Below are 144,179 nucleotides of genomic sequence, written 5' to 3'. Positions count from 1 at the left end.
GTAATGCTGTTCAATTCTAACCAATTGGAACTCACCCTATAATTCCATTCCTTTTTATTTATTTATTTTTTTTTTAATAATAAAAAGTTGTAATTACCTATAAGCAAAAAGGTCATTGAAGTAATTAGAGATACCAAAAGAAGCTATAAAAATGCCCACAATTCCAGACCTCTTTTCAGTTTGCCACATTGAAGAGAGGAGTTAGGAGTAAATAAGCTATTCCATGGCCTCAAAAAATGCATCTCCTCATCCAAAGTCCCTAACCCAAACCCAAACACAAACACGTACATGTTTGTGTTCACCCACCACCCACCCTGGCTCATTCCGGTGCAGTATTCACCGGAATCCCCATCCCCACCACAACAAGCCCTTATCACGACGAATGGTCCGTGTTTCGCGTAGCCAATGGGAATTGGCTGTGATTGCGAAGGCAAACTCATTGAAGGCATTTCTCCTCCAAATTATCAAGCCCTCCAGCCATGATCTCCAAAGGAGAAGGAATTTCCAGCCCAAGCCTAGCAGATTTTGCATGATGAATAACAATAGAGATGGGGTTGCTGTTTCTTGATCATAGACTTATATATTAATATATAAATATTAATAGCCTCAATACCTTTGTTTTATATTATGTTCTACTTTTCTTCTTTCTTTCTTTCTTTTTGGGTATGGTAGGATTTGGAGAATTTATTCACTCCTATGGGAACAGATCTCCCTCTTATAGGATTTGTACATAAGGATTTTGGGTATATGAGTTTAGTGAAAACGACAGGCAATCATCAGCATTAATTACTTAATTTCTGTTTCTATTAATTGGTTGTATCAATATATGTGTTTTGGTTCAGCCAATTGTATATATGGTGGAAGAGAAAGAAATATTACGTTTGATGCATTAGGAATGTACTAGTATTCAACTCAAATAAACGAGAGAATTTCTCATTCAACTCAAAACAGCAAGGAATGTGCTAGTATTTGATTCTGGGGTTATCAATGTTGTCGAATTTTACAAGGACAATGAAAAATAAATTAGAAAAAGAGAGCCTGACACTGTGCCTATGACACTTTAAAAGACTGGGATTTTTCATCAATCTTGTTCTTTTTTTTGTATGTAGTAGGCCCATGAGAATTGCTTGAAGTACATCTCAAAAAAGAAAAAGAAAAAGAATTGCTTCAAAGAGTAGGTTGAAGTAATTAAAATTACAAGTTGTAGATGGTCATTTCTTTGTCACTGTGTGTTGATTGAGAAACTTGCACATTTCAAGATATACTAAGTAATGGGTTAAACCATCACAACACTCACAAATCGACAAAGAAGCAAGTATAGAGTTAGCACGTCTTCTTTTATTTAATAGGAGAACAATTATTTTAACAACATAAATTAAAAATTTTCATTTTCATTTGAAGGTCTGATTAAAGATAATCTGTATGTCAATTCTATTGATATCATTCTACTTTGTTGAAAACTAGGACAGCTTAAACATATGAAAGTAACTTCAAACTGAATCCACTGCGGCCTTTCATACTTTTTCTCCTTTTCATACATAGAGAACCCCAATATAAAGTGACATTAGATGCCATCGGAGATTGATTTTTCATTTGTTAATTATTTTCTTGTACCGGTATTAAACGCCGTATCGCTTAATAGTCACATGTGTGAACTCCCCTTTTCAATTAAGAACAAAAAAAATAACGTCATTTCGCTTTCAAAAAGTCTATTGAGGCAATTACTAAAGCATTTATTTCTAATGCTTAGGCATTATTTTTGTTTTGGTTGCTAATTTTTTTGTATTTTTAAAGTTTAAAATATAAGTGTAAGTTAATTAACTTATTACAAGAGACTTCATGTTTATGAGACTGAGACTTACAACAGATTACACCAAACATCAGGATAAGAGGATTAATTTAAGGGAAGGGAGACAGAGAGGGCTTAACTAAAATTAGGATAAGAAGATTAATTTAAGGTAAGATAGAGATATAAGTTTTTTTTTTTTTAAATTTCTATAGATAAAGAGATACAGGGTTTGAGAATAGATTGAATTAATACTTCTGTTCTCATAGGATCCAGAAGTCCAGACTCCAGTTGACCAAACAGAAAACTACTCAAAATCACAGTATTATATGTGATATTATAAGAGATTAAAATTCAAAATTTGTTATATTCTCTTTCTTTGGGAACTGTGAGCAATATGGTATTGGGTACGTAGCCATGAAATTTTCATTCGGTGAGGGCTCAGTCCTATTGTTTATTCATTTGGCTACTCAAGCTACAACAGTATTGGAGGTTGATTATGTTTTTGATATAGTCTTAAATTAGCCTAAAGTGGTTTAAGGAACGACTAGTTACACCAAAAGACCAGGGACGCTCCGAGAAAATAGGAAGAAACCCTCTCTTTCACTCTTTAAAGTTCTAGATAATCGTTCCTATTCAACTATAAACTGCTGTGGGGAAGTTATAGATACACCTGTAAACAAGTCAACTCGATTATTAAAAGTGTAGGATTTTTTTTTTTTCTCTCGAACGCATGTAAAACTTGGGCTCAAACGCGTTATTAAGTTTGATTATATGTTTAAATTTTATTTATTTTCTTTTTAAATAAATATATGTATTTCAAGAGTTACTTGATTAACTTGTTCTTTCCTCATAAATGGTAAAAACTATGACTAAAATTTGTTACATTTTCATAAATCTATACCAATCATCAATAAATAATTATAGTTAAAATTAAATTATTTGAGTTAATTATATAAAATGATTTTTGTCTATGAACTTACAAAAATTTGATAAGCCAAGAATATATTGACCCCTTGCGATGAATTAATTAATTAATTAATTAGCTAAGTTTATTAATTAATCAAATTAACATGCCAAATGCGTGGTAGCACAAACAAATCACTAATTAAACTAAGTATGCAGCGGAAAATAAATTGACATGGTGATTTGTTTATGCATGGGGAAAACCTACACGGCAAAAACCTCATCGAGTGATTTTATGATCACCACTCCCGAGAATCCATTATTATCAAAACAACCAGTTATAAATAAAGGAATTCCAGTACCTTATACCAACCTACAGTTGAACTCGTACCCAAATACCCAATTAGACTTGTTTTGTAGTAACAATCTTTCCTTTTAATACACAACTCCCAATACGTGACTAACCAATTGCGCGGATCTCAGAACGCGACTTAATCACCAACTTGAGAAAGATGTTGGCTGCAATGTTTTTTAATTCATCACACGATGAAAATCAAGAAGTTCCTTAGTCACAAAACTCTACGGTGTACAAACACAACAATTTCTTCAAGAGAAATATGAATTAGGACATATATCTCCGGTTCACAATATGCTTGTGAAAAACTTTTGCATTGAGTTGCATCAGCTGTGACGACCCTAAAACAATCCTTATATATGTTTAGGGTTGTGAGAAAAGAAAGTCTAAACACATACTCACGAATTGGATGAAAAACAGCTCTGAAAAATTAAGTTTCATAAGCCTCGACAGATAGGATATCTATCGAGCTTCGGGCTTCACAACTTTTTAAACCTCGATAGATGTTAGCTATAGAGCTTTAAAATTCTGCACTTTCTCACTTGATTTTTGGACTCACTTGATTCTTGGACAGACTTGTATGACTTTAACATTTGAACTTGAAACCTTGTTCCTTGAAGCATTAAACACATCCTAGATCTACCCAATTACAAGTAAAGTGCGTTTTGTCAAAAGATTAGCCAATTACATAAAATATTGACATATATTTCTAACATCAAATCACATATGTCCTAACAATCTCCCTCTTTGACAATCCGTGACAAAACCACAACAAACAAATAAACATATCAGAGAAGTCATAAATTACTCAACTCATATTCACTTGTTAAATACAATAAAATCTATCCTAACATAAACTCTTGAAATTTTTTGCAAAAAGAGAGTTTATGGTAAGAAGTCTTTGATAACTTGCATTTCTGAAACACTTTAAACAAAACTCATTAAGGCATCTTAGTGTGAAACAGAAATATAAGATTACATACAAGATATAAGAAACATGTGTATAAAGAAAGAAAAGAAACAACACATGAAGAGATAAGTGAATAACATACATCAATATATAAACCAAATGTAAGTACAATGTATGTCAAGTTGTCACAAGACCAATATACAATTAAATAATGTATCTAAAATAAAAACAAAATAAAAGATATAAGAATCCTTACTACATCCCTCAAATAATATGAACACTCCCTCTAACAAAAATCTCCTATACTAACCCTCCCCTTATAAGTAGTATGACTACTCTCATCTCAAAACTACTTCCCCTTTTTGTCACGAGTGACAAAGGGTAAGTATATCAAGTAGACATCTCATCATCACTGGGTGAGCTAGCATCCCCATCCTCATCATCTTCGTTAAAGTCATCGTCATCGTCCTTGGATGCCTCAGGAGAAAGAGAGGGAGACGCCACGGAGCCACCAAGGTGAGCCTGCCGTCTAGCAATACGACTGATACGAGTGTTCACCTAACACAACTCATCACTGAGTGGGTCAAGGTGAGCATCCATGCACTATAGCTACGCCATGACTGTCTTGAGGGTCACACCACCCATTGAGGAAGAAGGTGTGGATGTGGAAGGAGCATAAGAAGTGGGAGGAGCTGTTGTCTGTGTCTGGGGCCGCCGCAGTTTGAGTTGTACCTCACTCTGTCGAACAGTAGCAGCATCTATGGTCCATTATGGAAAAATAAGGAGAAACGGGAAAGGGAATGAAAAAATGGTGAAGAATCCAAGTAATAGCCAAAGAAAAATGAGCTTATCACAGTTCGTCGTATCCCTATAGAAATATATGAGGGATAGGATGAAGTGAGAAGGAAAGTCAATAGAGATATCCTCTAAGAGGAATAACAAAAATCAAGCACGCACGAGACTCTGTAATAAAGTTATAGTGAGACAAAGGATGAAGAACAAATGTCATCACCATGTTAAGAAACCTCGGACCTTTTGCAAAGCCCGAGTAAGGGGTGTTTTGACGGTCACCCCAAGATGAAGTTGTTTCACAAAAGCGAGACGATAGTTCATCTTTGGATACTGTCCTCAAATGCTCATAGCCAGGGTAATTAGGATACGTTATCCTAAGGACGTGTAGTACCTCGAAGACAACCTCCAGAGTAACTACAATGCACGTACCTCGAACAAGAGAGAAGAAATGAGGTATTGAAGTATCGATTCCATGCATATTATAGTAAAACTCCTGTATGATCACAAAGGGACATGCGACCGGAATGCCAGAAAGTGGCTCTCAACCTCTACTGTGAATGACAGTGGGTAGGTCAGTGTCAGAAAAGTCCGACAGAACGACATGGCGTTTCGAATGAATGCCTCGTCTACAAAAGTTCTCTGAGAAGTCCGAATTGGCCTTTTCATCACGGAATCGGACAAAAAATGGTGTAGGGTCAGAGGAAGAAGATGCCCCAGAACGCAGAAGGTTCTAGGACGAAGTAGATTTGCATTTAGGTGCCATAGAAGCAAACTAACGTAAGAGAGAGAGAGAGAGAGAGAGAGAGAGAGAGAGAGAGAGAATCAGAAAAGTACCAATATAGTAGTATATAAGAATATAAGAAAATGAAGGTACGTATGCATGAAAATGCATGAGCATATGACGTACAAATGTAAATACATCATAGGCTTAGCCCAATCTAAACCTACCAGCAAACAACAAGACAACATATATAGCACACATCTAAAATGCATGACAATATAGTTAAAATGCTCATGAAATGCGATGTATGATGATTTTACATCACTTGAACACAAACCCAACCCAACCCAACCCAAATTTTTTTCAAAAATCTCAACAATTTGAAGAATCCCAAACATTTCCCAAAAACCCCAAATTTTAGGTCAAAAGATATGAAAATGCATGATTAAGGAATGAAAAAGAGTCATACCAGAGAGAGAAGAAGAATTAGAGACCGAAAATTGAGTGGGAAAATGAATTTGAATGAAAGAGAGAAGTTAAGAAGTCAGATATTGTCGAGAGAGATCGGGGAGAAGTGAACAAAAATCGTGAGGATCGTATATATAGAAACAGCATAAATCTCGACAAATCGAGATATGTCGAGCATTAAAAAGTCATTTTTTAATTGTCGTAGAGCTATCCAATATCTATCGAGAGGTGTCCACAACACAGGAATCTTGATGGATTGAGATTGTTGTCGAGAATCTATCGAGCAACCAGAAGGTTTCTCGATGGATCAAAGTAGCTATCGAGAAGTATGGAGAATGTGATGAAAAGCAACTGAAGAGTCTCGATAGATAGCTAGTTGCCGAGATTGCTTAAAACAAGTTTTTCAAGAAGAGAAGAATACAAATATGAATGCAATCAAGCATGCTATACAACCAATGATCCAAACAATATTTTAAGCTCTCAAAATCATCTCTCAACAAGAAAAAAAATGTTAAGCACATGGATCCAAAACACACACATGCACACTAAACACTTCTAACCAATTTTATATTTCAAAAAAAAAAAGTTAAGACAGTTTAGTGAGTATACATTTACACAAGTATTCTTTGTGATGGTCAAATTACATTGTACCTGCACATGTATCAAGAGTAGCAAAGAATATTGTGTGTTGTGTGTGAAAAACATCGCAAGATTGCATAAGTATCTACATGTTATGATGATTTGAGATATGAGAAAATCACTTTAACTCACACACAATCATAACTGTTTGATGGGGACTATCACCTTCAAGGTACATCCTATAACTCCTACATCTCCTAAAATACACGCTTGTAATCATATATAAAGTATTTTGATCTTTTTGCTTTTTATTTTCTTTGCATATTTTTCTTTTAAGCAAACCATGCATGAGCATATAAGAGATAGAAAAGAAATACTCAATTATGTTAAGCATTTGATATTCCACTTTTGTTATGCCGAAACATACATATATCATTTCATGGTTGGCAGGAAATAGTGGTGAAATAGTTATTTATATTTTTCTCTTAGAATTTTCTAGTCCTTCTCGTCAAAAAGGGTGATACGAGCGTTAAGTACAAGAGATTACTTAATCTTACTCATCATAGACACAAGGCACAAAGCTCACTTGCTTAGTTATGTATAGAGATGCTCATCTAAGCTACAAAAGATACAAAATTTAGAAAATTTTATTTCAATGGCCATCCAAGATACACAAGTACCAATGTATAAAAGTACACACTGTTTTTATATTTTTCTGATTTTTCAATTTTTTTTAAAAAAGTTTTATAGGAAAAAAAAAAAAACCAAAACTGAAAAGAAAACAAACAAAAACAAGTTAAACAAAGTAATGCGTAAAACTAGACTGACTCAAAATATGAAAGCAAAACACACAAGTAATGCAAAACAAACACAAGAGGGGGGAGAGAGAGAATAAGTGATAGAATCGCTTGGAGCTCTTTTCCTTCCACACCTTGGAAAAACCTTTCCGTTTAGAAAACCTTTGATCCGATGGTGAGGGGGAAGAATTAAAACCGTTCAAGTTTAAAAGAAACATGAGGGCTCTAAAAAGATCTTCAAAAGGAGCAAAAGAGGATGGAAACTGATACTGATCTCTCGACGCAATCATGCTGTTACTCTTTTAAGTGGCTAACCACTTGTAACAATTAGGTCGAATATGTCCAACTGCGCCACAGTGATGACAGAGATGTTGCTTTTTTTGTTTGGGTTTTTAAGTATTTCCCTTCTTAGTCTTAGAGTTCTTAATTTCTTTCTTATCAAGCTTAGGGGTTGCTCCTAAGATAAATTTACTCTTGTCAACGTTCTCACCGGCTAATTCATTCTTAACATCACTGTTTTCAGCTTCAATATTATTAACAGAAGGAACAAAAGCAATAGTACTAGTAGAAGTAATACTAGGAGAAGAGAAATCATACCCTAAACCGGTTCAATTAGAAGTAGATAACTGAAGACTAAGCATCTCATCGAGTTTAGCACTTAAAGTTCTCTCCAACTTAACTCTGACTTAGAACAGTTTTGCCTTAAGCTTCTTGGTCTTCTCAGCCAAGAAATTATTTTCAAATCTCAGTGCTCCAATAGTCTAATTGGCTTCATCAAACTTTGTAAAGATTTCTTCTCGCTCAAGCTCCACATCACTAAACTTCTTGGTGGCCAACCTATACAACTTCTCATACTTTTCGAAGACCTTGTATAACTTTGTATAGGTTATGTGAATGTCATCTTATTCATCCATCTTCTCAAACTTAGGCTCCACCAATTCCTCTTTTTCATCCACATCTTCAATAATCCCTTCAGTAAGATTTACAGTGGTAGTAAAGGCATTTAGGATTCCATCATCCTCATTATCAGAATCATCCTCAGGTTCAGTGTCACTTAAGGTTGCAACAAATGCCTTACTTTTTCCGATGGTCTTGAGATAAGTAAGGCACTCTTGTTTCATATGACCAAAACCTTGATACCCAAAGCACTTAGTTCCTGAGGGAACAGTATACTAACCGTCATCCCTAACATCCTTCTTCCTTTTGTCTTGACTCTTGAATTGCGAAGAACTAGATTGCTTTGAGTCCTTGTCAAATCCTTTCGCATTGGCATTCTTTATAAACTTCTTGAACTGCCTCGTGATATAGGATTTCTTCTTAGAATCCTCGTCATCTAAAGACTCATCAGTGTCACTGCTCTTGGCTTTCAAAGCCATGCTCTTGCTCTTGCTAAATTTTTCTATCCTCATCAAACCCAACTCATAGGTCTGCAGATTTTCAACCAACTCAGTCAAAGGAATTTTGTCGATGTCCTTTAATTCCTCAATGGCAATGATCTTGGCATGAAATCTCTCGGGTAGAGATCTGAGCACATTTCTGACAATCTTGGGTTCAAGAATAGTTTCCCCAAGATTAAAGGATGAGTTCACTATGTCCTTGAGTTTGGCATAGAACTCATCAAACAACTCATCCTTTTGATCTCTTCAAAGCTCGTAGTAAACCTCTGAAACTTTGAATCCTTGACAGCCTTAGTTCCTTCATAGGTTGTTTGGAAAATGGTCCATACTTAGCAGTTTCAATGGAGGATATTTTCTTGAATTCTTCATTAGTGACTGCACTGAATAGAGCATTCAGTGCCCTGCTATTAAAGTTTGCCACCTTGATCTTAGCACCATCCCAGACGACCGGTGCTTCCATAGGCTTGGTCCAACCTATCTCCACAGCTTGCCATACTTTCTCATCTAAAGATTGTAAGAAAACTTTCATGCGTACTTTTCAGTATGCATAGTTAATGTCATCAAATAAATGAGGTATAATAAGATACTGTTCTCTATTCATGACAATAAGGGTCAGTGGATCACACAGTAAAAATTAACACCTAATCAGAGTATGCTTACTCTGATACCACTTAATAGGTCAAGAATTTATTGACCCCTTGTGATGAATTAATTGATCAATTAGCCAAATTTATTAATTAATCAAATTAACATGCAAGATGCATGGTAGCACAAACAAATCACCAATTAAACTAAGTATGCAGCAGAAAATAAATTAACATGGTGATTTGTTTATGAATGGGGAAAACCTACACGGCAAAAACCCTACCGAGTAATTTTAAGGTCACCACTCCCGAGAATCCACTATTATCAAAACAAGCAGTTACAAGTAAAGGATAATCTCAGTATCTTATACCAACCTATAGTTGAACCCTTACTCCAATACCCAATTGGACTTGTTATGTAGTGACAATCTCTCCTTTTAATGCATAGCTCCCAGTTCGTGACTAATCAATTGCGTGGATCCTAGTTGCGACTTAATCACCAACTTGAGAAAGATGTTGGCTGCAAAGTTCTTCAATTCATCACACAATGAAAATCAAGAAACTCCTTGGTTACAAAACCCTACGGTGTACAAACACAGTAGCTACTTCAAGAGAAAAATAAACTAGGGCATATGTCTCCGATTTATAATATGCTTGTGAAAAACTTTTGCATTGAGTTGCATCAGCTGTCACGGCCCTTAAAATAATCCTTATATATGTTTGGGGTTGTGAGAAAAGAAAGCCTAAACACATACTCACGAATTGGATGAAAAATAGCTCTGAAAAACTGAGTTTCGTAAACCTCGATAGATAGGGTATCTATCGAGCTAGCTGCTGAGTTTCGGGCTTCACAGCTTTTTAAACCTCGATAGATGCTAGCTGTCGAGTTTTAAAACCCTGCACTTTCTCACTTGATTCTTGGACAGACTTGTATGGCTTTAGCACTTAAACTTGAAACCTTATTTCTTGAAGCATTAAACATATCCTAGATCTACCAAATTATAAGTAACGTGCATTTTGTTAAAGAATTAGCCAATTACATAAAATATTAACATATGTTTCTAACATCAAATCACATATGTCCTAACAAAATTAAATTCACCCAATTTTGTATTGTTGAAAAATTTTATATAATTTTCACTAAAGTATCAAAGTATTTATATTTTAATAAATTACAAATTACAATTTGATATCTTAATAAATTATTTATTAACTTACACAATCCTATCTTAAGTATGCATATTTAAATGGAGTTCCATTATTCACGAAAACTTATTTATGAATATATTCTTATATTTGATTTTGACTCATTTGCTAAATATATATAATAATAATAAAAAATCAAATCAAGCTAGAACTATTCATAAATAACTTGGTTTATTTATGGTGATCTTAGTTTAAAATAATTAATAATTTTCTTTTTTTATTAAAAAAAAAAAGGAAGAAAGAAGGAACTCAAATTTGAATCATGTTTGGTGGGCTCTAGATTAGTTATGACATGTGAGATAAGTCTAGGGACACACCCTTGGGCACATACTTTGCCACAACTTATTTGGGTATCAATTGGTGATTAAAATGTTTTAATTGGTGGACCCATGTAAGCTAATTACTAATTGACACTGAAACTAGTTGTGGTAAAGTGTGTTCCAAGAAGAACAAATATTGTTGCGTGAAGAAAGAGAAACAATTAAAAAAAATTAAAATTGATATTTTAATGAAATGTGGTGTAAAATAGATAATCTGACATGGATCATTTTGAAAAATTAGTATGTAAAATAGAAAAAATGTTATTGGTAGACCCATGTAATTGGTGATCAATGTCAAATTAGTATGTAAAAATTTGGGTATCAATTGGTGATTGAAATGTTTTAATTGGTGGACCCATGTAATCTAATTAGTAATTGACACTCAAACTAGTTGTGGTAAAGTGTGTTTCAAGAAGAACAAATATTGTTGCGTGAAGAAAGAAAAATAATTAAAAAAGATTAAAATTTTGATATTTTAATAAAATGTAGTATAAAATAGATAATCTGATATGGATCATTTTGAAAAATTAGTATGTAAAATAGAAAAAAAAAAGTTTTTATACTAAAATAAATAGAAAATTTTCTACTAATGTGAATACTCTAAGAGAATTGGTCAAAATTGACAGGGAGCCAAAGCATGAAGCCATGACTATTTAGAACACCAAAATATAGAAATGTGTCATTACTTAGTTCATATATCTTGGGTCAAAATCTAGACTATTTCAAATCCAAACCGCCAATACTATTTTACGAACGACTTGACCCTTGACCTAAAAGAAGCATATCCATCAATAAAATGCGGGTCCGAAAGTTCCAAACATGTTGCAAATTTGCAATTAGCATCCCCAATCAATTGGGGGAATTTTTCCTTTTCACATAGAGTAATTAATATTTTCAAACAATACTTTTCCAAGACAAAATATTATTATTCAAAAATGGACCACAACACAGGTGGAGGCCATATTGTGCAATTAGCGTGGTGTGGTGTGTGGAGGCCCAATCTTATTCCTTTTGTATGTACAAACAAAATAGGAGTCATTGCAACAAAGCTAGATGACAATATTTAAAACGAAGTCATCTTTCAAGAATAGTAAGTGACCTTTGATAATGGGTTTATACTGTTCTTGTTACATACGGTGTCTACCAAGGAAATTACCAATAGTTTTACATTAGTATACGTACGTGTTGTTTTCTCATACTGATGATTGATGAATGACTAATATGGTATAAAGGTCCATTTTTAGAAACTAGAGTGAATGATACGTTAAATTATTGACAGTATGTAGCACAGACACATTTTAGTTTTACAAGTAAATTAACAACTTAATAACTTATGCAATTGTGAATAATCAATCAAAAATTGTGAATCTTGTAAATAAGACTCTATAGAAATTAGAAAGTGTCCCTAGAAGTATTCTAAATTTAAATTTGTCAAAGATGTACTATGGTGCAACTTTAATTCTTATTATAATCCTTTTCAAAAAAAAAAAATTTCTTATTATAATCGAAATGGTTTATTAATAAGATAATAAGGGAAAGAAAATGTTAGAATATAAGCCCAGTGTTCTATTGTATTTGTAGTTGTACACTCATTTCTTGTACGCATATAATGCCTGCATAAACAAAGTCTCTGGTACATCTCAAATTCACAGTTTGATAAAATAAGAATTCAGTCTTTTTCAAGAAAAATGGTGAAAATGAGAAATTGTCTAAATTTTGTATATGGGTCTTGAAACAAAATAGGGAATACTTTTTTTTTTTTTTTTTTTTTTTAGATATAGCGATGAAAAATATTATATACTGATCCTTCTACTGATGGTGACACTTTTCATTCCCCCCCTAGAATGAACAGATTTTCATAAAAATATATCACTACAGCCCAGTTGGCACTTCTCATAGAGTCATTATAGGAATAACTAATGTACAACACGAAGGTTCATAGCTATTTCATTGTAAAATGTACACCAGCCTCCCATGCTGTAATCCCTGACTCTTCTGCCTAGCTAGATAGGCTTAATTTCAAAGAAGTTAAATGAAAATTTAAAAAAAGAAAAAAGAAAACGATGAATAAAGCTTCTATAGTTGATTGTAACATTTTAGATTTCTATTGGGTAATAGCATGATTAGAGAAATTTTCAAACGCGTTTTGCAGACATATATGAACAAGAACTCAGTGTGGTAGTGGTGCTTCACACATTCATTTGGACCACTAAAACAACCTAAGTTTCTATTTTATATTTGGAAAATCAAAATAAATAAAACTGATTTGAGAGGGGAGGACTATTAAACGAACGAGAAAATAGAAGTTGCTATAGTTGATCCTATTTATGGGTTCTCTGTGACTCTATGGTCCTCCAACTCTCCTCTACTAGTTTTAATTATTTGGTTTCAAACAAGGCATATATTAAAACTCCAGTTGACAACAGAAAGAAGTCTGATATGCGTGGTTCTTTGATCTTATAAATTATAATTAGCGGCTGGCATATGATATGAGAAGATAGATTGCTTCTTCTTTTTTTTCACATAAATAGTTGAAAGTAGGAAAATTTGAATCTTAAATGTTTTCATTGGAAATACTAAGAGGTGTTAACTAATTGAGTTATAAGACTCTTGGCGATCAATAAGATATATTCCTATATTGTTGTATTTCAGTATTGAATAATTTTCAAATAATATGTTTATGGTTTGGTTTTTTTAATGAAAAAACTAATTTAAAATAAATAAAAAAATAAAAAAGGGTAACATCTAGAGGTCTTGAAGTCCAACCTCAACCCAATTTTTTGTTTTAATCATTTTCCTATAGTTTTTATAACTCGTAGATGTTTTACCCTTAGTAAGTAAAATACATTGGTTTTAGTTAACTCATTTTATAAAGTTTAATAGATATAGTTTTAAATTTTATTTACACTATAAATCAATTAGTATCTTAACTTAACAATAAAAAGAAATCATTACAAATCAATAATATTTATAATATATATAAGTCTGTGTAAAAAACTCTATGTACTATTTTCGTGTTTGTGTATTCTAATAAGTATTACCATTTTCTCAAAAAAAATGGATGTTTATCCCACATTGATTGTGTGTGTTAGAGTTTCAGTCCTTATAACCTCAGGCTATTACTACAAAGGTTAAACCCTTTTGTAGTGGTACTTTGGTTATGTAAGATATTATAAGTATATTTTAAAAACTCTATATACTATTTTCGTATTTGTGTGTTCTAAGAAGTATTACTATTTCCTATAAAAAAAAAAAAAGAATATTTATCCCACATTGGTTGTGTATGTTAGAGTTTCAGTTCTTATAACCCCAAGCTACTGCTACAAATGTTAGGGCTACTACTCAAATATTAGGCCATTTAATAGTAGTACTCTGGTTATGTAATATATGTTTAAAAAACTCTATATACTACTTTCGTGTTTGTATGTTCTAATAAGTATTATTATTTTCTCAAAAAAAATTATAAATAAAAAAAATTAAAAAATTAAAAAATTAAAAAAAAAAAAAAAGAAAAAAAAAAAAGAAAGAAAGTAGATGAAAATCTAACCTTCGGCAATTGAAAAATAAAATTATAAATCACGCATACTCATTTGCCCTAGTAATTAATAGTTCAACACAGCCATGGAGGATAAAGGTTCAAATTTTATCATTTGCTCATTAATCAAGAAGATTAAAAAATCATTTTGGTGAAAATGAGCCTTAAATCCTTACAATATAGTGTTGGCGTTCTTTGATATCGAACTAAAAATTTAAAATTCAATGTACAACAATTCTCTAAATGTCAGATTTTAGGTTTTAGACTTGTGTTGGCAAGTTCAACATGTCAAAACATGTGTCAATGAGGGTTGCAATCATTGTATTTGATAGGCCAAAAACGAATCGACTCCTTGTGATAAATTAATTGATTAATTAGCCAAGTTTGTTAATTAATCAAATTAACATGCAAAGTACGTGGTAGCATAAACAAATCACCAATTAAACTAAGTATGCAATGAAAATTAAATTGACACGGTGATTTGTATACGAATGGAGAAAATCTACACGACAAAAACTCCACCGGATGATTTTAAGGTTACTACTCCCGAAAATCCACTATTATCACAACAAACCGTTACAAGTAAAGAAATCTCAGTACCTTATACCAACCTACAGTTGAACTCTTACCCCAATACCTAATTGGACTTGTTCTATAGTGACAATCTCTCTTTTTAATTCATGGCTCCCAGTAAGTGACTAACCAATTACGCGGATCTTAGTACGTGACTTCAATCACCAACTAGAGAAGGTTGTTAGCTGCAAAGTTTTTCAATTCATCACAGGATGAAGATTGAGAAGCTCATTGGTTACAAAACCCTACTTTGCACACATACAGCAACTTCTTCACAAGAAAGATGACTAGGGCAAAATCTGTCTCCGATCACAATTTGCTTAAACAAACTTTGCTTAACACTTGTGCAACTTATGTCACATTTAACGGCCCTTAAAATAATCCTTATATATGTTTAGGGTTGTGAGAAAAGAAAGCCCAAACATACAATCACAGATCGGATGAAAAACATACCAGAAATTCTGAGTTTCATAAACCTCGACAAATACCTGTCTGTTGAGCCACGGGCAGGAACAGCTCTTCAGGGCTCAATAGATGCTAATTGTCAAGTTTTAATGAACAACATTTTTCACACTTGAATCTTGGACAGACTTGCATAGTTTTAACACTTGAACTTGAAACCTTGTTTCTTGAAGTATTAAGCACATTCTAGATCTACCAAATTACAAGTAAAGTGCGTTTTGTCAAAAGATTAGCCAATTACATAAAATAATGACATATATTCCTAACAAGTAAATCATATATGTCCTAACAGTATTTACTAAAAAATTGCTTCACAAAGTTCAAAAAAGGTTCACTCGCAAGCCTCACTTGAGTGATCATTAAAATTAGGCAAATATGTCAATTTTAGTGTAGACTAATCACAAACTAATATCTCAACAATTATGAAAAATTTTATGAAATTTATTGAGTCTTTATGGTTACTGTTAACCTAAACTTTTACCATCCTTTAAATACCATTTGATTCATGACTTTCAAGGGTGTAAACCTAAACTTTTACCATCCTTTAAATACCTTTTGATTCATGACTTTCAAGGCAAGAGGTACTACTATACTCTTAAGATTATGTATAGAGAACAGAATCGATATTATATATTCATATATTGGTACTAACATTGGAAAAATGAAATTAAAATAAATAAATAAAAATTGGTTGCAGCATGCGCCAATTAATTTTGGTTATGATGAATGCGCCGAAAGATTTGATAAATCCAAGAGAATATGAAGAGATATTCTTTCTTCTTCTTTTTTTATAATCTAATTTAAATAGTTACTAGTTAGCTAGCACATTCTCAAAAAAAAAAAAAAAAAAAAAAAAAGTTAGTTAGCATAATCTTAATTAACTATATATAAATATGCGATCTAGGTATTGCTTTCCTGAAAGAGATCTTCTAGGTAGATCCAACAAATCCTAATCCTTTTTACCCATAAACTTAAGGCTTACATTCTCCAAAGAGTACCTCAAATGTTGTATCTTTTCCTTGATATTAGTGGCAAGTTGGTGATTCAATTGCTTACACATGTTATTAATTAATAATTAAGTGGCACTATTCATCTTATTCTTACTTTATAATCAAATTAACTATAATTTTATAGAAATATAAACAATGACTAAAGATATATATTTAAAGAGAAGTGTGTTACCTCCACAACATTTTCGTAACAAATCCTAGGTGGTGAGTTATTATTGGTTCTAATTAGAACTCATAAGTGAAATTATTTTTTTACTCACTAATAACAACTTGTCATTTAAAATTAATTTGTTGTAAAAATGTTGTGGATATAACATTTTTCATATTTTAATTAAAAGAGTCCTGATGTAAAGAAAACATGATTAGTCTCAAATTGTACAGATTAAAGCGTGGAAGGGACCGATTTTGTGGGAATCAAGTAGTGTCATCGCTTGGGAAGCAAGAGTCCAAGACTAATAATTACAAATTAGTCATGTAAGTAAATGACCTTAGTGCAACAATACGTTGAACCTAAGATCATCAATAATTGACTCACCACCAACTTAACATGTTATGTGCATCTCTTTGATGCAGATAGACTTTCTTTTTTGATTCATGGAATATTTGGGTAACCACTAAGACCACCTTTTCGGCCTTGAAGCCACTAATATGGTGCATTTGTATAAACAATTGGAAAACGATGTTTTAAGTTTAAAATGAGTGTTTGTAAAAAAGTTACGAAAAGTTATTATAAAACAGAGTTTTAGGTTTTAAAAACGTTATTTTAATCTCCTAAAACGTCTAACCAAACGGATCCTTAATCAACCTATTATCCTTTGAGTTTATTACAGATTAAGCAGGTAATATATGGAACTTAGCATGCTGAGGTTTACGAAAGTGAGCAGCACAATACTGAGAGCATAGTTAATTAGCAATGAATTGAGTTCATGTAGATGTAAAGAGTTTGAACTTTGAACAGATTCAAAATTTTCCACAGAATATATATAAATTGTCAAATGCATAAACATCGGAGATATGGTGGATCCTCCTAGTCTCTTACAAATTTATATATAATCTTTCTTTCAACCTAAAATCCTTATAATATAAATAAATTATCTGTGTCAACTACAAGCATGGCTGGTAATCCTGGTATTTAGTGCCTGCTAACGAAGCGTGAACATACCCTTTAATCATCACAGTTTTTGGCATCTAAAATGCAACCACTTTGTCTAAGTTTTGCAAGTTGAGAAGTTGGATTCCCATTCGTCTAGTATTCCTTAAGCACGAATATCATGTGTATGATTTCATGCTTTTCGTTGTTGAGACTTGAGAATTGTTAGGAAAGGGATTTCTGATTAACGTTTGGGCCAAAGATATAACACCAATAATGAACTGCAAAAACTTCAACTAATTAAACCTAATTGAAAATCTTAATATGCCCCTTTAAAGTTTTTAAAGATGAGATATAGATATGCCTTCCTTTTTCTTTTTTTCTTTTTTTTCTCACCTTTTCTTATAGAGAACAATATCCTATCAAATACAACGATATGATATATCTAAAGAAGGATATTGAGGAGCCAAGCGAAATATCAAATTAGCAAAGCTTCAAATACAAAAGCTAGGAGCTATAGGTTCTTTGTGTTACGCCTAAAGTAACTTGAAACAAATGACAAGCTAACTTATAATTGTCCCTACAATGTTTAAAGGGGTGTCCCCTTTTGGAGCTAAAAGAAGGCCTCTACTTAACATGTATGGTTTAAAGGAACACGCATTATATGAATACTATTTTACAAATTAAATAGCCTCATATACTTGGTTCTCCTCCTCTTCTTTTTTTCCTTTTTCCTTTTTCCTTTTCCTTCACATTTATTCTGGTTTCCTTACTTTCAAGTTGCTAGGTCTTAAAGGTTTTGAAGATATAGCTAAACTTTGTAATATGAATCTTTGACTGATTAAGTTAGACTACCTTTAATGGGTTATTTCTCATACATTTAATGGGTTGGTAACTTTGTATATTACGTGAAAGGAAAAATTACTAAATAAAGAAATAAATAGAAAAATTGGTACGCAAACCATTACTATCTGGTATTTCTTAGAGTTTGGCTCTTTCCAATTTTCATTGCAGTTCATCCATATTAGATTAAACAACAAATTGAGATTACCATTTTAATTTGACAAAGACAAGGAAAATGAAGAGAAAGAGAGATTAGAATAAAAAATAAATAAAAAACAAAACTTGTTAAACCCATATCATGAATTAACTAGCTAGTAGCTACCAATTACATAACCAATAGCATGAGAAAAGCCATATGGCATGTGGCGTTGTGGGTACGTTCTTCTCCGAAAAATCAAAGCGTACCTAACACGTTCTTCAATTAGGAATTCAATCATTTCATTTTAATTTTATTTTATAATAATGTATGAATCTGAATATGAAAGACTACGATTTTCACTTTGTCAAGCCAAACTTTATTAGAGTCATAGTCATAGGCATGCTACATAAAACTTTACGTGTCTCATTGTTTTGTAGTACATAGTACATATTTTAGATTAATAATTGAAGAAGACTAACACAACACAACACAACGTATGAGAATCTTCCAAAGCGAGTTGTGTTTTGCCGGGCAAGGTCGGTTAAAGTGTTTTCAGTGAAGGCTATTTTTCTCTTTTGTATGCAAATTACACGTATACATGACCTTGTTTCCTCCAAATTTCAATGGAAGAGGGCCACATCCAAGAATGCAATTAGGTCCCACATTAATTAGGGAATCTCTTAATATTATTTTAATTACTTGACTGCACAAATGGTTATTTTATTTTATCTTATAAATTAACATGGGGTGTGACTGTCTGGAGATAAATAATTTTAAAAAAAAATTATAAGAGTTGGAAAATCCAATGATATTGGAATTGTATGCTATGGATGGGTGATTAAACATGGTAATCCTTTTTTTTAATAGAAGAATTACACATGGTAAGTAATATGATATAGTATATTCGGGTGTTAATTGAGAATATAAGTATAATATCATTAAATATACCTGGTAACTTGCTGACATGGTAAAAACTAAGGTCACGTTTGGTAATAGTTTTTGTTTTCTATTTTCAAAAACTTGTTTTTGGGAATATAAAGAAAAAACAATTTTCTTGTATTTTTAAAATCAAAAACATGTTTGGTGAGATGAAATTAAAAAAAAAAAAGTTTTTTGAAGAAAAAAAAAATAGAAAATACTAAAATATGTTATTACTAGGATTTGAAATTTAATGCTAAATCATTAAATGAGACAATTCATCAAATTAAATGCGTATTTTCATTGACTTCTAAAAATTAGAAACTGAAAACAACATTTGGCATGTTTTCAGTTTCCTTCACAAATTGAGTTTTAAGAACAGTTTTTGTTTTCTATCCATTTTAGGTTGCCAAACAAGTTTTTTAGTTTCAAAAATAGAAAATTGTTTTTGAAAACAGAAAATAAGAGGAAAAAACAGTTATCAAACATAACCTAAGTCTTTTACAAATTGGCAAAATAATATATTTACAAAAATATTTTTGAATAAATTCTTTTTCCCCCAATTATTAACTTAAAAAAAAATATATATATATATATATATATATATTCCAATGTTTCATTTTTATACATTACAAAAGTATTATCCATAGAGACTCTTATCAAATATATAATAAACAAAAATGCTATAAGATTTCATATACATCTTATCAAAAGTAGTACTGTAAATATGTAGTATTATCTAATTCTTTTGATGGGGAGGACTTGAGTATAAATCTCTTGTTCCCAATTTGTCGTAACTTATTAGTAAGTTAAATGATTTCATATATGTCATTTTAACTCTCTCTTTTTTTTGTTACATTTTATAATTCTTATAAAATCAAGAATAAAATAAAATACTTTTTTTAATTCCTTATAGCCTATTTTCTTCATCTTCATCACCATTCACCATCAGTCTTGGTCCATCTTGGCATAAATTACAAACTTCTGTAGAGAAAGTCCAACAAGGGCAGCTACTGTGGCATCTGGGTCGTTGCCCCCGTCCATAAATGTGGGGTCAAAGCATCTCAACTGTAGTGTCAAGAGGTCCACATGTCATAATTTCATGGTCCCCTTTGAGCTCTAAATTTATTCATCCTTATCCTGTTATCCATAACTTCCTTGCAAATGTTCTCTATCTCTCTCTTCTTCTTTTTACTTTTTTCTTTTTTTTCCTTACATGAAATTACAATTCCATTCAAATTTGATTTCACTCATTTCAGCTAGTACGAACTTACAAGGTAATTCATTCATTGTGAGTTTCAGTTAATTTAATTGGTAACATTTTTTATGGTTGAATAAAATATTTGAGATTTAATCCCTGTTTATACCAGAAATTAATTAATGTCTTAATTTAATGATAAAGAACTATCATTAAAAGTGAACATATAAGTTGAAACTATTTAAAAAAAAAGAAAAAGTAATTCACTAATTTTAGTAATTTGACAGTAGAGTAGACCTTGGTACTAATTTTCCATTAACCCCTAAAAGCATGGGCAATTTCCAAATAGGGCTTGACTGGACAGGTAAATCTATAAATACAAGCATGGAGCACAGAATATTTTGGAGAAGTTAAACTATTAAAGGCACTTGAAATACTAAGTCATAGAGTTATAGTCAATAGTCATAGACTCATAGTCATATTCAAGTAATTAGAAAAAGTGGTTTAGATGTCCAATAAAAAAAATTTTGAATGAGTCAATCTCTACTTTTACATGACACTGGACTACTTGATGAGGATGATATTGATAGTTGATAAAAATAACACAAAATTTTGAGATTAGGCACCCGAATTTGTTTGTTTTTGCATACAAAAATTGAATGAGTCAAATCTATTTTTAGGCAATTTCTTAATGATGCTTTGGTTTAGGAGGACAGATAGAGCCATGATTGATGCTGTAACAACAGTCATTGACCCGTCAAAACCCGTTTGCATTTTGTGTTGTCACTCACTCAGAATTTATTTTTGCGAATACTATGAGCATAAAATCACTGACTATTGGAACAAGTCGGCTGTACGTTGCCATTGGTCCCCATATAAAGAGCATGGTAATTAGTAATACTAATTGTAATAATAATATATAGGGTTTTAGTTTGATAGATTTAGAGTTCAACATTTACCTATATTAAAAATGGACTAATGTATTAGTTTAATAATAAAAAACTACTATCACGCCTTTCCTTTTTTTTTAGTTCACAATGTCCTTTATCTCTCACCCTCAAGTGCCTATGATTACTTTGATGCTCACAAAGTCTTATTATATGCCTTTTTTTGGAGCACAATCATCCACTTGCATTGCATCCCATATTTTGTTTGTGGATCATGAAAAATGTACTGCTGCTAATTCAGTAATTCCTTTAACGGTACGAAATTAATATGCTCACATCTAGGTAGGAGTCATCACGGCTCATTGCTCCCTTATTATTATTATTTTAAAAAAATAAATTTTTTATTTTTAAATGAAGGATTTAATTTCTTTCCCCCTTAATTATCGATGTATAAAAATGGCACTCTAAAGTTTACTAAAAAGTAAAAATCAATTGCTAAAGAAATTTCATTGTGATGGTTTTATATGTAAATAAAAAAAAGCGTAAAAAGGGTATAGATTGAAGTGTTGGGACTTGGGAATCAAGTTATGGCTTCAAATGCAAAACTAATAATTAATGGCAGATTGGTATAATAGTGAAGTGGATAACCCTGTTGCTGATACAAATAAAAATAAAGATTAATAATTGACTTGCCACCAATTTAACATGACCTGAATTGCTTCAACATAAAAATAGACTAGTTTTACACTTCATCACAAGTTTTTTTTTTTTTTTTTTTTTTTTTTCCTTTTTGATTGACACTTCATGACAAGTTGGGTATACTTCCTGTTTGAATTCTAATTCTACTACCAAATCTAACGGAGGATAAGGATGAGAAAGTTGTTAATTCAATTAATGTTGAAAGTTTATATATTTTACTTTTAAGAACACATTTGGCAATGTACTGAACATTTGAATTCTCTAAAATCAATAATAGACAATGAAATGAGTAAACAGTATTCATGAGCATTTACATCAATCTATATAAAATGATATAAGAGCCAAATTTTGCACAATCAATCTAAAAAATACCCATGTTAGCTTATGTATTATTGTACAAAATGGAATCCTAAACGGCTTTTTATACAAATTTGTTTACATATTTAATTTACTTATCCAAAAAAAAAAAAAACTATAATAACCATACAAATATATATAATTATTGTTTATATACAATTGTTTTTAATATATATATATATAGAAAAATTATAAATAAAAAAATTGCATGAATCAATGCGTAACGTGATTCTTCTATTTCATTGTTAAGATCTATTTCACAATTAATTTTAAATTGTGCTACATATAAAATATCTTGAATTTGCTAATATTTAACCTCTAACTTAAATACATTTGAATCTAAAGTTCTAAACTATCATTTTCAGCTTCTCACCTTCTCCAACCAAAAACAACAAGAACTACAAACTACGCTGTACTTCATCAGCAAAGTGTCAACCTGCCACATGTGTGGCTGGTAATGTTAATAGCAATTAACAAATTGTGTAGTCAGTACAATGGTGCCCACTGCCCCCCAGCCCACAAACTAAGCATGATGTTTCCTGTCCTTGTTTTCTCTTCACGATTTTCCACAACTAAATATACAACCACTTGTTAGGTTCTTGGGAGTTGAGAGTATTGGGATCTAACTAATTGCCCTCTAAACAATACTACAGTATAATATAATGTATAGGCAGTTAGGAAAGAAGACTCCAAAATTAAGTTCCAACCTAAGTCCTTAATTTATTCCAATACTTAAATCATATCATTCTAAAAATACAAAATTCAAATCAAATGTTTCACTCTTGTGTGAGAACCTGAGTATTCCTTAGTCTTATAAGTCTTAACCGGTAAAAATTTTCTATAATTGAATAAGAAATCCGCAATTTAATTTCACATATACCAAAAATTAATTGACGTCTTAATTTAATAAATAAAATAAAATAAAATAAAAACCCTTTAGTTTTTATTCCATTAACCCAATACTATACGACTACTGTTGATCTATTGAATGCTTTTAATGGTCTAGAAATAGTTGGACCAGCTTTAAACTTATTTGATTCTCAAAAAAAAAAAAAGCTTTAAACTTATTTGTGTTTTTACTTTTTACTTTTTACCTACCCTAATTTATTCTTTTTCCCAATACCAACAAATTGTATAATAACCTCTTCTTTTTTCTTTTTTTTCCTCTCTCTCTTTTACTTTTCATGACTGAGTTTGGTTTTGAGTAAAAGAGAAGGAAATATTGGAATCAATGACCTCGATTTCTTACCAATTTTTTTTATCTCTTAGGAATGGTTTGCAACAACTTCAACTAACTCTAGTTTAAGATATTCATATCCCATCATAAAGTTTGTAATGTGTCGCTATTTCGCTCCAAAAGCTCATCATCCTCAATCGCCAAAAAAGAGAAAAAGCTCACCATCCATCCTATTTTTGAAACCGATGTAGCATCAAATTTCCAATATGGCGGGGACCAAACAAAATATCAAAACAAGCATTAAACCGAGCGAAAAAAGCTATTAACTGTGGATTGCAATTGCGCTTAAGGTAGGTAAGTAAGCAAAAGATATATTTGCTAACTTGCCCTGAGGTATATTATATGTAATTGAATTGGATTTGTCCATAAAAGAAATTAATTATAGAGAAAGGTAACCTTATCACGTTCACTCCATAATAATTGTTTTTGAATCTCTTATTCAAATAATAAAACAACTTTACCAATAGTTGAAACTAATTGAAACCCCACTTCTTTCTTTCTTTCTTTTTCTTCACATGTTGTGCTCTTATTTATCAAAATAAATTCTCCTCTTTTGTCACTTTAGCTAGCCAAGGAATCTAAACTGAAAAAGTTGCGTATCTTCTAATGGGGTACGCATATAATGTGAAAATATTATAAGAAATTTCGTAACAAATAGACGAAAAGAAAAGACTTGAAAGGAAACCATTTCATTGCTTGAAGTGATCGTGTCATAACGCATGATCTTTTTAACTGGCTACTCCATTAGTTAACCAATTCATTAGATTTAATTTGATTTTAATATAATAATAAAAAACTACTAAAAGAGAATAATTTCAGCTTTTGAAATTATTGCTTTCCATCATTTATAATTGACAAGCACAAGCTGCACAAAAACAATGAAGAGAAAGAGAAGTTTATTAACTAGAAATAAATTTTACGATCTGTTGCCGCCAACATTAAAACCGAAAGCTTCGTGGTATTGTGGGTACATTTCAGAAACCTAACACGTTTTTTTGGGTCCTAATAAAGATTTCGTTATAACAAAATTAGGACAAGGTTCATGTTTGTTTCATAAAAATAAAAAAGGTTCATGTTTGTTGACACAATGACACGCCAGTTTGTTATGGGTACATTGGCCTACCACGTATGTGCTACGTGTCGATTTGTTTTGTAGTCTCTACAATATTAAAAAAAGTGGCAGATTAGTGAGAAGATTTTAGAATCTTCCACAGTGAATTGCCTGGTAGAGGCCTAGTGCTTTAGTTTAAGCACGCACTATTGACCACTTTGACAAGGCTGCTTTGCTTGCAAAAGCAACTTCATCCACAAATATGACCATGTCTATCCCAACTTTTTTATTTTTTATTTTTAGATACGATGGTATTTTAATCTTTAATGTTTATTTTATTATTGTTTTATTGATCTTTAAGTTAAGATACTAATCAATTTATGACAGCTTTCAAAATCATATTCAAAACCAATAAAATGGGATATAGTTTTTTGAAAACTGTATTTAGAAAATATTAGGGTCTGTTTAGTAAGAGTATTTAAATATAGTTTTTTTTTAATTCATAAAATTGTGGGTCCCAAACTTGAATTTATTATTTGGCTAATATTTTCTCAATATAGTTTTCAAAAAACTGTATCTTATTTTCCTAGTTTAGAACAAAATTTTGAAAATGGCTAAGTTAGTGTTTTCAGGATACAGAAAAATGGTTAAGTGGGTGTTTTCATGATACAGAAAATGTTTTTAATGACATAGTTGTAAATAAATTGAAAACAGTGGATCCTATATGATGAGCTCTATTCACTTATCATTATCCACAAAAAATTAAAATTAAAAAAATTAATCTACAAATTCTACACGTTACTTTATGTAAATATTTTTTTAATAAAAAATATCGAAAATATAAATGGTCTTCCAAACAATTACTTTTTTTTTTTTTAGTATTTAAAAATCGTTCTTAAAAGTGAGATCCAAATATGTAAGACATAAAAATTATTATTTGAAAACTAGTTTCAAGTTCAATTTTTTGAAAAAAAAAAAAATTATACTGTTTGAAAACAAAAACATAAATCCTCCTACCAATCAAGCTCTTAACTAAACAATAAATTCATGTTTGAGGCCTACCATTTTATGGATAGCAAAACAAAAAACTATATTTAAATACTCTTACCAAACAGACTCTTATCCTTCCCAACTTTAATTAAGTTTAGGCGTGCTACCTTCACAAATTAACAAAGTCCCAACATTATAGATCATATCCACCACATGATTTGAGAAATAAAGTTCATGACTATGAAGATTATATTAATGATTTCAAAAGTAATTTGTATAAATATAAATAATTAATATCATAAAAAAATAAAAATAAAAATAGTGTACGAAGACATTTCCTCTATTTGTGAAAATGACATTCTAATTTATTGTGAGTGGGTTGATGATCCTTGGTCAAATGGATATATACATTTGAAGTTTTTTTAAAAAACCTTCTCCCCTCTCCTCATGTATGTGTGTTAAAAATACTTAGTATTCTTAAAAAAAAATCTAAATAATTAGGTCTGTTTGATAAGAGTATTTAAATATAGTTTTTTGTTTTGAAATCCATAAAATGGTGAGTCCCACACTTGAATTTATTGTTTCACTAATATTTTCTAAATATAATTTTCAAAAAATTGTATCATATTTTCCTAGTTTAGAACATGATTTTAAAAATGACTAAGTGGGCGTTTTCAGGATACATAAAATAATTTTAATGACATAGTTGTAAATAAATTGAAAACAGTGGACCCCACATATTTGTCCAAACTCTTTTATCTCTTAAATTAAGGAGCTTATCTTTATCATAAAAAGAATTCCCACACTTCAAATTTGAAACTTATCATTAAAAAAAAAAAAAAAAGTACATGATGAGCTCTACTCTCTTATCATTATCTACAAAATAAATAAATAAATAATCTACAAATTCTACACGTTACTTTATGTAAATATTCTTTTAATAAAAAATATCAAAAATAAAAATGACCTCCCAAACAATTATTTTTTGTTTTTAGTATTTGAAAATCATTCTTAAAAGTGGAAGCCAAACACGTAAAATATAAAAATTATTATCTGAAAACTAGTTTCAAGTTTAATTTTTTGAAAATTGTTTTTATACTGTTTGAAAACAAAAATATAAATTCTCCTACCAATCAGGCCCTTAACCAAATGATAAATTCATGTGTAGGACCCACCATTTTATGAATTATAAAAAAAAAAATAAAAAAATAAAAAAAAAACTATATTTAAATACTCTTACGAAACAGACCCTAATTATTTAACTATATGAGTATGTGAGTTTTAGTTGAAGATTTCACTCAAATAAAAACAAATGTAATGTAGTGATTTTAAAAAGATGTATTTTATATAATATGTAAATGATATTCCAAACTCCCCCGGTATTTGTTCAGATTATATTTCACTCTCTACCCATTACTTTGAAAATCACTTAGACTAATAGTGTTGCGTATTGAATCCAAGATCTTCGGATTTACGCTACATGTCACATCAATAAGTTCACCACCCAATTATTCCATGGAGCAAAAGATCATATTCATATATAACCATTTCAAATATACATATTAATAAAATACAAATATATCATAAATTTATATATATATATATATATATTGGCTTTTCATACTCTACTCAAGTTATCTCTAACCAAATGAACCTAGATAAAAAAATAAAGCTCTCTCTCTCTCTCTCTCTCTCTCTCTTAAATCAAATGTACTCTAAAATTTGAAAGTTTGAAAAAGGCAAATGAATCTAACTATACCTATGCAGATAATAGTTTATGAAATCCTTAGCAAAGGAACAATACTATAAAATTAGCTCCAAAGAATCTACCACCCTCTGCCTCTGCCACATGCCCACGTCCATGTGAATCCATAGTGACAATTACACGTGTCTCATTATACAAATTATAAAATTAGGCGAGGCTGTTCTGTTCTGAGCCACACAATTAGTAAATTCTTAAAAAGTAGTAGTAGTAAATAGAAAAGAAAAAACAACTGGTACGTGGAATCTAAGGAGCGTGTGTGTGTTGTAACGGGATACAACGTACGTGGCAGAACGGCAGAGACCGTTTTTTTAGTATCCCGAAAAAAGCTGTCAGATGCCTCAACACCCTCTTTAGAATTTGTCGTTTTGTTTATACTATGTTATTACTACTATCAGCTGCTGCCCACAGCTTTCTTTAAAAAAAAAAAAAAAAAAAAAAAAAACTGTTGGATTTGGATCAGAACACAGAAATCTTAACTAGCTTCTCTAGTTTTCAACTAACCCAACTTGCGCTCTGGTTTGGTTAGGTTACGTTAAATTATAAACATAGTACGCGCCAAAAACACTGAATATTTATGTTATTTGAATTTTGCAATTATGCCCCTATGCTTTGGGCATTTGTAAACTGTTTTTTTTATTTCTTTCTTTTTTTAGTGCATGTTCTTGCATTAATTAGATGCTTTGTATTTCTTCTGCGCTTTTTATGGTTATTACATTAATAGCTTTGCCATTCATTTTGTCTAGATTCAATGTAGGAAAAAGAAAAAAAATGCTTTGATTACTTTTATTTTTATTTTTAATCTTCCCTTATTTTAATAAATTATTACATACATTGTATGAAAGTATTAGAATCTTTGAATCACTAGCTAAAGTAATTTGAATCTTCAAGTATAAATGAAGAAAGAAACGCTTTGAAAGGTAATAAAAAAAAACAAATATTAGAATCTTATTTTGATACAAAATATAATGATAAAATTATTGTTTTTGTTTCTTTCTTTACAAGTTTTATTAATAATAATACACATACATACACGTTTATATTATTATTTTTAAAATAAAAATCACAATCAAGTTAGCACATTTATATTCCAAATATCTTGTGAAAGAGGATAATGATCCTTAATAAATAAGTTTTTTTTTTTTTTTTTTTTTTTTAACTCCATGAAAATTATTAAACTTTTTTTTTTTTTTTTTTTTTTGCGAAGACAAAAACAAGCTAGTTGATACCCATACAATTGCATTCATTCCACCATTAAACTTTGGTATATTCTATTGCCATGTTAGAATCTAATGTCACATTCCATTCACTTTTTTTTTCTTTTGTTTACCACTAATCCTTATTGATTCAAATCTTCTAGATTTCTTAGGGTAATCTACCAAATAGATTTCCTTAAATCTTAACTATTCTTTAGTGATTTAATGGTCTAGATTTTGTCATGTTAGTATTCTACTAACAATAGTCTTAATTGTTTTATTTACAACCTTATTATATTATTTTAAGAGTATTATTAGTGAAATGCTGACATGGTAGAATCTAGACTCTTAAATCATTAAAGAATTGTTAGGATTTAAAGAAATTTATTGGTAGAGTACTCTAAAAAAATCTAGAGGATCTAAATCCTATTATTAAATGTTATCAACCTAGCTTTAAGAAGTAACCATAATTATTCAGTAAAAAAAAAGTAACCATAATTACAGTTGTGGGGCCCAATAATTCGTGGGCCAGGCCCATTTATTCGTTGGGACCCAAAGGCCCAAGCCGAGGAAGGCTATGGCCCAGGCTCGGCAATACAAGTACAAAATAGCCTTGGGATACAGCCGAGAACGATTCAATCATTGGCATGTCCGAGGTCTCACTGGAAGGAAGGACAAAAATGGTATAGGACCAACTTGGAAGAAAATCTAAAATATCTGGGTCAATAGAGAAGAATACGCTGGAAAGTATAACGACCAAGAAAAGCTGCCCTTACTGCCATTCAATACTCTGCACCTGACAGAGCCATACTCTTCAGCTTTTACAACCACCCCCAACCACTCTGGATATGGGCTGATGGGACAAGTATCGGTCTGGGAAAAGTCGATTCTACACGTGGACGAAGGATAAGGAACGATTGCGAGTATAAAAGGAAAAGATTGGAATCCAGAAGGGGGGCTGGGAAAAATGGCCAAAAACTAGAGCCACCCAGCCCGCCTCCAGGAGAAGGACTCCTAGGGCGAACACGATTTAAACCATGTATGAACACCACAAAAGACCCGCCGTCTGGTGACTAAGGCCTAACCTTTCATACCTACGCTCTACAAATGATATTGTTTGGGCCTTTTTACGTGCGAACCCAATACTGTTACAGTTCGTTACAAATCGAGTCCTTACAACAGTCAAATTAATTAACCAAATTTTGGAAATAAATTTATTTATTTAAAAAAAAAAGTTGGTACTCTTTTTTATTTATAGATAAAATATTATTTAAATATATGTTATTTGTTCTTTTATAATTTTTTTCTACCATCAGGAGTAAACTAATTAATTAATTCATTTATAGGAGAGATTCAATTTAAACTTTTATGTTCACAAGAGATATATGAAACTCACCTTAATTATAAAGAGAATAAACAAGCTTCAATGCAATACACATAATATTTTTCAATAAAGTATTCTCAAAAAGTATTGTAGGGTCACGATTTGGGATCCAAGCCCAAAAGGTATGGAATCTTGGTCCAATGAGCCCAAAATAATGAATTTGTAGAGATGGAGTCAAAGAACTAGGTCCCAGTGAATTGGACAACGGCTAGTATTGAGCTAAATGACAATCAAACACAAATAAAAGAAATTGATGTCAATGGACTTTCAGTTCGAGGAGGCTAAATTATAGTATATTGATCACCGTCGGATACAAAAACAGTTTAGATTGCTACAGTGTTCTCTCTCAATTATTCTCCCTTTCTATTTTTCAATCCCCTTTCCATAAAGAGTCTTCTATCTTATATATCTTCTTTGGTGTCATCTTTACCCTCCACTTGTCGATTATCTGAACTCCCACTTGAGTGCTTGTCCCATTAACCACCTTCCCTGGCGCTCTATGAGTTGTGGTAGCCGATGTGATACTGTTCAGAGGTCTTCTTCTCATAAATGAGGCCAGTAAAGTAGCTGTTGTGCATTTAATGTGGTGGTGTTAGCATTTTCTTAAATATTTGTAGGTTCTCTTTCTTCTCTCATTTCCATGAAACACGTCTCTATCATTGAACCTTCTTAACAGGTCACTTTAATTGTTAGGTTATATATTTTGAACCATATTCACAAGTCCGAGGAATATGTACTCTTCGGACAACCACTCATTTGCTCTCCACTTATAGGTCTCGGTTTGAGAATGTCTCATCATTAGTAGTTTCTCTTCGGACTTGCCTATCCCCTCGGACAAAGTCCCAAGGCCCAATACGCAATCTTGGGCCCTTATCCTTACAAGTATATATACATATATTTGTCAATAAAATTTAGGTTAAAAATTATTTTCTAATATATCTTAGATTCAAATCTTATCTCCCATTTTATTAAAAAAAAAAAAAAAAAAACCTAATCTCCCATTTTCAATTTAGTTTTTTTTTTTTAATATGATTTCAAATTTAGTTTTGATTAATGATAAATACTAATTGGCAAAATGAAGTTTCCTAATAAACAGGAAAAATACAAATATGACTTATGATATATAAAGTGCTAGCACACATACCCAATAGTAAATAGACTAGAATACTAGTTATATCATTGCAAATAAAAGCAAAATAAAGTATTAAAATATCCTGAATAAAAAAAAAAATCACAAAAACTCAACCTATCGATCATTCTAAATTTCATTAATTTTGTTAATATATTTTACTACTAATAATTATTATTAAATTTTTAAAAACTAACTTTAAAAAGCAACCATACTTACAGTCATACTATGATGAATCAAATTTTGAAAATAAGTTTATCGAATTTTTACCCCAAAAAAAAACCTTAATGGCGTTTTTTTTTTTTTTTTAAGATTTCATATTATTTAAATTATGATATTTTCTCTATTATGATAATTTTTTTTTTTACTATTAGGTCACAACACCAACTATTCCTTTGGGCAAGATTAAATTTAAGCTTTAACATAAAAACAAGTAATATTGTCAATGAACTATAAGGTTAAAAAACAATTTTGGTATTTTCAACAAAAATATATTATATTTAAATTTCAACTCCTATTAAAAATATATAAAAGTATTACATATATATTTATTTTTAAATTTATTGTTGATTAATGGTAAATAGTAAATACTAATTTCAAAGACAAGGAAAAACTATTGTATTGACTATTAGTGAGTAATGGCCAAAATGAAGCCGCTAATAAATTCGCAAAATACATACATGATAGTGATGATACATAACCAAAAAAAAAAGCATACATGCCCAAAAGTAAATATAGCAGAATCCTAGCCCTAGGGGTATCATTGCAAATAACCGAGAAAAAGAATATTAAAATATCCTGAATGCAAAATATCGCGAAATTTCGACAAGTCTCGCACATTCCTCATCTTTTCCCTACTTCAAAAACACTATAAATACATAGCTCGAGTGAAGCTAGGTTTGCCGAATTAGACAGCCAAACACGGCTTACAAAGAAATACAAAACCCTCTCTCTCTCTTTTTGTCTTTCTCTCTCTAGAAACTCTCTCTCTCTCTCTCTCTCTTCTGATACAAAAAAAATGGCGGTGTCTACTAGAAAAGCCTCGAGCGGACCAGTTATCCGGTCACCAACACCGGCCGGAAGATTTTCCGGCGGGTACTCTCGCTCACCGTCTTCCTCTTCCTCAGCCTTCGCTTATTCCAGTTCAAGTTTCTCTTCCAGATCGACGACCTTCTTCAACAACCACCACCGCTCCGCCTCGCCGCCACGCGTCAACATGTACGGAGCCTCCCCTACGTCGTCTCCTTCGGTGCGATTCTCCATCGACCACCACCGCTCGATCTCTCCCAACAGATCCATCTCCGTCTCCCCACGCGGCGGCGCGTCCGGCGCTGTCGGCAACCCCCACCACCACCAGCAGATCGTGAAGCGCACCACCCCTCAGAAACGAACCTGTATGTGCTCTCCCACCACTCACCCTGGCTCCTTCCGCTGCAGCTTACACAAGGGCTTCGGTTCCCAGTCGCACTCACAGTCGGCTCCGCCGAACAGACTCAACGCTCGTAGATCGGCGATGACGAACTCCCTCGTCCGAATCGGCGGCGTTGAAGGCGATCTAGTGAAGCGAGCCCTTGCGGCCTTGATTCGACCCTCCTCCCACCAACAGCGGCGGCGCGCCGACTTTCGGCCGCGGCCGAGCCGGCTCTCGGCGATGACGAAAGCAGCCGATGAGTGATTTATGGTACGTTGACCGTTAAATCTCTTAGCTTGACTGTTATCTTACGGTAACGGTGACGACGACGGAGGCGTCAGAGACTTATAAAGCTGCTTCAGGTTACGAAGAGCTTGGCGACTCGGAAAGCAGCGGAATTGGATTGAGTATTTTTTTGGTGTAATCCGGTGACCGAAATTTCCATATATACCCCCTCCCCCCTCTACCCTGTATATATAAAAATCATATATAATCTCTCTTATCAGAGCCTGCTACTGATACTGAAGGACCCTAATTCATTTCATCAACATTAATTTTCCAACTAAACCAAACCTATAATTTGAGACTAAAAACTAACTTAATTAATTAATCAACTCCATTCAGATTTCAGACTCAGATTCCTTTGCAGTGCAGTGCATTTTGAAATTGTGTGTTGTGGTTTTTTGTGTCCTGTCAAGTGCTCGCCGTTATAATCGACGTGACGTTTGTCGTAAACTCCGTTGCACGTGTCGTTACCTTCTCTGCGTGTGGTATTTGCGTCTGTCGTTTGAGTTCCTTGTACGTACCGTTAAGTTCGTCCGTGTTTTTGTTTCTCGGCGATGAGGTATATTTCTTTTTCTTTTTTATTATATTTATTTTGTTTATTTGTTTTGTTATTATTTGTTATTTGTTTTTGTTTTTTGTGTTTGCAGGATTGAATTGGTTTGGAACTTGATGCGAAAGAGATGGAAATTTCGGTAAGGAAAATGAAATGAAAGAGATGGAAAATGAAATGAAATGAAATTTGAAATTAAAGAAAGGACTACAGCTGGAGTACCCTTAGAGGGAGAGAGGAAATGGACTAATTATGGAAATTAATAATGACTGAGAAATAATGGAAATTTTATTAAGGGAAACAACTACTACCGGAGTACTGGACCCCTTGGGACAGATGGCACTAATTATGATTTACTTAATGTCAATTAACAACTAAAATTGGATTTTTGAAATTTAAAAAATAAAAATAAATTATTGTAAAGAGGTAATAATGAACTTCTGTAACTATCACCACCTATAAATCAAATAAATATAAAGAGTGGTTAGTTCCGAATATAATGTAAATTATACATGGAATTACGAATTAGTTTTAGCTGATAAGCATGGAATTACTAATTTATAGTTCTAAAGGAATAGCTGTGAAAGTTGAAATAAAATATTTGAGAGTGCTTAACCGACTTAAACAATCTTATCACTTACTAATTGACATAGAAGTCTTCCTCTCAATTACGCTGGGGTGACTAAAACAATTGTTAGATATATGTTTGTTCTATAATGAATGGATATCATCATCATCTAGTCGGTCGTTGAAAACCTGAATAATTTCTTGTCACATATTTTCAGATAGTTGAACAACCATCAAAATAATATTATATCTTGATGTCAATTAGGATCAATAATATATCATTAAAAAAAACACTAACCTTTCTTGAGATTGAAGATACTCTCTTAAAATTTATCTGAAATTATAATCAATCTCAAAATTAATCAAGAAAAGATCGTAGAAATGGAAAAATGAAATTAATCAAAGTAAAAGTTCAACTAGTGTTTATCTCTAGTTTGTTTTCTGAGTATGCGAGTATTTTCAGACTTCAGACTTTGGAAATTGGGGTATAAACTCTAACAGTGTGCACCACCATCAAAGATTTGGTTTTTGTGTTTTCGATTTGTGGAGGAAAAGCAAAATGAGTGATTTGGGGCGGGGTAGGGATCTTAATTCTTAATGCTCAGGAAGATTGAAAAAAAGTGAAGAGGCGTTCTAAGTTGCTTGAAACAACCTTTATTTGAGGTTATGTTTTTTCAATTGCTATGGTTTCTTTATATTGATATCTCTTTGGGTAAGCAAAAAAGAGTTGGCGGAGAGAGTGGCAACCCTTACGTGCCTACGGCAACACGAAGGGAGATATACACCAGCGTATTTACTAGTAGAGATCAGGGGAACTTGAATCCAAGACCAAAAGTCTTGGTGGCTCAAAAGACTTATGCTGCACTATCATGGCATACATTCACACAGCAAGTTTTTTGATTTGTTTGGAACGCAAAATTTAAGTATGCTATAGATAATAAACACTTAGAGTAAATAAATAGATTGAATAATTAATAAAACTAATATCATTCAAATTCTCCAATTAATTAAGAAAATACTAAAATTCGTGAATTTAGGTGATAAAAACCACTCTTAGATATTCCGCAAGTGGTATCTTTAGTCTCTAACTTCAACAACATTTGCAAAAGACGAAAAGTGTCGAGAAATCGTCTCTATCCAACTAAAGGAGGCCCCATGGCCTATCGTTTCAATTACAGCGTAGAAACCAACTTCCGGGAAGATAAGGTTGATGACGTTGTGAAAGGGAAAGTTTCGACTCTAATTTGATTCTTCTCAACCTTCTTAATCTCACGCCATAAGTCAAACCAAAAAAGCCACTTAACGTCGGCCCAATATAAAGGGGAAGAAATAAAAAATTTTCGTAAAAGATAAATATTAGTATATGATAATTATTTATATTTAGTTTGTTTAATTAATTAGAGTTCATAAAATTTGAAAAGATAATTATAAAAGATATATGTTAAGTATCAATAAATATTAATAAAAAATAATTAAGGCATTGCAGCTCAATAGTACTACGCGCTCTTCCTTATGGGAATAATTAGAGTTTTGCTTTCCACCAATTGATGAAACTGTCAAATTGTTAAAAAAAAAAAGTAATGAAAACAAAAGTTGATAAATAGATGAGAAATGATATGTCTACAAGATTTTTATAACAAATCATAAGTGGCAAGTTATTACTAGTTGTTATTGTTGGGGCAAAAAAGTAATCTTAGCGTTAGTTTGAAATTTGAACCAATAACAACTAACCACCTGTGATTTGTTGTAAAAATATTGTTAAAATATTGTAAATGTAGCATCTCTCTAAATAGATATAACTACTAGTATTTTTTTTTTTTTTGTTAAGCCCATATGGTTGATTTAATTTATTTTAGATATTACGTAAAATGTAAACCTTTAGATTCAATCAAATCTCTTAGAGCATTAGCATTCGGGGCTGGGAACTAGTTGATATTTTTCCCATCTAAAAACTTGTTTTATCTGTTATACCAACTCACTTTACAATTCATCTTATATCCCAATTTTTATTTTATATACAACCCAATAAAATAATATGAACTATCTAATAAAATACTAATAAAAATACTACTCTCTCTCTCTCTCTTTCTCTTCACCCACAACCACCACCACAAATATATCCAACTGGCAACCACCACACCTGCGATCAAAACTGGCAGCCTCTACCACAACCAAAACAAAACTCGATCGCCACCACAATCAATATCCATCCAAAAATCAATCCCGTACCACAAAAAAAAAAAAAAAACCTTAAACTAAATCAATCCTAGAAATCTCAGAAATCCAAAAATCAATTTAAAGACCCACAACGTGGCTGGACCACAGCCCTAGAAATCTAAAAATCAATCCTAGAAATCTCAATCCTCATCGGTGAGAGAGGGAGGTGGAGGATAGAGTGGTGAGCAAAACTCATCAAATCCAAGACCCACGATGGCCACAGCAAGCAAAACCCATTAAACCGAAGACTAATGGCGGCCATGTCAAGCAAAACCCATGGCCACCCACAGCCCCATGACCCTATGGCCATTAGAAACCCACAACTTGATACTCGATCTGAAACCCATAACTCGATACTTAATATGAAACCCATAGCCATGCCGATCTGAAACCATGGCCATGTTTCAGGCCACCCAAAGTCAATCTGAAACCACGGCCACCTAAAGCAGATCTAGAGAGAGAAAGAAGTCTCATCGTCCAATTTGAAACCACAACCACGTTTTAGGCACCCAAAGCCAATTTGAAACCATAGCCACCCAAAGCAGATCTTGAGAGAGAAAGAAGTCTCACCGTGAAAGGAAGAGAGGAAAGATCGCGAAACAGAGTAGAAAAGATTGAGGAGAAAGGAGTCTGAAAGTGAGAGGAAGAAAGAGAGTGCGAGATTAAAAAATAATTTTTTCTTTACAAAATCATGAATAGTAAGGTTGCATATATGCAACCTTATTTTAGGGATGAAGGGCCTAGGAAGGTATATTGGGCTGTGGGCCTTGTCCGAGGACATTTAGCTATCCGAGGACAGTTAGACCTTAACAAAGACAAACAAATCAATAAGTTGTGGAAGGATTTTGGTCATAAAGGTTTGGGAAAGTAGTCCGAGGAGAAATGCCTCCTCGGCTGAGTAGAGGTCAAAAGTTCGACCTGCCATCAAGAATAACACACCGGACAATTTTACTGGTAAGGATAAGCATCAAGAGAGAATAGAACAAAGGGAAGCTGAGAAATATCCAGGAGAAATTTGCTACCACTGTATTAATTGCTCCGCAGCTAACTCCCTAGCCACATTTATGTGGAGGTGATACTTGAATAGTAATATTCAACCTTATAGCTACCCCTAAAGACTTCAGGAAGGGATTGATGAGACAAGGATTAGAACTAGCAATTTAATCTACACGTGGAGGGCTAAGATTAAGTAAAGAAAGGGAATATAAAGAAGAAAGACCCCATTACAGAGAGGGATCAGATAATCTGAAGAAGAGAGAAACACTGTACATTCAAGAACTGTAATTGTCCTTAAGTCTAAGAGAAATATATAAGAATTGCTTTCGTCGGACCTTGTCGAGGAGGAATTTTCTTGTCCAAAATCATTTATTCTTATTTTCTAGCATCGTTTAACCTATTGTGATTGTTGTCCAACTCATTAAAGTTCAGTTCTTAGCCTACTCTTTACAAATTCATTGTATTGGGCTCTTTGGGCCTAAGTCCTTTTACTTTCTGGGCTTGGGAACCAAATCGTGTCCTTACAAATGGCGCTGTCTGTGGGAAAACTTAAGCATTGGTGAGATCAACGTTTAGCCATGGTAGGCTCAGGTCCAAACCAAGAGTCCAAACCAAGAAGAATCTGTTGGTTCCCAACCTTAAGATTAGTTTCTCAACCTTGAACGTAGAAGGGACCGGGAAGTTAGTGTACATACTACTCACACTAGTAGGAGCCAGTCTTGAAGTGGGAGTCACGTGTCTCATGGAGAGAATACTAGGAACATTCAGTTAGAGATAGACCATTTACGAAGGAAATTACGTCATAAGCAACGTAAAAGGACTCCTTTAAGTTCAGAGCCCTCTTCTAATAATGATAGGGATGATAGCTACAGGCCAGGATCAAGGACTCCTCTCAGTGAGTCTTTTTCATGCGATGAGGATCGCCATTATAGGTGGAGAAGCAAGAGTCCATCTCATAAGGGCTTGGGTAATGATGCTATGAGCAGGGCTTTGCACCTAATTTCTAAGTTACCTTTTGCACGTAGGATTGAAGGAGGAAAACTTTCTTGGCGATTTACTCAGCCAACATTTATCATGTATAATGGTAGAATAGACCTGGTGGAGCATGTCAGCCACTTCAACCAAAGAATGACTGTTCACTCAAAGAATGAAGCCTTGATGTGCAAGGTGTTCCCATCCAGCCTAGGGCCGGTGGTGATGAGATGGTTTGATGGGTTGAAGGAAGGTTCGATTAACTCCTTTAAAGAGCTCACTAGAGCGTTTGGGAGCTCACTAGAGCGTTTGGGGCTTGCTTTGTTACTTGTAGTAGGGTTCCTCGATCTTTGGATTCTCTACTTTCCATAACCATGCAAGAAGAAGAAACCCTGAAGACGTACTTTAACAGGTACTTGGAAATGTGTAATAAGATAGATGAGAATTTTGATGATGTGACTATAAGGACTTTCAAGGTTGGCCTGCCTACCGAGCACGACTTGAGGAAGTCTTTGACGAGGAAGCCCGTTAGGAGTGTATGCCAGCTCATGGATCGTATTGATGAGTACAAATGGGTAGAGGAGGACCAACAACAAGGAAAGGGGAAAGCCAAGGTGGTTCCTTAAGACCGAAAGGATTTTAGGTCGGAGAGGTACAATAACAGTCGACCCAGGAGAGATTTTGCCGGGCCCTTTGGATTTGCTACTGCCCAAATAGTGTGTTCAGGGAGCCCGTACATCAAATTTTGGAGAAAATAAAGAATGAGCCATACTTCAGGTGCCCAATAAGATGGGTGAAGACCCTATAAAACGTAATCAAAGTCTTCATTATCAATACCACCAGGATCGAGGACACACTACAGAAGAGTGTAGGACTTTATGGAATCATGTAAAGCAGCTGGTTTAGATTAGGAAGTTAAAACAATTCTTGTATCAGCCTAGTGGATAGGGCAGTCAGGCAAGGTCGAGAGCTCAGAAGGATGCTTTTTTAAGACCACCTTTGGGGACAATTAGTGTTATTTTTGCTGCCCTAGGTAGGACTGGTTCTCATCCTTCCAGGGTGATGTCTATAGGTCGACCACTTGCAGAGGCTCTGATCCCTGACCCTAAGAGGAGTAGAATGGAAATCCGTGGACGTGGTGGTAGAAGGTGCAAAGTGTGAAGAGTTGGAAAAGATCGTTATTGATGATGACAAGGAGAAGTTTTTCCAAGTAGAAGTGCAATTACCTCTTCGGGAGAAGGAAGAATTGGTTGTCTTCCTTAGGAAAAATGTTGACGTGTTTGCACGGAGTGCTTATGAAGCTCCAGGGCTGGATCCAAATTTTATTTGCCATCATTTAAATGTCAATCCATCTGTCACTCCCAAAAAGCAACTACCTCAATGCTCTTCTAAGGAACATTCTGATGTGATCAAGGAGGAGATGATCAAACTTAAGCGAGCAGGGGCAATAAAAAAAAATGTTTTATCGTGAATGGTTCGCTAATATGGTGGTGGTAAAGAATAAGAGTGGGAAGTGGCGAGTATGTGTAGACCTCACTAATTTAAACAAAACTTGCCCAAAAGACCCCTTCCCAATACCTCGGATAGACCAATTGGTGGATGCAACTGTGGGTCACCTCGGATGAGCTTTTTGGACACCTTTCAAGTGTATCATCAAATACTATTAGCTTTGGATGATCTAGAGAAGACTGTTTTTGCTACACCTACTGGGAATTACCACTACATAGTGATGCCCTTCAGACTATAGAATGCAGGATTTACATATCAGAGGATGATGACTAGGATGTTCAAGCCTCAACTCGGCAAAAACATTGAAGTCTACATAAATTATATGGTGGTAAAGAGTAAGGTAGAGTCCAAGCTTGTGAATGACCTCGGAATTATTTTTGAGATACTGAGAAAGCATAAACTACACCTTAATACTTCTAAGTGTTCATTTGGCGTTAGTTTGAGCAAATTTCTTGGTTATATGGTCACTCAACATGGAATTGAGGTCAGTCTTGATCAAATTAAGGCAATAAACAATTTGTAGCCTCCTCGAAATCCCAAAGAAGTCCAGAAGTTAATAGAAATGACTGCCGCTCTGAACCAATTCATCTCTAGGTCAATAGACAAGTGTAGGCCTCTCTTCCAGTTATTGCATAAGTGGAAGGGATTTCAGTTGACCGAAGAATGTGCCTTGGCCTTTCAGTAGTTCAAGGAATATCTTTCTCGGCTACCTATTATGTCCAAGCCCGAGGAGGAAGAGGTTCTTTTTGCTTATAGTGTTGTAGCTTCTTATGCAATGAGCTTAGTACTGAGAAGGGTGGATAATAGAGTGCAAATGCTAATTTATTACGAGAGCAAGTCATTGCATGAAGCAGAGGTTCGTTATCTACCATTGGAAAAAGCTATCTTGGCAATGGTACATACTACACGAAAATTCTCTCATTATTTCTAGGCTCATACAATTGTGGTTTTAACCCAACTTCCTCTTCAATCGCTACTTCAAAAAGCTGATTACACAAGGAGAATTGCCAAATAGGGGACAATCTTAGGGGCTTTTGATATCAAGTATATGCCTTGGACCTTTGTTAAGGGCCAAGTCCTTGCAGATTTGGTGGCTGAATTTACTAAATCTCCACTGGAAGAGGAGGGTGAGAAGCAGAACTTAGGAGGAATACCCGTAGAAAAAATCTTTGTACAGGAACCCTTATCCTGGAAATTGTATATTGATGATGCATTTAATCAAAGAGGATCTAGAGTGGGGTTGGTTGTGGTGTCTCTTGAGAGAATTACTATTGACAGATCCTTCAGGTTAAGTTTTTCGGCCACGGATATTGATGTCGAATATGAAGCTTTGTTGGAAGGGATGACTATGGTTCAGAAAATGGGGGGGGGGGGGGGGGAGGACGATGGAAGTGTTCTTGGACTTGAGATTAGTCATGGTCGTGGGCCAAGTAAAGGGAGAGTTGGAAGTTAGGGATTTAAGAATGCAAGGGTATCTGACCCAGGTTAGGTACTTACAGTCAGATTTTGAATCTTTCACTTTGCAGCAGATTCCGAGGAGCAAAAATACGCATGCTGACTCTCATGTCACTCTAGCAACATCCCCAACATAAGCTTTACCTCGACTTATTTTGGTTGAAGATTTATACAAGCCCACTGAGGTGAGGAGGGAGAATGTCCAAATTCATCAGGTTAGGGTAGGGCCTAGTTGGATGGATTCTGTAGTTATGTTTCTCAGGGAAGGTACCCTGCTTGGGGAGAAGGGAGAGGCAGATAAAGTTCGAAGGAAAGCTACTCGTTTTTTATTGTCCAAGGAACAAAAGTTGTACAAACGTTCGTTTTCTGGATAGTACTTGTTATATGCTCATCCCGAAGCAGTGGAGCCACTCCTAGAGGAGTTACATGAGGGAATTTGTGGAAGTCATACAGGGGGCATATCACCATCTCATAGGGCCATCACTCAGGGGTATTGGTGGCCAAATATGCAAAAATAGGCACAAAAATATATGAAGAAGTGTGACCAATGTCAAATATTTGCTCCAAACATTCATCAGCCAGGAGGTGTCCTTAATCATCTGTCTAGCCCATGGGCTTTTGCTTAATGGGGCTTCGATATTGTAGGGTCATTCCCTAAGGCAGCAGGGAACAGGAGACGGCTTCTGATTGGCATTGATTATTTTACAAAGTAGGTTGAAGCTGAGCCACTATCTAATATTAGGGATGTGGATGCAAAGAGGTTTGTATGGAAAAATATTGTTACTCAATTTGGAATTCCTCACACCTTCATTTCAGATAACGGGCTTTAATTTGATAGTAAAACTTTTAGGAGGCACTGTTATGAATTGGGTATTAGGAATAGATATTCAACTCCAGCTTATTCTCAGGGAAATGAGTAGGCTGAGGTTGTTAACAAGGTTATAGTGAATGGGCTTAAGAAGATGTTGGATGATGCAAATGGCAAGTGGGTGGAGGAGCTATCACATATTCTCTGGACATATAGGACAACTCCTTGTTCGTCAACTAAGGAAACACCCTTTTTCCATGACCTATGGGTTCGAGATTGTGATCCCTCTAGAGACTAGATTTTCAACATTGAGGACGAGCCTGTTCACTCCAGACAACAATGACAACCTATTAGAAAAGAGCCTAGATTTGATTGAAGAACGAAGAGAAACTGTCATGGTTCAGTTGGTGTATTATCAACAGAAGCTCAAATAAGGGTATGACACAAGTGTGAGGCTAAGGCCATTAGCACTTGGAGACTTTGTGTTGAGGAAGGTTATGGGTACTATAAAAAACCCAGCATGGGGAAAATTGGGACCCAATTGGGATGAGCTATATCGTATCACCTTGGTAGCCAGTATAGGTGCCTATTTCCTAGAAGATTTAGATGAAAATGTTGTACCATGCCCTTGGAATGTAAATAACCTACGAAGGTATTATTATTAAGGAAAAGTAGCTTTGCCAAGTTTTTATTCAGGACATTATGTGTCACGTTTATTACTTGTTTGAATATTAAACAGAACCTTGGTCATGCCCGGTTCCTTGGACCACATACCTTGGATAAATTAATATTCTTGGTTATTTATTTAAATATTAAACAGAACTTTGGTCATGTATGGCTCCTTGGACCACATACATTGGGTAAATTAATACTCCTTATTATTTGTTTAAGTATTAAACAAAAACTTGGTCATGCCTAACTCCTCAGACCACATACTTTGGGTAAATTAATACTCCTTATTATTTGTTTAAGTATTAAACAAAATCTTGGTCATGCTTGGCTCCTCGGACCACATACCTTAGGTAAATTAATACTCCTTAACAAATATTCAAGTGCTAAACAAAACCTTGGTTATGCTTGGTTCCTCGGACCACTTACCTTAGGTAAATTAGCACTGCTCAGTATCTCTCTAGGAGTTAAACAAAACTAGAGTAATATTTGGCTCCTCGGCCATATACTATAGGTAAATTAACACCTACTACAATCTTGATTTGCTGCTAAGTGAATGGGTATGTGAAACTTTGGGTAAGTAGATGTTTTACCATTGTTTGAAATTAAGAAGGAAAGCCTAAGACATATATAATCATGTGAGCTGCTTATGTTAGATACATCAGGTATGTTTTTGAAGTCAAAATTATGCTTTATTAAAGGTTATAGACTTGGAAAAGTTAACCTATTATATTGTTGATTGCATAGAATGTATTAGTTATACAACCACTTGTATAGGCAATTGCTAAATTCAATGATGATGCTATATCTTGAATTACTGGAAATTAAATCTCATACTTATGTCACACAAAGTGGAAGGGAAATTATGTTTGAATTTGCATAAACACAGGGAAGTAAGAAGAAATTTGATATTTTCCATTAAGTAAAGCTTTGGCAAAAGCAAAGCAAGTACAATTCCAAAAACGTAAACAACAATTACATAAAATTTAAAAAAAAAAAAAAAAAAAAAAAAACTACTACAAAATGTGGCCTAGGTGCTACTTGGATTGAGGAGGAGGGTTGTCTTTGGATGGAGCCTGGGTAGATTTTTCAGGCACAGCTACTGAAGAAGCTGACCCTTTACCTTTAGAGCCATCCTTGGCAAGGATGGGGAAAGTTGCCAAGACTATCACTCGACTCTAGGAAGTCCCTTTTTTTCCTTAAGAGAATCCTTGGGTACAGCTGGAGGTTTTGTGTCCTCGAGCACTACTTCCTTGGCCATTTCTTTCTCTTTTTCAACGGTGTCAGCTTGTTGTACCTCTTTAGGAGCACTGATAGGAGAAGGGAGAGTCTTGGCAGGTACATTCTTGCTAGGATCTGACTCCTTAGGGGCAGTTTCAGGTTTGGAACTTGAGGAGCCTGATGCTTGGATGGCTAGAGGGTAGTAGACATTCTTTGCTCTCCTTAAGGCAGAGAAGGCCTCCACTCCAGCTCGATTGAGGGCCTCATTCCATACTTAGAAGCAGTAGGTCCTACAAACTCCAGAGACCTAAGCCTTAAGGGTTTCCTCAGTCTCTACCACCCTGATGTTGTAGCCGTCCTGCTTAACTTTCTTTGGAGTTTTTTCCTCCTTTTCCAGCTTTTTCTTTAAAATCTCTATATGTTCCCTGGCTACAGATAACTGGTCTTCAGTTTGACGAAGTTGCCTACGTTGACTCTTCACCTGCTTTTCAACCCCATGCAAGGCAGCCTCGGCTCTCTTCCTTTCTCGATTAGCCTCAGTCAGCTTTGTGTTCAGCTTTTGGATTCTCTTCTCGACTAAGGAGAAGGCTTCCACAGCAACAATCTGCCTCCCTTCCTCATCTTTCATTTGGTTGTGAGAGTTGTTCACCAACTCCTCGGCCATATGTGCAGCTTGAACAGCCTTTAAAAAATAAATATGTATGAGTAATGACAGAAAACAATAAAAATGATACTGATAATAATAAACTAAAAATAGGTAAAAACGCTTAGCAATGTGAGGTCTCTTTTCAAGGTAAGAAGCACCTTGTGTTTCTTTATGGTCCAGAGGTCGGTCATGTCATCAGGTAGCAGGAGGGGCTGCTCCAAGGCATTGGCTACGTACCCACCCTTGCCTTGTTGGAAATCCCTAATCAAAGAATCCATAGGGAGGGGAGATCCGTTCAACACCAAAGGGGGGTTCTAAGCCTGAACCTTGGTGCGACGATCATGCCCCCTCTCCACAATGGATCCTTCGCTTAAGGACCTCGTCTGAGCAGTCCTGGCCACTTTGGCCCCCTTCTGTGGCTCAACTTCTCTGGCAGGAAGACCCTTTCCTTCCTCCACAACCTTTTTTCCCTTCTAGTCCCGCTTTCTCTTCTTATCAATAGGGTCAATCTAAGAAGCTTGGGAAGGTGGAGGGGTGGGGTGTTTGGCTTGGATGGCCACCTCGGGCGCATTCCCCTTGCATGGGACTCCAAGAGATCCAGAAGGCTTGTTCTAGTTTTGCGTTATAGCACCATTGCGTCAGGAACACTTGAAGTTTCCTAGAGGTTGCTTACTTAAGCTAAGGGAAGATGGCTAAAATCACCAGCTGAAAATTCTGGGGATTGAGGCTGGTTGAAAACCTCAAAGTCGTCCTCGAAATCTAAGACTTCAACCACTTGTTCTTCTTCCTTAATAGCTGGTTGGGAATGAGTTACTTCTTCCTCAACTGTGTGTTGAAAGGGTAGTTCTGCTTGTTGTACGCCTTTTGAAATAGGGCTCGTGTCAAGAAAACCCGATACAACAATGTTGATCTGGTGTAAACGGATGTCTTTCGCTTTAATCACGTACTTGGGCGCTTAGAAGCTGGACGATATGGGATCGTAGCCGAGGATGAGGTGGGCTGCTCTTAATTGTCCATCTTTGTGGACAAATATCTCGACCTTGAGTATTTTTGTCAAATCACGCTCGTTGATGAGATTCAAGTTCAGGATAGCAGAATATTTATCTGCAAATTCATCAAAAATAAAAACGTTATTAGAAAACAACACAGGTAGAATAAGAAACATGTTGTAAATAACAATAAAAAAGGATAAATATAGGAAAGGTTAGTAAGCAAAAGAATGTTGTTAGAATAATAGACCTAGACCTGAAACACCCCACCTGATGTCCTTTCTCGTGTCGGACAGTGTAGCCTATTATGCCACTCCCCTGAGATGATAAGATAATCTTTATCCATACCCTTGTTAGACTCAGGGAGACACGATATAAGCCTGACTACAGGAATTCTAGTTTTTAAGTAATATCCCTACCCTGTTAGTTTGTGACGATTATAATCCAATTAACATCATAGTGGGTAAGGTTCACACCCATCTTCTCATTGAGGGCATTTACACTAATTAAAATCCTAAACATATTGGGAGCGCACTGAGTGGGGGAGAGATTGTGAGCAATAAGATAATCCTTAGTTACTCGACCCATAGGGATTCTCATCCTTCCCTCTATAAAGGCGATCATAGGGATTACTACTTTCCCTCTTGCCTCATGGCGTGCCACTCCCCCTAGCGGCAATACTTAATAGAAACCCCAGGTAGGATACAATATTGAGCTTTAAAGCTCTCCATGTCCTCTGGGGTGTCTACTAGGTGAGCAAATCTACCAATATGAAAAAGAGTTGAGAGTAGTAGGGAGCCGAGGTGAAATTAAAGGGACCGAGAAAGAAAAGGCTCTAAATAAAAAAGAAAAAAGAGAAGAAGAAAATACTAAGGACAACTAATAGAAGGAAAGAATGGCTCCTCGAACTAGTTCTTGAGATTTGAAAATGCAAAAAGTGAAACAATCGAAGTCTTCAAGCCATATATATATGAGAGGGAAAAGCAAGCGGGAGAATTCCCTCCCAAGTCCCCATAAAATCTTCTACCATTGGATCTCTATCATACTGTAGAACGTGGGGAACATCAAGCTGCAGAAAATAAATGCAAGTGCGTTCCAGATGCTGAAACGTCAGGAGCGTGCTTTTGGGCAGTTGAAGAGACACTTGCACAGATAGAGATGACGTAAGAGCAGAGTAGAATAATTTTCGTAATATCAAAATCCCCTTTTTTTTTCTAGAGAGCAAAAGAGTGGAATTTCGAAAGGCTATTGTAGGGATGAAAGGCCCAGGAAGGTATATTGCATCGTGGGCATTGTTCGAGGAAATTTAGCTGTCCGAGGACAGTTAGACCTTAATGAAGACGTACAAATCAGTAAGTTGTGGAAGGATTTTGGTCATAAAGGTTTGGGAAAGTAGTCCAAGGAGAAATGCCTCCTCAGCTAAGCAGAGTAGAGGTCAAAGGTTTGACCTGCCATCAAGAACAACACACTGGAAAATTTTATTGGTAAGGATAAGCATCAAGAGAGAATAGGACAAAAGGAAGCTGAGGAATATCTAGGAGAAAGCTGCTACCACCGCATTAAATGCTCTGCAGCTAGGGCTGTCCACGGGTCGGTCCGGGTCGGGTTTGTGCCCAACCCGGAACCGACCCGATCACTTTGGATCTCCTAAAAATGGACCCGCCGCCGACCGCCGACGGCAACGGTTCGGGTGGTCGGACGTCAAAATTTTCCGGTCGGTTTCCGGTCGAACTCGGATGGTGAGAATCACGCCGGATTTTTGCCAAAATCTGCTTATTTTTGCTGGATCTAACCGGATTTCGAAGAGAGCTTGGCTGATCTCAACGAGCTTAGGCCGAACTTGGAGAGATCTTGGCAGATCTCAACGAGATCAGGCCCGATCTCGAAGAGATCCGGCGAGATCTCGAAGAGATCAGGCCAGATCTCGACGAGATCAGGCCCGATCTCGAAGAGATCCGGCGAGATCTCGAAGAGATCAGGCCAGATATCGACGAGATCTCGCCGGATCTCGACAGATCGGACAAAATCCTATCGGCGAACTACTTCAATCGACGGAGAAAGATTTTCCGGTGTGTTTTCCGGTCGGGTCGGTTGAAATCGGTTTTCCATGCTTTAACCCGTCAACCGACCCGCCGGACTCGGATTTTGGGATCGGGGATCCACCGCCGACCGTCACCGGCGTCGGGTCGGCCGGTTCTCGGGCCGGATCGGGCGGGTTGGGCGGGTGGGTCGGTTACCGGGTCTGGTTGGACACCCCTATTTGCAGCTAACTCCCTGGCCGCATTTATGTGGAGATGATACCTGAATAGTAATATTCAGCCTTACAGCTACCCACAAAGACTTCAAGAAAGGACTGATGTGACAAGGTTTAGAACCAGCAATTTGATCTACACGTGGAGGGTTGAGATTAAGTAAAGAAAGGGAATATAAAGAAGAAAGACCCCATTATAGAGAGGGATCAGATAATTTGAAGAAGAGAGAAACACTGTACATTCAAGAATTGTAATTGTCCTTAACTCTAAAAGAAATATATAAGACTTGCTTTCCTCAGACCTTGTCGAGGAGGAATTTCCTTGTCCAAAATCGTTTATTCTTATTTACTAGCATCATTTAACCTGCTGTGATTGTTGTCCAACTCATTAAAGTCCAGTTCTTAGCCCACTTTCTACAAATTCATTGTATTGGGCTCTTTGGGTCTAAGTCCTTTTACTTTCTGGGCTTAGGAACCAAATTGTGTCCTTACACTTACTATAGCTAGGATGTAAAAATTTTTGGGTTTACATACCCGGATGGAGCATGAATTTAAGGGTTTAGTTGCTAAAATAGCAACTGTAGGGTGTTTATACCCCCCCCCCCCCAATGCTAGTGCTTAGAGCATTAGTATTGGTGGTGTTAAAAAACCAAATTGTTATTTTTAGCACCACAAACAATAAAATACATGCTACATCAGTGGTGCCATAAGTTTACATTTTACCAACCTTGTTATAGTAAACTGCCATCTTTCGTAATCTACTGTAACAACAAAGGCAAAAAAAAAAAAAAAAAAAAAAAAAAAACTCTTTTCTCTCATTAAAAAAATATTCTCTCTCTCTCTCTCTCTCTCTCTCTCTCTCTCTCTCTCTCTCTCTCTCTCTCTCTCTCTCTCTCTCAATGTGGGTTTGTGGGTGTAAGAACAAGCTTTTATCTAAACATCATCAATGGGTAGCCTATCATAGGGGAAGAGACAAGTCACACCTTGCTTCTTAGGCAACAACGCACATGGCTAAGGAGTCACATTGCTTTTGGATCAAAGTTTGGTATGTGTTCGTGCGTGGATTACTGGATTTGTGGTGTGGTTGCTAGTTGTCAGTAGAGTGGGTTCATGTTGGGTTCATGTGGGTTCATGGGTGGGTTTGTCGATGTCGATGTCGATGTAGGTTCCTGGGTGGGTTTGTCGATGTCGGTGTAGGTTCGTGGGTGGTTGCTGAAATCGGTTTGGTGGTTGTCGTGGTGGCTATGAGTTGAAGAAGAAGAAGAAGAAGAAGAAGAAGAAGATAGAGAGACAAAGAAGAAGAAGAAGAAGATAGAGAGACAAAGAAGAAGAGAGGCATGAGTTTGGTGGTTTGAAGAGAGAGAGAGAGAGGGAGAGAAAAAGGGAAAACATAGTTTAAAAAAATGAATAGTGTTTAGCAGTGTTGTGAAAATAAGAGCATTGACGTAGAGTGAGTTGTGAAATGATAAGTTAAATAGATAAAGTGGCTTTTTTAGATGTTAAAAGTTAAAAATTTTAGCACTACCAATGCGGATGCTATACATTGGCTGCTTTAAGATTTTTTTTTTCTTAGGGTGGTCAATAAAAAATTTAAATTATATAAATTTTAATAAAGTGATAATTTGAATATATCAACGTTACCAAAAGGAAAAAAAAAAATGTAAAATAGATGACATATTACGATTTCTTTTCTACTATCAAAGAGAAAAACAAAAACAAAAAGAAAAATGAAATGATAGAAGATAAAGTGAGAACTGAGAATGCTTAGATAAAAATAATAAAGTGAGAAAGAGTTTGAAATGATAATAAAGAAGAGAAAATTAGAGAAAAACAATAAATGTGGAGCTGTCACTAAGTCAATATCATTTTTTTTCGACATTCACTAAGTCAGTATCTTAGGGTCACCCAAAAGGATACTTCTCTAAAAATTAATATCCTGTTTCTCACAGGATACTTCCCTGAAAATTAATATCTTGTTTCTCACAGGATACAAGTAATCTTCTCATTGGGCACAACAAATAACGAAATACGATAGATTGTAAGTTTTACAGCAATTTACAAAGAAAGAAAGCGATATTGTCCTGATTTAAAGGAGAGCAATTTATGTGGCACCACAACATGGGGTCCTTGAAAGCCTATGACCTTAACAAGTAACAAGTGGGAGCCCATTCCACATTAACTCGAGGAGGAGGAAAAATCTTTGATGGCTGGTGACTCATACTAGCATATTAGTCTTAGACCAATATGTATATATATATATATATATATCTATCAGCTTTCTCAGGTGACTAACGCTAAGTTCACAATATTTTTTACAATTTTTTTTGGTAGACATACTCAGTTGTTATCCGAACATTGTTACTAGTAGTTTCATATAAATCCGCTGTTCACACTACTTTTATTATTTATTATATACCAATTACAATAAGACGCGGTTCTTCGCTCGCTTCTTCTACTTCTTTTCTTTGGGCCTGTGGTCGCTAAGCTAACATTGTTGGGGCCCTCAAGGCATGGTAATTCCAAGTGGCAGTACCTGCTGTGATATTATCTTGAGCTGGTGGGGAGGTCCACATTGCGTGTTATTTAACATTATCTACCATAGTGACAAAGAGGGATGTTCTAGAAGATAATTACCAATAAAGTTCAAAAACACAATATATTTCCCAATTTGTTTCATAATTACACTCTAAAGTAAGCATTACAGTATCATGTACTAGACTACTAGTACACATCGAATAGAAATTAGGCCTGGCTCCAAAATTAGAACAAAATTATGGTTTTTGAGTCAGAATTCTGTATAGCTGAGTCAGAAAGTAGTGTTGAATCGGTCAGAAAATTAACCTATACTGGAAAATCTTTGGATGATGTGAAAAAGATTTAAAAGAGTGGCTCAGGTGGGGTCCCATGTGAGTAGATAGTGGGTCCCAGTGTATAACTTTTGGCCTTATGGGCTGAGTTTGTGACAGCCCATGTGCATGCATCAACCACCTATATATGTTATGTTTAGATGAAATGATGATGTTGATACTGTTTGTTTTTCCCATATAGAGGATAAGGATGGGATGAGAGCTTTGGTTTTATCTTTTATGTCAATTCGATTTGTACAAACAAAACAACAATTTTGTGTGAGTTGTCAATGAGACTATAAAAAAGTTTGGTACTTGAATATGTTTGTCAATATGTAATGAAAGCGATTTAATCTAAGGCAGAATGTTAGTGTGACAAAGGTTGTCATTCAAAATTTTCAAACTCAGCTATCAAAAAATATATATGCATTATTGCATTTGTGTATTCTATTAAAATTTGAGAAGGGAAGAATTAAAAGTGGATAACAATTAAGATAAACCCTGAGTCAGACAAAGCCAAATGGCCAAACAAGAAGAAGTGGGAAAAAAAACACTTCCGAAGTTGCTACATTTCTCTGTGCTTCTGACTTGTTTGGGTTTGGTTTTATTCTATTTATTTGTTGTGATTTAAACTATGATGATAAATTGAGTTGACCTGACCAAACACACGCACACACAAGGTGTGCTAAGTTAGAAGGTCTTTAGTGGAATATGTGTGTCCATTGTGCTTAGCTATGCTACAGAATATGATATGCGCAATTTGGCTTTTATTCCGGGAAGATATTAATATACTTATTAATCTTTAATCATACACTATTAGTAGTGTATGATTTGCATCTCTAGAAGCTCATTTAAACTGAATAGACTAATAAAGAGCTGCTAATTTGGTAGTATCCAAACATAAAATCTGTTCTTCTGTTAATAAAATTTGTTGATTATCAAAAAAACGAATTAATCATACACTATAGTTTTGCACGGGAGGAAACCAGAGCGATTGAATTCTCCGAAGTGACAGGACAGTGACGCTGCTATTAGTGCTGTAGTACCCTTTGTTTTTGCTGTTAACTTAGGTGTAGACAGTAAAATAAAATGAATATATTCTTCAATATATGGACAAGTTCAAAACCATAGCATAAGGACTTCAAGCTACTAGGTCTCAGAGGATATAATTTATTTTCAGGCACAGCTGAATATTGATTGTACTAGCAAAAATCTAATGGAGAGATTGTTGGACCCCCTATATTGGAGCATCAGTCACTTTGCAAGGACTTGGTCCTGGTGTTCACAACTGGCATACGTTCTGCTAAAATTAAACCATTAGAAATTGACGTATTTTGCACCTGCAAGGCTGGCAAGATATTCAATTGCGTGGGCATTCAATCAATTATTTATTTATAAATGAGTTTTAACCTATGACGACCGTTTTTTATGGTAGCTCTTTATCATCAAATCAAGACACTAATCGATAACAAGGATTAAACTTCAGATATCTTTTTCAACTATCAGAGACTTTACCAGTTTAGCTAACTTGAATCCACGCATTCACTCAATTGAGTTCTGTTTTCTAGTGAATTTACTGGTCACAAGACTCGTTTCTCTATTGCAAATATTAAAACTTTGCTTATATAGGCATTGGTTATTTTAATCTGGCCCAATAATGATTTGTATGGGCCTTCTTTATTTTAATCTGGCCCAATAAATTATACCACACAAAATGAATCCATGTAAGTAAAAAAAAAAAAAAAAAATGCTTGTAATGGACCTACGACCGCCACTGCGAGATGAGCTTTTGAAATCCTAGGGTCAAATTAGTAAATTAGTAGTAATCATGTCCGGCCAATTTAACTTTTCTCGAAAATCTTTGAGAAAAAGCAAAAACATGTAAAAAAGCGAATATTGAGTAGGGCATTTAACTTTTCTCCATTATTCCGAGTAATGATTTAGCAGAGAAAATTAGTTGAGGGGCCCCTGGTGTCACCTTTTTCTGCTGGAATGGGCCCATCATCAAAGTTAGGCCTAGTAGGCCCACGGTTGATCCCCGCATGGCCCATGAGTCACATGTCAATATCGACCCACAAGCCCTAGGATTGGACCCAATGGGACACCCCAACTTGAGGGCAACCAGAACCGAGCACCATTGTGATTTCACGAGCCGCCTTGGAGCTCGACCAAGAGGAACAAGAACAACTCCTAGCAAGCTCGAAAGCAGGGATCATTCCTGCCAGAATCAGTTTCTGTGAATAAGCACTTCAAGGTTCGTGCTCAACGAATATGAATGAGGAACTATGAATATTGTCGTTAGTGAACAAACACATTGTTCAAGAATAACTATTGTGCACAAAAGGACCCAGTTCATACGTGTTTAAGCCCAACCTAATGTCTAGTCCATGAGCATATAAACTCATATAATCTCTTTCCTTTCCCACCTGAGGCTCAAGGATTTTCATCACTTTAATACTATGTTCAAATAGACATATTATGAGTTATTTTTTTATTCACTCCTTAATTTTTTTCTAACAGTCTCATGTATGCCATCCCTCCTTATAAAAACTCACCAGTTTTACTAGTCAATGTATGCCATCTCTTTATTAATGTAACTCTTGAGAGTTTGGATTTGAAAACATTTTTGTGATGATTTATTTATGCAAGTATCTTTGGTTTAGCCCTTGGGTTAGTCTAAGTTTGTCCTGAGAGGTTCTTTTCCTTCATTACAGGAAGGTGACATCTCAGATAGTTCTAACTGCTAATATAGTAAATATGTTCAATAAAGTCAGACAATTTCATTGGAATTCCATCCCTTTTTTTTAAACTACCCCCACCTACAACTTTAAAATAAAATTGTGCTCCACAAAATTCAAGATCAACTGAGCAGCCCATTCGGAGCCTTGATCCTCACTCAATCCCAAATGTATACTACAATCCTAACGACAGATTATCTCACATGCATAAGTAGGAATCACTTGTTCCACAAAACCGAAATAAACAAATTTTTTTCCTTTTATATGTAAAGGGCATGGGTGATATATTATACAGTACTGATATCTGATAAGCCTTTAGTGCACTGTTGACACAATGCAAATATATGACAAAAATTAGACACGTGTTTGTATTGTATTGACTTTAATATACTAGTGTATTGGAGTTAAACCGTATCTCCTAGCAGGGGTGGAGCCGGGGGGCCAAAAGGAAGCGCGATTGCCCCCCCCCCTAGCCCACCAAAAAAACAGTTGGGTGACTTTTAAATTTTAAGGAGAATCTCCAAGTTGCATCTCTTTATTTTTTTGTAGAAAAAGTTGCATCTTTTAACTCTTAAGAGTAATTAATAGCCATGTAGCTTTGGCTGGGATTGGTCATGTATATAATAGCCAAGTAGCTTTGGCTGGAACTTGGTGTCAATTGACTCAATTCTCCACTACACCATATAGATCCTTATCAATCCTTAATAAAAAAAAAAAAAAAAAACTTTTTCTATTAGATGATAATTTTATCATCTTATAGTTTTAAAAAAATTCTTTCTTATGCCAAAATCCTTTTTAAAAAGAAAGAAAATCTTTCATGTTTTATCTATGATTTAAGATTCAAAATCACCTCCGCCCATGTTGGGTGGAGTGGTATTCCCCAAGCCTTAAAGGCTTGTGGGGTTTGAGGACCCAAGTTCAAGTGGTCCTCGGTAGGGAGGGGTGAGAGTAGTATATTAGGTTCATTAGATTAGAATTTCTATCTGAGCTATAAATAAAAAATAAAAAGAATCAAAATCTATAAGAAGAAAAAGAAATCGAGGAGAACAATGAAATTAGAGCTTTGTTTTGTTTTGTTTTTTAAGGAACGCAATTAGAGTTTTAATTCAAGGGGAAAAAATTATTGTTATCTCTCATAAGTGGTATGGAAAAAAAATAATAAAACTTTAAATTCTTTATGTAATAATTATTTTGCTTCATAAAATTTTGTATAATAAACCAAAATTTTGAGATAATTATATAATAACACAAAATTACGTTAATTGTATTTGGTGTCTACTACTCTACTTAATTATTAAAAATCTTTTCATTCATAAATGGAATTTTTACTAAAAAAAAGAAAAGAAAAGAAAATGACTTATATATGCAAAAAAAAAAAAAAAAAAAAAAAAAAAAAAAAAAAAAAAACCTTTACAACTACCTAACATATGTTTGTGTTTCAATGTATATGTATAGTGTATATAAATTTTGCCTCCTCTGAAGTCAAATCCTGGCTCCGCTGTTGTCCTCTGATATCTAACATTTTAAGGAATTACATCTAACTTTTAAACTTATGTAAATATAGAATCAGAAAATATGGGGGGTTTTGGGGGGTGCCATTGCCATGGCCCATGGCCCTCTTTAGTTTATTTAATGTTGCAGCGTTATTCAAATATTCTTCTTTCCTACTCTCACGTTACTTACTTTAAAGAGATATACTGACTTTTCTTTCTTTTGAGCTTGGAGAATGGAGATTGCTGAAAAAAGTACTTGAATTGCTAGCCCAACATAATCGACAAAGCAACTAAAATTGGACATCTATGGACCACGGATCGCCTCATCCAAGAAAAATCCAATCTTAATTGAAATTAATAAAAAAATGATGAGCTAAAAAGGAAGCTAGAATTAGAATTAGTTTTGGGTTTTCTTGGTATTTTCTAAAATTTTAAAAATCTTTCTGTGTTTACTGTTAATTCTTTGTTGGGTTTAATGTTATAGTTCTTGCTGCTTGTTTTGGTGCTGAAAATTTTGAGGGAAAGAAGATTGGAATTGGGAATTCTCTAAGGCAAAGATGATCACTTTGAAACAGAACTTGGGCGTACCAAATGTTAAATGGTAAAAGAATACAAATGTGAATTGTCCAATCATGTGTAGCTCTCTACTCAGATGGAAGAAGAGCAAATTCAATTTCATTGGTGGGTGATTTTCCTTTTGTTTCAAAAACATTGCTCTTCGCCAAAAAAAAAAAAAAAAAAAAAAAAACACAGCTATCAAACAAAAAACAATTATATACAAATCTCTAGAGGCTAGAGCCCAATGCGAAAGAACTTGCTACAATTACTTGATTTGCCTTTCAGCTGAAAAGTGAAAACTTCCAAGAAGAAGCACCTAAATTCCAATACTAAAGAAATGCCAATTGAAACCGCGTTATCAAACAGACACAAATCAGTATTCAGTAGCCACGAGACTCAAAGTCATTTTAGTTTCTTCTTGTCACTTTTCCTATTTCTACTTTTAAATTCACATGTGATTTCCTTCAAGGCATTGGGGTTGTCGTAGACATTGTCACACTCGGGTACTCAATGCCACACGTATGATACGAGAACAATTTCTACAAGTATGCCTGCTCGAGTCCATAACTTTTTTTTTTATAAGAGAGTTTCAATTTATTTTTTAGGGTACAAAATGAGTATGCCTATTGTTATAGTAGATAGTGCGATGTCTTTTGAAGTCAAATTTGCCACATTGAAGAGGAAGATGAAATAGTAGTTGTATTTAGTATTTACAATGATGGCCACTATTCCAAGTCCATTGTTGAGGTGGCTAGTGACTGGACAAGCACAAAGCTCATACTCATAGTAGAAATTGGAAAACAAACATGAATTCGAGTTACTTTTAAGAAAAAGAAAATCTACAATAATTGGAATGAGTTTTGATGCTGTTGTGATGTTATGAATATGAATTTGTAACATGGATTTAGTTTTGGTGGCGTACTTAAAATTTCATTTTCAATGTGTGCCCATTTTGTGTTCCTGAAATGTCCAATTGGATTTTTTTTTCTCTTCATCTAGCTCTTCAAAAATATCTCCGTTTGGAAGCAAAGCTATTTTTGAGTAATATAATAATATTATACCGAACACATTTTTAAATTTGAAATTAACCAAAAAAAAAAAATCCATCTAAAAGACATTTTAAGAAAAAAAAAAGTTTATAAAAGCACAAACCAAACTAATCCTAATTTCTCGCATGAAATAAGAAATAGCTAGCTGATGAACCCCAACCTTCCCCCCACCTCAAAAAAAAAAGAAAAAAAAAAGACCACCCCTTATAGTTTGTATGGTCAATTATTTGCAACTGGGGAAATTCTATCAAATATGTACCTTATTCATATGTCCTTTTACTACCTAATTCACCTTACAATTGACATGGTGAAACCTAAGTAATTTATATGTAATTTGTCAATGTTAGAGATATTATGGTTTAAGACTAAGAGACCAAAACATATTGTAATGCAGTGCATGTATTACAACCTTAATATTAGTCTAGTGTTAACTATTATAGATACCCTAAATTGGGCTCGATTACTCGATTGTAAATACATATATAATACAAATGTAGTCACTCTATGCTTTCCACTATCAACATAGGCCAGTAAGCTGAATCACTATATTTTGTTTCCAACTTTTATATTCTCTCTATTTGTCTCCCTCAATCTTAATCCTAACAATAATTCTACCATGGTATTAGAGAAAACTTTGATCTTTTCCAATGCTGTGAAACACCGAAATCCAAAAACCGTCTTCTATAAAATCATCGATAGCCTAGAATCAAACTAGCACATGATTGCAACCCAGTCACCCCCAGAAAGCGACCCAAAACACAGCTCGCAATAACATGAGAAGCAGTCGGATATATTAATCAGAGGGAGAGAAAGGAAAAAAGAAATCAAGAAAGGGAAAAAAAAAAAAAAAAAGTCTTTGGTTGCATATGATCTATGATTAATAGCTCAAATCGCACAAATCTGTTTAGAACTTTATAGATTGATTTTTCATGGAGAACCATTAGTTATAGGGATGGAAAAAAAATAAAATAAAATCCAATCCGGTCCATTATTTTTGGATTCCAACTTCAAAATGTTATCAAACTTCTATGTTAAGTTTGAAAGAGAGGGTGTTAGAGATTTTATGATCCAAGAAACCCATACTTATATTATGTTCATTTACTTGTAGAGCAAACAAAATAATTATAATCCTACATTTTTTTGAGGAAATTTATAATCCTACATAATACAAAGTGTACCGTGTCATTTTGCATCATAAACTAAATTCATTTTAAATCAATTCTTCGGTGGCAGAATAACCTATAACTTCACAATTTTGCACCCAAAATGAAATATGGGTTAAAATCTTTACTAGAAGGACTGCCTGTTTTTCTCATCAACTCATTTATTGATGTCAAACTGCACAGTAATTATTTTAGCAGCTGCTTATTCTTTTCATTTATTTATTTCTTAATTAAATAATGTAGGAGAATTTAAACCCTAGATATTTTTATTGGAAATAGCAAAAGGTGTCTTACAACTTAATCAAGTTACAAGGCGTTTGATTCTCAAAAAAAAAACAAAAAAAAGTTATAAGGCGCATAACTTTGTTTGTTTTAGTTTAAAATGTTAGTTTATATTTTTTGTTCTTGTTTTTATAACCAATTCATTATTGCTGTTAGTTTATGTATAACTTTTTAATAACATCTCAAACCCTTTATAAAGACAATAATACTTTTGAAAAATTATTGTAATAAGACAAGTGGCATTTATTTGATTTTGCTTGGTTTACTTGGGTTTTGTTAATACCATTGGAATTATTATTTTTTATTTTTTAAATATCACATATCTTACATTTGAATTAAAATTGGAGAAAAATTTAAGAAGTTAAATTGAAGGAATCTTTCCAAATTTTAAACAAAATCCAATAAAAATAAGTTCATCCAAAAACCCTTCTAGGCCTATTATATGTCATATTAAAAAAAATTCAAGAGGTAATGTTCATCATTGTATAGTAAACAATAACACTAACTTATAATGATCACTTTTGTGTCATCTATTTCAAAGTAGATACATTTTATGGATCCTTATATGTGGGGTTCCAATTGTATGTGAGAAATATATAGATTTAAAGCATTTATAAGCCACAAAACTCAAAACGTGGCTCAAAGGCAGATGACTTGTTTGAGTTCTTTCTAAGAAAATTTCTATTCCAGTACACTTCACTTTTCAGGTCAATTTGATAAAGTAGTACTAGCCACTAGGTCGGTACTCGGTAGGTCCTAAGTTCAACGAATTGTTAGGTTTAGGTCACGAGTGGGGGTTCAATCAATGTCCTGTAAAAATAGGGCGGAAATTTCTCATACTCATACAATTCAGAAGGACCCACAAATGCTAGGAAATCTACCTTGTTTCCGTAGCATAATTCCTCTCCACAAATGGAAAGGTCCTAAATCAACTGGTCTAATGAATCACGCTTAATTAGAAACCAAAATATCCCTTCCATCCAAAAAAGAAGAAGAAACCACAAGATCCCACATTAATAATTTAATCTATATAGGTCCCTTTAAGATTGGTGTCATGCTACAAAAAGTTGGCACGAGGAAGATCAATAAATAAATAAAAAAGGAAAAAATATTAAGTATTCCACCTGTTATAAATTTAATTAATGAGATCTATTGTTAATAAATTTAATTAATGAGATCTATTGTTAATATGAGTGGTGGAAGTATTATGTTACTATATTATAAGAGTATATAATAAAAGTAAGACTTAAGTACAGTATTTAGGTGTTATTCCTTAAGTTCCCCTTTTAAGATTCTGCCACATGGATTTTTTCTTGTGAAATAGAAATGTATTTTTTTAATTAAGTAGTCACATTAAAATATGGTATAAAATATAAGGACTAAATACGTAATTTATCCTATATATATTTATATATATGCACTATCATTCTCAAATTATGTTAGTAAAACTGATTAAAAATATCAAAAGGAATTTTTAAAAGCCTCTAATTCATTTAAAAAAAAAAATTGCAGTGACAATATATTAATTTTCAAAAATAACATCATTACTTCATTTGGGGGAGAGAGAGAGAGAGTTGTCAATGGTGATGATCAGTAGTATGGTATATTGCCGCTAAGATCTGCCAACCCCTCCTCATATTATCTATCATCCCTTTCATTTTTCTAGAACCATTCAAACCACAAGCGTCTCCGAAATCAATCAGACAATTCCAATAGAGCTTTGTCTTATCAAATGCCGGTATTCTTTCCAGTTTCCACCACATGTGGTCTGTCGACAGACCCACATGTATAACAAAACAAAAAGATTGAGACGCTCCAGCAGGTTTAGCTACATCATTTGCACATAATTGGTTTCACGATAGACATGATCAATAATCTTGGGTCAGGAACCATCTTTTAAAGGTTTTTGTAGTCAATAATAATTGGGATTCCATTAAAAGTTTGGTATAAATACTGCTTTTCAAAATATTAACAACATATTTAGCTTCAAGTTCAATGTGTAATAAGTTGGTAAGAGCATCCACAATAGTGGAGCTAAAAATTTAGTTTTTTAGCTTCACCAAAAGTTATTTTATTTATTTTACCTACACATATACTGCAGCAGTAGATCTATTTTAACTTTCAACACAATAAAATAATATAAACATCACAATAAAATAATATAACCACTACAATAAAATAATATATCTCATTACCCAAAAAACATCCACAACCACCTCTACCATCAGCCACAACCACACCCACAACCACCACCACCGCCACCACCATTCATTAACTAGAGAAATCCAGCCATCATTCATCAACCATCAACAAACCCCATTCATTAACCATCAACAAAATCAATACTCATTCATCAAAATAAAAATAGAACCCATCAACATAAAACCCAATCACGGCAACAACGCTGTTTTGTCAATCACGGCGACAAAATCAAAACCCAGCACCGGCAATCATGGGTCTTGGTGTTTGAGACGGAGAAAGATTGAGAGACAGAGTAGAGGAAAAATGAGATAGCAGAGAGATAGGGGCGGAGAACGAAGAGATCAATTGGCATTGTCGGCACTAGGCAGGGGCTTCGGTCGGCGTTGTCAGCTCTTGGGTCGGCATTGGGCAAAGGCTTGGGTCAGCGTTGTCGGTGCTGGGTAGGGGCTTAGGTCGGCGACGAGTGGAGGAATTGAAGCTTGCAACGGGAAGAAATGAAGAATGTGAGGACCAATTGAGGGGAGAGAGGAGCAACGGGTAGAATAGGGAAGGAGGAGAAAGAAAAAAATAAATAAAATATTCTAATCATAGTGTGAACACAAAATAAAATAATATATATTTTTTTTACCTTTGATCTACAGTGCACATCTATCTTTAGATGTGCACTGTAGCTGAGAAGCAAAAAAAATTTGGCTATAGCTCCACTGCTGTAGCTCTTCTTTTGTGATCAGTGGTGCTAAAAAATAGTAATATAGCTATTTAGCACCACTGCTGTGAGTGCTAACCCCAATAATAAGCCATCTTTTAATATTCAAAACTCTAGCCAACACATTGGTAGTGTTCACCCTATAGGTTTTGAAAATTTCATCGCCCAATTTCCTCCCACATTGTCTCAAATTACCATCCACCTCAGGCAAGACTTGGATTTCCAAAATGATCCATTGGTGTTAAGTTTGAACCATCTTCCAATTGTCTCTTGAATTACCCTCGACAAGAAGTTTTTTACAAATACATCTCAGGTAATTCAAGGGGCAATTAAATTCCCCCAATCTAATGATCTCAAGGGAGTGAATGAACGTATGGCTACTCAAACTCAAGACGTCAGGGTTTTACCACTCGTCCCAAAGTTCGCCTGACCAATATGCCACACCCTTTGGAATTCGTGGAGTGGATTTGGATTCAATGCTATTGCACCATGAAAATGCATAGAAAAAAAAGTTAAGAAGGTAAAAAGTAAAAGATTAAAATTTTTATTAATCTAAGAACTGATATTAAAAAAGTGAATATTTTATTTTCTTAAAAAAAAGAGTAAATATTTTAATTTTTAATTTCAATATTTAAAAAATTATTAGACCGTCGGCATTGTAATTATTGAGGAATAAAATCATTACTTCATTGGCATTAAAGTTGAATGATTTCTCTCTTTCTTGCTTTTGTACCAGCGAGAGGTCTGGACTCAGGGCTCAAATGTACCTATCCAACAGGTTGGTAAGGTGAATAAATTTAATTTATCATTATTTTGACATTATTAATAATCATTATCTAAACTGAAACGGAACCACTGAACTAGATTTATTAACAATGAAAGATACAAGGCAATGAAGGCATTAGCAACCAAAGAAAAGTATTTTGGGTGGGCCAGAAGCCAGATCAATTGATTGCTTCAAGTAAATTGTATCCACCGTTGCATGTAAAAAGCTTTGCGCAACATCGTGTCCCCACTCCCCACCGCCACAAAAAAAATATAATAAAAATGTAAATGTCAATTTGAACGCCTACACATGTCAAGACTCCACACAACCTCCCCAACTAAAAAGGAAGAATATTACTCCTATTCAAAAATTAATAAGTCTAAATATAGGACAAATTTCATATTTAAAACTGTGCATGAGACTTTTATCTTGTATGGCTTCTAAATTAGTATAAGAAAGAAAGAATAACTCGTTTTCTTTACTTTATTTTTTTCAATTATAGAAGTAATAGATTGTGATATCTGCGTCAATGGAAATGATGTTTAGAGTCCTAATCAATTTCACAATTATCTGTCAATTCTTTTTATATAGGAATATATCAAACCTTATTCAATATGAAAAACAATTATTACATCATAGAGAATAGCTTATTTTAGAAAATAAGGATTATCTTCAATTCAAGCAAAAAAAAAAAATCACCAATGATTAAAACTTTTTTAGTTAACAAATTAGTTGAGCAATTGTATTGTTTACCTACATGGGAGATATGAACATGACAAAATTCATCCATAAAAGACAACATATTATAAACAATTGAAGCAAACGAAACGTAAGAGGGGTAAAATGACTGGGAAATAACGAGAGAGTCACCTCCTATAATAAAATCATGAATACACTCATATAAAAATCTATTACAGACCCATATAAAAATCAATAACAATCTTTCAGGAAACTCAACCGTAGAGAAGTCCAAACATATAGGCAAAAGCAAAGTCATTGCTGACTACACCCAAAATATTATATTAAACAACCAGACAGACAACATTAGACCATTCTTTGTTCTCTTTCTCTGCCTCACTCTCCTCCTGTGTGTCTGTCTGCCATACATTTCCTCAAACTGAAAATTCCCAATTTAATAGGAAGATAAGCCTATAAGCTCTCTTACTAGCTCCTGAGCATAGTAGCTATGGTGGCACTGAAAGCAGGAACAAGGCCACCATGGGTGGGGCTAGGAGCTGCAGTTTGGGTTGAAATTGCATCAGGCAATGCATACACTTTCCCACTTTACTCTCATTCCTTGAAATCAGTTCTGGGTTTTAACCAGCACCAGCTTACCATGATCGGTGTGGCCAACGATATTGGTGAAAACGTTGGCCTCCTTCCAGGCGTAGTTTGTGACAGGTTTCCTCCTTGGGTTGTTCTCATCATTGGTTCTGTCTTTTGTTTCTTTGGTTATGGGATTCTCTTTCTCGCTGTCAGCCGTACTGTTCTTTCCCTTCCTTATTGGTTGGTAAGTAATTCGTCTTTTATTTATTTATTTGGCATACCCTTTTGTTAATTTTGGTTGCTGGATGATTTTAATTAATGGGTTTTTTGTGGGTTCTCTTGGATACTTTTTTTTTAAATGATTAATTGGATTTGGAGTTCAAAAATGCTATCTGAGTATGTGTTGTGTGGATGGGATTAATGCTTTTCCCTTTTTTGGGTAATAGATTTTATTGATGTCAACTAATTTAATCGGTTCAACATATGTACATAGTTTCATTCTAATCTTGTTTCCTAATGGAATGATAGGTATAATTATAAAATGCTAAAGTTTCTTAAGGTAGTGGTGAATGAATCCTATATAATTAATATATGAGATAGGAGTAGGGCTCATCTGAAACCTGTATTATCTGAGGTTGTCTTCTTTCTTCATCCCTAGTTCTCAAACTTATGATCCTTTGATTCATGACTCAGAAATGAGGATAATTTGTGTATGTGTGTGTGGGGGGAGGAGATTGCAAACTGAGGTGTCATATTTCTGGCTCAAAGGGGCATCCTCTATTAGTTACCCTTCAAATGAGTGAATCAACCAGAAGTTACTACTGGTGGAAATAGGATTCTTACCTCTTCTGTAACTACAATAAACTTCCATTTGTTGAAAATTTTAAATAATGAGTCATAAGTCTAACTGTTTATCTGGCATGGAGAAATATTATTCCTTTGGGTTGCAATTGGAATTGAGGATAATTGCTTGAATATGGATCTGAACAACACACCATGAGTCTGAGCTTATACGATTCTGTTCAAAAGCACTTGTGATGTTATGGATTTGAATAATATCATACTCATACACCCGTTCATTTCAAATGAACATATTAATAGAGCTTAAACCCATCCATGAATTTTATCAATAGAATCTTTTTTCCCTCTCATACTTTATTGAAGTTATTTGAACCAAAAATTGAAATCCAAATTATTTCTTTAAAGACTTCCATCCACTTGAACTGTAAAGAAATTCAAGTTTCTCAGTCGTATGTGAGCATATAGGTAGCTTCTTTTGGCACATCAATTTTGTGGAGATTTATTTTGAGAAGTGTGGTTGTTGGTGCATTTAGTTAGCTCAAATAAGATACTTTTGGCGAAAAGATCAAAATGTAATCTTCTTCCTTTTATGATATCACAGTTATGGCTTGCTCTTTGTGTTGCTGCTAATAGTAATGCTTGGTTTAGCACTGCTGTTATTGTGACCAACATGAGAAACTTCCCTCTCAGTCGAGGAACTGTTGCAGGTATTCTCAAAGGTTATGTGGGGCTCAGTGCTGCGGTTTTTACAGAAATTTACAGTGTGCTGCTTCATAGTTCCTCTTCTAACCTTTTGTTGTTCCTCGCAATTGGGATTCCTGTTCTATGTTTCATTATGATGTACTTTGTTAGGCCTTGTGCTCCAGCTTCTGATGATGACTTTGAGGCGCATCGCCATTTTCTTTTCATCCAAGCTTCAAGTATTGTGCTTGGCTTATATCTTCTGACGACCACGATAATGGCTGATACATATTCTTTGAGTCCTCTAATTTCCTATACTTTTGTTTTTATAATGATTCTACTTCTCATGGCTCCACTTGCAATTCCTGTAAAAATGACGCTGAACCCCATGAGAACAAGGAAATCAGGGACACTAGACCAATCAATTGGGTCTTCAGACGGTCTGGTTCAAGGAGAAGGCAATTCAGACAAAACTGAACCACTGCTGACACCATCTTCATCAGCAAAAAACCTGGGAAGTTTTCATGAAAGTGAGGATGTGTCTGAGGTGGCTATGCTTCTTGCTGAGGGTGAGGGGGCAGTGAAGAAGAAGAGGAGGCCCAAAAGGGGGGAAGATTTTAAATTTAGTGAAGCTGTAATCAAGGCAGACTTCTGGCTTCTGTTCTTGGTTTACTTTGTTGGGGTTGGTTCTGGGGTGACTGTTCTTAATAATCTAGCACAGATAGGGATTGCACAAGGTGTGCATGAGACCAAAATCTTGGTGTCTCTCTTCAGCTTTTGCAATTTTGTGGGTCGTCTTGGTGGTGGAGTTGTCTCTGAACATTTTGTCAGGTCAGTACCATCTATTCTCGTGGTTAGTCACAGAGATTATTGACTGAAGCAGGGTGCTTACTATTAGGTTTGCTTACCATACATGTCTCTGATCTAAATCAATTATTAAGCTGGAGAGTTCTATATTAAAATCAACAAAAATTGTGGATCATTAGGCACATTAATGATTTTACAATGCATGGAATCTCCTCAAGAAAAATTACTTTTTTATGGATGTTACATATATCTCCTCCTATCAAATTTATAGATTGGTCATTGAATATCAGCAATAAAGTTATATTTACACTTTCAGTTAAACCTTGCTAACTCCTTGCAAGAAAATATGGCTTGTGCTTTCATAAAACTTGCATAGTCGACTCAGCTAATTGTCTCCAAGAATTTGCTGTTACAGGAAATTAGCATCAGCATGTTGTTGTAAGTGCTGCAAAGTACTCTCTACATCCCTGTTATTCCAATTGGTTGTCATTGTAATTTAGTGCAGCCTCTATTCATTGCAGGTCAAGGACACTTCCTCGGACGGTTTGGATGACATTTACTCAAATAATCATGATTATCACATACCTTCTATTTGCTTCTGCAATGGATGGCACTCTTTATATTGCAACTGCACTTCTTGGGATCTGCTTTGGCGTTCAATTTTCTGTCATGCTCCCAACTGTCTCTGAGCTATTTGGCTTGAAGCATTTCGGTTTACTAAGCAATTTCATGGCACTAGGGAATCCTATTGGTGCTTTCCTTTTTTCAGGTCTGCTAGCAGGGTATATATATGATAACGAGGCAGCTAAACAGCATGGACTTAATCAGATTGGTTCAAGTCTCACCTGCTTGGGTCCAAATTGTTTTAGACTCACCTTCCTGGTTTTGGCTGCTGTCTGTGGTGTGGGCACTATCTTAAGCATTGTTTTGACTAAAAGGATAAAGCCTGTTTACCAAACGCTTTATTCAGGGGGTTCCTTCCGGCTGCCACAAAGCACAAGTCATTGAGGTTAATGGGGTTGAGCATATATCCATTCGGTAGCCATTGTTACCGAAGCACATCTTTGGATGCGACTGTAGCTATAATAAGTTCGGGCTTATTGAACACTCATCAATGCAGTGCATGTTTGAGCACCAGTCAGCAGTCCAACTCACATATCGGCTCTAATTGTGTATTTGAAGCATATACTTATTATAGTATAAAATGCAATTTTTCATTACTATATATCAATAAATAACTCTGCATGTGTTTGTACTTAGTGTCATATATTTCTCTCACAGCTGATTCCAAATCTGGAAAAAAGATGAGGGTTGTGATAGATTAATAATGTGTAAAATATAATCACTTTATTATGAATGGATCTGCTATAGATAATTGTTGGGGTGTCTCTTAATACATATAGCCAACCCTAACTAATCTATTGAGGGGATCAATATAACTGATCTTAAACATTTGAGTTTGAGACTTTATTTTTGTTGTATATTTCAATGAAATTTTGTTTTGAGTGCATGAGATGGTTGAAACTAATCTCCTTAATGCATCCCAGCATGGTAATTGAGCTGGCTATGTAAAAGAAAAAAAAAAGGGATACATGGAATGAAAACAAAGGAACATAAAATGAACCAGAGAGAAGATTTTCCTTGCCTTACCATTTGAGAAATTTAGCTTAAATTTTAGGCAAGTGAACATGAAATTTCAACTAAATTAGTAATTTAATGTTAACCCAACGATTGGTATATTAAGCCTAAAAATCTTGGGGAGATTTCAACTGAGATTAAAATATAACATATAGAAATGAAATTTAATCCAAAATTTTAAGCTTAGGGTTTTAGAGTAAATTATGTTAGTATTAATTTTTTTTAATTTCTTTATTTATTTATTTAATTTTACGTGGGTCTTTCCCTTATATATGTATACTCAACATCCATCTCTTTGGTGGGGTCAACTTCAGACCTGGAAGCTGGAAGTGTTGAATGCATCAAAAGTTGTTATGAATTTATGAGAGTTCTCATAGGTTGATCAATGATCATTCATGTATCTACCTTTGTTCACCCGAAGTGTGGTCCTTCCACTGGTACATGGACAACTATGTGGACTAACTGGAAGAAAATCAATGCATTGTTTATGTAGCTTACCCCTTGTGACAACAATATATAAAATTTTGACTTATTTATTTATTTTGTTTTATGTTTAAATAAATCTTTTCAAGAAAAAATGTAAAAACAAAGTCTACACACCAATAGTTAATAACAAAAAATGACAATAGATTTGATGTATAACAAAAAATGAAAAAAGCAATTATAACTACAAGGACTAGAAAAATATGTAGCCCAAGCCCACTTAGAGTAGTGGGTTGTGCCTTTCAATCCTGGCCCAAATCAATAGAATTTAAAAGAGGAGGGAACGAACAACAACAGAGAGCTTTGCCCGAGGCAGCAACTAGGAAAAAAAATAAGGTTTGTATTAAGAAACAAAGGAATATCAAACTTTCCACAAGTTCTCCCGAGGAGACTAAGTCTGAATAAAAAGTAATAATGTTCACTCTCTTCTCTCAATGTTCTTCCTTCTCTTTCTTTTCTTTTTCAGATGCCTTTTTCAATGCTCTCCCCTTTTCTTATATACCTCTACCTCCATCACATCTCCACCATCCATTTCTACCTAACCTCCCTCATTTTTTGACACTTGTTACCTTTCACATCTGAAGAAGATGGTGGAAGGAGTCTGCTTAGCTGTGGCTTACACTGTTCAGGTCACTTCCTCATCAATACGACTGATAAAGTTGTTGTCTACCATTTAATGCGGATGCAACAGGCTACATTAGGCTAGAAACTTCCCTACTGCCCACTAACTTCCACTCTCTTTAGATCCCAGCTCCTACTTAGAATACCGCAGAGTATCATGATTCATTTTTTCTCCTCCTCAGGCAGCTTCCTTCCTTGGACTAGTGGCTTGCAGCATTTCTACGTCAATGCTGCGTCTTTTCAACTTCATCCTCGATCCTCAGACCAATGTTGCAACCCTTCAACTTCATCCTCCCACAGTAACTTATAAGCTTACCTACGGAGAACATCAACAATAATAGAACTCTATCAACATCAAGATAAATGGAGTGAAAAGTTTTGTACCTCTCTTTTTATCACTAATTAAAGAGAAAGTTTACAAATAGAACTCCATCAACATCAAGAGAATGGAAACTTGCGGATTGCATGTCTCTCTTTATCTTGACTTCAGAAATTTGTTGAATTTCTTGGTGACTTTCTATCTATGAAGAACATCAACAATAATGTTAAAATAACTATTTTATATCTTTTTTTTATTTATCAAGGAAAATAGAAAATAACTTTAAAAAGGAAAAGAAATTTGATAGAACGTGGAAAGAATGAAAGTTAACAAAATCATATATACCTTTGTCAAAATTATTTTGTTGCAATTGGAATTCATAGTGTTATATGTTAATATATAGTGCGATTATAGTTTATTAATAAAATTTAAGGTTTTTATTTTTTTGATTGTTGGAGGAGATGAGTAGCCACAAGTTACAAAAAATTTATAATATAAATATATATATATATATATATATTGTATGCAACGTTTATGGGGGCTTCAAATATAAGTGATTTTTTTATTAAAAAAATTATTCTATTTTTTAATTACATTGTTTATTCTCATATTATAAAATGTGCATATTATATATATATATATATATATATATTTATATATTTATATATTTATATATATAGGCAAGGTTGTCAAAACCGGGATTCTACGTAGGATCGCGGAAGGTAGATAGGATCGTAAATTGTAAGATCATCCTAACTATTTTCAGATTTTAAGCAAAAAACATATTGATAATGATTTTATATGTTAAGTAATCACGTAAAATATGAATTCATCCATTAAAAAACAAAGATTTGCATCATATAATATAATTTGCATTCCCTACATCGTTATGTCTATACTAATGAAACAAATATATTTAAGTTTTGACACAATATATCTAAAAAGTTTAGTACATATTTAATTAGCAACTAAGTACCAAGATATTATTGACACATATTGAAAACATTTTCTAGTTTCTAAGTTCTAAATCCAAAATAAGTTAGGCTATTTAGCAAATGAAAATTAGCTTATTACAATATGAAATCCAAAATAGAATTCCCATTCTATAGTAAACTAGCTAATTATAAATATGAAATCCAAGAGGCAACCTCATTGAGAGTGCCAAGAGGTGATGGGTTTTGGGGTTCTTGAGAGTAGGCACAACTTCGGGATTCATGTTTCTAAATATTTAGGTTTCTTTTTCTGTTTGAACTTTAAACTTAAGTACTGTGGGTTTTTTTTTTTGAGATTTTCTTTTGACAAAGATGTAAATTTGGGACATCAATTTGTTATTGGGCTGCTAATAACCAGTTGGACTTGTACGTTTAGTTGGATCATCTTAGCCCAAACCAATCCCATCAAAGAAATAAAATAAAATAAAATAAGCTCAAACCAAAAATGCATGTTTTTGTAGGATCGGTAAGATCCCGTACAATCCTATATGATCCTACACGATTTTACATACGATCCTACCTTTTTTATGATCCTACTACAATTCTAAACGTTTTGGTGAGGTGAGATCATAAAATCATGCGATCCTACGACCCAGATCGCGATTTTGACAACCATGTATATAACATACTATGTTTAAGTTACACATGGTGTAATTCTATGCAATGTTACACCACCCAATTACTTGTTATAGAATTTATATTTTGAAAATATTACTTTTGAATTACATGTTTTATATGTTCTTAGTATTCATTTCAATTGGATGTTATTTATCATTCAATCGATAAACTCATCTTTTATGCATTATTTTAAACTACAAAAATTTGAATGTAAACAATTAATTGATGACATTGCTATCGATCTTTGATCACCTTGAAATTTTGCAAATATAGAGAATATACAATAATAATATAATCTAAATGTGGATTTATCAAAATTCATCTAATTGAAAAATATTAAGTAATATAAAATTGTTTAAATTTATAGTAAATGTAATTTGAACCCAACTTATAAGAGTATTAAATACAAAATATTTATAACATACCATTAATTTAGAATTAAATGTATTGCCATATGTTTTGACACATGTTAAATATAATGTGGAGCATCCCCAGCCGGCCTTGCATATGCCAAATGTAAGATACATGTGGCATACAGGCCCAAAAAATCCCAGCAACGGGAAGGCCAAATGGGAAAATGCCAAATTTTTTTTGACATATAGCTACAGTACCATCTCAAATGTAAGATGGTACTGTAGCTGAATGGGATAAAAAAAATATTTTTTTAATACTCTCAAACCGTTTTAACCCGGCAATTTCTCTCTCCTCTCTCATTTTTTCTCTTTCTTTTCTCTCTCTTCCTTCTCTCTTTCTCATCCCCTCTCTCTCTCTCTCGCCATTGTCAAGCTTCTCTCTTTCTCACCAAATCACCAAGCACACTTTTCTCTTCGAATCACCAAGCCAGATCGGAGCTCATACCGGATTGGAGCTTACACGTTGAGTCCGTACAGATTGCCGGTGCCGTGGGGGTTATGGTTTTACTGTGGGTTTTGCCATGGGTGGTTTTTAAAGTGGGTTTTGCCATGGGTTTTGCAGATCGCTGATGTGGTGGTTTTGCCGTGGGTTTCTAGGTTTGACTCTATGTGTGTGTGTGTGTGTATGTGTGTGTGTGTGTGTTTTTTTTTTCTCTTTGGTGGTTCTTGTAGTGGCTGTTTCTCGTGGTTGTTGGTTGTGATTTTTGGCGGTTTCTTTGTGTTTTTTTTTTCTCTTGGTGGTTTTTGTGGTGGCTGTTTCTTGCAGTGGTTGTTGTTGGTGGTGGGTTTGGTGGTTTTTTTAATGGGTTTTGGTGGTTGGCCTGGCGGTGGCATGGTGGTTGCTAGCTAGTGGCGTGGTGGGATTGCTGGGATGTGAATGACAGTGGTTTTACGGTGGTGGCGATGTTTTAGACCCAGAGAGACCTTGTTGGTTGTTTTTTTTTGTTTTTTTTCTTATCTGTTCTTATGCCAGAGGTTAAGGGAGAGAGACGAAAAGGAAAAGAGAGAGAAAGAAATAGTAAAAAAATAATAAAAAAGAATATTTAAATAGATTGGGAAAAAAATAGAATTTTGGAATGCTGGGTGTATTGTAAAATGATATGGTATAATTGATAAAGTAACTTTTTTAAAATGGTAAAATAAGATGAGATATGACATCCAGATGGAGATGCTCTTATGGACAAATTGCTACTTGCTATGCGTGCTATTTGTCCGTATCATTATAAATAAATAATAAATTGGGCCACATGGCCCACATTCACTAGGTGAGTAGGTGTGCGATCTATTACGCATTTATTTACGTAGATTGTCACTGTACAAAAATATTTATGCTCATAAGTCATAACAGAAAAAGTCCATGGAGATGGAGTGCTTGTATTTTAGACCTGTACCACCGTATTGCCAAGTACTGAAAACGGTTTATTTACATAAGTACTATCAATTCAATTTCAGAGATTGGCTTTGTATCCCATTTTCTAGACAAGAAGTTATGTACTCCACCTAAGAAATTAAATCATGCTCCAGTTTTTTGTGTAAATGCCTAAGAAGCATAGACTACGGAAGCCGAGACAAAATGAAATGATAATTCTCAAAAAATTAGGTCAAGATATAGTGACGGTTTGGATAGTGATTATTTAGCGTCTGCGACTGCGTTTTTTTTTTTTTTTTTAAAGTGCGTTTATGTGTGGCTATGGTAGCTTTTTTAGTGGGTCCCGTGCACTATTCACGAGACCCACAAACCTTTTTTTTTCAACAAAACTTTCATTAAAAATAGGTCCCATGGCACTATTCACATATTTAAAAATTATTTTGTTACAGTGTTTTCAGTTTTCAGTAAAATAAGTGGTATCCAAACAAATACAATAGTATGACTACGATAATTAATTAATTCTTTAAAATTTTATATATTATGTTTGTGTGTGCACGCATGTCTTTTCCTTTTATTATAATGAGAATGCGTATACAAAAGTATCTGAGATATATCTGTGCACACCAACTATTATTGTTATCATAAACAAAGTTTCTTTCCAAATTAGTTTGAAAAGAAACTCTTTAAATTTCTTATATATTTCTTTTTTAGGTGTGAATTTTGAAAATCTAACAGTTGAATTTTATGTTCCTTATGTTCTTAACATGCATATCAAATTTCGTTCAAATTGGATATTATTTACTATTTGATCAATTAACTTATTTTTTATATACAACTTTAGATTACAAAAACTTGAAATTATAACATTTATTCGATGACATAGCAATTAATCTTTGATTTTCTTAAAATTTTGTAAGCATTAAGGATGTAATAAGAACATGCAATCTAACGGTTAAATTTTCAAAATTCACACTCAATATAAATATATATGATGAATTTGTAAGGTTTCTCTCCAAACTAGTTTGAAGAGAAACTTTGTTCTGTTATCAATCATTATGGTATGTTATACTTGGCCAAGATGGTTGAAGATGCATGCCTAGAAAGAAAGTGATATAGGTTAGAGCATTCACAGCAGTGGAGCTATATTTTTAGCTATTTGACACCACAAAAAGTTACTTTATCTATTTTACCTACTCACATGCTGCAACAGTGAATCTATTTTAGCTTTTAACACAATAAAATAATATAAACATTACAATAAAATAATACATCTCACTACCAAAAAAAAAAAAAAAACACCACAAATAATCAAACCAGCAATGTGAACACAATTTTTTTTTTTTTTTTTTGAGCTACAGTGCACAACTATTTTTAGCTGTGCACTGTAGTTAAGAAGCCAAATTTTTTGGCTATAGCTTCACTACTGTAGCTCCAAATAGCTTTTTAGTGGTGCTAAAAATAGCTTTTTAGCACAACTGCTGCAAGTGCTCTAAGGGTGGTTCAATAACTCAGTTTGAAAATGAAAGATGCATGACCACAAGGAAAACCAATAAAGGGAGCTATCAATTAGCATGATCCATGATACCTGCCCAAGATGGCCGAGGACACTTGATTAGAAGCATGGTTGAAAATCAAGTCTCCATATACTAGAAGCTCGCTAATGAGTATCGCATCTTCAGAATTGTAACCCGCCCATGGCATATAAGCTACTAATACATTACAAAAGAAAGATGTACATGCACATTGAATGTTGTTAAATTACCAAGATTGTCTTTTGGACAAAGTTTAGCTACAAAACCAGTTGTAGCCTAAGGCTACAAACTGCTTTAATAAACCGACATGTGTAAAAAATGGCATGTGCATTACACATGTCTACTTAAGTAAACTTAACCCATCTAACCCTTTAACTACCACTTATTAAAAAATTTAAAAATAAAAACTAAAAAACTAAAACCCTTGTACGTATTATCTCTCTATCTCTTTCTATCTCTCTCTCTCTCTGACTTCACTGTAAACCCAAAAAGGCAGAAACCCAATCCCTCTCTCTTTCAACTTCTCGCCATAGGTCACCCCAATCACTCTTCTCCCTCCACCACCGGTCACCCCAATCCATATATTTTAAATAGAAGAGACTTACTATTGTGCAATCATCAGAGAAGAGGGATTTTCTGTAAGAATTATTAAACCAAAGCACTGATTTCCATACCTTTAAAATGAACTGTTGTTTGTACCTCATCAGAATCTTTGATTGGTTGGTGATAGGTTTTGCACTTTTCTTAAGGTGGTGATTATATTTGATGGGTTGAAGCTTGTAATTGAATTAGTTTGGTCACAATAGTGAGTATGCCATAGAATCCGATTATTTTAAAATTGATTTGAAATTTTATTGGAATTCTTGAAAGCAATTCCACGTGTGAGGGAGGATTTAACAAACAAACTACATAGGCATTCTTCACTGTTAGGGTTTTAGTGCCATTGTCTCTTTTCTTCTATTTCCACCACCACAGGCACTAATGTTGAAACAATTTCAGGGCTGATCTGAAGTCATGACACAAACAAATATCTAAAGAAAATTAATTTAGATATTCAAATTAATTTCAAGGCTGATCTGAAGTCATGACACAAACAATCTTCCTTCGATAATAATAGTTGTAGAATGGTGACTACAAAATTCCATAAGAAAGCCCATAAATCCATTTGTGTTCCTCTGGCACTTCATTTTGGGTGTCATAGCATCAGCATACTATGTTCTTGTTCCAATTTACATGTGGATCAAAGATCAATTCGAGCCCAAAGGTTAACCAATCTGAGAGAGAATTTCTTAGCTTCTACACCTGATTGTAATATTCTATCCATATGATTTCACTTTCTTCCCTCATTTGTAAACAAGTTAGCACCTTTAATAGCCCTTTCCATGGTTCTATTGATGCTCTTGAAAATAAGTTTGCACTAGAGTCTAGTCTTCTGTAGTTTTATGTATCTATTTTCAGTTATTAGAGAGGGATTGGGTTTATGGGTTATAGAGAAGACTGATTGGGTTTCTGCCTTTCTGGGTTACAATGAAATCAGAGAGAGAGAGAATACGTATAAGGGTTTTAGTTTTTTAGTAATTTTTTTAATAGTTGGTGTAGTTAACTAGGGTTAATTGGGTTAAGTTTACTTAAGTACTCATGTGCAATGCACATGTCATTTTTCACACATGTTAGTTTATTAGAGCAATTTGTAGCCTTATGCTACAACAAGTTTTTGTAGCTAAACTTTGTTATTGTCTTTTTTATTTTATTTTATTTATATAAATATCAAATTTATCCATGATAGTGAATAGATCAGGATGAACCCCTATAGAGTGTGTGCCAGTGATGGTGAGAATAGGACCATGGATTTTACTATTGGAAATACGAATTAGTGGAAACCACACAAGTAATAATGCACCGTTAGTCAACAAACACTTTGCTTGCACTCTAAAATATAATGTCATAATTACTTTGTTGACATTTCAAATAGGATTAGATATAATTGGCGACAGAGCTAGAATTTTTTCCTTCCGAGTGAGTCATTAGTAAAAATTATATATTTGTTTCTCAAAAATAAATTATATATTATAAATATTATAAGTGGGAGGACAGAAATTTTTAAAAGCCAGGGCATGGCACCATTTCTTCCGCCAGACTTGATCATTGCATAAGATTAGGTGTTGATGCCTCTGGCACTTATCAGGTTGAAATTTGAAAACTTTTTGCTGAAAGTACAGTAGATAAAGGTATAAATTAGCTGAAATAGTATAATATGACCTATAAATAGTATCAAAAAGTACAGTAAGACCCATGAATAGTAGCAAAAATAAGTTAACAAAAATAATTTTTGCCAAAAACACATTTTAGTGTCTGTTTGGAAATAGCTTATTTAATTGAAACTAAATTTTTTTTACCGAAAGTACTATAGATAAAGCTAAAAGGTAATTGAAATAGTACAGTGGAGCCCATAAATAGTATCAAAAAATGCAATGAGACCCATAAATAATTGCAAAAATAAGCTTAATAGTAAAAAAAAAAAAAACTGTCTTTTTAAGCCAATATTAAACACACACTTATGTTAGTGCATTTTGAACCGAATCCGAGATTTAACCAAATATTTATAGCTTATGCTAAAGCGCGCAGTTGGGATTAAGGCCATTAAAGCTTTTATTGGACTTGGATCGAGTATGAGATAAAGTGAAGTTAATCCCTCCACATGTTCTTTTATTTTTATAGTTAGCTTATGGGCCAAACAAAAAGCTATTGGGTTTATAGTGTACCACTCGAATTAAATGAATGTGACTTTATGGAACCATTATAATAAGGTATAGTAATGAAAACAACAATGGTAGAGAGATAATAAATTTAACCTTTTTTTTCACAATATGTTTTTTTACAATTTGTTGATTTACTAGATAGATTAGATTGTGATTAGTATAACATCACTTTTATATGAGAACACAACTAACATTATTTTTTTTTTTTCATTATATTTCAATCACAACATGTCATCTTAATATTTGTGAAAAAAAATGTGAAATTTGTTATATCATCAAACTTATTTGTAATGCAAAACCAATCAACTACCTCTTCCTAAATTTTCCCATTGTCAAATCATGTGATAACCACTGTTTTAAAATAATAAATAAAATATCTTTAATAATGTAACATGACTATCCAAAAAGTCACAAACACATGGGTCAAACTTAAGGATCAAATATAACCAGGGCTTTCTTTCTCTATCAAAGCATGAGAGTAACAATCTGGAGTAATGATACAATTTACAAACTACAAATTCAAGATGGAATAAACCAATAACAATGCTCAAACCAATTGTCTTCTTCTATACTAAAAAAGCCAATATATATTAGTGCACTCCGAACATATAGTATAAAGGGTAAACAAACCTCAAAAGCCATACAAATTTTGTCCATAAGGTGAAGAACCATTCGGAACCATTAGGAACCATCTCTCACAATTTCAAGAGGAAGAAATGGGGAGAGAGAATAGAAGAGAAAGTAGCCAGAAACATACCCCAAGAAAAAGCACAAAAACTCAAGTGGGTTTCATATCATGAAACATTGTAGCCCATAGTGAATGATCATCATACTCAACATCCAACTTTTCCTGGTTAAATTGAATGTTAGCCATTGGACTTGCAACTCTTCCATCCAATGGTGATGACTTTGGACTCCTACTTGTGACCACATACCTGTCTTGTACTCTTCCATCCAAAGGCCCAGATAGCTTTGGGTTCTTAGTTGTTGTGACTGTCAACCTCTCAGGCACCCATCCATCAATGGGTCCTGGTAATTTTGGGCTCCTAGCTGTGAACATCATTTTCTCTTGCACACTTCTATCCATAGGCCCAGACAATCTTGGGCTCTTTGAATTGTACATCAATTTCTCTTGCACCTTTCCATCAAGAGGCCCAGATAATTTCAAGTTTCTGGTATTAGTTATCATCCTCTCTTGCACCCTATCCAGAGGTCCTGATAGAGTCATGCTCCTCTTTTTTAGCACTGGCCTCTCTTCCTTGATCTCTACACTCTTTTGCCTCCTCAAGAATCCACCTTTCCAATATTGCTCTGGATAATGTACCAGCTCATGAGGAGTGGCTTTGAAAGCAACATCCTCACGAAAAACCAACTTGTTAATGCACTTGTTCAAGCACCTCTTGGTCTTGTTGATTGCCAAGAAGAGCCCAGAAAATGTACCTGTGCCACCAATGTTTTCCTTCCTAGCAAGCTTGAGAATCTCTAGCCTGTGTTTAGCCACAGAAATGCCCATGCTCTGAAGAAACTCATGGTTGAAGTAGCTTATATCCTCATATTGGAGCTCATTGCGAGCTAAAGCAAGGCCATACTCGTATATGAGCGAGGGCTCAAGGCTACTCTTGGATAGCCAAGAGAACCAATCCATGGCTAAATGCTTTGCCATGTGATCCTCAATTGCTCTCATGTGAGGTGGTGATAGAAGTAGATAAGGAGTTGAAGAGAGCAACAAGTAAATGTGGTGGTTAAGTTTCTGTTTGTTTTGGGCACTTTTTTTTCGTCTCTCTCTTTTATTAAATTTGGATGCTAGTTTGAACAAGAGAGTGACAAGCAAAAATGTGGAAGTAGAGCACGAGAACTTGCCGACTTTACAGTCCATAAGATAGGTGCAATGTATTATTATTACCTAACAATTACTATCACTTATGTCGTTTCTGGAAATGAACGGTAAAGAAGCTTCCCTAGGAACCCTTTAACAGGACACATTAATTAAAAAGCTTAGAACCATGAATTTGGTATGTAGGATTAAATTACAGTTGGTGTAACGTAGAACCGAAAAAGCAACTGAATGCCCGACAGTGATTTAATGTTTTATTAAATAATATTTTTATACATTTTTCAAAAAATAAAGTCTAACTTTACACGTGTGTATATATATATATATATAAAAAGTAAATACATTGACAATATATTTTTGTGTGTGTAAGTAAATAAATCATTAATATATGTATTTTTTTTAAGTGTACATTACAACTCATAATTGAGCTTTTATTAATTCTTAACTTATGCCCTTTGGAGCTCTCGTTATCTTGAAATATGTTAACATGAATGAATGAAGGAGAAAAAAGTAATCCAGTGATAGAATTGTCTCATAAAATTCAACAAAAAGTTAATTGAGCAGTGGATGTGTGCTTAAGGTGGTTGGTAATATATGAAAGTATGTTCCAAAATTCTTGTAGTTTAGTGATTGTAAAATTTTGGGTGCAAATTTTCTCTTCCCTTCTGCCCCAGTGGGTGGAGTGTGAAGGTAATTACACTAGGAAAAAGACTATCAATCTAGAAAGAGTGCCTAAAAAGAGTGATGCCTAAAAGTCATATTGGCATCAAATAGGGCTGTTATTGCATAGTCTAGACCATGCTCTCTCTCTCTCAAAGAAGGGTGAGTTTCACTCATCATGGGACCTACTCCTCTACGAGAGAGAGGAAGTATAGTCCGAGACTATACAATAATTTTCCATCAAATATGCCGTTAAGATTGTACCTTGCTAGTGGTGCTACCTCTACGATAATTGTGGTTGGTGTACCTGCTCTGATAGGCACTTCACTTCCCAAAATCACTGTGGACTTGGTTGCCGTATCCGAATGTTAACCAGGCCCACGCCACTGAAATATCAAGGCAAAGTCAGGCTGGGCTCAAATTCTATTTAAGGTCGGTTGGGAGAGCCTTATAAATACAGAAACATAATTTAATACTCTCTATCAGTAATAATCAATAAAATGATAAAATTCATTTGTAAAGAAAATATAAATGTTGCCATCAATAAGATATAGTATCAAACCTAATGCTTTTATAAGTGGCATTGTAGCTCCAAATCTGTACTACAAAATAAATCCAAAATCAACTTTACAGTGAGAGAGTGGGCACTGGGCAGGTAATAATTAATCCTTTAGTCTAAGGCTTAAAAGTCAAGGGGCCCAATATAAAGGGAGTGGTTAAGACTTATTGAATTAAATAACTGATCGAGTAGTAGTGAGCAAAAAAAATCAACTACCAAATTAGTAGCCCATGCTATTGCTCTTAGCCCCATTGGTTGGTCTTGACCTAATATCTCATAACAGAGAAGAAAAATTATTCAACTACCATTGCTCTTACATTTATTTCCTAGGTCCTTTTTTTTTTATCCTAAAATAAATTTAGGGGGGGAAAGTAGCAGGACAATATGCAACCTATGCCATATTGATTTGAGTTCGCGCTTAGATTGGATTATATATATATATATATATATATATTTTTTTTTTTTTTAAAAAGATTAGTTTATATTTGTTGATAGTGATCTAGAAATAGGGTTTTGTTAATAGATATTCTTACGGAAAAAAATTTTACATTACTTTAGTGGGAGAAAAAAAAAACTATCAAAAAACTTTTTTTTTTCTTTTCTCATAAAATAATTTATAAAATAATATACTAATAAATGTACTTAGAACATCTGTCAATATTTTCCTTAAAAAATGGTAAGTTAGGTACGGTATGAAAAAATATTGGGTGGCTTTATTTTAAGTTGGCACAAAAATAAAGGATATCTGACAAAAAAAGCAGAGGAAAAGAAAGCAACCTCTCAATATGCATGCACATGAAAAAGGAACTGCAAAAAAGTTCAAACCGTTGAAAAAGCTCACGAAAGAATTAGCTTTTCAAGAAGCAAGATATGATTGACTTTAGAAGATAACATTTAAAAACAATTGCCATAAGGCAGCCCACGGTCTCGCACAATATGCTCAATATGTCGATGACTATGTAACATTGATGGAGGAAACTCCAACCATTATAGAATCTGCAGTTGCTTCAGATGTAAATCAATTGATTCAGACTTGAATGGTTAATGGAATACTGGTTTTCGTATCAAAAAAAACAATTGCCAATATGGCCTGTAGGCCATCTGATACATCCATGATCCATCTAGTCTTGGCCGAATTCCATCAAAACCTTTTACCTAGCAAACAAAAATTATGGAAGGTCCACTAATTAATCCATTACCAATTAGTTAGCTTAATTAATTGGTAGAATATTTTGACCTTCACTTCACAGAGTATAAAATGAATAGTGGAGGCCCAGTAATCCATTATCTCCATTGGCCACAAATCAGTGAAAGCAAGTTTATGAATTACAACTCCACTTTGGAAGAAATTAAAACAATCAAATTTTTGCCCTTTAAAAAATAGGTCTTGTTGTACCACTGAATTTAGCTATATATCATGACAGAGAGCCTGTTAAACCTATTTCAATAAGAAAAGTGGCATCCGATTTTGGTCATGTAAATAGATGGCCAAATAATATGTCCATCTACGATAATATGTTCAGCCTATTTTGCAAGAATTGTTTGTGACCTCCAACTTAAGCATAGTCGGACTACCACCATGGCTTTCAAATTTTGTTGCAAATCATGTTAGTTGAACTTGAATTTGGACAAGGTACCAGCGTCAAGTTAAGGTCAAATTGAATTTCTTCAAGGTATATAGGTGATACAAATCAATCATCTACCTTACATCCATGTTTTCTCTACAATGAATTTTATATATAACTTATTCTTAGAATATTACGTTTATGAAAAATGAGTAACATATGTTTCTATCTCACATAATAAAATAAAATAAAAGACTTTATCTTCTTTAATAGGGTTTAAGAGATAATTGGCAAGTTTGAAATATGTTATTGGTAAGTAGCATTATCCGCAATTATTTTTTAAGATACTTGCCAATTAAACCCACAACACGGGCTTTAAATATAAGATACTTGCCATCATGCTAAGATTTGATCTCTCTTTTAAAATAAAAAATAAAAAAATTTTGTATGTATAACTATCCAAAAAGAGTGAAACACCAAAAAATAAAAAAAATTGAAAACAAACTTGCAAATAGAATTAGTGTACGAATGTTAAGTCTGTGTCCAATACTTCTACGCACAGAATGGGATACAAACCAATGTCTAATCATTTTAGAACATGCGTCATGTCCATGTTACAATGTATTGAGAACTATACGCAAATCAGGATTCGTATTAGGTGCAATAGGTAGGGCTATTACACCATGCAATTATGAAAGAAAAGTGTTGAGAAGGTAAGGTGGAAAAAAATGTTAAAACTTTTGATCCAAAGATTGATATTAAAAGTAACTTTTTGAACCTTTAATCTTGGCTATCAAAATTGGTGTTGGTGTTATTGTTGCATGGGCACCCAATGTTAATCCGGCAAACCAAACCCCTTTCAAAGACCCACGTGACATAAGTGTTTGGTTAAGGATTGGACTTGTGTCCAGCGACCAGTTCTGTTGGACATGTTGAAATGCAAACGTGAGTCTAGTTTTGGACACGTGTCCACATCCTAGCATGTCAAGTGGAATTGATCACTGGACACAAGCCTTTCCTTTGGCTAATTGGCCATAACAATTAACCAACTTAAAAAATAAAATAAAAAATAATAAAAAAATAAAACCGTTAACAAGCTAATCTCAGTCATTAACAACCTCTCAATCTTTCCCGCTCGAAACCTTAGGCACATAATCTCCGTCAAATCCGTCCCAATACTAGAATGTTGCTCTCTTTATTATATCCTCTGTCTCTCTCTTCTCAACCTTACTCACACCACAAACACTCTCAACGATACTATGTTGTCTTGTGCATCTCTAAGAAAATCCTCGCCGTCCATCTACCAAGTTGTTGCACTTCACCGCTTCAATACTCGACATTTATTCAACCAATCACAAGCCTCCACCTCATCATCATCCTCGCCGTCTTCGTTGTCATCGTCACCGGGCTCGTTCCGTGGGTCGGGCTACGATGACAGCAAGAGTAGAGGGTCGGGTTTTAGTTTGTTTGTGAGATCATTCTCTGCAGGGCTTGTGATTGTTGGTTCCAGCTTAGGATTTTGCCAATGGTTTTCTTCTCCTTCTTCTTTGAATACGAATTCCTTTCTATCTTTTTCCGATTGGCCTAAAGATACGACATGGGCACCAAATCATGATGACCCATTTCGACAATCAAAGGCTGAAAAGAAATCCAAGTATCTCTTTGGAGGTACCTCTTAATTGATATTCATTTGCTCAAAGAAAAAGTTTTTATTTTTAGATCACAATTTTATTTATATTGGATTTGTGCATTTTAATCACTGGGTAGTCTTATGGGCATGTCATTTCGCAATGCATGATTCCCTTTGATTTGTTCATGAATCATGATTCCCTTACACCCACAATGTGAGGAGTACATGATGATGCTCACAGTTAATATCATTAAAGTTTTCAGCTTGTAATACCAGTTTGGATTAAAAGTAAAAAAATTCTTTTCTTTCATACTAATCTCACACAATTTTCATTTAATGGTCAAGAGTAAGGCGTGTTATCATATGAAGCTATTTTTTACATGTACTCTTTAGGCCATACCACACATTCTCTAATTTCACATGTAAATAGATATACTATAAGTTAATAATGTACTCTTTTTGATAAATCTATTTACAATAGGAAAGCTATCCATACTTATTGGATTTGTCTGTTATTTCAGATGCGTATAGGAGAAGAGTTTTCTTTAAGTATGAAAAACGAATAAGGTTGCAAAGTCCTCCTGAAAAGGTATGGCATCTTTAGGAAAGTTTTTACAATTGTTGGCCCGGTGCTTATGTGCACTGCATTCATATTTCCATCCTGCAAGCCCACAGAGAAAGTTATGGTGACTAGTTATCTAACCGGAAACAACACTTAATTACAACTGACTTCTTTTATTTGTTTAACTGAAGTAGCTTGTCACAATCAATCATTTTTTAGTTATAAGCAAGACTTCTATACTAGATTGCAATAACATATAGGTTATTGTTGCATGACAAATGCTAGTCTTTTAGTTGTAATGTATATATCAATTACTTATAGTATAAATGTATGATAGAAGAGAATCTGTGGTATGGGATAGCAGGAGGCGGTCTCCAAATCTTGAGTACATCTGACTGTAACAGGGTTGCCATTGAGGTAGTTCCTGTCACACTTTTTGATATAGGAAATGAATAGAAACCAAGTCTTGGACTTTTACACTGATGAAGTTGCCTGGTTGAACCAGGATGTAAATCTTAGAAAGGAAGAACCACATCTGAGGAGAATCAGTGGCTATTTCACAGGCTATATGGAAAGATTTAAAGGTTCTAATGTCTTCCGTCTGGTTACATTAAAATTGTTGAAGCAACAAAACACAAACTTCTTCAAAATTGTGAAGTCATTGAAGTTACCACACATTTAAATATAATTCATGGCAATCCACACATTACCAATGAAAGAACAACTACCAGAAAGTTGGAAGTGCCACGTATGAATAAGATAAAACTTGGGTACAATACCTTAGGTATAGTACATTAAATTCCCCAATTATATTAAAAAATCTGGTTGCATTGATCAATAAAGCACCCAAAAAAAAATAAGTTATTATTTCCAAGGACAATAAAATTCAATGCAATTGCGTGTTTAAATTTAATTGGAAACCTAAAGTATTGTACCTATGTTTTATCCCTATGAATATCAGTTACGATTAACTCACTGTACAAATGTGTTAATCTTCTGTTTTCTTTGCTAGGCAATATCGTAGCTTCTACTTGATTTGAATGGTAGATGTGAATCATATTATGTTTTTGTTTACACAAAATGTTCACTTATGGCCTCATGCACCATGTTTGCCTTCCAGGTCTTTGAGTACTTTGCATCTGTTAGAACACCTTCAGGAGAGACTTTTATGACACCAGCTGACTTGATGCGAGCCATTGTTCCAGTTTTTCCTCCATCTGAATCAAATCGTGTTAGGGAGGGATATTTGAGAGGGGAGCGGGTTCCTGGAGAGTTACATTGTGCACCTTCAAAATTTTTTATGCTCTTTGACACAAACAATGATGGACTCATTTCTTTTGCAGAGTGAGTCAATTCTCTTTAATAGTTAGTTTGCTTTGAAGTTGTGTGTGATTAATGTTTTTTCCCCCATTAATGGAGGTGTATGAACCAAAATAACTTAAACAAAATATGCATCAACAAACATTGTTTATTTGAATCAAAATGCAGCATATTGAGCTTTAAAATTGAAGAGAGATCTAAATCACTCTGTTCATTCCTAATGCCAGGTACATTTTTTTTGTTACACTACTCAGCATCCCTGAGTCCAGCTTTACAGTGGCATTTAAAATGTTTGATCTTGACAATAACGGGTAGGTATCGTGTGTTTCCATCAAACACCATGTCAAGAGGCTAATTTTTCGTTAGTGCCTACGATGTGTTTTCTCTATTTATTATTTTTTTCATCACTGAAATTATGAGTGCATGCAGCGTGTTAGTCGAGCTGCTTAGATGTTAATCTCACTTCTCATTTCCATGTGATCTTTATTGTTCTTTAATTACGAGCACTCTATCATAATCTAAAAAACGTACTAAAAGATGGAGCTTCTCCATTTTTGTGGCATAATAGAGACTTAGGAGTAATGAAGGCTGTCTTTATTTGTTATACTGTTTTTAGTTTCTCTTGAACATTAATATTAGCAGAGTGGTCAAAGATAGGCCAGGTGACCTGCGTTGTGCTGTCCTCCCTTGAGACTTTGACACCATTTATCGCAACCTGGAAGTGGTCTTACAAAATTTGCATGATATCCCAAAAGAATTAGTCACAATTAAAGCTCCCTAGAATCACTTATATAACTCGGATGAGTCAGATCAACCTATAATATGCCTAATGCGGAGCTAAGAACCTGTACATGCCTTTACATTTTCAAATCATTAGTGAATCATATTCTAAATCTTTGGTGTGGGATACCACATATTGCACTCTAGATATAATTAAAACCATGATATGCCAAAGGAAAGAAATAAATTGAACTCTACAAACTCTTGAATCTTGAATTTGAGCAGTTGCCAGCTAGAAAGATCTACTTTGCCTTTTAGTTCTATGAAGAGCCATCTCCTCTACTGGTTTATAGAGCAATATGGCTAGTCTCACTGTTTCAATCATTTCTTTTGGTCTCTTCCTTGTTCTTGCACATGATTCGACCTAGCTATGATGAAATTCCATATTTCTTTTTCAATTGGTGTATTGGTTCTACCAATAACTTTTTCACAAATGCATCCATTCTTATCCTATCTTTTCTTTCGCAGGGGTCTTTTGATCTCAAAATCCTTAATTTTGCTGCAATCAGATAGGGATGTGCTTGAGTGCTTGGTATTTTATAACACACTGAATTATTGGCCTTATAATGTTCATAAATTTTCTAAAACTTGAATGGTGGTATTCTACGCAATCAAATAGCACATAACAGTTAATGCACCGATAATTATTTCCAACTAATTTTACGGATGAATTTGACAAAAAGAGAAGGGAATGAAGTCTGAATTTTACAATCAAGATAACAAATTACCAAAACTGCAAGAAATTTACCTTGTTCCATTCTTGAGTGACTTCGATAGCCATATTGGATTTGTTTAAAATCAACATAATAAAAAGAATCACCTCCTTTGTGATGAAAAAGCCTGTGTTGCTGATGATTGTACCAGGGAAGAGGGTATAATAAATAGTGTCTCCAGATATTTAGTCTAACAACATACTTCAAAGGAAGATGGTTGTAAAGTTGCTCCATACATTATGATCCGACTGTGAAGATAGTTTTTTATATTGTCTAACTACCATTACTTCTGCTATTTAACTTATAGATTGTTATGACCTTCTTAATTCTATTATAGAACTTTGCACCATTCTTGAGTACAGTAGACAAGAAATATTCAGGTATCATGCATGATTTATAGTTAGCATCTATATGTGTTGGCATTGTTGAGTTATATTTGACCTAAGTTTGGTGTCAACAGAGGCTAGTCTTTTAGGTATGCTAAGTGGTATTGAATTATTGCAAGATAGTTTTCCCCTCCATTGGCATTTATATGAATAGGTGCTGCTAACATTTTTCTATTTACTGAATTTTGAATACCAACTTACAAAAGCCCATCAACAGAGAAATTGACAGGGAGGAATTCAAGAAAGTGATGGCCATGTTGCAATCTCAAAATAGACAAGGAGCTCTGTCCAGGGATAGTTGGCGACTTGGTCTCAAAGTTTCTGTAGAAAATGGGGGGCTGTTGGAGTACTTTTTTGGCACAGATGGCAAAGCATGCTTACAACATGGCAGATTTGTTCAATTCTTAAGGGACTTACATGATGAAGTAAGAGCTTCTTCCCTTCTCTCTTACATGTTTCTGGCATTTCCATACTGTGGTTTCTTTTTTGCCAAAGATAGTATCACAGTGAATGGCAAATAATTAAGCTTTTTTCATATTCTGATTGTTTTATACTATTTAGAGATTTGGCATATTCTGCTGCATCTGTCTGTGTTTTGATATCTGATTGGACATGATCTTGGAATGTTAGTCATTGTATTTTGTTTAATACCAAATATGAGATTAAAAAAATGGCTTACAAAACCACACCAAGGGTTCAGCAGTAGCTAGCTTATCTTGAATCTATTGTCACGTTTCTGTGCAATGTGAAATTCTCTTGGACAATGATCTTGAACTGAAATCATATGTTTATCAAGCAAACACTTGCATATTTATCAAAAGTTATCCATTCTTTTTGGTTGACATTACCTATGTAATTTAGCACTTTATTTGTATGTAGTTGCAAGAATTCTCTGAAGATGATACTTTGAAGCATATGATCTCCTAATAGGTTAGACACAATTCTTGTGGCCATTAGGAGGCCTTTTTCCTATAAAAAATATTGCCTACCATATTGATGGTATCTTTTTTTTAATACTCAAAACTGAAATTAAAGTGACTAAGGATATATAGTCCAAGGCACAAACTTTCCAACTTATACTTTATTACCATATCATATTCCTGCTAATTCATTCAGTCATTTCCTGGCTTCATGTTGATTTGTCATTTGGGATTTGTGGATATTTAAAAAACGTATATTTATAATTTTACAGATCTTGCAGTTGGAGTTCTGCCACTATGACTATAGTTCACGAGGAACCATATCAGCCAAAGATTTTGCCTTGTCCTTAGTTGCATCAGCTGACATTAACCACATAAACAAGATGCTTGATCGGGTTGATGAATTGGAGAATGAGCTGCATCTTAGAGACATTAGAATTACATTTGAAGAATTTAAAGCTTTCGCAGAACTGCGTAAAGAGTTGCAGCCCCTATCTGTGGCCATTTTCAGTTATGGAAAAGTAAATGGCTCGTTGACGAAAAAAGATTTCCAGAGAGCTGCATCCCAAGTACATTTAGCTAAAACTATCCTTACCTTTTTCACTAGTAGCTTCCCAAATATAGTCTCTTATTCTAATGATGTTATCCAATTCATGATAGGTATGCAGCATCTCTATTACAGATAATGTGGTTGACATAATATTCCATGTGTTTGACTCAAATCGTGATGGGAATTTAAGCTCAAATGAGTTTGTAAGAGTTTTACAAAGAAGGGAAACTGACAATCGGTGCTCTGGCTCCGAGGGATTGTTGTCTTGCTGGATGAACTGTACAACCAATTGTTCTTCTACAAAGATGCTCCGTTAATTTGTTGAATGCAAGAAGAACCCTTTGTAAATGTTAATATGTAGGGCACTGATAACGTTGAAGACCAAGAAACTATTGTACAGCTGGGGATCTTGTATATCCTCTCCTTTGTTTCTTGCTCAGCCAAAAAATAGGCTGGGGATCATGTACAGTTTTTTTTTTTTTTTTTTAGAGTTTCAACCTGCAACATCCGTTTATAATGATAGATCTTTATTATTAGACCAAGATATCAATTGGTTTTTAGTGTAAGCGGGGATCATATATAGTTCTAGTTGAAGCATTTTGGGGTATTAAAATCTCAAGCAGGCTAGTCATACTGATTTTAGCAGTGCTCATGCACAGCAGATTGTTCCTATTACTTTTCTTTTTTTTTTTTTTAAATTTAGAACTTCATTGGTGAATTTTGATATGGGGTAAGGTGGTTCATGATTGTGCATGCACAGCCTTTTTATGCAATGGCAAAATCCCGTGTTTATTATTGAACCATTCTGCCAACGACATACCGTTTCTAATTCATGAACGACAGCAAGCATATGACAATCTTTAGGCAGACGACGTGACGTTTGTCGCACTTCAATGAAAATCTGCCACCAACCAAAAAAAAAATGGCCTTTCAAATAGTTTCTTTTATTAAGAGAAGCAACTTATTTATGTGGTTGATGCAGCTCATTGTCCAAATCAAATGTAATTTTTTATTAAAAGAAATGAAATTCTTTTATTACAGAATGAGGGCTAATTTTTTTTTTTTTTTTTTTTTTTTTGATAGGATAGAATGAGGGCCTCTTAAATGTTACATGTCTTATTTTTATTCCTATTGGATGAGTAATGTTTGTAATTTGTTAGGGTTTATTCAGATAAGCTAGATTAAATTAGGAATTTGTTATGATATATTCAAATAAGTTAATGGATCAGTTATAATTATTTTATTTTTAGATTGTAGAAAATTAGAATTTATATTTTTATATATAGTAATAGATTTAGATGCGGATGATGAATAAATTGTTAACTAATCTAACTTTGGTTGAGGTTTCCCTCAATGAAAATATTACTTTTTTTTATTTTTCTTAATCAAAAAGAGAATTATCCAAAAAAATTAATCATCATTCACAAACCAATTTACTACTTTTTTTTTTTTTTTTTTTTGAAAAGAACCAATTTACTACTCAATTAGGTAATATATAGGAGTATTTGGCAGGATTGATCTACGGTATTTGCTTCTTACTAGAAGAGTATTTTTCTTTTTTTAATATTTAAAATGCAACTTCCAAGTTCTTACTAACAGTTAAAGATATTGCTGAATTATTAAAGCGAATATACTTCCACTTCTTTTGTTCCCTCTATCTAAGCAAACATATGACCCTCATAGTGGTAGGTAGAAACACACACCATTAACATAAAATAAAATTAAAAAAAAAAGGAAACTCCACAGTCACATTTGGTTAAACACCAATTCTTTAGCCTGTGGCTGATCCTGCGGTTCTTCTTAAGTAATAATGAATGTTCGATGACACCAATCCCTATCACTTGTAGAAATGTGTACTAAATAAAGATTAAAAATATCATAAAAGTTGATATTCAAGATGAAACAGGCCAGTGTAAAGAAATAGAATCCATTAGTCCTTTGCAGAAATATAATATTAATGATGGTTAATTGGATAGTTTTTTTTTTTTTGTCGTATTAACTTTATCAATGGATCAGTTTTTCATAATGATTATTCTTTATCATCAAATCAAGACGCCAATCAATTTTTAGTATAAGTGGGGTTTAAGTCTTAAATTTTTTATTCAATGACAAAAGACATTACCGATTAAGTTAATTAAAGCCTCAAAACCAAAAGTCTTAATCAATCATTTTCTCACTTATACAAACTCGAAAATTCCATAGAGTTGGGGATATAGTAGTTGTGGTGGATAATTTCCAACTTTTAAATTCAAGTTAATAAATAGTTCCATAGAGTTGGGGATATAGTAGTTGTGGTGGATAATTTCCAACTTTTAAATTCGAGTTAATAAATAGTTAATACGTGTTGTGGAACTTGTGGTTGCTTGAAGCAATAATCCAAGAACCTAGGAACTAAATATATTGATTTATTTGCAAAAATAAAATAGAAATGATATGTCTACAACATTTTTACAACAAATTCTAAGTGGCAAGTTGTTACTGGTTGTTATTGTTAGGGTAAAAAAGTAATCTTAGTATTAGTTTCAAATTTAAACCAATAACAACTAATCACCTGTAATTTGTTGTAAAAATGTTGTAGACGTAGCATCTCTCAAAATAAAAATCAAGTTTGTCTGAGTTGACAGTGTTGGCTAAATAGGTAACCATTGAAACTATATATATATATATATATATATCCCTTCAAAAAAAAACTATATGTATATATATATATATATATATATAATTTAATAGTTACAACTTATAAAAATAAAGGAAAAGTGATTTCAAAACCTTAGATCTTTTTATAAAGAAGAATAGGTAATATCACTAAATCATGAAGGCTCTTGACCGCCATTTTTAAACATGCCACTTGCCTAAAAAGTTTTTTGGTATGACAAAAAATAAGAAGAGAGAATTAAAGAAAGGAATGTTGAAAGTTTTATTGTTTGGTAGAGTCGAAATAAGAAGGATAGAAGGAAAGTAAAATGATGCAAATTTACGTTCAAGCCCACTAATGGCTATTTACCAAATTTATTATTTTGTTTAATTATTAAATGTGATAATCATCTCATATAGAGTTATAACCACAAAGTTTGGCCAGATCCAACCCCATGTGATGGAGATATAAAAGTTACACATAATTATAGCCCCTCCACCAAAGATAGGGAGAAATTTAGAGGCAACGAGGGACAAGTTATAAGGAATGTTTGAATTTACCGTTTTAATCCCCATTTAATATTTTTTGGGTAAAAAAACTATTTGGCATTTTTTTTAATTTCTTTTGGCCGTTAATAATATAAATATTATAGAAAAAAAAAAGTTTATTAAGAGCATGATTGGAGCATCTCAATAATTAGTAATGTGCAAATAAATAGAGATGTCTTAACATAATTTTTTTTGAAAAAAAAAATTAATTAAGTTTTAAAAAACGAAATAACAATATAAATTAAGTCAAAATATAATATTTAAATTTTATGTTTTAAAGCAAAAAATAAAAAATCAATGAATATCCAGAATATAAAAGTTATATACATATAATTTTTTTTTATAGATACAATAGTATTTTAAATGTTTCTTAAAAAAATATATTTTTTAAACTTTTAATGTCTACTCAATGATGATTAATTACTTTCTAACATCAAGCCAAAATACTAATTGATTTTTAGTTTAAGTTAAGATTAAATCACATATATCTTTTTCAACCACAAGAATTTTACTAATTGAATTAATTGGAACTCACTGTATATCATTTCTATACAAAGATAAAATAATAATTATAATCTAAAATTCTTCCTTCTATGTATCTTTTCAGCCAAACATTTGCCATTGAAGATATCAATCACTTCTTCTTTTTTATCCTTCTGTTCTAATTTATTTTCTTTTTTCATCTTACCATTTTCCTATAATCCTTATTAAATGGATGATACTTAGAAAACAAAAGGTCGTTGATGAAAGGAAAGGAATTTTTTTTTTTATTATAGATAAAAAGAGGAGGAAACGCTTGGGGAGGATTTTTTTTCTTTTTTCTTTCTTTCTTGAATTGTATGATTTTCTAATTAAAAATAATAATGGATGGTGACTAAACTATTGGTATGAGGAGAAATTAAGGTGGTTAAGAAAGTGTAGCCTTCCAAGTAAGAACTTGAGAATGCGTGTATGAGTGGCAGCCTTTCAGACATTTATTTATTAAATTTTAATGTACATTTTTTACAATTAACATAACGATAAAAGTAATTGATTGATTTAAAAATATAATAAATAAATATTTAAATTACTTCTTCTTTTTTTTTTTTTGTAATTTGTAACACGTCAATTTGTAAAGACTATATAATAAAATCCTTAACATTTTTAACATCATTTTGAAACAAAATAGGATTTGATAGCCTGACAAAATGGCCTTATGCCCTTTTCAACCAAATTATATAGCCTTATGCCCCCCTTCTCAAATTAATTAGAGAAATGCCTCTCTTTTGTAATTCGATTTTCTCAAAATCGAATTAAAAAAAAAAAATCCTGAAACCCTATAATGAAGTTTTAAGAATCTATAATGACGTTTTATAACTCGATCTCTATGAAATCGAGTTACAGACAATTTTATTGCCTATAACTCGATTTCATGGAAATCAAGTTATAAAACGTTACTATAAGTCTTTAAAAACGTCACTATAAATCCTTAAAAACGTCATTATAGGGTTTAACTCGATTTTAAGAAAGTCAAGTTTCAAAAGATGGGCATTTTCCTAATTAGTTTGGGAAGAAGAGCATAAAGTTATATAATTTGGGTAAAAATGGCATAAGGCAATTTTGTCCTCTGATAGCCTATTTAAACTTAAAACCACCTACATTCAAAGCATCAAAGTTGGTTGGAAAAAACCCTTAAAATCTTGCTGTTAAAGAAAATTAGGAAACAAAAATTCAATGAAGTTGGGGTGTTTTTGGTGGTGGGTGGTTTTAGTTTTGGTTCAGTCATGCAGTATTGGGTGCTTTGGTTGTTTGGAGCAAGAGAGAATAGCTCTCTTGCGACTAAAAGCTTCAATCAATGATCCAAATGGTAATTTTTTGCCATCATGGAACTCAGTCAACAAAGATAGCGAGTGTTGTAATTGGGAGAGTGTGAACTGCAGCAACATTACAGGTCGTGTAGTTCAAATTCGTCTTGATACAGTGTGGACTAAGGCAGATGAGTACCTTAATGCTTCTTTGTTTCTTCCCTTTGAAGAGATAAAGCTCCTAGATTTGAGTTTTAATTTTTTTCGTGGATGGGTTCCAAATGAAGGTTTGTTTATGTTTTAATAACTCTATAGCTGGTAGAATTTGTGGAATTATGTTTTTTCTTTATTTATTTTTCATAGTTGGAAATTAATTGAAAGTTCTAACTTGTAGGATTTGAAAGATTCTCTATGTTAAGTAAGCTGGAGGTGCTTTACTTGAATTATAATCACTTCAATGACAACATCCTGTCAAACTCCACTGAAATTGCTTCACTCAAGAAACTAGATTTGAGTTGCAACAATTTTAGTGGATCAATCCATATTCAAGGTAAGCTTCATGCTTCAATGTTTTCTCAAAAAAAAAAAAAAGGGTAAGCTTCAATGGTAAAATTCTTAAAAGTTTATAACGGAAATCAAGGTGGTGCTTAGGAAAATTATAGGATTGGTTCGGATTTGATATAACTTCAAAAAATTGCAAATTTGAACTAATATGATTTATATTCAGATTATTGAGACCTAGATTGAAAGCCACCTTGATGGGAATATAGTACCTAAAAATGTCAAATTTAAAACTAGGTTTTGTTATGGTAATATATTCTTTGATTCAAACTAGTATTTTTCAACCAATAATTTTACTAAATTGATAGGTGATAATAATTAAAATCGGTTATATTCTTCCTACCTAACTATATACGTTGTATGGCTTATCAAATACCCCCTAATGCTTAGGCCTTTTGGCTTGAGTGAGTCTCTTTCTTACAAATGAAGTAATATTAATCAACAAGATTTATGCAACTGAAATCTCACTTTTTGCTTCCTTTGAAATATTCTCGACATATTATTAGATGATTTAGTGTTTTTTTTTTCCCCTTTGCATGGGTTCTTTCTTTCTTTTTCTACTTCTTTTCCCTTTTTCTTTTGATGCAGATTTCAAAATATTTAGCAATCTGGAGGAGCTTTACTTGGGGGGAAATATGTTCGCTGACTTCGTGACAATGGAAGGTATGAGAGGTTGTAAACATGCATGTTCATAAATTCAAGTTCTTTTAATATATAGTATGTTAAAAGAATACAAGCTCGGTTATGAGATATGTCACCTTGGTTTATAGGTTCAAAGAGCTTAAGCAAGCTAAAAATTCTAGACTTGAGTTCAAACAACTTCAGTGCACGAATTCTTGAGTCAATGGCTGTGTTCCCATCATTGAAGATTTTAAATATCGGACATAACAAATTGGAAGGATCGGTTACTACTGAAGGTGAGTTATTATACCATTGATGGATGATCTTCTTTTTATTTTTCTTTTTTAATTAGTTATAAACAATGGAGGGAGAGAATTTAGACCCTAAAAATATCCGTAATTTAACTACAAGGCCTTTGGCATGGATTGTCAAATAAGAACGGTTGGTTTATATCATTATTTTCTGCAAACTTTGGTTAGAAATAAAAATTATGATACTCTGTCCCAAGTTGTTAGTCCAACAAAACTATGTAATAATAATGAAAATGAAAATAAAAGATCTGACAGACTAGTTTGACTAAATACTTTTAGTTTTGTTAAATTTCATACCTCTAAAACAAATTATTGTAAAATATATATTCCCTAATCTATTTTGAAGTTATAAACTTCTTTTTCAAACACCCTAAAGAGCTTCACAATTTAATAAATTACAATAATTTTCAGGGGTTGTGAAATCCTATGAGCAAACTAGTTCCTAGCTTTTTAATCCATGAACACTCCTCCATGAATCTTTCTTATAAACAGCTTATATGCACAGCCACAGAAATTGCATGACCCTACAGATAAATTTGTCATTTTCAGGGGGAGGTGAAAGAATTTATTTGATAACATCTTATTCTTGTACATGCAGTTAAATTTCATACCTCTAAAACTTTCATTATTGGTCTTAGAGTTGCGCAGATTAAACAACCTAGAGCAATTATTTTTGCACGGTTCATCCATCGACAAAAGCTTCCTTCGTAAAGTCGAAGTTATGACTTCTCTTAACGTACTGACAGTGCATAACTGTGGACTTAATGGCAACTTACCAGCCCAAGGTAGCCTTTCTTTCACATCCATGTTGCTTAGGATGAATATCTAAGGTATTAGAACCTAATGATCACTGCTTATTTCATTTTACAGGATGGTGTGAACTCCAAAATCTCCAAGAACTAGACCTCAGTGACAATAACTTTGAAGGGATACTACCTTCATGTTTGGCAAACTTGAAATCACTAAGAGTATTGGATATCTCCTACAATCACTTCAATGGGAACATTGCCCAATCCCAACTATCTAGCTTGACATCACTTGAGTACCTTTCTTTATCAAATAACCACTTGTTGAACCCAATCACATTGTCCTCATTTTCTAACCTCTCAAATCTTAAGGCCATACTAAGTGATAACAACAAAATAGTTTCTGAAACTTGGACTCCAGCCTCCCAATTAAAGGTTTTCAGCATGTCAAGGTGTTCATTTAATGGACTCAATAAAACTCCTCCCAAATTCCTTCATTACCAATATCATTTGCTAGAAATTGACCTCTCCCATAATAATTTGACCGGGAAGTTTCCCACTTGGTTGTTAGAGAACAATCCAAAATTAGAGGTTCTTAGTTTGAGAAATAACTCTTTTGTTGGGCCTTTCCTGATGCAATATCATTTTCATCCTAGCATTACAAGTATAGATATTTCGGATAATAATTTAAGAGGTCCAATTCCGACAAACTTTGGTTTAATTTTTCCCAATTTGGAGAATTTGAACTTGTCTAGAAATGAATTTCAAGGTAGTATTCCTACTTCCTTTGAGAATTTAGTCTCCCTAAAGGCTTTAGACTTGTCTAACAATTGTTTGTCAGGAACAATACTAGAGCATTTCTCGATGAGCTGGACCTCCTTGACGTACCTAAAATTGTCATATAATAATTTTAGCGGCCAAATATTTCCTTCCAATTTTAATCTGACTAAGCTGCAATTTTTACTTTTGGACAACAACAACTTCTCTGGGAAAATCCCAAGTAGCTTCTCTAGCAATAATTTCTTATCTATTGATTTTAGTAATAACGCTTTGTTTGGCATGCTTCCAAGATGGATGGGGAATATGTCAAATCTAGGTGAAATTTTGCTGGCAAAAAATCAACTTGAAGGTCCTATTCCAATGGAGTTATGCGAACTCGTTGGGATTACCTTTCTTGACCTTTCTGAGAACAATCTGTCTGGGTCTATTCCATCTTGCTTCAATTCTTCAAGCATCAAACATGTTCATTTGAATAAAAATAGACTAAGTGGTCCCATTACAAGTGCTTTCCAAAATAGCTCTTCTCTAGTTACACTAAATCTCCGAGATAACCACCTTACCGGCAACATTCCAGATTGGATCGGTAGCCTCTCGTCATTGAGCATTCTTCTCTTAAAAGCAAATCATTTAGAGGGTAGAATTCCAGTTCAGTTATGCCTTTTACACAACTTAAGCATGTTGGATCTTTCTTACAATGAGCTTTCTGGTCCAATTCCTCATTGCTTGAGTAACATTTCTTTTATGGCAACCAACCAAATAACTGATTTTGGTGGTATCTCCATTTTTAAAAATAATTTCCAGAAGAAGTCACCATTTGCATATTTGGAGACAAAGTTAGCAAATATACGAGATGAGGAACTGGGTAACTTTTATTCCTTCCAACTTGTCGATGCTAAACAAGAAGTGGAGTTCACTACAAAGGGTAGAACTTACTCTTATCAGGGAGACATCCTCAATTATATGTCTGGAATTGACCTCTCATGCAACAGACTAGCTGGTGAAATCCCGTCTGAGCTCGGAAGCATAAGTAATATCCATGCACTTAACCTATCACACAACAATCTGATAGGATCAATCCCTACAACATTTTCAAACTTGAAGAAGATAGAGAGTCTTGATCTTTCCTACAACAACTTGGGGGGAAGAATCCCCCCTCAACTAATTGAACTGACCACTTTGGAAGTCTTCAAGGTGGCACATAATAATTTATCAGGTCCAACTCCAGATAGAAAGGCTCAATTTGGAACATTTGATGAGAGTAGTTATGAAGGGAATCCTCTTTTGTGTGGAGCTCCATTACATAAAGAATGCACCGAACCTACAATGCTAGCAGCAGATTATGGGGGAGAAGAAGGTGACAGTTTCATTGACATGGATGTCTTCTACATAACTTTTGCGGCAGCTTACATAACAGTGTTGGGAATTATTTCACTTCTTTGCATAAATCCATATTGGCGTCAGGTTTGGTTAAGATTCATTGAAGTTTGCATTGATATTTGCTATGGTTTTGTTGCGGACCTTGTGGTCCGTTGCGGTGAGCTGGTCAATTTCAGAATTGCATAGCCTTGCATTTTGATGTTGACATGTTTAGTGTCTCTTCTTGTTGTTGTAAAAAGTTTTGATTTGCAAGCCTTTATGAGTTGTGTAATTCTAGCTGACTAAGATTGTGTCCTTGCATTTTAAGTTTCAATTGTAAATGCTAGTATATGTATGTGGTGAGCAAAGACTCAAAGACGAACACAGATTATCCATTCAAGCGTTCTTGCCTACCCATCAGCCATGGGCATATATATAATTGTGTATCTCTCTGTTAAGTCCCGTCCATGTGTGAATAGTTTAGAGGTTTTCTAGTTTGTTATGGAATCCCACATCGGCTAGAAAAATATTAATAAAACGTGCTAATTCCCATTAGGAGTGTCAGTTCCATATTGATAAGAAAGAAGTAATGAGGTGTAATAGTCCCAAATCATTAAGTTGTGATGTAGCTTTGGTGTATCTGTGTGTGAGTTACAACACTTAAACAATCATACTGTTGTTGATGGAACATAAAGATTGAGTGGAAAAATTCCCCCGTCAAATGACCTCCCTTATTGCAGACTGACGACTTATAGGACAATACTTGAGAGCAAAGTGGGGAGCTTTTAAGTGGCTATGAGCCGAATCCTATTCTTTATGGACCTCCATTACATAAATGGTCACTCTCCAAACCTGAAATTTCAGGTTGTATAACAGTGTTTGTTGTGAATTACAGTAGTTCTATGTATAAATCCTCACTAGCATTGGGTGTGGTTTAACTTCATTGAAGCGTGGTCTTCCCATAAGATTGCAATGCCTTGCTCTTTTTTTTTTCTTTTTTCTTTTTTTGGCTACGTGGGTGTTCAGAGCTACTCAAGAGCATGACTACTTCTCTAAGGATGTATAGTTCTCCCATCCCACCACACAAACAAAGTTACATGAAGGAATCTCTTGGGACCGATGATCCCAAGATACTGACTAGGAGTTTTAAACCTAGGATCTCATAAGGCCTTGGAAACCACTAAATCAAACTCTTTCTGTTAAAGTGCATGTGTACTCTAGTTTTTCAAATCCAAAGTTCGAATTTTTAATAAATTTCTATTAGCCAATAAGGAGCACCAACATATTGCATTCTACAACAGCACAACCACTTGGATATTAAAATTAAACAGGTTAGAGAAAAAATTAAAATAATGAAAATTACAAGGCTACTTTACACGGTTAGTGTAGCAAAAATGAATTTTTTGCACAACTTTACATTGGTTGATGTACTAGGTTTTGGGAGTTAGTTGGGTAAAGCATAAGGTTTTTTAAATTTTACATAAGACTTATGCAAATGCTTTTTCTATTTAGTTTTACGTCTTGGCGGGTTAAAACATGAAGTCATCCTCCCTTCGCTTATCTCTACTAGTCCACACTTTGGTATAAAATGGGCTCTAACATCTGGCACGTGCAACACATCAAATTCATTCTCGAATTCAATGCTTTTCAGGTTTTTAAGGTCTTTAAAGCCAACCGGCAGCCTCTTTAGCAATTGACAATCGATAATCTGGACCACTTTAAGACTTGGCAGTGAACTGATGTCCGAAAATTTAAAGAAAGCACACATAATACTCTTTTTGATAGACAGAAACTAATCTGTTAGTTTCTAGGTAGTAAATCTCGAATCCATGAGGAATTCCTCGAATCCACATAGTGATAAAACTGAAATCCACTAATGAAGAAAATTGACAAAAGTCTATATTTATTGATAATAGTCTATTAACTGCATTGCCCTTAGAGGCTACAATGCATTTAAATAGTAAAAACAAAACCTAGGGCAACTAGAAACTCTAAGGCGTCTACAAAAGTATATAAAATTCTAATTTGACTAAACAACATTAAAAACACCTAAAAAGAATGAAATAAATAACCTAAACCTAAAATAACAAAAATTACATAAAAATATTGTAATTAAATAATAATAAATATTAAATATTAAATCCGAATTCAACTCTTTTCAGGTTTTTAAGGTCTTCAAAGCCCAAAAGCATCCGCCTCTTTAGCAATCGACAATCGATAATCTGGACCACTTCAAGACTTGGCAGTGACCCCTTCTCAGCTGTAATGAACCTTAATCCTGGTAAACTGTAGAGCAACAATTTCCTAAGCCTTTGAAAACCCCCAGCCCGAAAATGCAACGCCTGGCCTTCATATGCTCGATAGAATCTAAGTTCAACTAGATTAGGCAAAGGGTGAAGGGATTCAAGTGGATCATCCACTGTGGTAACTTGTCTAAACGTCCTTCCAAGTGTAACCGCTGAAGAGATGGAGGTGGTGAAGACAAATATTGTAAATCAATGATCTCATTGGAGACAAGAAACGAAGAGAAAAGATTGGTTAGCTTTTGGACTGAATAACAAACGGCGTTTCCATCTTCTCTTCTGAAATCCGAAATCCTCAAACTTCTTAATTGCTTCAACTCTCCTAACTCTCTGATCAAGTCACTGCCTTTATTTGCCTTAATACAACTAAGCTTCTGTAGAGATAACAAGCCCCCAATTCCCACAGGTGCCTTGAAACCACGTTGCCTGCTATGGAAATGCGTATATTTTACGTTTTCAATACATAAACTGAGACGATCGTAGAGTAGTTATATAAAACTATTTAATACATTATTGTTCAAAACTTTGTACAAATAAATTCAACCTCTTGTTCCATGTGTTGTACATAGTTATGGAATCTCAAAGTTTATTCTCCACTTAGACTTGCATTACAAACATCAATATTGACTTCATCATAAAAACCAACACCATTGAGAAGCTTGCTTATGTGGTGCAATGCTTAATTGTGCAAAAGTGGGGGCATCATAGGCATTGCATTTGTTGTTCCCATAACATAAGCTTAATCCGGTGCTACTTGTTGTAATAGAAGTTGTGAAATTTCAAAACCTGCAAAGAGATTAAAAGTGAAAAAAAAAAACAACAAAATATTAATTCAAAAATGTAAAATGAAATAAGTATTGCATATATGAAAATTTTAAGCAAATAATGGGACGTTATAATGGAATACCACAAAAGATGTCATTACTGCTAGGCTATTATTTGAAGTCTTGAACTCCCAAAAAATAATCTAAAGGGCTAGATATAATTAGGATAGTTGGAATAATAATAAGTGCCAACAAAAATTTAATCAAATTACTCAAGTATCTATGCATAAAAACATTAATAGCATAATGATGTTCTCAAGTAAACTTTATTTTGTTTTGCTCTCTTTTTTGTCTTTTCCTAAAGATAATTATCTAAGTAAAGTAGAAGCTTACCAAAAATAAAAAGGATTTGAGAATAAAATATAAGATGTCTAAAAGGAATTTTACTAAACACATAGGATGCAACAATAACAAAATATATAACTACACTGAAGATTTTATGACTTTTCCTATACTCTACAAATATTTATGAATCCACCATTTTGTTCATATATAAAATAAACGCGGAAAATTTTTATTGTCGATTTGTATCATATCAACATCAACAAATTCCACAATAATAATGGGCTAAATAAAACAGTGTTAATTTCCCTCAACATCCCATAAAATAAAGCAATTATGAGTCCATATTTAGTAGTGGTATCTCTAAAAGCTCCAAAATAGCAAAAAGTAGTTGCTTTCTAAGTGAAGGCTCTTAAAAGTAAAATTTGTAAAACTTCAATAACTGATTGAGCTTGATCGTTTCCATCAACAAAATATTTACAAATTAGTTTTTATAAATTAGTTTAAAAGGAACATTGGATTTTTTATTAATAACATTTTTTTTTTGTTTGGTCATTTATTATTTTTATAATTAGAAATATTTCTAGTTTTTTTTTTTAGCTCTTTTAAGTCATGTCTATAAAATTATACAAAAAGTGTATAATATAGTTTTACAACTCTCAAATGGTGCAAACCCGCATACCCACATCAAACATCTTCTTTCTACTACCAACAAAGCAAGCCTTTTTCCCCTTCAATCTTATGCTTGCAATTAATTACAAAAAGAGAGTGCATATGCAAATGTGACCAATAGAAACTAAAGCAATAGAAAAACAAATATTAAAATCAAAACCCTCATTGTAAGGAGCTATAATTCATGCAATATGTAGATGGAATTCATGGACATAAACTTAAGAAACCTCTCCCAACCATTAGGAGCCACAAAAACATTTGGAACTCAAGTGTGGAGACATCCATCGAAGAGAATGTGGTGCTCAAGTTTAGAAATAGTGTTCAAAAGTATTCTTCCCATTGATAACCTACTCCTTTCATAACATCAGATTTATCAAGATTCATGTCTTAAAACTTTATCTAAGAGACATTTCATACCACACGTCTAAGAGAAATTTCATCAAGTATATGTCATGCAACAAAAACCAAAAAAAAAAAATTGACATTCCACACGGGATAAACAAACAAATGGGTGACAATTAAAGTATTTGTATTGAAAAAAAAAAATTCAGGCCTAAAGATTGATCACTCTTTCTTGGCAGTTTCATCAATATGTCTCTTTTGCTTTTACACTGTCTAGTTCTCCAATTTTCTTAATAGATTAAATTTGATGGAGAACGAAGGAACCGAGAGCATGAGACACAGGTCATAGTGGTTTGGGTTTTGGTAAATATAGAAATATGAGAGAGTAGGAGAGACAGATTGGTTTCCTAGTTGATTGAAGAGGAGCGAAAAATACTAGAGCATTACCAAGTCTGATGATGTTCTATCTGCTTTTGCAGAACTGGAGAAGGAGAAATTGCAATATATAAAGAAAATAAATCTATTGGGGGAGTAGGAGTCAAGATCAAAGAATCATAGTGCTGAATTGATGTTAAAATGGATTTAATAAGGTGGTGGAAAAGTGGGGTGATATTATTCGTTTGTTTGATGGAGAGAGAGACCAAGGAGGACTATTAATTGTGAATTCAAATAGTTAGCCAGTTGTGTTTAGTGGAGTAAATAGGAAAAGTGAGTGGGTTGCAACTGATCATTATGGAGAGGATTCTACATAATCTATCCCACAAAAATGGGGAAGGTGAAAAATAGGAAAACATTTAATGGATAGTTTGAGAGTTTTTTTTTTTTTTTTTTTTTTTTTTTAATTTATCTAAAGAAGCATTGAGTAATAGGAGGAGAGCGTAATTTAAAGCAAAAGAGTTTTTTTTTTTTTTTTTTTTTTTGAGGAACAGCAAAAGAGTTTTTTTTTTTCTCCTTTTTTTGAGTAAAGCAAAAGAGTTAAGACTATTTAGAATGTGTAAATTCATGAGAATATGTAAAATCATCAATATTTTGCATTCTTTTGAAAAAGGTAAACAAAATAACAAAAAAGCAAAATAAAAAACAAATAAAAAGAATACATGGCTAATGACATGGATCAACGAAAGCATAACAAAAGCTTCAGCTTTTGATATATAAACAAATTGAACAGGTAAAACACAAATATAAAATAAAATTTGTATAACATAAATATGAAGTAAGAAGTTTATAATCCTTGAAAACCCTTCTCATAACAAACAAACCAAATCCTAGCCATCCATAGCCCCAGAGTGATCACATTGTCAGCAACCCACAAAAAAACATATTAGCCACAAACTTTAAAATTCCAATGGAAAAACTGAAGTTGGGGAAAATAAAAAAAAATAAGAAGGAAAAGAAAAAACCTCGAAGGGATTTTTTAAATTTGATGTCACTTTGGCAACTTTGCGAAGGTAGAGAGAGAGCAATTGGAAATTTATAGTGTTAAAAATAACATAGTTAATGGCAAGAGTGAGAATTGAAGGGTTTGAACTTCAAAAGAGCTAATTAGGTTCAAAGGGAAAAATGAAGAGTTGAGAATTGGAAGATGGTTGAATTAATGGTGAGTTGGATTTAAAGAGTTAGAGAATGTGTAAAGTTACACTATTTATTTATATATTAATTTTTTTTTAAATGAAGAAAAAAAAGGTGACATGATTGATGATGTGGCTTAACTGGAGCATAGCGACAATAAATGATACGCTTCAACTTTTAGATATACTAGTCGCAAATCTACGCGATACACGAAAAAATTTGACATCATATTCTTTTATGTTAAGTAAAAAATAAAAATAGTGGTTAAGACTTATAAATAATAGTCCCAAACTCATCTCACAATAATGTGATTACACTATAATATATAATATATATTCTGTAACTAAAGAAGTCTATATCTTGATTTTTTGTATATATATATATATATATATATATTTTTTTTTTTTTTTTTTGCCAAGGAAACATGATGTGTTTTATTTTTAATTATTATATATGACAAAATATTTTGTAATACGTTATAATATAATGAGATATGCACCAAAATGCAACACAATAAAAAAAATAAAGAAGAGAATGTATAATTTTTATTAGAACATGAAAATGAATCTTGATGATTTCATATGAAAGCTAACATTATTTTGCATTTTTGAATTTGTTAATGTAAGGACTCAATTTGTAACGATCCCAAACTGGTATTGGGTTCGTACGTTAAAGGCTCAAACAATAAAATTTATAGAGCGTGGGTGTTCAAGAACTAGGTTAACTCTAAAAGAAAACTGATTAAACCTCACGTTTATAGATGGATTAGCAATGATATAACAATTAGTTTTTCTTTGAAACAAGTTTAGTTCTTTTGTTCTTCAGGCTTTCCTCTGAGTCCTTTTTGTTTTTTTGATGTTCCGTTCCTCTTCCTCAATGCTTTCTTTCATGTTATATACTGCCCTCTGGATATCATCTTCACCACACACGTGTAAGTTGGGTTCAGGAGATCTCTTTCTGTCCCATCTAACACCTTCTGGAACCTCCAACTAGCAGCTGTAAGACTGCTTCATCACTGTTCAGGCATCACCTCCACATTAATGCGGCCAGAGAGTTGGTTGAGAGGCAATTAATGCGGAGGCAGCTGTTGTTATAGATATTTGTTTGCCTTTTCTTTCTTACCCTTGGTCCCATATCTCACTTTTAGTGATAACGTAGCTTCGAGGTACGTTCGTAACAAGGTAGCGTTCTGGTCGTCCCCGGACTCATATTGCCAAGAAGGATTTTGTCCTCGGACAAATACTAAACTCACCTTACGTGATATCTACTCTTCCTTTCGTTTGGTTACCCTTACAACCTGATATGGGCCTCCTTGGACAGCTTTACGTCCTTGGATGGGTCACAGGCCCAATTAACTTGACTTTAATAATTTATTGACTAACCGGCCGCCACAGTTAATGAGCAATTTATCCAAACTTTATTTTCATTTTTTCGCATAAGAACTATTAAACAAAGTTATAACAATTTATATTTCAATAATCACTAAACTCATATATGAGAATCAACTATTACAAATAAAAAATAAAAAAATTTAAAATAAAAATAAAAAAATTCTCCCCAAAACATATATTGATTTATATTTTTCCTTTACACACAATTTAAAATTTTTGAAAAACTAAGGAAGCTAAATGTGAAGTTTTTTTTTTTTTTTTTTTTTTTTTCTCTTGAGAAGAAGCTAAATGTGTAGTTGATTTTAGTCAGTCAATAAAAAACATAAAAGGTGTAGATAAAAGCAAACGTATTCATGATATAATTGTTTATACATGTCCATATTTATTTTTTTATACCATGGAATCACCTCATTATGTTAAGCTACTAAGAAATTTATACATTTAATACTCATGTTCTCTAAATGATTCATGTAGTAGTTGTACAACTGTATCTTGTTTGATCTCTCCCAAGTCTTTAACTTTAGCCCAATTCACAGCATATAAACCAATGATCATGAAAAAAGAACCTAGCAAGATGAAGTCAAACACAATTTCTAAATTTTAATAAATTAGCCAAGAAAATAGTAGGAAAAGATCTTGAATTATAAATTATCATGTGTCAACAAACAATGCAATAATCTATAATTATAATGCAAGAGTAATGCATTGATGATTGTAGAATTGCTAAGGAAATCATCCAAGTAGATGACTATATATATATATATATATATATGGCCAGGAAAACTTGCTAAAAAGTGTGACCTATGTGAAAGTAAAAAAAAAATAGTAATACAAAAAGTGAAATAATGTAAGAGAATTTGATTAGTAATACCAGCATATAGACAACTTAACAACCATTTATCATTTAAGCTATGTTATTCAAATTGCTTTATTGACATAAAAAACTATTGTTATTATCTTGACAATACTTATCAATCTTCATATATTAACTTTCTCCATTCTAATTAATCCAAGAACTTCCAAAACTTGTAAAATGCCTATCATAAAGCATTAAAACAAATAGAATGTCAAGATTATAGAGAAATCTAAATGAGAGAGAGAGAGAGAGAGAGAGGTACCTTTGATATGTAGTAGATATAAAAAACAAACATGTATTGATAATTGAAATTTTTCCATCACAAATACTAAGCTTATTGGTTTTAAAAGAGATAAAAAGATAATATATATATATATATATATATAATATGTAGGAGAAGGGGAAAAGGTATAAATGATACATAAGTGTCGTGGGAGGGGAAAGGTTAGAGAAGAGGAAGAGACCTTATATATTTTGATAATTAAAAATTGTATTTTTAACTACTAAGTTGCATATATGGGTGTTTATGTGTGTGTGTGTACAAACTAGGGCTGTCTAGACCTGACCGGAGCCCGACCAAACCTCCAGACGCCAACCCAAACCGAAGGTCCAGTCGGTCGGCGGCGGGTTTCCGTTCTCAAGAACCGATACCGACAGGTCGAGTGGCGGGTTTGCTTCTCCAAAACCCGAGCAACTCGAACCCAACCGGAGTTGTATAAAAAATCAGGCCAAATCCTGCAAAATCAAGCCAGATCCGGCTAGATCTAGTGGGATTTAGCTAGATCCGGCCAATTCCAACAATTTTTAGTGAAAAATTTCAGATTCCAGTGAGAAAAAATGAAGATACCGGAGAGATTTTCCAGATTCCGGCAGATTTTCCAGATCCCGACAAGATTTTCCAGATTCCGGCACAATTTTCCAAATTCTGGCAACCTTTTTTTTTTTTCAGATTTCAATGATTTTTTTTACTCCGGCAACTGATCGAACCGACCGACGCTCACCCCCACTCGAAACCGACTTGACCGATTTTTCCAACAGTCGGTTCCGGGTTCCTCTACCCTTCCACCCGACACCGGCGGGTCGAGTCCGGGTTGGGCCCAAAACTGACCCGACCCAACCCGTGGACAGCCCTAGTATAAACTCATCGAATTAAATGTGGTAACATAATAGCAAGTCTGAATAGAGAACTTTGGAAAATTATTGTGTACTTCCGGAGTATCATAAATGCATACTCCCCCCTCTCACATGAATGGGATACTCTGAGAGTATCTAATAATTTTCTGAGAACTTTTGGACTACCATATTGGTTTATGGAAAATTAGAGACTTTCCATATTCATTATTTTTTTTCCCAAATTTTTTTATGTGAGAATAAGATCACATCGAGGTATATGCTTCAAGTAAGAGTAATGGATATTAGTATTGTAGGGACACGATTCTCAAGCGGCCCAACAACGATGATGGGCTCGCCTACAGAAAATCCCTTACAATAACATTTGTAGAGAGTGGGCTTGAAAGGCTAGAGTTGGGTCACGGGGCGTTAGTACAGGCCGGACTTTAGATGAGTCAAGACAGGAAAAGACTGTAGTCTGGATATTCAGGCCTTACACCTTCGTAACTTGAGGGATTTGGCTCCTCGGATCATGTCCGAGGAGCGCTAAAGTTTTCTCCGGTGACCCGACGGTGGGTTTTACGGGGTGATATGCATATATTCTCCGGGCATTCTCCCTCCTGAAGCTTTTTCTCAGGAAGTGAGATGGGCTCCCTTTTCCTTATTAGTTTACCTTTCCTTTTATACTAGCTTACGTTTGTTGTCCCTCGTCCACGTGTAGGGTCGATCTTTCCGGGACAGATATCTGTCCCATCAATCTAATCCCGAAATTGTTGGAGATGATCAATAAAGCCTAAAAATCCGGCTCTGTTAGGTGCAATGTCATATCAGTGAAGGGTATTAAGGACAACTTCTTCCAAGATATTTTCTGATCTTCTAAGTTAGCTTGTAGGTCACTCTCATCCATGAGACTTCGGGCCTGCCGAGGACTAAGCTGTCCTCGGCTGTATCTTCGGGCCACTTTGGACTTCCTATTTTTGAGCTTGGGCCTTGGCCTCCTTCAGTGTGGACCTGTAGACTCCCCATAAGCGAGCGGGCCGGGCCCATAAACTATTGGGCCCCATAATAGCCCCTCAAAACCCTGCTGTCCAACGTCTTGGTTGGAAAGGTGGGTTTTGGTAATACCGAGCCTTTATCGCGGCTCATTCAATTCGGCCCTTGATCAACGTTGGCGACTCTTCACCTCCCCGAGGAATGCGCCGGTCTACAAGATGTTTCCCTCGATTTACGCGTGATGCGCTTATACCGTTTGGTTATCCGTAGCACGCCTTTAATATCTTCCTTTTACGAGACCTCCCAAATCTAACGGTTACTGATAGCGTGGGGGAACGAAACGGATGCACATTTATTCGCAGATTTCCTTGGGGATCAGAACGTGTTACGTGCCCTTATCTTACTCCCTTATATAAAGAGAGATGACAAAAAGTGATTCTCCCATATTCGAACCCTTCAGGCTTTTCCCCGAGTTTACTTCTTTCCTCTGGTTATATCCTATCCAATAATACATCCACCATAGCAGTCAGCCATGAATAAACCCTTCCTTTCCCAGAAACGCCATGTCCTAACAAAACTTGAGATGGCTCGGTCGGGGCAAGGATGGCGGAGACTCAAGATTTGCCTCCCTCCTCTTTTAGCCAAAATCCGAAGCAGGGACTCGTCACACCCCACTTCCGGTGTGACTGAGTCGAAAACCTCCCTTGTCATCTCCATCCGCTCTCTTATGAGCATACCTAATATGGCTCCCCTTTTCCCTCTTTTGCTCCTTTTACTTTCTTTTTATTGCTTCCCTCTTCTTCTCCTCCTTCCTGCTCATGTCTTCCATCTTCTTTTTCCTTTGCACTCCTCAGCGACAAGAGCTTGCTGAAGTGCTTCCATGTGTTCCAATTCTTCTTCCTTCCCCTTCTCCCTTTTTATACAAAGTTCTCCTTCTGATATGAACAGTAATGAGGCAGAGATTTTAGAGAGACTTTGAAGACGAGTTTAAAGGACACCTGGCGGTTTACTTATCTGTATTACGGATGTTATTACTGCTTCAACAGTTCATTTTTTGTATAGGCTTGCTTAAGCCCTTCCTTGTACGTTGTAATAATTTTTATATTAATAAAAGTTACTGTTATTCTATTTCGCATGTTCTGTTTATATGTTCTAATAAATTTGCAAGTTCTGCTCGGCACAGTAGCATAGCATTTGAACCAATGACAACTAAGGCCAAAATACGTGCTAATAAAAAGACGCCATAATAACTTTAACAAAATTATTATTCGACATAACAATCCGACCAGTGAGGAACGAGATTTACCTTGAAATTAATCGCGATGGGGATTAAGTGCTTGATAAGGTGCAAGAAGTAATTATCCGAGGACATGTCACCCTTTCAATGAGCAATTTCTTTAGGCTAACGATCATCAGTTCGTTTCGCCATCTTCTTAACACACTGGCCTTAACCTTTTTTTTTTTTTTTTTTTTTTTAGGTGCTCGGTTTCCCCATAGGCTTGAGTCCGAGGGCCATGCAAGTCCTAGGTTCTGTCCAAGATTTATAAGATATCTTTTTTTATGTTCCTGGTTTCCCTCTAGGCTTGAGTCCGAGGACCATGCAAGTCCTAGGTTCTGTCCAAGACTTATAAGATATCTTTTTCGTACTTGGTTTTCCCATAGGCTTGAGTCCGAGGACCATGCAAGTCCTAGGTTCTGCCCAAAACTCTTTGAGTTCAGATTCTCCCTTTCATAAGGCATTTCCCAAGGCGCCGAGCAGGGGTTGTCCTCGGCCACGGCCATTGCTCGGCGTGGGCCACAGTACCTGGGCCCTCACACAAAGCGGGCCTGGACCACGAATCCACTCAGCCTATGAATTAAGAGATATTTCTGCAACCTCTGGCCACGCGGTACTCTCTGATGTCACAGTGACCGAGGTGCGCCTTTACAAGGCTCTTTAATCTTGTGGTTGCAGTTGATGTTGGAAGTTGAGCCAGAACTGTTTTGTCTGTAGCGTTCCTTGGGACGCCGCGTGAGTTGACTGCCATCACCTTGTCTTTTCAAATAAATGGGAGGGAGAGAAAGTTGCTTTATATACGCATAAATCCTTCAGTTTTCTCCCACATCACAGCTTCCATATCCGGAGCTCTCCCCCCTTAGCATAACATGTTTAAGGCAAGGGTTGGGAAGAAAGAACTTTCTCCGCCGCTGATACACCGTGCCTTCATGAGACTCAACATAGTACAGTATGGGCACAGGAAGCATAAGTTCAGGAGAGTACTCCATTTCGTCCTGGGGGGTAAGGGGTCTCTCCCTCTTTCAGTCAAAATCTGAAGCAGGTTCTGTTCATGCCAGAATTTTGGTATGTCAGAAGAAAGATTTTCCGCCATCAGCACCTCTGCTTTGTGGCAGGCGTATATTTAGAGAAAGACCCTCAACCTCCAACTCCCTGCACCTTTCCTTCAACGGTGTCAGGCTCAAGTTGGGTCTCTTTTACTGTTTGAGTTGTGGGCATGTGAAAGCATTGAGGAAGAACAAGGTCTTGGAGCTGTAGCCAACCTCTCCTCTGATCTACCTCCTCAGCTTCATTTTATTCTCTTGTATTTTCCTTTCTTCTTGGTTATGTAGTGAGCTTCGACACAAACTGATTCCTGCTTTTTCATTGTACGCTGTACTATTTCTTTGTTTTAGTAAGAATGGAAATTTCTTTACTTGTTTTGAACACTGTTTCTTTGACAACACTGTTTCTTTGACAACACTATTTTGTGAATGGGTGTGCCCTATGTGTGCGTTTCTTCAAGAATATTTAGTGCAAAATAGCTTGAAGCATAATTTAACTAACTCCAATTTACCAACACTACCAGGCATCATATCGATAATTCATAATAAATCAAACTTAAGAAACTAACCGGGATATCAGTTGGATATTCTGTGATACGCGCGTGAATATCGTCCAAGGCTGATGATTTCTAAACAATCCATCTGAGCAATCGACTGGGATATAGGGAACTCCGATGATGCTTTTGTGTATTTGGTTTCCCCACAGGCTTGGGTCCGAGGACCATGCAAGGCCTCGGTTCTGTCCAAAACTTGGAAGATTTCTTGTTTGTACTTGGTTTCCCCATAGGCTTGGGTCCGAGGACCATGCAAGGGCTTGGGTCCGAGGACCATGCAAGGCCTCGGTTCTGTCCAAAACTTGTAAGATTTCTTGTTTGTACTTGGTTTCCCCATAGGCTTGGGTCCGAGGACCATGCAAGGCCTCGGTTCTGTCCAAAACTTGTAAGATTTCTTGTTTGTACTTGGTTTCCCCATAGGCTTGGGTCCGAGGACCATGCAAGGCCTCGGTTCTGTCCAAAACTTGTAAGATTTCTTGTTTGTACTTGGTTTCCCCATAGGTTTGGGTCCGAGGACCATGCAAGGCCTCGGTTCTGTCCAAAACTTGTAAGATTTCTTGTTTGTACTTGGTTTCCCCATAGGCTTGGGTCCGAGGACCATGCAAGGCCTCGGTTCTGTCCAAAACTTGTAAGATTTCTTGTTTATACTTGGTTTCCCCATAGGCTTGGGTCCGAGGACCATGCAAGGCCTCGGTTCTGTCCAAAATTTGTAAGATTTCTTGTTTGTACTTGGTTTCCCCATAGGCTTGGGTCCGAGGACCATGCAAGGCCTCGGTTCTGTCCAAAACTTGTAAGATTTCTTGTTTGTACTTGGTTTCCCCATAGGCTTGGGTCCGAGGACCATGCAAGGCCTTGGTTCTGTCCAAAACTTGTAAGATTTCTTGTTTGTACTTGGTTTCCCCATAGGCTTGGGTCCGAGGACCATGCAAGGCCTTGGTTCTGTCCAAAACTTGTAAGATTTCTTTTTAAGTAGTCTTTTCTCTATAGTTATGTTATTTATTTTTCGAAGGTTAGCCCACGGGCCAAGGAGGGGAGAGTTGGCCTGAGGCCGGAAGCCCCTGGAGCTGCCCGCGTCGTTAGCGGTGCAAGGCGTAGCCCCTAGCAGAAGTTTATGGCGGAGCAACAACCGCACGTCGCCGGAGATGAGGAAGACTCGTGAATCTCTGCTTGCTAGAGAACTGGCTTATGCGCCACTCGCGCCAACGCGCAAGCCTTCCCACAGACGGCGCCAATTGTAGGGACACGATTCTCAAGCGGCCCAACAACAATGATGGGCTCGCCTACAGAAAATCCCTTACAATAACATTTGTAGAGAGTGGGCTTGAAAGGCTAGAGTTGGGTCACTGGGCGTTAGTACAGGCCGGACTTTAGATGAGTCAAGATAGGAAAAGACTGTAGTCTGGATATTCAGGCCTTACACCTTCGTAACTTGAGGGATTTGGCTTCTCGGATCATGTCCGAGGAGCGCTAAAGTTTTCTCCGGTGACCCGACGGTGGGTTTTATGGGGTGATACGCATATATTCTCCGGGCATTCTCCCTCCTGAAGCTTTTTCTCAGGAAGTGAGATGGGCTCCCTTTTCCTTATTAGTTTACCTTTCCTTTTATACTAGCCTACGTTTGTTGTCCCTCGTCCACGTGTAGGATCGATCTTTCCGGGACAGATATCTGTCCCATCAATCTAATCCCGAAATTGTTGGAGATGATCAATAAAGCCTAAAAATCCGGCTATGTTAGGTGCAGTGTCATATCAGTGAAGGGTATTAAGGACAACTTCCTCCAAGATATTTTCTGATCTTCTAAGTTAGCTTGTAGGTCACTCTCATCCATGAGACTTCGGGCCTGCCGAGGACTAAGCTGTCCTCGGCTGTATCTTCGGGCCACTTTGGACTTCCTATTTTTGAGCTTGGGCCCTGGCCTCCTTCAGTGTGGACCTGTAGACTCCCCATAAGCGAGCGGGCCGGGCCCATAAACTATTGGGCCCCACAAGTATTATCATGGAAAAAATAGAGCAATAGTTAAACATTGTAAGCGTCCCAGAGTTGTTTCCTTAAAAATTATAATTGGTAAGAATTTGTTTTTTTGAGATGATAAATGGTTAGAATTAGAGATTAGATCTTAAAAAAAAAAAAAAATACATTAGTATGTATGACTTGCCATAAAGTTATTTACATCATAAAATTAATGAGAAAACCATACAAAGCTAAGTTATAATCTCAAATACAAAGAAAAAGAGAAACACCATACGCTCTATACCTATTGATCATAATATGTGGAAGATTTTGTTTCTTCTTCCAAAGTATCCTAAGAAGTTAGAAGTTAGCATAGATTTAGATGAGACTAAAGAAAATTAGCAAGAATTTATATAGTAAACATAAATAGAACAAATAACAAAGCCATTCAAAAAATAAAATAAATAAATGGGAGGGAAATGATCATGTACTAAATTAATAAAACGCATTCCAATTTTTTAGACTATTTTAATGGTTAAAATTTATGTATAGGAAAATTTTAAACATGAATATAAATAAATAGACTAACAATTCACAATTGGAAAAAAGAAAAAAGAAACAATGTATTACGACATCGTAAAATATATATATATATATATATATATTTATTTATTTATTTATAGCACAAACCATAAAATTTGTAGCTGAAAAGCAAAGAAGTTGAGGGGGAAGAAAAGAAAAAACTAAACTCAAAGGGGGTTTCCAATTTTATTTGTAATTTGGTGACTTACGGGGTGGAAAGAAAGCAATTCACAATTTATATATAAAAAATTAAATCAATGGGTTTTAAATACAAAAGGAGGCAAATGAATGTTTTGATGGGGAGAGAAGCCGTTTTAAAATGGCTACCATGTGTAAATTAATTACTCCCTTACCTTAGTCAATTATTAACTTCTTTATGACTCTTCTAAAGAAGAGAGAGAAGAAAAAAAAAAAAAAAAAAAAAAAAAAAAAAAAAAAAAAACAAACAAACAAACAAACAAACAAACAAACAAACAAACTCACTCTTTATTAGCTGGTCCGTTAAGAAAGCTCCTTTTAACATCAATACATTAAATGATTTTTATTATGAAGGAGGCTAGGAGAAAGGTTAGTTTGCCATAGATTTTAAAAAAAAAAAAAAATCAAAAACAAAAACCGGAACCATTAAAAATATACTCTTTATTTTCTATCAATGAAATCCAGATATAGTAACAGACAATACAAAACAAAACATTACCAAACCAAAAAAGAAAAAAAAGAGCTTAATTGTTTCACATGTACTAAATCAATAAAATGCATTCCAATTTTTTAGACACAAACAGTTTTAATGGTTAAAATACAATTATGTATAGAAAAATTGTAAATATGAATATAAAGAAAAGGACTAAAAATTGAAAAGTGAAAAATAAAAATAAAAACCCACCTTATTATAACATCGTAAAAAAAAAATCTAGCACAAACCATAAAATAAGGAGATGATAAGTCAAAAAGAGAGAGAGAGAGGATTGATTGTTGAAATTAAGGCAATTAAGATTTAATGGTAAAGTCATTAATAGAAGAAACATTAGCAATTTGTTTGGTGGGAAGATGATGTGTGTGTGTGTGTGTGTGTGTGTGTGTGTGTGTGTGTGTGTGTTTTGAGAAGAGGAAGATGATGAGTTGAGAGAGATATAGATAAGAAGTGAGCTTTATGGTGGAGATAAGGAGATGATGATAAGTCAGAGAGAGAGAGAGAGAGAAAGGATTGATTGTTGAATTTAAGGCAATTGAGATTTAATAGATTGAGATTTAATAGTGAAGTCATTAATAGGAAAAGCATTAGCAATTTGTTTGGTGGGAAGATTTTTTTTTTTTTTTTTTTTTTTTTTTTTGTGAAAAGGAAGATGACGAGTTGAGAGTGAGATATAGATAAGAAATGAGCTTTACAATGAAGATAAAGAGATGATAAGTCAAAAAGAGAGAGGAGTGATTGTTGAATTTAAGGCAATTGAGATTTAATGGTGAAGTCATTAATAGGATAAACATTAGCAATTTGTTTGGTAGGAAGATAATGTGTTTTTTTTTTTTTTTTTTTTTTTTTGAGAAGAGGAAGATGATGAGTTGAGAGAGATATATATAGATAAGAAGTGGGCTTTGTGATGGAGATAGGGGTGGGATTTATTTTATAATTTTTAGTATTTTAAAATTGATAGAAATTATTTTTAAATTGTTGGACAAATACAAAAAAATATTATGGAAATGACATGACTGCTGACGTGGCTCAACATGAGCATAACAACATTAAATGCTACATTTCAAGTTTTAGTATTATATAAATGTAGATGTAGATTTGATCATGATCCAAGATTTTTGTTATGACTCACATTTTAGGCTTGCTTAAGCTTTTGAACGGGAATAAGATACTTGAACCGTGTTTTTTATTCTTAATTGAAAATTTTACTGATCTGTTTGGCTGCTAAGACCATATAGGAAAAGAAAAGAAAAGAAAATTAACATAATAGTTGTTTGGCCATGAAGGTTCAAATTATAGAGGGTTTGGGTGTGAGAGAGAGAGAGAGAGAGGTAGGTGAGTGTGGAAGCCATTGTCAGGGACGACGGCAGCAACTGGTGAGGGCTGGAGCTTGAGAAGACCGGCATTGGTAGCTATCTGATGTGACAGAGAGCATATGGGTCTTATTGAGTAGTAATTGTGCCTGGCACATCCTATTCATTATTTTTTGAAATGCTAATCTGACATGCTTAACCCCTTACTTTACACCAGATTCTTATTAAATTAAGACTCAAGCTACGCAGGCAGGGTGGAGTTTTCCTCTATATCCACATGTCCACACCTACAGTAATAGAAAAGGCTGGTAAATGGGCTACTAAACTGATACAAGACTTTGAAACTAGCCTAACATGCCATTGAGCAAAAGATTGTAACCAAATAGATCGAACACTCCTGGATAAGTCCAGTGGCCCAAAAACAGAATGTAGTTGTTCATTAAATCCGGTTTAAGTGATGAAGATGTCATAACAAGTGCAATTGAGCTAAAACTCATTTCCTTAGCAAATCTTAGAGCTCACACCAAGGCACAAATTATGGCATGCTGCTTAGTTAAAAACCAACCGCCCATTTGTGTTGCAGTTGCAGCAATTCTTCCTTGTGAATCCAAAATTAGAATTCCAATACCCACATCCTTCCCATTAGCACAAACACCACATCCCATAGCAGCAAAAATTTAAAATTCCCAGGACCTAATGATAGAACGAGGCACCAAAGTCGAACCTTGCATTTTTGAGAACGCCTATTGTCAGTGTCAGAGTTGTCAGAGTGTAAAAGACTACTAATTTTATGGCCCATGTACCATCAACACAATCAGTCAATCACTTCGAATGAACACAAATCCCAATAATTATAAGAAAAAATGTTTAAAAATCCCATTCAACCATGGCTGGAACTTATATGAGAGAAACTCAACAACAAAAATAAGTGAAAAGGGCAAAAATGATTTACTTTGAAAATCATTCTGATCCAAAATGTACATTCAAAACATAAAGGCCATTTAGAAAAAATTTCCCCCTTACATGGTCTGCAAATACCCATTCAGAACAAATCTTGCATGTGCAAGAAAGCTAGACTATTTCATCATACAAGTTTCATAAATAAAGAATCAACACGAAAATAAAGAAAAGAAATACAACCATCTACGTAATCAAACATCATTGCAAGGCAGAAGACTTACCTTTTGAGCACCTGTGGGGAAGTAAAGAATTTCAGGTTTTATAATGTAGACTTACCATTCAAGCGAATATCTAGTTTTGAAATCTGAAGAGTAAGGGATAAAGAGAGACTAGATGGCTAGGATCACTGTAAATAATGATTTGGGTTGGTCATGCTTGAAATCTGAAGAAGGCAATCTCAACCTGGCGCGCTTGAAAGAAAATTGTGTTTTACCAAATTTATTGAAGTAATTTTGACAGGATTTGAAGCCAGAATTTGTGACCCACAAATCCCATGATAATTTTCCCCCCCGTTAGTTTGCAATGTTTTAGCTCATCAGGCCAAACGAAGGAATTATTAAAATTTCATTCCCAAAAGTCCAGCTCTCCCTTAAATTCCAGCAACAAATTATCTAGCCAAACACACGTTCAAGGAAGCATTAAATACCCACTTGTACAGGGAGTAGGAAAAGAGCCGACGATTGCAAGGTATGTCTCAAGATAGCATGGACAAAAATCAAAATCATTTTATTATAAGATCAAATTTTCCTTTATGACAAATTGACAATCTTTTTTCACCTTCCCTTTCCACTAATTTCACCTTTTCATCTCTCTCTCAACCTTCCACTTGGATAAGTTAAACTTGTCTTTCTGCTAGCGATACCTCGTTGCCTTAAATATCCTTACTATTGATAAAAAGTATCAGGAAGCTTCTTAATTTTATGATTTTCTCCCATATTAGATCAGTCCATACTTCTTATGAAACAAACTGTCCTGCAGCAACCTAATGACAGATTTTTCCTAAAATTGGAAAATTAACCATGATACTTGCTCTAAACCTTCACACTACAGTCACAGAAGACCAAAAAGAATCACACTTTTTAAGCTAAATGGTAAATTTTAAGCTAGATATTAGTCACTAAGTTTGTGCAATATCAAAATCTTTTCCTTTTTTTATGTCAAATAATGAAGGACAAGTACTGTATGAGACATCTTATACGCATGGCATATGCTTAATATGCTGTTCATTGTTAATGAATGAATTTCAACACTTAAGGTAAACATTAACACTGGCATAATGTGTGTATGTATTATGCGTACCCAAAAACCCGGTTCAATTAAAGCAGATCATGTCTAGATTCCATTCCAATTTCCAAGTCATCCAATTTCACTCAAAATCCAACATGCATTGTTAGTTAGTATTTACAAAAAAGGCATAGCAATTACAAGCATAACCAAAGCATTCATCTTCTCAGGCTTACCCGGCTCAAATGAGAGGCAAGCACATCCCTGATCCTTTGTGCACTCTCATCCAGCTCTCCCTCAGGAACAGGAAGATTCCTCTCCCTTAAGCACCTCACATTTTCATCCGGCATCGGCTCACTACACTTGATCAGAAAATTATGCAGCAGACACCCCGTAACAATAACAAACGGCATAAACTCAACACACTCCTCCTTCCATTGCTTCCCTAGAAGCTGCCACCGAGCCCGAAGCCTCCCAAATGCTGTGCCAACCAACCCCATAGCGCGACTATGCACAGAATTAAATTCCCGTTCTGACGAACCAAAACTATCCTCCTCATTAGCTCTAATATAAGGAGTCAAAAGCCATGGCAATAAAGGGTAGCAAGACTCACCCAATATGTATTGAGGAACCGAATTTCCATCACTAAGCTCATACCTTGGCCCATTCAACAACTCCCTCGATTCCTCTACTCCCAAATACAGCTTACTCTGTTGCAAAATGGTATCGGCCTTCATCGTGCTTGGCCACCCCGCTGAGACATCCAAGAACCTCCCTTCAGAGTCCACCAATGCCTGAACCAAAACTGACTCATTTTTCCCTAACACTTCACCTTCAACACCAAACCTCCCAAACCCCAAAACCCCACAACAATTGGGCAACGAAATCCACCCAAAACCCACTATAATTCTATCTATATCAGCTTTAAACACAAACAAATCACCTAGTTTCTCATTCACAGCCTTACACACCGTGTAAAAGGCCCGGCAGGCCTCTGCGGAACCAGAACTGAACCCGAACCGGCGTGCCACCGCCTTGTAAGGTGCGGCGTGAGCCATGCGGTAAAGCGTGGCGGCGAGAGCGTAACTGGGAGAGATGGAAGGAAGAGAGGTGGAGAGAAGAGGGGAGAGAAGGGAAAGGAGGTGAGAGAAAGAGGGTTTGGAGATGTGGAAGAAGTGGGACCAACGAGGGTCGTAGTCGGTGGAGGAAGTGGCGGAGAGGAAGCGGTAGAACCAGCATTGTTGTGGTTGTTGTTGTGGTGGCGGAGGTGGTAATGAAGAAGAAGGAAGAGAAGGGAGAGAGAGAGGTTTGGAGGGTTGGAGGAGAGAGAGGAGGGAAGAGGAGGAAAGGAGAGATTCGAGAGCGAGGGATTGGGAAGGGAGGAGGAGGAGGTCGTGGTGGGAGAGGAAGGAGTGAGTGGCGGAGGTGGCGGTGGAAATGAGTGCTAGGAGGTTCTGTTGGTCGAGGCTCTTGTTTTGGGGTTTCTGGGTTTTACGTTTTGTGGTGGCAGTGGCGATTTTGGTGGTGGACTTTCTAGCTCCGCCGCCTCCACTGCCTCCGGCAGCCATGGGTCTATGTCTTGATTGGGGATTTGGAGTTCGATGATGTATGTTGCTGTTGGTTTCTAGTACTTGCTATTCTAGTAGTGTGTGTTGCTGTTGAGGGAGTTTTGTTGTCTTTTTTTTCAATTTGGATAATTATGGGTTTTTATTTTTTCCTTCTTCCAAGTTCCAAGTAATTAAAGGAAACAAAATACTACTAATAGATAAGGTTATTCGTTGCAAAAAAATAGATAAGGTTATTGAATTGAGTATAATCATGGCAAAGTGTACTCTAAATATGGTTTTTTTTTTCTCAAAAATATAAATAAATACGGTTTTTTTTTTAGAATCGTGTAATCTAATTGTGGTTAGTTGATAGATTGGGTAAATGACCAATTTGTTTTTTGTATCAATTGTGCCATAATTTGATCAAGCAATTGTACAATGTGGTATTTTATGCAATAATTGCACAAAATAATAGAATAATAAATCTAGTTTTACATTTTATAGCCCTTACTTATCTTCTGGGAATTGAACTTTTTTTTTGGGGAATCGTGATTGGATATTATTCTAATGGTGTGAGGTAAACACTTTTATTTTTTTGGGTAAAGATTCCAAAGAAACATTAATTTTTATGCCCCACTAAACTGAAATTAAAGAAAATTTATTAAAATGAACCAAAAGAAGAATTTGTCACACTTTTTTGTTCAACTAGTTTGCAAGGATCCCCTCAAAGAAAAAGAAAAAAAAACTAGTTTGCAAGGCACTTGAATTTTAGAGTCATTATTTTTTTTGGGTTAATTGCACTTTCCCTAAATTATTGGTTCTATATTAATCACTCCTAAGCTTCCAAAATGAGCAATGCCCCACAATTGATTGATAATATGCAAATTACCGCATGACCTTAAATTATTACATTAAATTCACATTTACTAACAAAATTTCACGATTTGCATTCAAGACTCACGGGCACCATGAAAATATCCAATTCATCAAAGTGGAATCTCAGACATGAGGTCTCCCATAAGGCATTGTGACACCGAAGTAAAGTAGCAACTACAAACATGGTGGCATGAGGAGTATCAGTATAAACCTACAACCCAATACAATCAGTTTCTTAAGCCCAATCATGTTGATTTTCAAGCCCAGCAAATAAATTTATTATTTGCCCAAACATTTAGAAAATATTTGAAGTCATTTTCTCCAAAAGTCAAAGAGTATTTAATGTTAGTTTCCTAGGAAACGTTCAGCCATTATGTTTTATTCTTCCTGACACCGGAGTGCCCCAAGTTCCAGTCGGAGTGTCCCAAGATCCAGCAAGCTCAATCTGATGTCAATCTGGCTCAAAAGTTTTCTTTGAAAATCAGAATAACAACTCATTATTTTGAACATTTTTTATTATTAATAAAGTCAAAGAATCACAAAATTTATTCATTGGGACAATCTATCAAACACTTGGAATGCAAAAGGAACGAATTTAAGTTGTGACCTCAATTGACTATGGAATCCTAAAGACCCAATACAAAAGTCATTTAATCTACGTCGATAACCATCAAAATCTAAACATAATCATCATAGAAATCCACATGGGTGTCAAGGGAACAACAACAACAACCAAAAAAAAAAGTGACTCACTCCCATTCATTGCTTGAAATGATTTGTGATTATTTAGGTCTTGAAGCAAAACTTGATCGTCCTTTGTTGGAGGAACAACATACTTCTTAAATATTTGTCTTGCCAGTATCAATGAGATTATGGGATTGGCTTTTAGAGAACATTGAATCTATTTCCAAATAATTAGAGTTCAATTTCAAGAGAATGGGGAAGTCAAACCCCTTGATCTCTCTTTTTATTTATTTTTATCACCTCCACCCCCTTGAAAGAGTAAATAGAAAATTCTCTCTAGTGGAGCACACAATTGTTAATGTGTGTTTGTATTTTTCCCCTAAAGACTAACTTTAACATTTAGTTTGGCTAACAACAATTAGGATTCAATTGTTGGCTTTTAAATGAGGTGGCATATTCCAAGCCCTTAATTTCTTTCATTTAAATCCTATTCTTTAAATGGACCATCTCCATTTCAAAGTGCAATGGAGAAGATCTGGATTCCAAGATAAAATGTTTAAAAAAATAATTAGAATGACCATTTTTGTTGCAATAAAATTTATATAAAACTAGTCGCTAACCCGTGCGATGCACAGGATAGTTAAATAAAAATAAAAAGTATTTATTTTGCTTAAAGTTCTATGACTTGACTTTAAAAAAAAAAAAAATGTATAACTTGAAAATGAATGAAAATAAGTAATTTTTTGTTCAATATAATGGTTTAGAAAAATTCTTTTTCTTTCATATCATTGGTTTCATATAATACATCCCGGCGTGGGCTATTCTATGGTGATGACTTCACATAATACTCAACTGCAATTAAATCTAATATCTATTACCAATCTAATATATGTTATCTTGATAGTAGATCTACAAATTGCATTCTCATATTCTTAAAGCTTGCCACATCATTATTATTATCTATATATAATATAAAAATGAAGTTTTTGACTTTTTGTGAGACTTATGTTAGAATTAAGATTAAAAAATAATTATTATTTTTTTTTAATTAGACCTCACGTTAGAATTTTTTTTTTTTTAAAAGAAAAAAAAAAGGACTCACTTTAGGTTTCAAAAAAAAAAAAAAAAGACTCACGTACAAAAAAAAGACTTTAGGATTAAGGAAAAAAGAGAGAGAGACTCCTATTAGGAATCTCTCTTCCCTCCTCAAATTTTCTGCAATTTGGTACTATTAAATCAAAAGAATTAAATCAAATTAAAAAATATAAATAAAAAATGTTGATGCGGAAAAATTGTGGAGAGGTTAACCAAAAGTCAAAGGCTTCGGTTTTATATATATAATACTAACCCGTGCGATGCACGGTATAATTTAATAAAAAATATATATATTTTTTGCTTGAAGAGATAGTGACTTAAAAATGAATGATAATAAGTAATTCAATTTATATATAAAAGTTCATAAAAAATATATATATACAAACTTCACCTCACAATACCAGTTGAGAATACACTTTGATCATCAAATATAATTATATAAGAATTGCATTTAGAGAGAGATTATGATGACTACACTAAGGACAACATTTTTATAAAGGAATTTATATGGAAGAGCATAATATTTACTTCAATGATGCAATCATTCTTTTGAAAATATGTAAGAGGCTCACCAAAATAGAAAGTGGCACACAAAAATAAACAACAATTTCATATCAAAAGATGCAATATAAGCACACAACAATAACTGCAAGTATCAAGATTTTTAGATTCTTGTAAAGTAAGACCAATATCAATTAACCAAAAAAATATTGTAGGGAATCAAATCATAAATTTAAGAGACATAAGTTATCCTACAATTGTATTATGACTATTTGATAATTTAGTAAGAGCTAAAACAATAATATAGAAAAATTAAATAACCACAATTTTCATCAATCAAATATTGTCAAAAGCATAAATGGATAACAAACCAAATCTAGGTCCACCACTTCATAAAATGGGAACTAATACACACCAGCTTTTCCAACTTCAACACAAAACTAACAAAAGCATAGATTATTTTGTATGAGCAATACACACATAAGTAGTAGTTATTATTCTATAATGTAAATGCTACAAACTAACTAAATAAATTATGAGATATGTAAAAGCAGACCAAAATTTTTTGTTTAGTAGGTTGCTTTATCTCTTGAGATAAAGAATATACTTATATATATATATATATATATATATGTATATATATATATATATAACAATTAGAGTTAACTTGCACAATTGTTGATTTTTTTTTTTTTTTTTTTTTTTGAGGGAGAACAATGGCTGAACTTATGCTTCAGATATTACTCACACTTCATAAATTAAGATTTGAAAAACTTCCAACAATATCCAAAAAATATAATAATAATAGTTCTTCATATATCAATTCTTTCATATAATACCTTTATAACCCCTGCACAATCAGTGTTCTTCATGAGGATGAGCCCTCCAAAAAAATAAAGAGAAAAAGAAAGCTTACCTCGAGGAACACTACCAAAATCATTACATTGGAAAGCAAAGGTTGGCAACGGTGGAGAAAATCACGCATTGAAAACCAAAGATTTATTGAATCAAGACCGTGATATTATTGAATCAAAACTTTGTCACATATTACAAAACCAAAGATTTATTGAATCAAGACCGTGATATTATTGAATCAAAACTTTGTCACATATTACAAAAAGAGATATATCCTCAGGATTAATACCGTTGCGTTTGACACTGGAAAAAGAGATAAAATTAATATCTTTAATTTACTTCTACCTGAGAGTCTTTAATCACATGAACACAATCCGCCAGGCAGCAACCTTCAGAGTTAAGGAAATTGATAACAACCGCAAAATCTCCTTCAACCTCAGTCACATTGGTGTCAATCTTCAGAGCAAAGACAATGGCTCCCTTCAGGGTTTTGAGTTTAGGGTTATAAAATAGAGTCGGGGGTTCCACCGTTTAAGTATGAATTATTTTTGTTATTTAAATAATAAATAATATATAAGGTATAAAATCTAAAATAAAAAGAAAAAAAAATAATGGTGACGTGGAATAATAAATATATAAGGTATAAAATCTAAAATAAAAAGAAAAAAAAAAATAATGGTGACGTGGAATAATAAATATATAAGGTATAAAATCTAAAATAAAAAGAAAAAAAATAATGGTGACGTGGAAAATTGTGAGAGTTTTAGAGGCTTCGGTTTTATATATATATATATATATATAATATAATTAATAAGATTAGTGAAAATATTATTTAAATTATTTTTAATCAATAAAAATTGCCAACACAATAATAATATGTTGCACAATAAATTTTTTTTTTTTTTTGTAATTTATCTAAATTATAAATATTTTTAGATTCTAGATTATGATATACATGGCTTTTTCTGCCTTTTTTTTTTGGTTGTCTTAGAGGACTGACAAGGCAAAGGAAGCAAATTCGGTTCTTACTTTCTTGGCGGCTAATGACTAGTGCGTTGTGACACATCACAAGCACTGTATAAAGTAGTAAAAACTAAAAAGCAAAAGCATATCATAGTAGTTTCCAAATACACAGCTATTGACTTAACTTAATCCCCAAGCAAATTCCTCGCAGCTTTGTTCTCTCAACGACTCACATATAAGGCTAAGGCCTATCCAAACACACTAAATCCTCTCTGACTGAGTGTCTTTTCTCGATGGCGAAACTGAAGATAGCGGGCACATGGGCAGGCATACTAGAGGTTGAATTGGAGGAGTGGACTGTACCCATGTTGAGAGAAGAGGTGGCGAAGCGATCAAGCTGTGGCGCTGAGTCGATCAATCTCATATGCGCAGGCAAGGTCTTGAAAGATGGCGATGGGACTGAGAAGTTGACCCAGTTGGGTGTCAAGAACAACGCTAAGATACTTGCCAGTCGGGTCTGTGTTGAGGAGGGAAAGTCTTTGGGGGTGGAGTTGATGGCTGAGGAGGAACGCTCTAACAGACTCAGCCGAGTCAAGTGAGTATTTTCCAAGCTGTTGTGATTGCTTTTTTTGATCATGGGTTTTCTTAATTTTGACGAGAATGTGTGTTGTTTGAGTTTTTTGTGGGTGCTTGGGCTTGCGTTTGGATTGCGTTTTGTGATCATGGGTTTTGTTGATTTTGATGAAAAGGAGATGTTCTTATGCTTTTGCGTTTGTAGGAAATGATTTTGATTTTGACGAGAACGTATGTTGTTTTGATTGTTTGTGGTTGCTTCGCAATGCGTTTAGATTGTGCTTTGTGATCATGAATTTGTTGATTTTGATGAAAATAGAATGTTTTTCTGCTTTTGTGTTTTTTGTAGGTAATGTGTTCTGGTCATTGCATTTGATAGAGAGAGGGTAAATGTTTATCAATTTTTTATATTGGTGATTAACTCACGCTCTCTATCTTTAATTTGTTTTCTTGGTATAATGGATTTCTGGTTTTTCAATGAGCAAGTGTTCCTCGTTTAATATTTAGCTGGCAACTTAAGTTCTAATTCAGGTTTTATCTATTTGTTGGGTTTATAGGGGTTGCAGCGTTTCTCTCCATTATTTGTTTTGTTGTCTTTTGGATTGTTAGTTTCGATGGATTAATGAGATTTACATTACACTATGACTTGGGAATTGAATTGCTTAAAGAAAATTGAGTTATAGTGCATAACCGTTTTATGGTTGTTCTCAATTTAAGGACTAAAATTTCTGAAGAAACACTGTAAAATTTCAGTGAACTTGGAGGTTTTTGTTTTGGTATTTTCATAATTTTCTGGTGCTGTAGAATCTGTCGAAAAGAAATATAGTTTTGAATGTTCTTTTTGGTGTTGTTTTGGTATAAAAGCATAAGAAACTTTTCACTACTAGGCCTAATTGTTTTATTATACACAGTTGAGTGAAAGTTGTCATCTTACTCTTTTATTTGTAAAATAATGAAAATCTTCTTTTCCCCTCACCTTTGCTTTGGAGCCAAACTCAAAGGTGCTACTTTTATCTTCTAAATTTAAGATCATATGCTCCTGTTAATATGGTTTACAAAGCGTTACCTTAGGTGAATAGGTAGGTTGTTCTGTATCTTGATATACCTGGTCCTTGGACCTAGTACAATAGTTCAATTGTTTTTAGGCTGCCTTGGATTAAACCTACTGCAATAGTATGTTTTCCATGAACCTGTTAATTGCAAAAGGAGTAACTGAAAAATATTTTTTAAGACTTGATAATTTGTGCAAATGCTTTGGAAAACATTAGAGAAAGCTGGTTGATTGACCAATCTAGTGCACTATGACCTTATATATTTCTCCCTGACTTGCCAAGCATGGCCCAATATTTTTAATCAATTGCCACATGTGTAAGTTTCTTCATAGGGTACTCTTCATCTGCAGCATTGCCTCATGCCTTAAATTAACGACATACTCTTGACTAAAGGACCAAAAATAGGACACATAGACATAATGGGCCTTTCCATTCCTTGCTTTCTCCCCTCCCCCCCTTCCTTGATATGATTTTAAACCTCTTATTTATTGCATTTTCTCTCTATTGAGGAAAAATTTTGATTCCCTGTCTTAGATTTTAGGGATTACAAAGTGAACATGAATATAGAGTAGGGAGAATGATGAAAAAAGTAGCAAAGATCCTGGACACTGTTGTTTGTCCAGTCTTCTTACTTGGGTGCTTTTTACATTTGAAATATTTTCGTCTCCCTCAACCAATCTGCATCAGCATATCTCTCAATGAGATTGCAATTCATTTACTGACTTGCATTATCTAAAAGATTGTATACCACACAAAAGTCTCCTGCTTCTGTAAGTGTCTAGGAGAGGTGATCAGTAAACATTCTTTCCTCCAATTTTGGAAAGGCTGATACTTGGCTCAAACCCACAACATATGGCTTGGACAGAGGGCACATTCCATTGCAACAAGGTCCAACTATAATTGGATTGCATTATCTGTAACATGATTGTAACACCTAATCTTTTAGGTTTATATTGGTGGGCATACATAATTTGATTTTTCCTTGTTGATGACCAAATGAAATGATGATACACACTGAACAAGCAAAAATAAGAATTTAAATAAAGAAATAAATAAACCGTAGACTTCATTATACTACCTGAGGGTGCTTGGAATCACCACCAAGCTATAGAGAAACATCTCTGAACAGAAATACTGTTCAAAATTCACTACTCAAACCTATTCCTGGAGCCTCTTTTTAAAAAGCTTCAAGAGTTCATTGAGTCAAAATTACCTTCCATATAATCCTCAACAACATGAAAGTCCAATTTTAAATTTTCAAATAGGACATCAGGTATCTCAAATAAGTAACATTTGAGACAATAAAATTTGAACTAATTCTGGCACCTTTCTCTGCATCATTCTCCCCTGATTGAAGAAAATTTTACCTTGAATTTTGATGTGTTTAAGAATTTGAACTTTTGCACTTGACACTTGCACCAACTATTGAAGAACTTCTAGTTGTGGTAAGAACAAAAAAGCTTTCTGTTCCACCATATTAAATTTAAATGGATTGATAAAATCAATGGATGGAACAAATGATACAGCCTTATCTTGATCTATTGAAAGCACCATCATATTAGGCTATTTCACTCCATGCAAGTCAAAAATTCTAATATGAGATCAGGTATCTCAAATAAGTAAAAATTTGAGATAATTTTCGCTGCTCTCCCTGCATCATAGAGATCCATCTGTTGTTTATTTTGTTGCTTTGTGTGCATCTTTTCTTCTTTCTAACTTGTGGGCGGCTCCTTTTTATTTACATATTTTTTGGTTGGTGTCTCTATCACAACAGGGCAGCTGCCACAGCACTGGCCAAAAGGCATGCAGATGGTTCATTACCAATTGAAGACTTCAATATAGAACTTGAAGATCAAAGTGGAAAGACAGTACATTTGGGATCTGAAACTGATCAGCGGTATGATAAATAATTAGATTTGGCTTGTAACATTTTGAAAGTGCTGCTAGATGTGAACAAGTAATTCCTTTGTTGAGGTATTTAAGGGGTCTATGATCCCGTTCTCGATGCTGAATATTTGGGCTATTATGTTACAGGGCAGTCATGATGGGCCTGATGCTTCACACAAATGCAAAGCAACTAATTAGGAGGGAGAATTACAAAGATGCATTAGAAGTGCTTACCATGGGAGAGGTCAGTTGCAGTATTTTTGTAAATGGTGAATGCGATTGAATTAGTTGCATAGTAGATTTTTTAACATAGTAGAATCTTTTAAGGAATAATAAAATTAATCTGATGTGCTTTCCATGATTTTGAATTTTGGATTTTTAAAATGTGAAAAGAGTTACCCCTCTCTCTCTCTCTCTCTCTCTCTCTCTCTCTCTTAAAGGGACTAAAAAAATGCAATGCTGTATATTCTTTGACTACCTAAGACCCCCAACAGTTGTCAATTTGATGCATCTCTTGAGATCTATGTCAAAACGAACTAATCAAATGCAATTTTTAGTAAGTACTTCAGTTCATGACCATGGGGGATATGTATCGGCTCTAAAGTTTAAACCCTTTCTAAGGTTTTCGCCCCTTATCAGTTGTTTGTGATTTTTTTCAGTAATCATATATTATCATGCATACCCATCTTAATCATTGACAATCTCCTCTCTTTCCTTTTTTTTTTTTACCCTGAATCTTGATTAATTGATAAATTTTAACCTTACACTAACCACTTTTTGTCCTGTTTGCATGGGAAGTTGGTTATGGCAATGTTCAGTAAAGTATTTTCCTGTGAATAATCCCAGTTGGTTTAATTCTTTCTTGTAGGAGGCTTTCTCTCTGTGCAATTCAAAGGTCATTGAGGTGAGTGAGCTGTTCTTTCTTCTATATTAATATGGTCTGTTGATAGAATTAAAATTATTGATGACAAATGACTTTGCGAGCCATTTGTGGTGTGGTGTCTTTTGTCATTTAGTTGAAAGAGCTGAAAGTTGCTCTGAGTTACTGCATTTTAAAGGAAACCATTTGGCTGAGCTGCTTGCAGAACACGCATTTTTGTATATAAATTGCTTGTGACCATCAGAGTCAAAGTTGAGTTTTTGAAAATTCAAGGAAATATGTTTGCTTGGGTTTTTAAGTAAGCAAAAATAAATGTATTTCTTCTTATTTGTCTTTACATTTGATTATGCACCAGTTGTAAATAGTTGAATACCCAAGCTTTCATGAGCTAATTCTCAAATTTCACTCAACGAGACCTAAGTTACTTTGTGCATCTTAGAATTTGAAAATACTTAAAGCTACCCTATGTAAATTATGGCATGTTGAATTCTTTGTAGAGTCTGTAAATGTAACATCATCAATTTCATGCTGTTGACATTCAAAACTCTTGAGAAAATTTCAGTTTCTTTGTTGTTATAGAGTATCCTCTGTTTTATGTTGATGTCTCGTTTGCTGTTCAGCTGATTGACAATGTCCCAATACTGCAAATAGACATGGTGTGGTGCTATTTCATGCTTCGAGACATCAGATGGCTCTCAGTGGCAGGAGCACGCCTGGAAAAGGCTAGAGAAGGAATTGAACGTGCTCATGGGAAGGACTCCTCTCGTGTCACACTCCTCCAAGCTGGTCGCCATCCAGAGCTTGCAATGTGAGTATTCATACGTATGCTTTTACTTTTTAGGGTAAATTACAGTGACCTACCCTGAGGTTAGGGGTAATACCAAGCACATTCAAAGGTTTAAAAATGACCAATTTGGTCCTTAAACACTAACACTGTGTAATGCCGTTTGTTAACTCTCTCCCAAATAACTTTCTAGTTCATTTATATTCTTCATTTCTTCATTTTCTCTCTTCTTTTCCCAGAACATAAACTCCTCTCTCTCTCTCTCTCTCTCTCTCTCTCTCTCTCACTATCAAGCTCAAATCAGTATCCAAAGGTTATACATGACCATGTATTTAAGAAACATTCAAAAAAAAAGCTCACTAAACTTGTACTCATTTTCTAAAACCATACATAGTCTCATTTGGAAAATAAATTTACAGAGCAATAAAAAAAAAAAAAAAAATCTCACTACAATGATCAACCCAAGTAGATCCGGCATCACACAAGAGAATCAAACATAGATCAACTCAATCAAACATAGATCAACTCAACCAATCAATCATCCAACATCCTCAAACAGACCCAAATCAAAAAAATTTCAAAACAAAACCGTGACCCACAATGGCAAGCATCATGTGACCCAGCAACCACCGTCCACCACAGCACCACTTATTGCTACCCATTTATCCTCCTCAAACCCAACCATCCAACATCACATGATTCATATCTATCAAAAAAAAAAAAAAAATCACACGATTCATAGCTCAAACCCAAATCATATCTTAAAAAAAAAAAAAAACCCATACCCACAATGGCGAGCTCCAGATTGTGATCTTGCAACCACCACCCACCACTCATCTCAACCCAGCAACTGCCGCCTACCACTCAACTTGACCTAGAAACCACCGTCCACCATCCTCCTAGATCGCGACCCAGCCACCATACTCATAGATCACAACCTAACCACCCAGCTTTAAACGGCAGCGTATGGCATGAGTTTTGTGAGTAAACCAGATCTGGAACCATTCCAGTGGCAGAGTTGTTGGTCCTTTATTGAGTCTGAAACCCTTATGGCTTGAGCTTGAGAGAGAGAGAGAGAGAGAGAAATTTTCTGGAGTGAAGACTGAAGGGAAAGAGAGAAGAAAAGGAAAAACAAAAAAAAACAAAAAAAAATGGTTTATTAGACAGTGCACAAACGGCGTTAGTGTTTAAGGACCAGATTGGTCATTTTTAAAAACCTTTGGATGTGCTTGGTATTACCCTAAACCTCAGGGTAGTTTATTGTAATTTACCATACTTTTTAATTTGTGAGATTCTTGAATATGCAGTGTGAGCTAATTTATTTTAATTTTCTGTTTATAGACATTTAAGACTGGAGTTGCTGGAAGGGGTGGTGGCATATCACAGTGGTCAGTTTGATAAATCGAGGAAGGCATTGACCTCTGCACAAGCAAAATTCTCCCAGGTTAGTTGAATGTGTAAATAGTGCTTTTGGATTTGTAATAAATCATTTTGAAATGTTCACTGCATTTACAACATCCATATGCATAATACTTATGATTTTTATACAAAAATTTGTCACTTACCATATTCGTTATTTTGTGTATAACTATAGATATTGCTTTAGCTGTATCTGGATCATTATTAAATTACTTTTTGGTTATTGCCTAAGCTGTTCATTTTCCATACTCCCAATGTTTGATCTCTAGCAGACCACTCAATAAGATTCAAACCTAGATGAGCAGCCCACTCCCCTCAAATCTAACCTCCTCACCTTTTCAGATTCTGATATTTACCTTCTTTTTATGTTTCTCTCATCTCAATTCCAATCTTCTGTTGTTGATTTCAGTTACAGGTGCCTGATGAAGCCTTATCACTTGTTATGAGCATGGGTTTTAAAGAACGTGATTCAAAAAGAGCGCTGAGAATGAGCAATCAAGATATTGGAAGTGCTGTTGATTTTCTGGTTGAGGAAAAGGCAAAGAGAGCACGAAAACGAGAGGAGGATTTGAAGCGAAAAAACGATATAACGTGGGTGTGACTTGTTAAAATTTAACTCTGGTCTTCTTCTTTTTTCCTGTCAGTATTTTTATTTAGAGCTCAAAAGTTTTGCAGGGAGCTAAAAAAGTATGGAATGACACCCTCAAAGAAAGCTGTGGATCTCAAGATATTGAATGAATTGGTTTCCATTGGGTAAGATGCCAGCCAGAATTACTTTTAGAGTTCAGGGTTTAGGTATAGGAATGTTACACTATTTTAATTTTTAATTTTTTTACTATCAAAAAAGAATAGTGTAAAATTAGGATAGCTTGTTGCTGTCTGATTTTAAGGGAACTTTATTAAACTGCAGCTTCAGTGTGATGCCTACTGTCCATAACCAAATAGGTGAATAGCAGAAACACCCTTATAGTCACTAGTCAAGCTAACAATCGCTTGATTTGGCAGGTTTGAGAAGGAGCTTGCAGCTGAAGCCCTTCGAAGAAATGAAAATGACTTTCAGCAGGCGCTGGATAATTTGACAAATCCAGAAACTAATTCTGCCATGCAGGTCACCTTGCAGTTTCCCATGAAATAATTTTGGTTTCAAGTTATCTCATTTGTTTATCAGTGCTAACATTCTTCCCTGCCAGGTGGACATTGAATCAAGGAAAAGGAAAAGGCAGCAGCGAGCATCAGAAGCTGCAATTGAACAGCTTGTACTTATGGGCTTTGAAAGATCAAGAGGTAACTTATTGAAGAGTACATATTGCAGTACCACTTACAGTAGTGTTTTTAATGTTTATTTTCCCTAGGTCATTGATTGTACCCCTGTTTTTAGAAGACCTGTTACTTTGGGAAGTAAAGTCACATAACCGCCTTCATTAAATTCCCTCTTACTGATTCTTCTTGCCCTATACAAGATAATACCATAAATTTTACTGTTGTTTTTAATCCCCCAAAATTTAATATATTTGTGGAATTGAGACAAGTGGAAAACTCCTACAATTTCCACCAAATTGATTGTTTCCTTTAACGCTGGGTGAGAATTAATTTCCTGCATTGAAACAAATGTTATCAAAAGCTTTAGTTAATTTCCTGCATTGAAACCACTCCCACAGGGTTAATGGGTAGCCATTCTTTAGGGCAAGCAGCAAACTGATATTGTTTCTTGTGTGCAGTGGTTGCAGCTCTTCAGGTTGGTGGCACTATGGAGCAAGCAATGCATCTACTTCTCTCACAATCTGAGTCGAACCCCTCAGTTGCTGCAGACAGCAATCTAGAATCTGAGCCAAACCCAACGATTTCTGCTGATAACAATGCGAATTCTTCCATTCCAATAATTCCTGATGCTGGAGGTCCTTCAACTGCCAGTGAAGTAGAAGAGCGGGATGTAGAGATGGAAGATGAACTTGCTGATGAACTAGCAAAAGGAGATGCTTTAACAGACTATGACATTGAAGTCACTAAAGAAGGTGAGGCCATATCTGAGTACTTGGCTATTCTGGAGTCAGCAGGCAATAGTGAGAAGGCACCATGCTGCTAATGAGAAGATAACTCTAGGCAATTCTGCATACTAGTGTCTACGTGTATAGTGGGATGGTAGATATCGAATCTGCTTAGTTGTCAAAAGTTGTAGTCATGGTACATTAGAATTCTACTAATATCAAAGTTCTAATTGTCGTGACATTATCATTTTTCTGTCAATGCATTATATTTTATCCTGATGTGATGGTGGCCTCTTATTTTCTTTTTCCTTTTATTTTTAGGTGTGAGTGGTGGTTTTATATTTTATCTGATAAGCTTATATGGTCCAAGGCATCCTTACTTAAAAGCAATGAGTTCTTCAATAATAAAATTTTTTTATTTTTATTTATTACATCCAATGGAGGCTGCAAGGATTGAAAGTATTCTGCTTGAACTGAAAACCTACCCTTGCAAAGCTGTATTTACAACTTAAATAGCTCAAAGTCATCAGTTTTCTATCTATTCACATGATACTTGAGGGGAGTGGGCAATCATACTTCGCCCTTTGAACCATTTAAGTTGTCAAATGAACTAAATGAAAAAAAACAGGACAGGCTTCCATCACAAACAAGAGCACAAGAAGGGGCTTAATCTGCAAGTATTTTCTCTGTTGAGATTCAATATCCCAGGAGTAATCTTTATTTAATGGCGCCCTGCTCGTGCTCATAAAGCAAGCATCATGAGCTGGGTGATTATAGTTGCTTCTGCTTAAAAATCAAGCCTCAGGAGTCTAGGTTTTGAGGGTGCAATATTGAGACTTAGCTTTCCCTCTAACCGCAATATAGCCTGCAACTACAGATCACAGATTAGTTTCTTTCAGAATTTTGAGCAGGTCACAAACTAGTTAATACAGAGTTTCTTCCTCTGTAATAACATCAGGCAGATAGCTAAGAACTCAGCCATGCTTGTCTCATAAACAATCTCAGTAAGCACTTTTTTTTTTTGGGGAGGTGTGGGGGGGGGGGGGGGGGGGGGGGGGTGTGTGGGAATGAATAAGCAGCTTTATTCAAACCAATAAAACAAACACCCTAAGCAGGAGACACATTCAGTTACAAAACAAGACTCTTCCACCTAAACTACTTATCTCAGGATAGTTGTAGGAAGTGAAGGTTTAGTTGTAGAGCATTAGTGGTAAAGAGCTTTAAAGCTTTTTTAGCGCATTCCTGATGCAATGCCAGACATGCCTTCAATTGATCTACATTTTGACCTCTTCCTGCTCATGACAGGATAAGCATTTCATACTACACAAAGCTAAGAAGCTACTTCATAGAATCAAACATCAATTAAATCCCATGACCATTTGTGCATATGAATTATGCCCTTTCATATCTTTCTAGGCAAATACCAAATGCTATTTGGCTGCAAAGGATATACATCGTTCTAAGAAGGTCAGAACACAGAATTGAACCAAGTATACTTGTTTGAAGGAAATTGTATTGTATTATGCATTATTAGTTCCAGCTGGTTTCCAATTCTTAGAAAATTGAGGGGGAGAGAGAGAGAGAGAGGAGAATCTTCTTGGAGAGCTATCCACAAGTATGATGAACTTTTTTTTAATTGGAGAGTATGATGATCTTAAACAAAAACCTGGAAGGATCGATTATCTTCGGAAAAAAAAAAAAAAAAAAAAAAAAGGAAAACCTATCTATCTACTGCATTTATATGCAAAAGAAAGCAGAGAGCCATACAACAGTCATTCTTTTGACTCATTTAATTTGTATCGACAAAGCTCTATGTATCAATGTCTGTCACTCTTTTGAATCATAACTAGAAGGAGCTTCATCGTCTGTGACCATAAGAATCTGCTTTTCTTTGGATTCTTCCCCCACTTTTGTATCCTTATAGTCTTTAGGAAGCACATTACAGTTAATGGTGTGCCACACTGGTCTCTCTTCTTGGAACAATCTGCCAGGTCAAAGGTGATCATCAGACCATGTAGAACACCAGGCACTTTTAGCACCATAAAATGATATGCTTCCATCAGAAAAGAAAACACTCATATTTTTCTCTCATTTAATTTGCACATTATATGGAGAGAGAGAGAGAGAGAGACACTTACGGGTGCTTGCAAAGCGTTGGGCATTGAACCGTAAGTGCATACTTGCAAGTGGACAGCTCTGTAATAGAACTAATCATAGCTCTGGTCTCTGCACATACAAATCTCACCTGCAAATGAAAACAAGAAAAGATTGAGCATAAGTGAGAAGGGAAGGAAAATTGAAAGCCACTTGATTTTCAATTACTTCATACCTCAGTCTCTCGTGGCTGATTGGTAAGATCACACATGGTTCCATTTGTATACTGATGAGCATGATACCTACATGAACCATTTAATACAATAATCAGTATCGACTCTTCCTCCTCTTTTAGTTTTCTAGGCCAAAGCCCCTTTTTAATTAAAAACAAGTTTTCCCTTGTACCTAACCTATCAATTATCATATTAATAAAAGCATACCTTTGAGATGCATCTTTTGAGTGGGGATCTTTCAATTCAGAAATATCAGAGAGATTCTGGTTGAAAGCAGCTGTGGCCTCCGCATCGTACTGACCTAAGACAAACTCCTGAACCTCCTGTAATGAAAGAAAAATTTATCTTATTAGCACATGATTCTAAGAATTTTCAGGTCTTCAACACTCAAATAATTTCAATAAAGGAATCATGATAACTGAAATTTTCAACCAGCTAGTGCTATTGCTACTACAATTGCTGCTGCTAAGAATGATACTGCTACTACTACAATTATCACTACAAGGATGGTTACAAAATGAAATCTTGGACAGATATGAATCCAATCTATTTGAAGCTTCAGCAATTAATTCATTAAGTGGGATCCACCAAAACTACAGTCATAGCCCAAAAACCACCAACCAAAAGTTTATTAAGATACTGTTTATTGGATTCATCACATGCATATTACTGTATTAGAGCACTTCCTCCCATAAAACCATCATGCTCTGATTTAATAACATATTACCAAAAACACACAGTGACAAAAGCAAATAACAAATAATGGCCTAGTATAACAGAAGTGAATCTATTTTTTGGCTAAGTAATTAAGGAGGAGGAGAGAAGTAGATGAACGCCTTATAGGCGTAAGCCCCAAGCCCACCCCAGAAGGAGTACTCTAGGAGATGAGAACCTTAGAGCCACTTTAGGAATACCTTTTCATTCTCCAAATGAACTTGACGTAACTTTTTCTGATAGCAAAATTCATATGACCACCAGCCTTCTTGCTGCATAAAGGATTTGGTAACATTAGAGGATAATTCAGGTAGATGCAGGATTATTAAAGCAGGCATAATTCACAGAAACAAGTATTGCAACTTAATGCGAGCTACATAATTCCAACAAAGAAACAAGTATTTTTAATTTAAGTAACTTTAAAAAGTATCAGTCAACCAAGGCACACAATCAAGATAGTTTTTGGGTGACAGATACTAACTCTGATCAAGCATCGGTCCTTCAGTGCTTCAAGCAGCTCATCTGGTGTCTTTAATTTAATTCGTTTTTCACTTTCCACTATCATGCTGCTTGTGTTGTGCCTAGTAACTGGCTTTCCACTCTTGGCTTTCTCCACCTTAGGCAAAAAACATAAAAAATTCTCCCCATTTTTATTGGGCATAACCACAGACTCCTGATCACCATCCTGCCAAATAAAACGGGCCCAATTATTAGATCAAACTTTCACAGTTTGTACTTTCTCTTCTTCAATTAACATAGAAACAATAAATTTTGGGCACAAAGAACTTGGAAGGAAACCAAAAAAAAAAGTAATCTGTGAACCAAAAATGTGATCCTAAGGTCATCTGCTAACACCATCTTTACAAGAAACTGACCAAGGCAATCTCATATAGCAAAACTTGACAGAATCACTGACTAATAAAAAGCCAAGCCTGTAATAACTGCATAGGGAAAGCACTTTTACCATGTTCAATAAGGTTAAGCACCTTAAAGAGTAACAATGGCTCTCTGTTCAAACTTACTATTGCAAGAAAAGAACAAAGTTACCTCACTTTCATATCTCACAAATATTTCTGCTTTCATGATAAAAATTATTATCCTAAGGTTTATGGTAGCAGAAAAGAGCACTAATTGGGCTTCTGTTAATAAGATATTTTCTATTGCAATAAATTAGAAGAAAATACAAGCAGTACATGTCAATTAAATTAAGCATTGTCCACAATCAACTTTAACTACTCAAAAGGGTGACAAAAATGCCTCGTATTTTCTACTGGAATAAATTCGAAGAAAATACAAGAAGTACATGTCAATTAGATAAAGCATCATGCACAATCAACTTAATTACTCAAAAAAGTGACATCCAAGTAACAAAAAATGCTTCGTAGATTAAGTTTAAACAGTCAAAGAAAAAAAGGAATCTCCAAAGTCAGACCACAAACCCAAAATGGCTACTTAAAAAAAAAAAAATGTATTTGGAGCATCCATCTAGCTAGGACCAAACAACAAATAAATTTAAAAGGCTTTTAAACTACTTACAGGATGAAAAGGTGAATCTTCTGGATGGAATTCAATCTTATACTTTGGTTCACGGAAGCTGCGACCAAATGTGCCACCTGCTGATCAAAAGTTATTGTAGTAGAGATAAGAACATTAACTTGGAGTGCTAGAAATAAATTACAAGAAACCAGACTTTCGGATTATAGCCAATAACAGAGACAAGAAAAAGTGGTTGGAGACACAACTTCCACATGAAGACCTGGCTTGTACACCAAGTAGGAAAGAAACACATATAACAATCTAACTGATACACCCACATGAATCATTAGGCCTTTGAAGCCATTGGGACTGTAACTGCCACTTCAATACATAGTCAGCACCTACTACAGCCTTTCTATGGCTGAACCATTCCATAATGTTCCCAAAAGTCCTTTTTTCCAGCTCAAAGATATTGATCCTAGATAGTTTATTCCACTCCTTAACACCTTGTCGTCATAGTTGCACTATCTATGATTTTACTGGTCTTGGATGAAATAAGCATGCATTAGCAGAAGCAGCCAGCCATTTCTTAACATTTGGGGCTTCTATATGGATCAAAATATGATCCATCATTCTATTCCAGCTCTCAGATTGATGCAAAATTCCTACTGAGCCGATTGGTGTCATGTGAGGGATCATCAATAAAACTTGGCCCTATTTAGTAGACCATTTAAACACTAAAAAAGATTGTAAACCCCTTGGAAATGTAAAACATCATACTTTGAACCACTAGGTCAATAATATAAACAATTAGTGACATATATAGTTAACTTAAAGCCCTAAAATTGATTAAGCCTTCAAACAAGGCCCTCCAAAGCACATATCATTCTCTAATCAGCACGAAACCTATCACAATTAAATTCTGAAACGCTCTAAATACCCATTAGTTACTATGAAAGATTTCTCTCTAGTCTACATCCCTTGCTCACAAGCCATAATACGACTCCTTCAGCGAGTCAAATAATAGATGAACTGTCCTACTCTCTTCTTTTTAATTAAGGACAAAACATAAGTACTGTTCCTTAGATGCAGTACACTAGGTTTCCCAATTAAATTCAAACACGCAATTGGATGAATTGAATTCTCTTCGGGAAAGATAATACTGTTTGTGCTGTATTGATCAATGCAGATAAGTGTGTGAATTTTGGGGAACCTAATATAATGTACCTAAGTTTTTCCCTTTGAAGCCAATAGGATTATTTTGAAGCAAAGCAAAGGAACTTGTTTTGCAATCATTAATCACCACAAATATTCCTATAAACCCTCTAAATGAGAAAATAGTATGTGCCTCACTTACTTTAACCCAAATACCCCTATGAGACTTTCCATGGACCCAGAAACGCATTAACCCATAAACGCCTGAAATTTCTACCAAAGCAATTCAAAAAAAAAAAAAAAACCCATCAAACTAAATTAAATAAAAAGACAGTCTTTGTAGCTAATCGATGAAAAGTGAACCAAAGAATTTAGAATTTTTCTAGAACAAGTTGAAACAGATACGAAATCAAGTTCAGGATTTACCAACTTGGGCTGAGAAGATCTGATCGGCTAACACATGGTGATACAGAGTGTATGAAAGTAGGATCACCCACAACACCTTCATCTTCTTCTCTCTCTCTCTCTCTCTCTTTATCTGTAATGTTTTGGATTTTCTTAAAAACCCCGAAGAAGAACTAGGAAGACGAGGAAGGCTTTTGCACTTGAAGATGGTCTGGTTGAAGGTGCAATTTAACTCCACGCAGACAAACCAATCATATCCCGCCACGTCAGACAATTTATATGAGTCGTACTAAGTACTAAGTCACGTGTTGTCTGACTTGTCTCTGTTTCAATACAACTCTTCTTCCTGAATAGTTTCTTTGAATTCATTGGGCTTGGAGACCCAATGTCATGTAGTACGGTCCATTAATGTCACTGGACTTAGGCTTGGTTGTATAAATCGGAATCCTGCACAAAAAGAGATCTATGAACATGTCAAGTAAATAGTGTTGCTTACTACTCACACGTGCTGTAGAGGATGGCAAAAACACCCCACCCCCCACCTAATCCGCTCTGGCCCGCTTCTTCCCACCACAAAATGGTTATTGGGCAAGGACAGGTTTTGTTCCCCACTTCACCCTGCCTCGTCTTTGCTACAATCCATCTCAAAATATACATATACATATAAATTATAATTTACTCCTTTCTATACATATGTTAGTTATAATTTATCTCTATATATGAAGAGAATTCAAAAATTTTGTTACGATTTTAAAAAATATCAAAAATATCATTAATCTAATTAGATAATCTTTATTTTAAAAAAAATAAAAAATTGGGTTAAAATTGTAATTCAACAAAATTCAAAAAAAAAAACTTCCAAAGAAGTTTTTTTCCTAAAAATTAATACTCACTAAACCCAACAATTTACTCCATTTCAAATCCTAAATTTTAGTTTCTTAAAAATTTCTTTCCATGTAACCTCATTAATAATAGATAAATTCAAATTAAAAAATTACATTTAGCTTAAAAAAAAAAAAAATATATATATATATATATATATATAAAGAGTCTCATCGCACGTGCAAAGCTCGTGTGATGAGGTTAGTTTATTTTATACATATTCTACTACTATTTTCAAAATATTTGTCATTCCTTATCTTTTAGTATTTCTTTTTCTTTTCTTTTTTTCTTTTTTTGGGAAGGATTTTTAGTATTTTCATGGTTGTATTTTTCTTTATGTTTTATCTTTATGTCTTCATTCTCATTAGGTTAGTAAAACATCTCCAACCCAACCTAAATAGGGGACAAAGCGTGGACAAGGCAATTATGATCCAGCCTCATTCCTCCATATTGCCATCCTTCTACGTGCGTGTTTAGAAGCTCTTATTATTTAAATATAAAAATATATAACTATAGGGATATTGGGCCCAAGAGTTCTTTATCTGGTTGTATCTTGGACCCATGGCCCAAGCCGAGGATGAGGGGTTATTTGAGGAGGATAAATCTTTAGCATAGGAGATTGTGTTACTAAATAAAGAAGTTTGTTTTGGTCATAATAGCTTGAAAGGATGGGCCGAGGATAAATGTATCCTCGGCTATCCAAAGCCAAGGTCCGAATACATAGGTTGCTGTCCAAGGGAATGTTCCAGGAAGTTCTACTAGCACAGATAAACATTACAGAAACAAGGTACGAAGGAGAGTCCTAAAATATCTAAGGGAAAAGCTGTTACCACCGTATTAATTGCTCCCCAGCTAACTCTCTGGCTGCATTAATGTGGAGGTGATGTCTGGACAGTAGTTATCAACCTTACAACTATTACACGGAGACTTAGGAAAGGGGCTAATAGAACAAGTATCAACACCAGCCATCGGGCATGCATGTGGGGGGTGAAGGTGAAGGGAAATAAGAGTATAAAAGAGAAAGAAGGTAGGGAGAGTGGGGGACGACAAAATCAAGTGGAAAATACCGTAGCAACTAGGAACCAATCTTGTAATCAAACCTAAGAGAAATATATAAGAGTTGTGCTCCTCGGACCTTGCCAAGGACGTTTTTTCTTCAACATAAACCCGTCTGTTTTCATTCTTGTGTCACGGCAATCTACCTTAATATTATTTTGAATCATTAAATCCCAGTTTTTCCAACCCACTCTTTACAAATTCATTGTTTTGGGCTTTTTCGGCCTAAGCGCAACAACCTTTGGGCTAAGGAACATAAATCTGGTCCTTACAATTGGCGTTGTCTGTGGGAATTACTGGTGTGATACTGAGTTTAACGTTCAACAATGGTAGGTTAAGGTCCAAACCAAGCAGAATTCATAGGGTCTCAACGTCAAGATCATTTCCGTGAACTTGAGCAAGGGAGAAACCGAGAGGGAAATGTACATACTACCTATATCAATAAGAGTCAATCTCAGGGTAAAAGTCATGTCTCTCGTGAAGAGAATGCCAGAAACATGCAGAAGGAGATTGATCACTTGAAGAGGAGCTTGCGCCATGAACGGCGAAAGTGAGCTCCATCTCATTCTGACTTCTCTTCTGATGGTGAAGAGGATTGTAGCTATAGGCGCAAATCAAGGACTCCTCCTAGCAAGTCTTTCTCATATGATGAGAACTATCATCACAAGTGTCGAAACAGAAATTCATCCTTAGAAGGTCTGGGAAACGATGCTATGAGCAAAGCACTCAACCAAATTTCCAGGTCACCTTTCACGCACTGGATTGAGAGAGGGAGACTCCTCCGGCGGTTTGCACAGCCCACATTCACCATGTATAATGGTAGAATAGACCCTGTAGAGCATGTTAGCCATTTCAATCAAAGGATGGTCGTACACTCTAAGAACGAGCCCTTGATGTGCAAGGTATTCTTATCCAGTTTAGGACCTGTGGCGATGAAGTGGTTTGATGGACTAAAGGCAGGTTCCATTGATTCCTTTAAGGAACTCACCCAAGCGTTTGGGTCCCGCTTTATTACGTGCAGCAGGGTTCCTTGGCCTTTGGCTTCCTTGTTATCTTTGTCCATGAGAGAATGAGAAACCCTAAAAACATATTTGGACAGATATTGGAAGATGTTCAACGAGATAGATGGTGATTTTGACGATGTAGCCATCAGTACTTTCAAGCTCAGCCTACCTACCGAGCATGGTTTAAGGAAGTCTTTGACTGGGAAACCTGTTACCAGTATACACCAGCTCATGGATTGGATTGACAAGTATAAGAGGGTTGAAGAAGATCAGTAGCAAGATAAGGGGAAGGGCAAGGTTATCCCTCAAGAGATGAGGGATTTCAGGTCGAACCGTTACAACAATAACAGAACTCGAAGGGATTTTGCTGGGCAGTCTGAGCCTACAACTCCTCAAGTGGTGAGCATTGTATTTAGAGAACCGGTGCATCAAGTTTTGGAGAAGATCAAGAACGAGCCATACTTCAGATGGCCAAACAAGATGAGTGGAGACCCTTTAAGGCACAACCAAAGCCTTCATTACCTGTACCACCAAAACTTTAAGGAACTCACCCAAGCGTTTGGGTCCCGCTTTATTACGTGCAGCAGGGTTCCTCGGCCTTTGGCTTCCTTGTTATCTTTGTCCATGAGAGAATGAGAAACCCTAAAAACATATTTGGACAGATATTGGAAGATGTTCAACGAGATAGATGGCGATTTTGACGATGTAGCCATCAGTACTTTCAAGCTCAGCCTACCTACCGAGCATGGTTTAAGGAAGTCTTTGACTGGGAAACCTGTTACCAGTATACACCAGCTCATGGATTGGATTGACAAGTATAAGAGGGTTGAAGAAGATCAGTAGCAAGATAAGGGGAAGGGCAAGGTTATCCCTCAAGAGATGAGGGATTTCAGGTCGAACCGTTACAACAATAACAGAACTCGAAGGGATTTTGTTGGGCAGTCTGAGCCTACAACTCCTCAAGTGGTGAGCATTGTATTTAGAGAACCGGTGCATCAAGTTTTGGAGAAGATCAAGAACGAGTCATACTTCAGATGGCCAAACAAGATGAGTGGAGACCCTTTAAGGCATAACCAAAGCCTTCATTACCTGTACCACCAAAACTTTAAGGAACTCACCCAAGCGTTTGGGTCCCGCTTTATTACGTGCAGCAGGGTTCCTCGGCCTTTGGCTTCCTTGTTATCTTTGTCCATGAGAGAATGAGAAACCCTAAAAACATATTTGGACAGATATTGGAAGATGTTCAACGAGATAGATGGTGATTTTGACGATGTAGCCATCAGTACTTTCAAGCTCAGCCTACCTACCGAGCATGGTTTAAGGAAGTCTTTGATTGGGAAACCTGTTACCAGTATACACCAGCTCATGGATTGGATTGACAAGTATAAGAGGGTTGAAGAAGATCAGTAGCAAGATAAGGGGAAGGGCAAGGTTATCCTTCAAGAGATGAGGGATTTCAGGTCGAACCGTTACAACAATAACAGAACTCGAAGGGATTTTGCTGGGCAGTCTGAGCCTACAACTCCTCAAGTGGTGAGCATTGTATTTAGAGAACCGGTGCATCAAGTTTTGGAGAAGATCAAGAACGAGCCATACTTCAGATGGCCAAACAAGATGAGTGGAGACCCTTTAAGGCACAACCAAAGCCTTCATTACCTGTACCACCAAGAGCGGGGACATACCACCGAGGATTGTCGAACGCTGTGGAACCATCTGGAGCAACTGGTAAAAGAGGGAAGGTTATAACCATTTCTGTATCGACCCAACAGACAAAGAGACAAGTCAAGGATAGTGGCTCAGGAGAATGCTCTTCCAAGGCCCCCGTTAGGTACAATCAATGTCATTTTTGCTGCACCTAGGAGAACTGGTTCTCACACTACCAAGGTGATGTCTGTAGCTAAATCACCAGCCGAGAACTTCAACTTCAAGCCGAAGAGGGCTAGACTGGAAATCCGACCTTCATTGAGTTTCTCGGACGAAGACAAGATTGGAACCATCCAACCACATGATGACGCTTTGGTGGTCACCCTCAGAATAGGGGGGTATGATGTGAAGAAAAGAATGGTGGACCAAGGCAGTTGTGTAGAAGTCATGTATCTTAACTTGTACAGAGGACTAAACTTAAAACCTGGAGACCTAACAACCTACAATTCGCCTTTGGTAAGTTTTGATGGGAAGCTTGTTACCCCGAAGGGCTAGATTAGGTTACCCATACAGGCCGGCTCAAAGGTAGTGAAAGTGGACTTCATAGTGATGAATGTATATTCCCCCTACACGGCCATTGTGGCCAGACCCTAGCTTTATACCTTGGGTGCTGTTTCTTCAACTCTGCATCAGAAGGTGAAGTATCCATCTGGAGATCGGATTAAGGAGCTAGTAGGGAACCAATCCATGGCTAGGCAGTGCCTCGTTTCTACAATTTTGCATCAACCAACAGCTGAGTCCTCAGCCTCGGTTAAGGAAGGTTTATAGCAATCAAAATCTTCGGAATTACCTGCAAAAAGGCCAGCCGAGGAGGCCAAATATGAAGATTTAGAGACATTTACCGTAGGTGATGATCCGGAAAAGTTTTTTCAGGTTGGAGCTCAGCTACCACCTCAGGAGAAAGAGGAGTTGGTAATATTTCTCAAGAGGAACGTTGATGTATTCGCTTGGAATGCTTACGAAGCTCAGAGGTAGATCCGAGCTTCGTCTGCCATCATCTGAATGTTAATCCATCTGTCACCCCTAGGAAGCAACCACCTTGGCATTCACCCAAGGAACACTCAGATGTTGTAAAAGACAAGGTAATGAAACTTAAGCAAGCTAGGGCTATTAAAGAGGTTTTTTACCCTGAATGGCTGACTAATACCATAGTGGTAAAGAAGAAGATTGGGAAGTGGCACGTATGTGTAGATTTCACAGACTTGAACAAAGCATACCCAAAGGACCCTTTCCATATGCCTTGGATTGACCAGCTGGTGGACGCAACGGTGGGCCATCATCAGATAAGTTTTTGGATGCCTTTCAAGGGTACCATCAAATACCTTTAGCTTTGGACGACCAAGAGAGGACAACTTTTTTTACTCCTATTGGAAATTACCATTACAAGGTGATGCCCTTTGGTTTGAAAAATGCAGGGGCTACCTATCAAAGGATGATGACCAGGATGTTTGAGCCACAGTTAGGAAAAAATATTGAAATTTATATCGATGATATGGTGGTAAAAAGCAAGGTAGAGTCCAAGCATATTAATGACCTCGAAAATATCTTTGCAATCTTGAGGAAACATAAGTTGCGACTTAATGCTTCCAAGTGTTCTTTTGGGGTCGGATCATGGAAGTTTTTAGGTTACATGGTTACACACCGCAGGATGGAGGTCAACCCTGACCAGA

General features: G+C 34.8%; 8 protein-coding genes and 1 long non-coding RNA gene across 15 annotated transcripts; 5 read left to right on the top strand and 4 right to left on the bottom strand.

Annotated features, from left to right (window-relative positions):
- Positions 1 to 32,170: 32,170 nt before the first annotated feature.
- LOC126715505 (uncharacterized) lies at positions 32,171 to 33,211 on the top strand. Its single transcript, XM_050416131.1, has one exon. The coding sequence runs from the start codon at positions 32,300 to 32,302 to the stop codon at positions 32,954 to 32,956; it is 657 nt and encodes a 218-aa protein (XP_050272088.1). The 5' UTR covers positions 32,171 to 32,299; the 3' UTR covers positions 32,957 to 33,211.
- Positions 33,212 to 62,556: 29,345 nt separating this feature from the next.
- LOC126715504 (protein NUCLEAR FUSION DEFECTIVE 4-like) lies at positions 62,557 to 66,560 on the top strand. Of its 2 annotated transcripts, none has more exons than XM_050416130.1 (3): positions 62,557 to 63,140; positions 64,299 to 65,209; positions 65,691 to 66,087. In XM_050416130.1, the coding sequence occupies exons 1-3, from the start codon at positions 62,817 to 62,819 to the stop codon at positions 65,872 to 65,874; spliced, it is 1,419 nt and encodes a 472-aa protein (XP_050272087.1). In that variant the 5' UTR covers positions 62,557 to 62,816; the 3' UTR covers positions 65,875 to 66,087. The 2 variants fall into 2 exon arrangements, with proteins under 2 accessions (XP_050272087.1, XP_050272086.1); XM_050416129.1 differs by having other exon boundaries at positions 62,562 to 63,140; positions 65,707 to 66,560.
- A 9,798-nt stretch (positions 66,561 to 76,358) lies between these two features.
- Positions 76,359 to 77,793, bottom strand: LOC126715502 (uncharacterized). Its single transcript, XM_050416128.1, has one exon. It carries the CDS (start codon positions 77,611 to 77,613, stop codon positions 76,708 to 76,710), a length of 906 nt encoding a protein of 301 aa, XP_050272085.1. The 5' UTR covers positions 77,614 to 77,793; the 3' UTR covers positions 76,359 to 76,707.
- Positions 77,794 to 81,717: 3,924 nt separating this feature from the next.
- Positions 81,718 to 88,053, top strand: LOC126715501 (calcium uptake protein, mitochondrial-like). 3 transcript variants are annotated; one of them, XM_050416126.1, is made up of 7 exons: positions 81,718 to 82,215; positions 82,699 to 82,766; positions 83,860 to 84,083; positions 84,287 to 84,370; positions 86,156 to 86,363; positions 87,140 to 87,427; positions 87,519 to 88,053. In XM_050416126.1, exons 1-7 carry the CDS (start codon positions 81,807 to 81,809, stop codon positions 87,723 to 87,725), a joined length of 1,488 nt encoding a protein of 495 aa, XP_050272083.1. In that variant the 5' UTR covers positions 81,718 to 81,806; the 3' UTR covers positions 87,726 to 88,053. The 3 variants fall into 3 exon arrangements, with proteins under 3 accessions (XP_050272083.1, XP_050272084.1, XP_050272082.1); XM_050416125.1 differs by having other exon boundaries at positions 81,723 to 82,215; positions 87,131 to 87,427; XM_050416127.1 differs by lacking the exon at positions 84,287 to 84,370 and having other exon boundaries at positions 81,721 to 82,215; positions 87,131 to 87,427.
- A 4,206-nt stretch (positions 88,054 to 92,259) lies between these two features.
- Positions 92,260 to 97,150, top strand: LOC126715500 (receptor like protein 21-like). The gene is made up of 6 exons (XM_050416124.1): positions 92,260 to 92,662; positions 92,770 to 92,925; positions 93,525 to 93,599; positions 93,707 to 93,853; positions 94,507 to 94,653; positions 94,739 to 97,150. Exons 1-6 carry the CDS (start codon positions 92,305 to 92,307, stop codon positions 96,955 to 96,957), a joined length of 3,102 nt encoding a protein of 1,033 aa, XP_050272081.1. The 5' UTR covers positions 92,260 to 92,304; the 3' UTR covers positions 96,958 to 97,150.
- A 17,738-nt stretch (positions 97,151 to 114,888) lies between these two features.
- On the bottom strand, positions 114,889 to 118,387 carry LOC126715499 (protein ALP1-like). 3 transcript variants are annotated; one of them, XM_050416122.1, is made up of 2 exons: positions 116,922 to 118,387; positions 114,889 to 115,244 (listed from the first exon to the last, which is right to left on the bottom strand). In XM_050416122.1, the coding sequence occupies exons 1-2, from the start codon at positions 118,251 to 118,253 to the stop codon at positions 115,179 to 115,181; spliced, it is 1,398 nt and encodes a 465-aa protein (XP_050272079.1). In that variant the 5' UTR covers positions 118,254 to 118,387; the 3' UTR covers positions 114,889 to 115,178. The 3 variants fall into 3 exon arrangements, with proteins under 3 accessions (XP_050272079.1, XP_050272078.1, XP_050272080.1); XM_050416121.1 differs by having other exon boundaries at positions 114,889 to 115,225; XM_050416123.1 differs by lacking the exon at positions 114,889 to 115,244 and adding an exon at positions 115,526 to 115,693 and having other exon boundaries at positions 116,922 to 118,386.
- Positions 118,388 to 123,351: 4,964 nt separating this feature from the next.
- LOC126715497 (uncharacterized) lies at positions 123,352 to 132,065 on the top strand. The gene is made up of 11 exons (XM_050416119.1): positions 123,352 to 123,801; positions 126,606 to 126,728; positions 126,866 to 126,962; positions 127,587 to 127,622; positions 128,219 to 128,406; positions 129,724 to 129,826; positions 130,211 to 130,392; positions 130,477 to 130,554; positions 130,807 to 130,909; positions 130,992 to 131,085; positions 131,520 to 132,065. The coding sequence occupies exons 1-11, from the start codon at positions 123,500 to 123,502 to the stop codon at positions 131,882 to 131,884; spliced, it is 1,671 nt and encodes a 556-aa protein (XP_050272076.1). The 5' UTR covers positions 123,352 to 123,499; the 3' UTR covers positions 131,885 to 132,065.
- On the bottom strand, positions 128,765 to 129,518 carry LOC126715498 (uncharacterized). The gene is made up of 2 exons (XR_007651871.1): positions 129,168 to 129,518; positions 128,765 to 129,088 (listed from the first exon to the last, which is right to left on the bottom strand). It is a non-coding gene; the product is annotated as an uncharacterized LOC126715498 (long non-coding RNA).
- A 1,327-nt stretch (positions 132,066 to 133,392) lies between the features above and the next one.
- LOC126715496 (protein OS-9 homolog) lies at positions 133,393 to 138,071 on the bottom strand. Of its 2 annotated transcripts, none has more exons than XM_050416118.1 (8): positions 137,885 to 138,071; positions 136,364 to 136,440; positions 135,309 to 135,512; positions 135,028 to 135,099; positions 134,321 to 134,436; positions 134,116 to 134,182; positions 133,925 to 134,031; positions 133,393 to 133,770 (listed from the first exon to the last, which is right to left on the bottom strand). In XM_050416118.1, the coding sequence occupies exons 1-8, from the start codon at positions 137,964 to 137,966 to the stop codon at positions 133,614 to 133,616; spliced, it is 882 nt and encodes a 293-aa protein (XP_050272075.1). In that variant the 5' UTR covers positions 137,967 to 138,071; the 3' UTR covers positions 133,393 to 133,613. The 2 variants fall into 2 exon arrangements, with proteins under 2 accessions (XP_050272075.1, XP_050272074.1); XM_050416117.1 differs by having other exon boundaries at positions 136,364 to 136,443; positions 137,885 to 138,070.
- Positions 138,072 to 144,179: the final 6,108 nt, after the last annotated feature.

The sequence above is a fragment of the Quercus robur genome, chromosome 2 (genome assembly GCF_932294415.1).
Source record: "Quercus robur chromosome 2, dhQueRobu3.1, whole genome shotgun sequence".
In the NCBI taxonomy this organism is placed as follows: Eukaryota; Viridiplantae; Streptophyta; class Magnoliopsida; order Fagales; family Fagaceae; genus Quercus; species Quercus robur.
Note: the sequence above shows the minus strand (reverse complement) of the source record. Positions and strands in the feature narration are given on the sequence as shown.

What these genes read in the sequence shown, in the direction of transcription:
- LOC126715501 (XM_050416125.1), top strand. Translation starts at nt 81,807, where the DNA reads ATGTTGTCTTGTGCATCTCTAAGAAAATCCTCGCCGTCCATCTACCAA. An exon ending in TGCAAAGTCCTCCTGAAAAG is followed by an intron (nt 82,767 to 83,859) that starts GTATGGCATCTT and finishes TTTGCCTTCCAG; the next exon opens with GTCTTTGAGTACTTTGCATC. An exon ending in TCCAGAGAGCTGCATCCCAA is followed by an intron (nt 87,428 to 87,518) that starts GTACATTTAGCT and finishes AATTCATGATAG; the next exon opens with GTATGCAGCATCTCTATTAC.
- LOC126715500 (XM_050416124.1), top strand. Translation starts at nt 92,305, where the DNA reads ATGAAGTTGGGGTGTTTTTGGTGGTGGGTGGTTTTAGTTTTGGTTCAG. An exon ending in TGACTTCGTGACAATGGAAG is followed by an intron (nt 93,600 to 93,706) that starts GTATGAGAGGTT and finishes CTTGGTTTATAG; the next exon opens with GTTCAAAGAGCTTAAGCAAG. An exon ending in TGGCAACTTACCAGCCCAAG is followed by an intron (nt 94,654 to 94,738) that starts GTAGCCTTTCTT and finishes TTCATTTTACAG; the next exon opens with GATGGTGTGAACTCCAAAAT.
- LOC126715502 (XM_050416128.1), bottom strand. Translation starts at nt 77,613, where the DNA reads ATGAGAGCAATTGAGGATCACATGGCAAAGCATTTAGCCATGGATTGG.
- LOC126715504 (XM_050416129.1), top strand. Translation starts at nt 62,817, where the DNA reads ATGGTGGCACTGAAAGCAGGAACAAGGCCACCATGGGTGGGGCTAGGA. An exon ending in TTTCCCTTCCTTATTGGTTG is followed by an intron (nt 63,141 to 64,298) that starts GTAAGTAATTCG and finishes ATGATATCACAG; the next exon opens with TTATGGCTTGCTCTTTGTGT. An exon ending in GTCTCTGAACATTTTGTCAG is followed by an intron (nt 65,210 to 65,706) that starts GTCAGTACCATC and finishes TATTCATTGCAG; the next exon opens with GTCAAGGACACTTCCTCGGA.
- LOC126715499 (XM_050416121.1), bottom strand. Translation starts at nt 118,253, where the DNA reads ATGGCTGCCGGAGGCAGTGGAGGCGGCGGAGCTAGAAAGTCCACCACC. An exon ending in TTGCCTCTCATTTGAGCCGG is followed by an intron (nt 115,226 to 116,921) that starts GTAAGCCTGAGA and finishes CAAAAATGCAAG; the next exon opens with GTTCGACTTTGGTGCCTCGT.
- LOC126715505 (XM_050416131.1), top strand. Translation starts at nt 32,300, where the DNA reads ATGGCGGTGTCTACTAGAAAAGCCTCGAGCGGACCAGTTATCCGGTCA.
- LOC126715497 (XM_050416119.1), top strand. Translation starts at nt 123,500, where the DNA reads ATGGCGAAACTGAAGATAGCGGGCACATGGGCAGGCATACTAGAGGTT. An exon ending in AACAGACTCAGCCGAGTCAA is followed by an intron (nt 123,802 to 126,605) that starts GTGAGTATTTTC and finishes CTATCACAACAG; the next exon opens with GGCAGCTGCCACAGCACTGG. An exon ending in AAACTAATTCTGCCATGCAG is followed by an intron (nt 130,910 to 130,991) that starts GTCACCTTGCAG and finishes CTTCCCTGCCAG; the next exon opens with GTGGACATTGAATCAAGGAA.
- LOC126715496 (XM_050416117.1), bottom strand. Translation starts at nt 137,966, where the DNA reads ATGAAGGTGTTGTGGGTGATCCTACTTTCATACACTCTGTATCACCAT. An exon ending in GATCTTCTCAGCCCAAGTTG is followed by an intron (nt 136,444 to 137,884) that starts GTAAATCCTGAA and finishes ACTTTTGATCAG; the next exon opens with CAGGTGGCACATTTGGTCGC. An exon ending in ATCAGCCACGAGAGACTGAG is followed by an intron (nt 134,032 to 134,115) that starts GTATGAAGTAAT and finishes TTTCATTTGCAG; the next exon opens with GTGAGATTTGTATGTGCAGA.